The 139,303-nt window shown below is 49.6% G+C and overlaps 8 protein-coding genes and 2 long non-coding RNA genes across 24 annotated transcripts in view; 3 read left to right on the forward strand and 7 right to left on the reverse strand.

Moving 5' to 3' along the window:
• Positions 1-14,739: 14,739 nt before the first annotated feature.
• On the reverse strand, positions 14,740-23,416 carry LOC106863230 (sushi, nidogen and EGF-like domain-containing protein 1). Of its 2 annotated transcripts, XM_088158664.1 has the most exons (6): positions 23,286-23,416; positions 21,908-22,011; positions 21,407-21,537; positions 20,650-20,937; positions 20,360-20,497; positions 14,740-19,953 (listed from the first exon to the last, which is right to left on the reverse strand). In XM_088158664.1, exons 2-6 carry the CDS (start codon positions 21,999-22,001, stop codon positions 19,672-19,674), a joined length of 933 nt encoding a protein of 310 aa, XP_088014790.1. In that variant the 5' UTR covers positions 22,002-22,011; positions 23,286-23,416; the 3' UTR covers positions 14,740-19,671. The 2 variants fall into 2 exon arrangements, with proteins under 2 accessions (XP_088014790.1, XP_088014789.1); XM_088158663.1 differs by lacking the exon at positions 23,286-23,416 and having other exon boundaries at positions 21,908-23,120.
• On the reverse strand, positions 21,959-49,510 carry LOC106864691 (IgGFc-binding protein-like). 6 transcript variants are annotated; one of them, XR_015801064.1, is made up of 22 exons: positions 46,172-46,829; positions 44,182-44,226; positions 40,371-41,579; positions 39,950-40,284; positions 39,144-39,714; positions 38,188-38,792; positions 37,323-37,893; positions 36,106-36,686; positions 35,164-35,731; positions 34,758-34,951; positions 33,902-34,043; positions 33,116-33,447; positions 31,867-32,446; positions 30,727-31,325; positions 29,715-30,279; positions 28,643-29,235; positions 27,571-28,063; positions 26,923-27,122; positions 25,575-25,949; positions 24,798-25,079; positions 23,343-23,418; positions 21,959-22,011 (listed from the first exon to the last, which is right to left on the reverse strand). XR_015801064.1 is itself a non-coding variant. In XM_088158658.1 (22 exons), exons 3-22 carry the CDS (start codon positions 44,222-44,224, stop codon positions 23,416-23,418), a joined length of 8,841 nt encoding a protein of 2,946 aa, XP_088014784.1. In that variant the 5' UTR covers positions 44,225-44,226; positions 47,958-48,033; positions 49,367-49,510; the 3' UTR covers positions 23,274-23,415. The 6 variants fall into 6 exon arrangements, 4 of the variants coding, with proteins under 4 accessions (XP_088014784.1, XP_088014783.1, XP_088014785.1 ...); XM_088158658.1 differs by lacking the exons at positions 21,959-22,011; positions 46,172-46,829 and adding exons at positions 47,958-48,033; positions 49,367-49,510 and having other exon boundaries at positions 23,274-23,418; XM_088158657.1 differs by lacking the exon at positions 21,959-22,011 and having other exon boundaries at positions 23,274-23,418.
• Positions 46,943-48,836, forward strand: LOC148217470 (uncharacterized). 2 transcript variants are annotated; one of them, XM_088158661.1, is made up of 5 exons: positions 46,943-46,987; positions 47,098-47,243; positions 47,503-48,296; positions 48,597-48,663; positions 48,757-48,836. In XM_088158661.1, exons 1-5 carry the CDS (start codon positions 46,979-46,981, stop codon positions 48,824-48,826), a joined length of 1,086 nt encoding a protein of 361 aa, XP_088014787.1. In that variant the 5' UTR covers positions 46,943-46,978; the 3' UTR covers positions 48,827-48,836. The 2 variants fall into 2 exon arrangements, with proteins under 2 accessions (XP_088014787.1, XP_088014788.1); XM_088158662.1 differs by having other exon boundaries at positions 46,949-46,987; positions 47,098-47,141.
• On the forward strand, positions 49,333-51,836 carry LOC148217471 (uncharacterized). Its single transcript, XR_015801068.1, has 2 exons — positions 49,333-49,700; positions 51,153-51,836. It is a non-coding gene; the product is annotated as an uncharacterized LOC148217471 (long non-coding RNA).
• Positions 51,837-60,008: 8,172 nt separating this feature from the next.
• LOC106864455 (uncharacterized) lies at positions 60,009-64,989 on the reverse strand. The gene has a single exon (XM_014894083.2). The coding sequence runs from the start codon at positions 64,987-64,989 to the stop codon at positions 61,978-61,980; it is 3,012 nt and encodes a 1,003-aa protein (XP_014749569.2). The 3' UTR covers positions 60,009-61,977.
• Positions 64,990-70,874: 5,885 nt separating this feature from the next.
• On the reverse strand, positions 70,875-73,774 carry CENPA (centromere protein A). The gene is made up of 4 exons (XM_014894085.2): positions 73,550-73,774; positions 72,925-73,016; positions 71,653-71,730; positions 70,875-71,036 (listed from the first exon to the last, which is right to left on the reverse strand). Exons 1-4 carry the CDS (start codon positions 73,623-73,625, stop codon positions 70,902-70,904), a joined length of 381 nt encoding a protein of 126 aa, XP_014749571.1. The 5' UTR covers positions 73,626-73,774; the 3' UTR covers positions 70,875-70,901.
• A 2,732-nt stretch (positions 73,775-76,506) lies between these two features.
• Positions 76,507-81,276, reverse strand: LOC148217472 (uncharacterized). Its single transcript, XR_015801069.1, has 3 exons — positions 80,888-81,276; positions 78,032-79,435; positions 76,507-77,934 (listed from the first exon to the last, which is right to left on the reverse strand). It is a non-coding gene; the product is annotated as an uncharacterized LOC148217472 (long non-coding RNA).
• Positions 81,277-81,751: 475 nt separating this feature from the next.
• LOC148217473 (uncharacterized) lies at positions 81,752-83,639 on the reverse strand. The gene is made up of 5 exons (XM_088158666.1): positions 83,601-83,639; positions 83,447-83,490; positions 82,292-83,085; positions 81,925-81,991; positions 81,752-81,831 (listed from the first exon to the last, which is right to left on the reverse strand). Exons 1-5 carry the CDS (start codon positions 83,607-83,609, stop codon positions 81,762-81,764), a joined length of 984 nt encoding a protein of 327 aa, XP_088014792.1. The 5' UTR covers positions 83,610-83,639; the 3' UTR covers positions 81,752-81,761.
• A 120-nt stretch (positions 83,640-83,759) lies between these two features.
• Positions 83,760-107,316, forward strand: LOC106864662 (IgGFc-binding protein-like). The gene is given in 22 exon segments (XM_088158665.1): positions 83,760-84,416; positions 86,362-86,406; positions 89,009-90,217; positions 90,304-90,638; positions 90,874-91,444; positions 91,796-92,400; positions 92,695-93,265; positions 93,902-94,482; positions 94,857-95,424; positions 95,637-95,830; positions 96,545-96,686; positions 97,141-97,472; positions 98,149-98,515; positions 98,518-98,727; positions 99,269-99,867; positions 100,315-100,879; positions 101,359-101,951; positions 102,531-103,023; positions 103,472-103,671; positions 104,643-105,017; positions 105,513-105,794; positions 107,172-107,316. Coding segments are annotated over 22 exon segments (8,928 nt in total). The 5' UTR covers positions 83,760-84,328; the 3' UTR covers positions 107,175-107,316.
• A 24,785-nt stretch (positions 107,317-132,101) lies between these two features.
• Positions 132,102-139,303, reverse strand: part of LOC148217474 (uncharacterized) — a 13,833-nt gene continuing 6,631 nt past the window's right edge. For 3 of the 8 annotated variants that reach the window (XM_088158668.1, XM_088158670.1, XM_088158667.1), the window contains 6 exons: positions 139,268-139,303; positions 137,506-137,697; positions 136,431-136,595; positions 135,140-135,307; positions 134,065-134,229; positions 132,102-132,934 (listed from right to left, as the gene is read on the reverse strand). The exon at positions 139,268-139,303 is cut by the window's right edge and continues 33 nt beyond it. In XM_088158668.1, coding sequence (XP_088014794.1) covers positions 132,753-132,934; positions 134,065-134,229; positions 135,140-135,307; positions 136,431-136,595; positions 137,506-137,697; positions 139,268-139,303 — 908 coding nt within the window. In that variant the 3' untranslated portion in view covers positions 132,102-132,752. The remainder of the gene's footprint in view (positions 132,935-134,064; positions 134,230-135,139; positions 135,308-136,430; positions 136,596-137,505; positions 137,698-139,267) is intronic. The other 5 variants (XM_088158672.1, XM_088158671.1, XM_088158669.1 and 2 more) reach the window with 2 other exon arrangements.

Below are 139,303 nucleotides of genomic sequence, written 5' to 3' on the forward strand. Positions count from 1 at the left end.
CTCAATACAGGTGCTCTTTAGTCAAATCATCTATTAAATGGAACATTTCCATCCCCCCCATGTCTCTTTCCATGGTTTATAGGAATATTCAGTACATCAGTTCATCCCTACAATTTTACAAAAAGATTTTCAGCCATTTCAGCATCTTCTCGTTCTCCTTCCATCTTAAAAACTTAGTTCTTATGTCACTGACTTCAGAAATCTTCTTATTGCCTTTCATATTCAAAGGATTTGCAAATCCCCAACATGGGGGAGGGGGAAGCTCGGGTTGGTGTTACCTGCTCAGCTGCCGGAAAGACAAAGAGCCTCAGTTCCAGATTACCTTCCTCAAAATGTGTGTGCACGGAGCAAACTAACTTTCTCTAATTGGCTGTTGCAGGTGTGATAACCCCCACAGAGGAAATTCTCTTAGAGAAAATCTTTCTCTGAGTTTCTTCTTCCTAAGTCAACCTATCACAGGAGGTCCAGGAAAACGTCCAGGGCACATTGGGATGAGAACACAAGTGTTTCAAACACAGATGAGAGACAGCTCCCAAAAAGCCAAGGCCAGCCACACTTGCTAGTCATAGCAGCTTTGGTCTGGAAGCTATCCTTGAATGTAGGGAATTCTAGAGGTGGACTCCAAATTTGGGCAAGGGTGCCAGGATGTGAAAGGTGATTTTTTTTCCCATGAGAAAGGAAAGCACATGGTGCCAGTGTTTCAAAGGCAGATGAGAGGTGGCCCCTGGGTGGCCAAGGCCAAGATCTGTCTGTCCTGGCAGATTTCATCTAGGAACAATCTTTGCCTAGATGGAAATTTGGAGAAGGAATCCCAATTTTGACCATGGACACCTGGAGAACAAGGACAGTTCTTTCCCACAGGAAGGAAAGCCCAGAGCCCCAGTGCTTTAGGGGCTGATGAGCAGCACCCCTCAACATGCCAAGGTCATCCAGACATGCCTGGTGGCCCCTGGGAGGCCCAGCCAGCCAGACCTGTTCCATGTTGCCTTGGTTCCATGGGGCCTCACAGTGTCACAATGTTCTCCTTGATTCCAGAAGTCACCGTAATGTCACAATATTCTCCTTGTCACAATATTCTCCCTGCTTCTGTAGCGTCACAATGGCCCCTTGCTTCCCTAAGGTCCTGCAGAGTCACCACGGCCCCTGGGCTCCATGTGGCCCTGCTGCGTAACAAAGGCTCCTTGGTTCTCTGGGCCGCACAGCTTCATCACTGACCCTTGGTTCCACTGGGGTCCTGAGTCTCACAAAGGTGCCCCTGATTGCATGAGGCACCAGAGTGTCAAAATGGTCTCTTTGGTTCCATGAGGTTCCGCAGTGTCCCCATGGTCGCTGTCAGAGGCTGGATGACATCAATGTCCCCAGACCCGTCGGGATGCTCGGAATGCCCGAGTGGGGCCGGGGCTGGGACAGACCTTGGAATGAGGTGGGACAGAGCCCCGCCCCCAGCCATGGCCTGGCAGATCTGCCAATCACACAGCAGGGGTAGCGCCCACCCAGCTCTGATTGGCTGAGCCGTCAATCAATCCCACACAGCAGGGGCAGCGCCCACCCAGCTCTGATTGGCCGAGCTGTCAATCAATCCCACACAAAGGCAATGAAACACAGCAGTGAGTGGTAAGAAAGCAGATGTCCCTGAAACGAGGAGAGCTTACAAAAATCAGGCAAGACGTCAAGCCCTGGTCAGGATCCTGAAATCTCCTGGCTCTGTGTGTCACCTACACTGGAACCCTAGGAGTTGGTAGCTATATGCATATCTATCTGGAGATCTTCTGTCTTTCTGTCTCTTTTTTCTCTTTTAACCTTCTTACCCTCTTTAACTGGAATGTTTTTGGGTAATTTCACATTTTTATGGCTAAAGGTTTCCATGTTAAATGGGCTAAGTTAATGAAGTTCCTGCTATGTTAAGTGTTTCACCTTGAATTGGATGTTGTATTAAATAATTTGCCAAAGGAGCTCGGTTTTCTGTATTTTCCCAGTACAATTTTGTGTCATTTTGACCTCTTGAGAATATCTGGCTGGCGTTTCTACTCTGCACCAACTCGAGTAAAGGAACCTTTGCTCACACCCAACATTTCAGTGTTCTGGGGTGTTACAGGCGCGCACGCTCAGCACGGCCTCTTGTTTCCATCAGGCCCTGCTGTGTCACACTGTCCCTTGGTTCCATGAGCATCTGGAGTGTCACACAGCTTGATGACATTTGTCCTTGCTGCCTCTCCCATCCCAGTGCCCCAGGAACAGCCCCGAGCCACCTGTGAGGGACAGGCCCTGCTGGCCCAGGCCTGGGTTCAGGCCTTGGCCTTTCTGCTTCCTCCACCCAGCCCAGGCCTTGCTCAGCATTGCAGTTCCCTGCTCACAGCCTCGGACTCCTGCAATCCTGGCCTCAAGGATCTGCTCTCACCACTCCCTGGGGAGCCTTTGGCACTCCCTGCCCTCAGTGGGTCCACTGATGCTCCAAGGGACTTGGAGCCAGAGAGCACCCGCTCCAGACCCCCTTCCCTCTTTTCCGGTCTCCACCCCCCCCCCCCCCCCCAGCTCCACCCACCCCCCTTCGAGAGAACATTATCATTTCTAAGGTGTAGCCACAAATACTTAGCATAACAATGGGAGAAATTTCCACAGAAAGAAAAGGGAACAATTCAAACCCCAACAGTCTTGTATTCCAAAGTAGATTCTAGGGAGTGAGGAGACCAAGGCTTTGGATCAACAAAGTCCAGCCCCAAGTGTACTGGACTCAGGTCATGGGTGATCAAAGACCTAATATGATTTGTACTGTTAAAATGCCTAAAGCAAAGCCTTCACAGATAAAAGTCTGTGGGATGACTGAGACAGGGCAACATCATCATCATCTCTACCAACATATGGCCTTCATCATGTCCTACCACAGCAGTGGGATCTGCAGTTCCTGGCATCAGAGGGACCACACAGAGCTACTTGAGCAGCAATCTTTTGTTGATCAAAAATCCTGAAGGCAAAACTATAAGCTACAATTCAGCCATACATCACTGCTGCACCACTGAACCTGCAGAGGACGGATATTCTATCTGCATAGGGGGTATGAGTAGGGACGAATTTTTGTCGGGATTGTTTTGGGTTTAGGTCTTGAAAGAGCAGACCAGTTGTTAGTTGCTGTAAAGCTGTTTATTGTAAAGACATATCAGTCTCAAAAGGCAAAGAGTCCCAAGTGTTAAAGTCTGTGCTAAAAGCTTTCAGCATAGAGTCCCAAACAGAAGTAAAGTCCCAATTAGAAGTAGAAGCAGCTCTCCAGTGCAAGGCTGGAGAGGGCTGAAGCTGCATCTGCAGCTCCTATCTTCTTCTGGGTGATGATGATAGTGGTGAGGAGAGAGAAGAGAGAGAGAGTCTCTCCCCAGTGCACAGATTTTTATTTAAAAATTACCCAGTGAGGGAAAAACACGAATCTGAAGCATTTCTTCTAAACCTATTAAAATTCTAGTTTTATAATATGAAAGTTTACGTATAATTTATGCATATAGCCTAGCTGTTCCATCTGAAGAATGTAAGCCATATTCTTACTGTATTTTTATTATGTCTAAAACTATCTTTTTGAGGTCTGTCTACAGCTTGGTTTTGAGACATGTTTTTGTCTTAGGGTGACTGTATGATGCCTATATCCCCAAATTGTCTGTTCTGTTAATGTTGAATATTAAATTCTGCAACTTTAAGACTGATTCCAGAAGTGAAGGGAGGGGGGAAGAAGAAGTGCAGAGTTTGTTATCAGAGACTGCACTGGCTCCCCCGCATTCCTACACACAGACTGTGTTGTCTGCGGTGGACAGAGAGAGAGAGCTCGCCTTTGCTCTTGGTTAGTTTTCTGGCTAAGTCGTTACCGTATGGACTAGAAATCCTGAATATTGGAATATAAAGTGTATAAACCATAATAGCAGTAGTAATGCTAAGGCTTGGAGACTGCAGTTCCCAGAGTAGGCCCTGGGAAACTAACTTAGGAATGTGCTGTGCTGAGGAAACAATGTTCAAAAGATTTAGCAAAGCATGCAGAACTGTTAGTGATAAGGTTAGAGTATAATCATAAATAAAGTACTGGTGGTGGGTAGTGGCGTAAGAGGGAGATTAAGGGGGAGAACACTATAGTCCTAGGGTAAGCAACCATGAAGGATCTATGATGTAAAATGTTATCTACAAGGTGAATGTATCTATATTATTTAGAAGAATGTGTACTTCTGCACATAAACCATTTGTAAAAAAGGGTATAAAAACCCTCTAAAAAAGGGAACCAGTGGGATTCTGACTTTGGACGTGAGTCAGCAGGTCCCCGGGCCCTGAATAAAGCACCGCATAAACTGACACTCTGTTAGTTTGTGTTTTAATTTGGGGTATCGGGCAACAGTTTTCTGGTGACCGCGGCAGGACTCTGGAGGCAGCAGGGGCGGTTCGCGAGCTGATCTACTCCACGCCGGCACCAGGTGATTTCTGGGGAGACATCAACCCGTGCCCGACCCCGCGCCTGACGGACAACTGTGTGAGGTAAGCCCGAAAAGGTGCTTTATTCTTTGATTAAAAGACGTCTTAGAGGTTGTGGAAAGGGAAGCCTAGGCGCTGGTCGTCAGACGCAACAGTGATTGCGCAGATCCAGCACTTGCCACTCGCGGCGACGAGAAAGGCAAGAATTGTGGTAAAGGGTGTGTGAGTGTGGAAATAATAATAAAGTGTGTGAGTGTGAGTGTTATGATGCCTTTTAAAACCTTTAAAGCTCTGGCTAGTTCGGGGATGGAAATTCCGAATGATTCACCCTTGGGCTGTTTGTTGCAACACTGGAAGGTGGGGAAATTTGGTCAAGAACTGAGTAAAAAGAAATTGATTGATTTTTGTAATCATGTGTGGCCTCAATACGAACCTGAGTGTATGCAATGGCCCCAAAATGGTACTCTAAATCCTGATATTATAACTCCTCTTATGCACTTCTTACAAAATAATGAGAAATGGAAAAAAATTCCGTATCTTGATTTGTTTTATTATTTGAAAAATAAGCCAGAATGGCAGAAGGAGTGTGGCATTATGGTCTTAAAAACAGCAACAGATGGTTGTGCAGGCTGCAAAGGGTGGCAGAAAGGGAAGGAGTATTCTGTTAAGTTGTCAGACCCTGAGGAGGATGTTTCTCTGTTGGTAGCACCTAGTGCCCCTCCCCTGGAGGAGAGTGAATCGAGTGAGTCGGACGAAGAGGTGAATGGGGAAGAAAAGGGAGGGGATTTAGAGAAAGGAAAAGTCATTGATAAGCCGCGTACTCCTCTATGTGAAAGGACCCGTAGCGGGCAGGAGAAGAAAGGAAAAAGGGGTGCACAATTGATGGCTCCGTTGCGGGAAGCGGTCGGACCCCACGGGGAGCGAGTAATGGTGAAAGTTCCTTTTTCTCCTAATGACTTGTTAATTTGGAAGCAGTCTGCAGGGGCTTATCGGGAGGATCCTGAACGGGCAGCAAGGGTAGTGAAAATGGTGATTAAAACACAAAATCCAGACTGGAATGATTTACAGGTCTTACTGGATACAATAATGGACTCTACTGAGAAAGAGATGGTGTTTAAAGCCATGATGGAAAAGGCACGAGAAATGATTAGGTTGCAAATAGCGGACGGTACATTAAATGATTTGGTGCCGCGGGAGGATCCAGAGTGGAATGTTAATTCAACAGGGGGTTACCGTAGACTTAAGGCTTATCAAGAATTGTTGATAGAAGGAATACGGAGCGGGATACCTAAGACGTTAAACTGGTCCAAGTTGTATTCAGTAAAGCAGGAGAAAAATGAGTCCCCGTCAGCTTTCTTAGAAAGGCTTAAGGAAACTGCTCGAAAATATACCAGTTTAGAAATTGAAGGGGAATCAGGGAAATTGCAGTTAGTTTTAATTTTTATGGGACAATCCCAAGAGGATATTCGGAAAAAATTGCAGAAATTAGAAGGAGAAGATACACGAAATTTAGATAAACTTTTAGAAGTTGCATGGAAGGTATATAATAATAGGGAAAAAGAGACTGCTAAGAAACAACAAGCTAGTATGTTGGCAGTACTACAGCAGATAACGAGGAATGGTATGTGGGGAGGTGGTCGAGGGAGCGGACGGGGACGAGGAATGCTTAGGGGAGGAATTTCGATGGGTGGAAGGGGATTCCCAAACCAATTACAAATGGGACAAGGAAAAATGAGATTGGGATTGGATCAGTGTGCCTTGTGCAAGAACAGAGGACACTGGAAAAACGAATGTCCACTTAATCAAGGTATGGGATTCGGGCTGAATAGCGGGGAGGGGTTGATAAATAATTCAAGTGCAGTTCAGGGAGGGCCACAAGGTGTCGCCCAAGCCTTTATGATGGGAAGCTACCAGAATCAAAGCTGACTAGATCGGGATCTGAAGGTAGTTTTAGAAGTAGACGGGGAACCATTGGAATTTAGAGTAGATACGGGGGCTACGTATTCTGCAATTAACACCAAATTAGGACCTCTAAGTGATTCTACCATTCGGGTGGTAGGGGTTACAGGACAGGTTGAAGAAAAGGCATTTTTACGTCCGTTGGATATAAAGTTTGGGGGGAAAGAATTTGATCATCAATTTTTATACATGCCAAATAGCCCAGAATCATTAATGGGGAGGGATTTGTTATCAATGTTAGAGGCAAAAATAATTTTTGAAAAAGGAAGAGTAAAATTAGAAATTCCAGAAGATAATATAGCCAAATTATTTACGGTGAAAGAAGTAGAGGCAACAGAAATCCCCACAGAAATAGAACAGGCTGTGGTACCATGGGTATGGGAAACAGGGATCCCTGGAAAATCAAAAGCAGCACAACCGGTAGTTGTGGAATTGAAGGAAGGAGCACAACCCGTACGGATAAGGCAGTACCCTCTGAAACTAGAGGCTCGGAAAGGAGTAGCACCCTTAATAGATCAGTTTGTTAGTTTAGGGGTATTACAGAAATGTGAATCAGAATTTAATACCCCCATATTTCCGGTAAAGAAGTCCAATGGTAAGTACAGGTTAGTTCAAGATCTGAGGGCAATTAATAATATAACAAAGGATATTCATCCAGTAGTAGCAAATCCATATACATTGCTAACAGCTGTCTCGGAGATATTTAAATGGTTCACAGTAATTGACTTGAAAGATGCATTCTTCTGTATCCCTTTGGCATTTAAAAGTAGGAAAATTTTTGCTTTCGAATGGGAAAACCCTGCTACAGGACGAAAAAGACAGCTCACCTGGACACGTTTACCACAAGGATTCAAGAATTCTCCAACCATCTTTAGAAACCAACTATCCCGGGAACTGGAAGAATGGAGACTAACCCAGGTAAAGGAGTCACCTTTCTCATTTATTCTTCTACAGTACGTAGATGATATTTTTCTAGCCTCAACAGAAGAAGACATCTGTCGAAGACTCAGCATTGAACTCCTCAACATGCTCGGACAAGCTGGATACCGAGTGCCAAAAGAAAAGGCCCAGCTGGTAAGAACACAAGTCATTTATTTGGGATGCGAGATATCACAAGGAGTTCGGAAATTAGGGGTGAACCGGATCCAGGCAATATGTGCTATACCGACACCTCGAAATCCACAAGAGTTAAGGTCCTTTTTAGGAATGGCAGGGTGGTGTCGGTTGTGGATTCCAGAATTTGGACTAAAGGCAAAACCTCTATATGAGGCAGTCAAAAATCCTGAATGTAAATGGAATAAAATACAAGAAAAGGCATTTCAGAACTTGAAGCAAGCTCTGAAAGAGGCACCTGCATTAGGGTTGCCAGATCTCACAAAACCCTTTCAACTATATGTAAATGAGAGGCAAAGACTGGGGATTGGGGTGTTGACACAAAAATTGGGAACATGGAAGCGCCCGGTGGGGTACTTCTCAAAACAACTGGATCCAGTAAGCGCTGGATGGCCTGGCTGCCTTAGAGCTGTTGCTGCAACAGTGCTTCTGATACAAGAAGCTAGAAAACTGACTATGGGGCAGAAAATGGAAGTGTTTGTCCCACATATGGTAATAGCAGTTTTGGAACAAAAAGGGGGGCATTGGCTCTCCTCCAGCCATATGCTGCAATACCAGGCAATCCTTAGGAAACATGATGATGTTGAAATGAAGGTAACTAACCATCTCAATCCAGCCGAATTTCTTAGAGCCACCCAAGAAGAAGGCAACCTGGTACACGACTGTGTGGAGACCATCGAACAGGTATACGCTACCCGCAAGGATCTAAAGGATGAGCCCTTAGACGAACCTGAATGGGAGCTGTATACCGATGGATCTAGTTTCGTGGAGAATGGAACCAGGTACGCCGGGTATGCAGTGGTAACTCTAAGACAGGTTATAGAAGCCAGAGCCTTGGCTCCCGGAACATCAGCACAAAAAGCTGAAATCCAAGCCCTCATCCGAGCCTTGGAATTGAGTCAAGGGAAAAGAGTAAATATTTGGACTGATTCTAAATATGCATTTGGAGTAATACATGTACATGGGGCATTATGGAAGGAGAGAGGACTATTAAATTCACAGGGTTCGTCAATTAAACACTGAGAACAAATTGTGCAACTACTGGAAGCAGTACATAAGCCCCAGGCGGTGGCAGTAATGCATGTAAAAGGACACCAGCAGGGAGAAGAAAGAGCATTCCAGGGAAATCGTCTGGCTGACAGAGCAGCCAGACAGGCTGCTCACGAGGTATGGACCCAAATGGCGTTGCTACCAGCACGTACCAACCCTGCGGAAGCTTTCATGGATGAAGTACCAGTATATCTACCAGAAGACGAAAAATTAGCACGGCTAGTACAAGCTAAGAAGAATGCGGCCGGATGGTATGTAACTGCCGTAGGACAAGTGATATTGCCAACAAAAATAATGAAAATGATATTAGAAATTGAACATAACAAATACCATTGGGGAGCAGACGCTTTAGTGCAATTTCTAAAACAAGAAATAATCTCCAATCAGATGTTAACAATGGCCAAAAGGATCAATGCAATGTGTCCAGTTTGTATTAAGAACAACCCAGTGACACGTAGGCAAGTGCAAATGGGAAAATTGCAAATAGGCCCACAGCCAGGAGATTATTGGCAAATAGATTTTTCAGAATTACCAAAAGCACAGAGGTATAAGTATGTTTTAGTCTATGTATGTACCTTCTCAGGCTGGCCAGAGGCATTCCCATGTAAAACAAACCAAGCAAAAGAAGTGATTAAAACTTTACTTCGAGAGATCATCCCTAGGTTTGGAATCCCACTAGGGATGTCCTCAAATAGGGGACCTCATTTTGTAGCAAGAATAGTGCAAGAAGTGGCTAAGGTACTTGGGATAACATGGAATCTCCATACACCTTGGAGACCTCAGTCTAGTGGACAAGTAGAAAAGATGAATCAAACACTAAAAGGCCAGATTAAGAAAATCTGCCAAGAAGCAAAGATACAATGGCCTCAAGCATTACCTTTAGCTCTGTTAAGGGTCAGGATCAAACCTAGAGACAAAGTAGGAGTAAGTCCATATGAAATTTTATACGGCAAGCCCTATCATGCTGTAACTTACAAAGGGGACCCTAATGTGGTGGGAGATCAAGTACTGTTAAATTACATTTTGTCTCTTAATAAGACTCTTACAGCACTACGGGGGGCGTTGCAGTGGAATCGACCTTTGGAGAATCCCGTCCACGATATACAGCCTGGAGACCAAGTCTACATAAAAACTGGAATGTGGAACCACTAAAAGAAACATGGGATGGTCCCCGACAAGTGATTATGACTACATACACAGCCGTGAAGGTCCAAGGGATCGACAATTGGATACACTACACCCGAATCAAGAAAGTCCCGTCACGATGGGAAGTCCAACCTTTAACCGACACAAAACTGGTGTTCAGGGCAAGGCCTTGATTGCGATGTTAATGTTAAGCATTGCTCGTATCGGAGATGCCTTTGTTAAAGTTACTGTTCCTGAACCAACTGTGATTGTACCACAAGGGGCAAATGTAAATCTAACCTGTTTGTTTTCTAATGACCAGGGAGCTGGAGTCGATGAAGTAAATGCGAGATGGAAATTAATCACTACAAATAAGGTATTTTCAGAAGGGATTGTGACAATTTGGGATATGAAACAACAGAAAAGTAATACTACCCTAATAATCTCACAACTGCAAAAAGCTCAGGTTGGTCAATTTTCATGCATAGTATGGATCAAGGAAAGCTTCGATTCTGGGAACTTAGATGTAAAAATTTTGGCGGAAGGTTTTAAGACAGAAGGGCATCCTTATCCAATACAAGTAATACCCACAAGTATGAGAGTTGACATGTGGGATGGTCCTTCATTGAGAATCAATTGCACTCTCAAATTAGGGAATCTTTGCAAGATAAGAGAAACTAGAACGGTCCAACAAGCAAAAGAAATGGAAAATGTGCAACAGGAATTGGGGCAAGAGAATTTGGTAGTGGGATTAGTTAGGGATTTTGGGAAAATACAAAATGTAACAGCGATAACAGCGTGTTTGCCCTTGCCAAAGGCAGCAGGTGACCCTATACAGTGGGGAATCATCCCATTAGGAGAAATGCCCCCAAAAATAGCAAATGGAACGAGGAAATGCAACAAAGAGCTACGAAATTGCACTAGATTAGTAGAAGAGGTTCATACCTATCGAAGACAGTGGTCAACCCCAGGGCAAAGATTGGAATGTTTAAAATTACCAAATCCTGTATTCACTAAAATAGGTCGATACAAAAATGTTGGGTGGTGCACATTTGAAGTAAATCAGAAAAGGAGAAAACCTGTAGTAAATTATTATTATGAAATAGTGTGTCAAGAAAGAAAAGAAGAGTGGGAACAATGGAAAACAATTTGGGGTCCTAGCCTACTGGAACCCTATAGTTATATTGGATCAATACACTAGTGTATCGAATGGATTGGGTCAAGAAAACAGGAACACCCAGGGGTCCTCGGAGCTGAAACAGTGCACCAAGACAAACTAGCCCAAACATCAAGTTGGAATTGTAGTAAAGTCATAACCTGTGATACCCCAGAATCCCAAATTGGATTAGTACCCGTCCGGGTGTTGTTAAAATGGGGATGTGAATGTCAAAGATACAACCATACAATAACGGGAGAATTAAAAGGAGCTTGGAAAGATTGTCAATCAACCACAGTACGAAGCCCCGAAAATTCAGTCTGGGTAATGGGACATGGCCAATGGACTACACATTTACCGATAGGTGGTCCGATTACTCAAATAACGTTAGGGATACCGACCTTATGTCCATTTTTGGAAACAGTCCAGATTAACCAAGGAAGACCAAGAGAAAAGGACAAAAAGGGGATTAAGCCCTAAGACAGACGAGACAGTAAATCTGGAGAATGAATGGCACGAGCCAGGGGGAAGTGTAAAATTTGGTTGGATGCTTGAATCTTTATTTGCACCTGTATCTACATATAGGAACCGGGAAATGTTGTATAAATTGCTAGGGCAGACGGAAAGATTGGCGGCAGTGACAAAGAAGGGATTTAAAGATCTTAATCTACAATTACAAGCCACAACCAGGATGACAATCCAGAATAAAATGGCATTAGAACTGCTCTTATTAAAGGAACACGGAGTTTGTGGATATTTACAAGGAAGGGATGATCACTGTTGTGTACATATCCCAAATGTCACAAAGGAAGTAGAAAAGGATATAGGTCAATTGGAACAAATTGAATCAAAAATACATGGAGTACAAAAGGATGTGGAACATAATTGGGTTGGAGTTTTATTCAGTTCTTTGGGAATCCAGGTCTCTAGTTGGTTATCCTCAATTATTCAATATGGAATAATGATTGTAATAATCATTGTAGTAATCGTGATTATGTATAGATGTCTTTTAGGAATGATTGCTAAAGAAGGAACACACACACGGCAAATCATGAAGGCCCTGACTCGAAAAGAAGTGATTCAACCAACTTCCTGAAACAACCCTCCACCATCATATCTAGAAACTATCACTTATAAGAATTGAACATCCTTGCAGAAGACTCTGAAGAATGCTCAAAAGGGGGGAGTTGTTACCGTATGGACTAGAAATCCTGAATATTGGAATATAAAGTGTATAAACCATAATAGCAGTAGTAATGCTAAGGCTTGGAGACTGCAGTTCCCAGAGTAGGCCCTGGGAAACTAACTTAGGAATGTGCTGTGCTGAGGAAACAATGTTCAAAAGATTTAGCAAAGCATGCAGAACTGTTAGTGATAAGGTTAGAGTATAATCATAAATAAAGTACTGGTGGTGGGTAGTGGCGTAAGAGGGAGATTAAGGGGGAGAACACTATAGTCCTAGGGTAAGCAACCATGAAGGATCTATGATGTAAAATGTTATCTACAAGGTGAATGTATCTATATTATTTAGAAGAATGTGTACTTCTGCACATAAACCATTTGTAAAAAAGGGTATAAAAACCCTCTAAAAAAGGGAACCAGTGGGATTCTGACTTTGGACGTGAGTCCGCAGGTCCCCGGGCCCTGAATAAAGCACCGCATAAACTGACACTCTGTTAGTTTGTGTTTTAATTTGGGGTATCGGGCAACAAGCTCAGATACACTAATGTCTAGAGCTTGGGCTTTTTTAGGCTTTCACTACAGCTTGTTTTTGAGACTTGTTTTCTATACTAATGTCTAGAACTGTGATTTTGAGCTCTCACTGAAGCTTGTTTTTCACGCTAAATTCTAAGGCTTTACTTTTTAAGGCACTTAAAACATACTTAAAACTTATTTAAACTTACTTACTTACTTACTTAAAACTTAAGCTTACACCTCTCTTTCATGTATTACTGATTTAATATACTTTAATCCATCCAAAGGTTTTAATTCGATTCCTGCACTCCGATCTCTCTCTGAAGAATTCAGAGGCTTCTGTTTCACAAACTCCAACATATTTTTAACAGGGCCGACTGTATTAAAGGGCATAAAATATCCCACACTAGCGCTGAAGTGGCTCACTACTTAGCCTCTGTGGGTACCACAGTGGTCCCTTGAAAAAAGAGAAACTAGACGCCCTCAAAACCCTGGTACAGGAACACCTGGTTCAAGGACACATGCAGCCATTTATGAGCCCTTGGAACAACCTGGTACTTGTCATAAAAAAGAAATCTGATAAGTGGAGGTTACTCCATGACCTGAGAAAAATTAATTCCATAATGAAGAGCATGGGAGCTTTGCAACCTGGTATACCATCTCCTACAATGATATCTGCCTCATGAGACATTCTGATTGTGGACTTGAAAGATTGTTTTTTCACTATTCCTTTACACCCAGATGATACCTCAAATTTTAATTTTACAGTGCTTTCCATTAATAACACTGCCCCACTGGAAACATTATCAGTGATGTGTTCTTTCCCAAGGCGTGAAAATCAGTGTCTTGGTTTGAAAGACAGGTATTTGCTAAGGAAAGGCAAGAGCCCCTTTCCTGAGATGCAGAATGCAACTCCCTCCCTTTTAATTATTTTAGTTTCAAATCAGAGGCCTTCAGGCAGGAGATGTGGGGATAAGAATAACAGTTCTTTACTGATATCTAACAAGGCAGAAAGCAACAACAGCTATAAAAATTGACAACAGAACAGAACAGTCTAGCTCCGCTCCAGTCCCTTCTGGCCGCAGGCCGTCTCCCTGTGCTGTTACCGGTGCTGTGGGGGCAGGGCAGGTCCCGCGCAGTTGAAGAGGGCTGGGTGATGGCGGCGACCCAGGGGTGAGAGGGGATGGGGAAAGTGACTCCCCCCTCACGGTGTCGGTCGTGGTGCTCAGCAGAGTGTCCGGAGATAGTAGGGTGAGCTGGGAGAGCAGCAGAGTGATGTCCAACAGCAGGGAGCGTGGATCTCAGCGCTGGGGTGGCAGGGGAAATGCCAGATCCGAGCACGGGGCGTCCTCTCCCTCCACGAGCCAAACGAGAGAGAGTTTCAGCCTGCTCCCGACCCCCGTCCCACCTTTCCTTTTTCCGGTTCCCACCCACCTCCCTTCGAGAGAACATTACCTTAAGGTGTAGCCACTTAGCATAACAATGGGAGAAATTCCACAGAAAGAAAAGGGAAGCATTCAACCCCCAACAATCAGCCCCACAATTTGTCAGTGGTATGTTGCACAGGCACTTTCAGCTGTGAGAGAACGATTTCCAGGGGCATACTGTTACCATTATGTGGAGGATATTTTGATAGCAACCCAAACAAAAGAAGAACTCTCACAGATTCAGTCAAGCCTGTTGCAAGCATTGAAAATATTTGGGCTGCAGGTAGCATCAGAGAAGGTGCAGCAGCAAGCACCCGGAAATATTTGGGACTCAAAATAATGAATCACACTATACAGTCACAAACTATTCAATTTTCAACTAAGATTCAAACTCTTAATGAGAAACTTCTGGGTACTATCAACTAGGTCAGACTATATCTAGGATTAACCAACTTACAATTAACACCTTTATTTGACCTCCTAAAAGGTGATCCTGAGTTAACTTCTCACAGAAAATTAACCCCAGAGGCAAAAGCTGCTCTCTAAAGAGTAGAGCAAGTTATTAAGCTATCAAACAGACAAGTCCACCAGATATGCCCAGAGGTGTGTATCACTGTGTTCATTTTCATTGTTAATTTTCATCCTACTGGTATTATTGGACAGTGGAATATTCACTGGCCAGACCCTTTGCACATTCAAGAGCGGATGTTTTTACTTTATCAACCAAAAACGACAGTACCCACAGTGTTTGAGCTAATCACACAATTAATTATCAAATGTTGTCACAGGTGTTTACAATTGCTAGAATGTTAGAGAGCCTTCAAAAATCATTATTCCCATGACACAAGCACAGTTTGAATGGTGTTTTGCTAATTGCACAGCCTTGCAAAGTGACTTGAAAAATTTTTCTGGACAAATCGCTTATCATTTGCCAAGCCCTAGATTGCTGGAGTTAAGTTGTCTCGGTTCGAAAGACAGGTATTTGCTAAGGAAAGGCAAGAACCCCTTCCCTGAGATGGAGAGTGCAACCCCCTCCCAATTATTGTAGTTTGAAATCAGGGGCTTTCAGGAAGAAGATATGGGAGGTAGGAATAACAGTTCTTCACTAATATATCTAACAAGGCAAACAAAAGAAATATCAACAGCTTTAGAAACTGACAACAGAACAGAACAGTATAGCTGAGTTCCAGTCCCTTTTGGCCACAGGCTGTCTCCCTGCGCTCAGTTACTGGTGCTGGGGGCAGGGCAGGTCCCGCGCAGTTGAAGAGGGCTGGGTGATGGCAGTGGCCCAGGCGTGAGAGGGGATGGGAAAGTGACTCCCCCCTCACGGTGTCGGTCGTGGTGCTCGGCAGAGTGTCCGGAGATAGTAGGATGAAGTGGGAGAGCAGCAGAGCGATGTCCAATGGCAGGGAACATGGCTCTTGCTTTGGGATTGTGGGGAAAATGATAGATTGGAGCCCTGGCTGTCTTCCTCTGACTCCACGAGCGAGCGATAGCAAGAGCACCCCAGCCCCTCCTGTCCCACCTTTCCTTTTCTGGTGTTACCCCTGTCCGCAACCCCTGCAAGAGAAACTGTTACTACTAAGGTGTAACCACAAATACTTAGCATTAAAAAATAGGAAAATTTCCACAGAAAGAGAAGGAAACAATTCAACCCCCAACATCAGTGAAGAAACTGCACTATCACTGAAATGACTAAATAGCCTAAAAGGATGTTACAGTGTTTACTGATGGTTGTGGGAAAGCAGAAAACGCCATTATAACATGGAAAGAGGAAAGTGAATGGCAAATGTTAGAGGGATACAAGAGTGGATGATCTCAAATGGTAGAGCTATGGGCTGTAGCTACAGCTTTCCAACACTTTCCCCACACTCCTCTAAATGTGGTAACTGATTCTGCATATGTAGCTGACATCACACAGAGATTAGGGAGAGCACTATTAAAGGAAATTGATAATGCACAACTATTCAACTTACTAAAAACTCTATACCTTACTATCCAAACCAGAACTTACCCTTATTATATCTTATACATTGGGATCACACAGAGGGCAATGCCAGAGCAGATATGCTACCTGGTCCTGCTTGGACAGCACCAGAGCCAGATACACTAGCACAAGCGAAAGCATCACATGAATTTTTCCACCAAGGTGTTTGAGCCTTACAGTGGCAATTCCAGCTGTCAAACACAGAGGCTCGTAATATAGTTAACACCTGTGCTGACTGCCAAGGCCACAGTGTTACACTGCAGATGTGAGTCAACCCTCGTGGACTGCAAACTTTGCAAATCTGGCAAACTGATGTCACACATATCCCTGAATTTGGCTGTCAAGAATATACACATCTCAATTGATACATTTTCATCAGCAATATGGGCTACAGTACACACAGGGGAAAAAGGTTGGGATACCATCACATGTTGGCAATCAGCTTTTGCGGCTTTGGGCATCCCTCTCATCATCAAAACAGACAATGGCCTTGCATACATTTCACAGAAAACAAGGCATTTCCTACAGCTCTGGGGTGTATCACAGCAGCAGTAGGACAGGCTATCATGGAAAGGGCAAATGGTACTTTAAAAGGTACACTTAATAAACAAAAGGGAGGAATGTGTAGTGAATCCCCACAGAGCAAAATGGCTAAAGCTACATATATACTAAATCATTTAACAGTATTAGGAAAGTCCCAGAACCCAGTTATTTTAAATCACCTTCTATGATTACAATCATCCTGTGATGTTCAGCTGCTCAAGCCCAAAGTAATGGTGAGACATCTCCTCACCAAAGACCTCATGGGAAGGTCCTTGCTATCTTATTACCTGGGGAGGGAATATGCCTGTGTTTCCACAGACACTGGAACATGCTGGATACCTGCCAGATGTATCCAGTCTGCACTATGTCCTGCCTGGGACCACAAGCAGCATCCTCCTGATGATCCCTCAACAGACATGACAGAGTTGTGTACAGAGCAATGACCAAAAAAGTTTGTTCACCTACCTCATAGAATCCAGGACTTTTAAAATATCACTTTACTTTAAGATTTATTTGTTTACAATTTTTTTTCCTGTCTAAAAATTGTTTGTTCTCTTGTTTTTTTCTCACAGTTCTAAAGTTGAATGTTTCTATTTATAAAGTTATAATTTCAGTTTAAAAGGTTAAATACTTTCTTATTTATAGAGTTAAGTTGTAATTTATAACTTTAAGCAGTTAAATTGTGACATGCTAGCCCCAAGGTTAGTGTTTTCACCTGACAGCTCCTGAACATGAATGCTGCAGCTCCAGTGATACATGGAACACATTGCCAACTGGGGGAGCTAGATTTGTTAAATTATGTTGAAAGCATCATTCAAGTTAGACTCATGCTATCTGTGTCATCTTGCTTGCAAAGGGCCCTTGCAGGTAAAATGACAGAGAACAGGTTGCATATTTTTAATAAAAAAAAGAAGTGGGAAATTGTCACAGCACAAGCTGGCTTGTAGCTGGGCAATTAATTCAGTCATAGATAAGAAATCCAATCCAGTTAGCCTGGTTCAAGAAACAAGCCCCTAGGTGAACAATGATAGGATATATTCTAACCCAAACAGGGACTACACCCAATGACATTCCATCCTAAGCTGCAGACGCCTCAATGGTCAGAGAGCTGGGCAGTCCTAAGTCCTAACCAATCTACTGTCCTGAGCCAGGGGAGATTCTAACTTCTATATAAGAAAGGTCTGAATAATAAAACAAGCTTTTGTCATATGGATCTCTGAGAGTTCTGAGAGTTGTCTCTGTCTCTGACTCACGGCTCCATGTAACATGCTGACACTGCCAGTGCCCATATCTGGAAATTTCCCAGTGCCAGCACAGCCCAAGTCCAGCAATTTGCTGGTATAGAAAGCCAAAATCCAGCAATTTCCCATTGCTGGCTCAGGCACTTCCCAGATGTGGTGTTTGGAGGCACTGCCAGTGCCCAGAACCAGAAATTCCAGCAAGTCCATTCCAAGCCCCTTGCCCGAGGCTCCAGTCATTCCCCATTCAGGCACAACCTGCAGCTCCTACTGCAGCCCCCTCAAGGCGGACACTGGGGATTCCACCATTTGGCGTGGGTGCCTCTCACAGGGATGGAAAAGAGACTGATCCGTGTGTGTTCCTCTGCAGACATCTCAGTGAAGGTCACCCTAGCCACCTCCTGAGCCATAAGGCCACAGACAAGTTTCAGATGCAGAACTCTGTCCAGAGCTGCCAGGGAAGGGAGGAAGGGAGGGAGGGAAGCAAAAGTTAAGCAGGAAGGAAAACGATGGGATAAATCCAGTCCTGGAGACAGTGTCTGGGCTTGGTGTTGATACCATTTTACAGACAGATTGCTGTGACTGTCTCTGGACATTAATTCTCATGCTCAGTCCATTCTTTCAGATCTATCTTGAAGTGGGTTGGAGGCTTTGGGGGTCTTGAGTGGTTACTTGTCCCCCCTGCTAGATCAGTCTTTGGTTGACAGATCCTTTCCTGTGCTGATGCTGTCTTTTGTCTGTTGTGTCTCCAGGGACTGGAAAGAGGGTGTTTGTGGCAGAAAAGTGGTGCCCTACATGTGCATGGCCCCTTCCACAGTCACATCGTGTTCTTCACCAACAGTCCTTGGATGGCTCTTGGTGTTTGAGACATCTCCATCAGCCCCTTCTCTTCTGGGCTCCTCCCTACACCAACAATAAGTTGCTTTTAAGTGATCTTGGTGTCAGTTAATAAACAGATCTTTGAAAGTGAGCTAATTTAGAAAATAAACCCTGATCCCTTTGTCGTCACCAAAGATCTGTAAGAAAGGACAGTGTTGGTGTAAAGCAAAATAGGACTTAATATTGGCTCACTTTAGAAGTTCCTCTGCACCATCCCTGCACCCTGGAATGAAAAATATTTCTCACTAAAAATCCAGCACGACATTAGTATCTATGACATCCTGTCCCCAAAAGGATAACTACAAATATGAAAAATTATGTCACACCAATATTAAATAAAAACTTACAGCTATTTAATAAAAGCATCCCTAACATCTGACCCAAACAATAACCCCTAATGTAACTCTAACACACCCAAACTGTAAGTCCTAGCCCTGCTCCTAACGCTAACCACTAACCCCTAACTGTAACCTCTAACCCTAACTGTAAGCCAAACTCTGTCCTTTACTCTGCCCTTGGCTTCACTGTTGGGGCCCTCAGCTGGGCTGGTGGTGTCCAGGTGATGGTACCCAGGTGCTGTATGGCTAAAGTGTTGTATTGCAGCAGGTATTATCCAGGTGGATCCACACCTGTGTGGAACTCAGGTGTTGTCCAGGTGTGCCACCATTGTAGGAGTGTGTGAGCTGGGTGCTGTCCAGGTGTAGTGCATCTTACAACAGATATTATCCAGGTATATCTGTGTCACACCTATGCGTGACTCAGGTGTGTGTCACACTCACGTACAACCCAGATGTCACCCCTCACTGACAATATCCCTCCTCAATTGATTCTGTCACCTTCTTGGGAACAGGTGGGGATAGGTACACATTTCACACATGACAATACATGACCTGTGTTGCTGCCCACATGCATCTGTGTACACACACCTGACACAGGTGTTGCTCAGTGGGTGTTTATTGCTGTTTCCATCATAATGCAGCTTCTGTGGCTACATCCTTCTGTGGGGGTGGGTGAGGGCTGTTAGGCAATCCCCCTACCCCAAATGTCTCAGGTGTCACCTGCTCAGGACCTGCAGACATACACCTGGTCCTCTGTGGTCCTGGGGGGGTTGGGGGATACTGGGGGGGTCTTGTGGGATGCCAAGGGACTCCAGGGGTCCTCAGAGGTATTTGGCAGGGTGCCAGGGGTCTCGGGGGGTCCCTCAGTGGCCTCGAAGTGGTCAACACGGAAAGCCCAGCGCCCCGGGACCCCTATGTTGCTGCGGTGGCTGAGGCTCTGCACTGCGCGTGTGCGTGACCCTGGCACATTGTAGTAGTGGACATCATCCCCACTGTTGAAGCCAGCCTGCAGGGAGGAAGATGGGGGAATAGGGGGGGACACGAAGGGAGGGGAACAGGGGGACAGAAGGTGGGGGGTAAATTCTGCTCAAATTCCCATTGAATTTTACCCAAAGTGAGCTTAATTTCACCCCAAATCCACTTCATTCCACCTAAAACCCCCGATTTCAGACCAAATCTCCCTAATTTCACCACAAATCCCCTTAATTCTACCCCAAATTCCCTCAAATCCTATTTTAAATCCCCTAATTTCACCCCAAATCTCTTTAATTCCACCCAAATCCCCTTAATTCCACCTCAAAATGCTCTACCCCATTCAAGCCGAGAATCCCTCCTAGCCCAGTGTCTCCCATCCCTTGGACTGTCCTCATCAGCACATGCCCAGTGTCCCTTTTCCCTCTCTGTGTCTCCACCTGTGCAGGGATGCCCCCCAGGCCAGTGTGGGGATCTCCCTGGTTAGCAATGCCAGTCGTCCACTGCAAGTCCCCGTAGTTGAGCAGGACAAAGCAAGTAACACCGTCGGAGGCTAGCACAGCCTGGAAGGTGTTCACCTGCAGAGAGACATTGTCACCATGTCACTGTGACTGCCAGTTATGTCTCCATCCCTGTGTCCCCAAACCTTTGGTGCCACCATGCCCATTAGGGACATCATGGTTGAAGGTCAAGATATTTGAGCCCCCCCTCACCTTGTCCCATAGCCCACCTTGTCTGAGGCAGCCCCGAAATAGGCCACACGGTCCCAGGTGGCCACGAATGCCCAGGTAGGCTGTGGGGACGGGTCTCCAGGTGGCACAGCGGGTGCCAGGTCCTGGGCCAGGCGTGCCAGCAGTTGGGGGTCCCGGCTCTGGCGGTAGAAGACGTCCCCTCCCAGGCGGGTGTCCACATCAGCCCAGTACGGTGCCACAAAGGGGCGGTGGCCTGGCAGTGGGAAGGGCTGGGGAGTGAACTCCGGGACCATTGTCCCAAAGGACACCACACCGTTGTTGTTCACCTGCAGGCAAAGGTCACCAATGGGACACACCTGGGTGGCACCAACCACAGTGACCCTCCACGGTGGTCCCAGGTACAGTGTCTCCACTATATAGTGTCACCAACTATAGTGACCCCTGTCATTGTGGCCTCAACTGTGATGACCCCCAACCTCCAGTCAGTCACCACAGTCACCTCTAGTCAGTATGGGCCTGGGAGCCCTAGTGTCATCCCAGAATTTACCAGTATGGGCCTGGAACCCCAAAACCACCTGAGGGGCCCACAGGTGTCCCAAATGTCCTCAGGGACCTCCATGGATATCCCCAGGGGTCCCCACTCACCAATGTAGTCAAGGAGGAGGAGGAGGAGGAAGAGGTAACATCAACTCTGGTGGCTGCATCCAACTTGTCAACCTCCCCCTGATGTCACCCTCCACCTGTGTCACCCACCAAATGCCACCCCCTCCATGTCCCCCCGGTCACATGACCCACATAGAGCGAGCGGTGGGCATGCCCAAAGAAGGAGAAGTTTTCCTGCAGGAAGATCTCAGGGCTTGTCCCGTCGTCCTCGTGGTGGGTGGCCTCATCCCCCACCCCTGGTCCGAAGGGGTACAGGACCCCACCTGGGGACACACACTTGTCACACACCTGGGACACACACCCAGTGCCACACAGGACCACACCTGAGGGACACACCCAGTGGCACTTGGGACCTCCCAGTATGGAGTTGGGACCTTCCAGTATAGGCCTGAGACTTCCCATATGAGCCAGGGACCCCCAGCGTCACCCCAGAAACTCCCAGTGTGGTCATGGGGCCTGCTGGTAGGGGACTGGGATGTCCTAGTATGGAGCTGGAACCTCTCAGTAAGGGCCTGAGACCTCCTAGTGAGACTGGAAACTCCTGCTGTAGACCTAGGACCCCCAGTATTACCCCAGAACCTCCCAGTATGGACCTGGCACCTCCCCAGTATAAGCCTGGGACCCCAAACTCACCCAGGGGTCCCACAGGGGTCCCCGATGTCATCAGGGCTCCCCAGTCCTCTGCGTGGCTGAGGAGGAGGAGGATGAGGATGGGGGGGACCTTCATGTGTCCAGGCCTGCAGGAGTGTGATGGGATCCCCATCAACCATGTCCCCATGTCCCTTGTCACCTCTCCATCTTCCCCATGTCCCTAGGGTACCCATATCCCCCCATGCCACTCTATGTCTCCCCCATTGTCCCACATGTCCCCAAAATACCCCCCATGTCCCCTTGTCCTCCCATGTCCTTCATGCTCCCCTTCTATGTCCCCATGACCCCCATGTGCTCTCACTGGTCCCCCATATTCCCCTGTGTCCACCATGTCCCACATGTACCCCCACGTCCCTTATGTCCCCATGTCCCCCATGCCCACCAGTGTCCCCACTCACTGCACTCCCATGGTCCCAGTCTGTCCCAGTGCTGTGACTGGAGCCACTTTATCCTCAGGGAGGGGACAGGCTGGGGGGTGGGGGATGACATGGGACACTCCCAGGTGGCATCTCCCAGGGCCCCAGGCAGTTCCGTCTCTACTCAGATTGCAACTGGGGGGGACTGGAATGGACTGGGGGACTCTGGGAAGGCTGGAGAGGACATTAGGGGGGCACTCAGTGTGACTAGGATGCATTAGGAGGCACTGAGGGTTACTGGGACATACTGGAAGACACTGGGAATGTTGGAGGGGCACTGGGGACACTGGGAGGGACTGGCATGCATTGGGAGGCACTGGGGGACGCTGGAACATACTCGGTGACACTGCAAGGCTTAAACGGGCACTGGAGGGACACTGAGTGACAAGGGAATGCACTAGGAGGCACTAGGGGGACTGGGACAAACTGGGAGGGATTTGGGAACACCATGGGGAATAGTGGGGGAGGACTGGAATGCACTGGGACGGACTGGGGACAATGGGAGTATACTGGGGCCAGCTGAGAGAGGCTGGAAGAGACTGGAGGGGGGGGTAGGAGGGTGTTGTACTGGGAGAGACTGGGGATACCAGGGAGCACACTGGAGAGCCCTGGGGCATGTACTGGGAGGAACTGGGGATACCGGTGAGGGGTATCCTCCAGGTGTGCCATAGCACACACCTCCTCTGGTGGACTCGGATATCCGGGAACCCCCTCGCCTCCCCCTCCCCGGCACCAAACATCCGGGTGCCCCCCCGCCCTTCCCCCCGTGGGACTCAGGCGTCGGGAAATATTGACCGACGGGGGGGACACGGAACCGCCCGCGGCAGGACAGGGTGGGAACAGCCCTCCCCGCCCCCAACTGCCCCCAGCACATTCCCACTTCGTGTTTTCTCTGAATTCCCAGCATTTTATCCCCAGATCACCCGCAAACGGCGTTTTCTCACAGGCTTTATTTTGGGGGTGAAAGCACAGTTTCGGGGTTATAAAAAATCCGGGTTTACCGGATCTGAGGCTGTTTGAGGATGACGTCAGCGCTGAGGTGCGGCCACCCAGGTGAAATGTCAATTTTCCACATCACTGGGTGGGAAGAAAGGCAAAATCGAGGGGAATTCGTGGCAGTTCCCCCCAATTTAGGGTCTTTTCCCCTTTTCTGGACTTGTTAAGCCCATTCTTGAGCTCTTTTCCCTCTATTGCCCGATACCCCAAACCAAAACACAAACTAACAGAGTGTCAGTTTATGCGGTGCTCTATTCAGGGCCCGGGGACCTGCGGACTCACGTCCAAAGTCAGAATCCCACTGGTTCCCTTTTTTAGAGGGTTTTTATACCCTTTTTTACAAATGGTTTATGTGCAGAAGTACACATTCTTCTAAATAATATAGATACATTCACCTTGTAGATAACATTTTACATCATAGATCCTTCATGGTTGCTTACCCTAGGACTATAGTGTTCTCCCCCTTAATCTCCCTCTTACGCCACTACCCACCACCAGTACTTTATTTATGATTATACTCTAACCTTATCACTAACAGTTCTGCATGCTTTGCTAAATCTTTTGAACATTGTTTCCTCAGCACAGCACATTCCTAAGTTAGTTTCCCAGGGCCTACTCTGGGAACTGCAGTCTCCAAGCCTTAGCATTACTACTGCTATTATGGTTTATACACTTTATATTCCAATATTCAGGATTTCTAGTCCATACGGTAACACCTCTGTTGCTAGTCTCTTTCCCCACTCTGAGAGGCTCTTTTCCCCCTTCTTTATTCACTTTTCCTCTGTTTTGGGCTCTTTTCCCCCTTTTTCTTGTCCTTCTCTCCCACTGCCCTCCCCTCTTTGTGCGGGGGTTCCTTCCCGTTCCAGGTGTCTCTCTTTTTTGGCCTCTTTCCCCTATTTTTTGCACTCTTGCTCCCTCTTTAATATTCCTTTCCCCTATTTTTGGGTCATTCACCCATTTTTTGGTGTCTTTTCCCATCTCTTTGAGCTTTTATTCTCATTTGGGTTTTTTTTTTTCCACCTTTTCTTCCCCCTCTCTTCTCCTTTTATCATCTTTTTCCACTTGCTTAATTTCTTTTCCTCTTTCGGCTCCTTTCCTCATTTATAGGTCTCTTTTCCCGTCTTTTAGGGTTATTTTCCCCCCTCTGTGCTCTTGCTCCTTTTTTTGTCTGCTTTCCTGTATTTTGGGGTCCTTTCCCCAGTTTTCACTCTTTCCCCTCTTTTTGGTCTCCCTTCCCATCTTTTTGGGGCTCTTTTCCTTCTTCTAGGTAACTCTTTTCCCCCTTTTTGGTCTCTTTTCCATCTTCTGGAACTTCTTTCCCCTTTTGGGGGAATTATTTTTCCTCTTCCTTTGGTTATTTTTCTCCCCCTTTTTTTGGCACTGCTCCCCCTAAGTGCCACCCCAAAGACACCCAAATCCCTGCAACCCCCCTCCCCCAGGGTCCCCCTGGTGTCACCCACCTGGGTGAAGTCAGGCGCCCGCCAGGCCTTGGCCAGTGCCTGCACGTTGCTCATCACCATCCCGTCAGGCCCTCGCAGGTCGTTGCTGGTGGCACCGTCGTAGTCACCGCAGAGGCCACAGAGCGTCGCCCGCGCTTCCCTGGGCACCTCCACTGTCACCCCCGTAGCGCCCAGTTCCACCAGAAATCCTGGGATCCGGCTGATCCGGAGGGTCCTGTGCACCTCTGTGATGGTCAGCGGTCCTGGGAGCTCCACGGGCAGGGGAGTGGGGACCCCGTTGAGCTGGAGAACCGAATTAGGAGAAAAAAGGGGATTTGGAGCCACACAGGGGCGAAGGGTACTTAGAGGAATCTGGGTGGAAAAGAGGGAGTTTGTGGAAAAATAATAGGATGCGTCAAGGCATGGTGGGGGTAGGATAGGGACAACCCATGTAGGTGCTTCTCTGACATGAAACTTGGGGGGAAAAGAGCAGTTTTGGTCAAATTTATGGGGAACGTCAGTCTATGGATGTCTCTTAGTGACCATCACCCACACAGGTGCTTCACTGGTAGGAAACTGGGGAGGAAAAAAGAGCAATTTGGGGCAAAATTAAGGTAAGAACATCCTGTGGTGCTGATGGGATTGGACAACCCATGTGGACTCTAACCTGGTGAAATTAGGGAAAAAAATATTGATCTTTTTTTATTAAAATGAAGGTCAGGAAGATGTTTAAGGTGACAACACACAGTGGTGACAACGCTTTTGGGTGCCACCCAGTGGCACTGGGTGATAACTTACCCAGACCTTCCTGTCCCTCTGCACGGTGATGAAGCTGTGGGGGGTGAAGAGGTGAAGTGCCATCACTGCCGGCTGCTCCCCAGTGTCCCTGATGTCCCCCAGCAGCCGGAACCATGCGGGCTCCCGGGGATCACACACGCTGGCCACCACGTAAATGCCGGGGGCCAGGGCAGTCCCAGTAAGGCCGTCAAAGGTGATGAAGCGGGTGGCAGGGGACAGGGTGCAGCGCCCCGGGCGTGCGATGCAGGTGCGGGTGCCGTCACGGAGGCCACAGGTGTGGCCAAAGGGACAAGTGAAGGGGCGGCACTGGAGGCCCCCAGGTCCCCGGCAGGTGCAGGACTGCGAGCAGTCAGGCGTCAGCATGGTCTCAGCAATCTGTTTTCGTGGATAAAATGTGGAAAGTGGGGAAAAGTGGCCTAAAATGGCCCAAACAATGGGGATGATGATGCTGTGAGGTAGTGTGGGGGGGAAGGGGGCCCACGTCTCCCATATCTCCTATGTGTCTTCATACCCCCAATGGGTGCCCATGAGGACCACCAGCATGTCCCCAGTGTGTGCCCATGTCCCCATACAACCCCATGTCCCCCATGGGGGCACACTGGGGGGGACTGGGACCTGCTGGGGGAAACTGGGAACACTGGTGAAGACACAGGGAATGACTCTGGGACATGCTGAGAGACACTGGGAAGGACACTAATTTCCCCCACTAAGGGACTGGGATGCCTTGGGAGGCACCGTGGGGGGAACAAACTAGGAGGGACTGGGAACAGTGTGGGGGAGAGTGGGGGAGGACTTGCATACCCTGAGAGGGACTGTGCACAATACAGGGAATACCAGGAGAGACTGGAGGGGACTGGAGAGACGCTGAGTAAAGAGGGATCCACTGGGGGATGTGTTTGGGGGATGTGTTTGAGGGAAGTGGGACACACTGGGGAGAAATGGTGACATGAAGGATGCTGGGGCGTACTAGGAGGGACGGGGGACACTATGGGAGGCACATTGAAGGGGCCTGGGATCAACTGGGAGAGACTGGAAGGGATGGGGAGGAATCGTGTTGCACTTGGAGGGACTGAGGATACTGTGAGGCATAGCATACTGGACGGGACTGGGGCGACTGAGAACACCGGAAGGCACACTGGAAGCAACTGGGATGTACTGGGAAGGACTGGAGACACTGTGGGGCACTTAGGAAGCAACTAGAAAGGACCAGTGGAGAACTGGGGTGTACTGGGAGGGACTAGGAACACTGTGGGAGGCACACTGAAGGGACCCTGGATCAACATGGGGAGCCTGGAAGGAACTAGGGCTGCAACTGGGCTGTACTGAAAGGCTCTGGGGCCACACCCACCTGGAAGTAACGCCCCTGGTGGAGGCAGCCGCAGGTCCCCGGGAGGACGCAGCGGGCCCCATCGAACAGCAGCCCTTCGGCACACTGACACCCCTCAAAGCAGCGCTCGCTGCACGGGGGCGGGGCCGACACACCTGCACAGGTGTGCTCACAGGTGCGGGCACACAGCTGGTAGTGGCTCTTGGGGGGGCAGGTGAGAGCTGGGAGACGGAGGAAAGAAAGAGACGGGGTCAATGGGGCTACTGGGGGGTCATCTGGGGTCGATAGGTGTCTCCTGGAATCAATGCCATCCCGTCTTTGGGGTGGGTGGTCCCATGGGGTTCCCATTTGGGGACACCGGGGACGCCCCACCGGTTGCACAGGGTTCCATTAGGGGACACAGGCTTCAGATGGGGGCTTAGCAATGTGGACGTGTACCCCTTTCTCCATGCAGGAATGAGCCCCTGTTCCATTCTACTCCTCCCGATCTCCAAATTCCCACCCCCACCAAAATTGTCCACTCCCTGCAGAATTCCTGCCCCCACAAAAATCCTGACCCTCAGATTCCCATCCTCCCAAAACTTCACCATCCCAAATTCCCAACTCCAAATTTCCTGTCACCTCAGATTCCCGACTCCCCCAAAATTCCCAACCCCTCTATGTACTCACGGCAACCTGTGGTCTCCCGCCACTCCCGGAGCGTGCCTCCGGCTGCCTGGCACGCGGCTGCGTAGCCCTGAAAGCTGGGACAGGGGTCGCTCACGCCCCCGCACACCTGGCGCTCGCAGGTCACCAGGTAGGTGCGGGGCGGCAGTGCCCCGTGACACCCCGCAAAGGGTCCCTCAGGGTCCGCCAGCACCGCGCAGCGCCGCTCCTGGGCCGGGGAGCAGCTGGGGGCGGGCGCCACGTGGGTGCAGGCTAGGGGGGTGCTGCCCAGAGCCTCCCCGTCGGGGTGATCGTCGTTGGGGTCCCCATTGAAGTTGCCACAGAGGCCCCGGGGGCGGCGGGATGCGGGGGGCAGCGTCAGCACCACATACGCTTTGCCGTCGTAGAGGATTTTTGGGCCCCCCTGGACCTGGAGCAGCCGGTGGGACCCCACCTGCGCCACCCCCACCACGCTCCCACGCAGCCACAGCGGCAGCAAGTGGCGCTCGCCATCCACCTGGGAGCAGACAGGGGTGAGGATCCCAAAAGGGAACTCGGACCACCAAAGGTGGGCTTAACCCCCCCCAAAAGAGGGTTTGCATCCCCAAAAACTGGGTTTGCACCCCCAAAACCAGGATCTGGACTTCCTTCTGTGCACCTCAAACCAATGGTTTACAGCCCAAAACGGGACGGTTATTACACTCCAAAAAGAGGGTTTTCAACCCCAAAATCATGGTTTCTGCCCCAAATCTAGCATTAGCACGCTAGAAAGGGCCGGTTCACCCCAGAGTGCACATCAAAAGTGGGGTGTGTACCCCAAAAGCAGCTCTTGCACCCTTTCCCACTGCCATATCCCTCAAAACCCCTTTTTCACCCCCAAAACAGGGATTGTACCTGCCAAACCAGGCTTGCACCCCCAAAACGTGGCTTGCACTCGCAAAACAGGGTGTGCACCCCGAAGTCAGAGCTTTCCCCCTAAACCAGGCCTTTCCTCACTGCTGCACCTCCCATAACCCTATTTCCATCCCCTTTTTTGCCCCCCAAATATCTTTTTGCCCCCAAAACCACGGCTTACGCCCCTAAGCCCTCCACTCACCGTCACCTCCCACTGCTGTCCCCTGTCCATCACCACAGTCATCCCGTGCGCCATCACTGTCACCCGCTGCACCTCCGTGTCCTCCTGCTCCAAGGCCACTGTGATAGGCTCCAGCTCTTCTTCAGGCTCACCCCTCTCCAACTCCAGCAGCAGGAGGGTGCAGGACCCCCCAAAATTCCCCAGGTGCCCATCAAAGGTGCTGTAAGCCCCTGCCCCCAAAACCTGGCACTGGCTGCAGGTGCGGGTGTGGCACCCCAGCACCCCATCCTGCACTGTGCATTCCTCGTCACTAGAGCAGCCTGGAGTGGGGTGACACTCCAGCCTCCCATTTTCGGAGCAGACGCAGCGCTGAGTGCAGGGGGGCTCAGGGTAAAACTGTACCCCCCGGGGATAGTAGCGGCCCTCCAAAAGACAGCCACACTGGGGGAGGGGCACGCAGTGATCCCCACTCCGGAAAAATCCGGGATCGCAGAAACAACCTTCAGAGCATGTGGAGACATCAGAGCAGTCCTGAGGTCCAGCTTCGTCTTGGCAGGTGGGGGGGCAGGGGGGGCCGCAGAGCTCATAGTGCTGGTTTGGGGGGCACACGGGGCCTGTCAGGAAGGGAGAAGAGTTGGGAAAACCAAAACCCCCATGGACACAAAAAAACTCCCTGCAAACCCTCCAAACCCTCATGGACAACCCAAATTCCCATGGATGCCCCAGAACTCTCCATGCAGGCTCCAAATTCCCAAACCCTCCCTTGGGACATCCCAAAACTCCCTTGTTTGAACCCCAGAACCCCTCATCCAGGCCTCCCCTTGTGCAGACATCAAACACCCCACGGACACCCCAAAGCTACCTGTGTAGACTCCAAAATCCCCACTGACACTACATAGCTCCCCTTGGAGACCCAAAACCCCTGGGAACGCCTCTAACCTCCCACAGACAGCCCCAACCCCCTTCCCTTCCCCCGCCAGACACCGCAAACTCCTCCATGGACAGTCCAAAACTCCTTGCCTAACCCCTATGTCCGTCTCTGCCCTGCAAAACCCCCCGTACTCCCCCACGTTCCCCAAGGTTCCCTCCATACTGCAGAAGGCAGCCGTGCGCCACGGCCGCACAGCAGCGCCCTGGCTCTGGCATGCAGCAACGTAGGCGCCAATGGCCTGGCACACGGTGTCCTGGTGTCCCTCGTACAGACAGGCATCAAAGAGACAGTCATCCAGGTAAGGGGCGGGGTCGATGACAGCATGGCAGGCAGCAAAGGGCCCCCGTTTCTTCCCCAGCAGCCCACAGTGCTTGTCCCCACGGTAGGCACGTTTCTGGGCATCGCTGCACACCTGGCAGCCCTCATTGCACCCAGGTGAGCACCCAGGGACATCGCCGACCTTCCAGCTGTCCCCCAGATGGGTCTCGTTGTCAGCACGGTGGCCATCACGGGTGATAAAGTCGTCGTGGGGGTCGCCATTGGCGTTGCCGCAGAGGCCGCAGACAGCACTGGCGTAGGTGCTGGGGATGATGACACGGGCGTAGCTGTACCAGTCAAAGGTGACAGTGACACCTGCGTCAGTGGTGATGAAGCCGTGGACGCCACGGAGGGACACCTGGAGCTGGTGGTTGTGGGTGAAGGGAAGGTCCAACAGGACACCATTAACCTGGAAAGAGAGTCGTGGGTGTCATGAGGTCACACAATGAAGTTGAAACCTACCCAGGTGTCATAGAATGACCTGCAAGACCACCTAGACGCCATGTGATTACCTTGAAACCCATCTGAAGACCATACAATGACCTTGAAACCTAATCCAATGCCATGCAATTACCCTGAAACCCACCCAGATGCCATACAAGGGCTTTGTAGCCCACCCAGACGCCACCCCAATGACTTTGAGACCCATCTAAACACCATCGAAGGATCTTGAAACCTAACCAGATGCCTTGAAATGACTTAGAAACCCACCTAAACACCTTACAAGGACCTTGAAACTTCATCCAGGTGTCATGTGATGATCTTGAAGTGCACTTGAAGACCGTATCATGACCTTGAGCCCTCCCCAGATGCCATGCAATGACTGAACCACCCTCACGATCTCCTTCATCCCTACCTTGACCTTCTGGGGATGTTCCTGACTGAGGCTGAGCGTCATGTTGTACACCTCCATGGTGACCACCTTGGTGAAGGAGACCAGGCGGCTGCCGCGGTGATTGTTCTCCACAGTGACAGCAAAGGGGATGAGGGTGGGGTCAGTGGAGCAAAGCCCAGCCAAGAGGTAGACACAGGTACCCATGAAGTCGTAGCGGTGCCCATCAAAGGTGGTATAGTGGGGGTCACCAGTAGCCACGCAGATGGAGCGGCTGACGGCCACGCACTGCCGCACGCCCTTCACCACCGTGCACACCTCACCAGGCTTACACCTGGAGTCCTTGCACACCACCATTCCCAGCTCCGTGTCACACCTGCACCTGGACTGACAGGTGTCATCACCCCAAAACTCCTCGCCAGGGCGGTAGTAGCGGCCGTCACGGGTGCAGCCACAGTGAGACACTGGCACGCACTGTCCACCACTGAGCACGTGGCCAGCGTTACAGGCACAGGTCTCCACACAGGGCTGATCACAAGTGGCCGGATTGTCCCAGTTGGAGCAGGTGGCTGGACAGGCATTGCCACAGGGCTCATAGTGGCTGTTTTCAGGGCAAGGTAAGGCTGCAGGGGGAGGAAACTGGGGTGAGGGAGGGATTAAGGGAGTGGACAGCATTCAACAGAGTGGGTGGGAATTGGGAAAGTGTCTCAAACATGGGGAAGGGTCTGGAAAACAAGGTCTGGAAAACAAGGAGGAAAGTCTGGGAAATGTGGGGAGAGACGGGCACAAGTGCGATGAGGTCTGAGCCATGTGGCAAGGGTCTGGGCCATGTGGGATAGGGTCTAGAATACACAGGATGAGGTCTGGGACACAAGGATAAAGGATTCAAACATGTGGCAAGGATGGGGTCTGGGAGATATCTGTGACACAAAGATAAAGGTCTGGCTCATGTGGGAAAGATCTGGCTGGTGTGGGATGGATTCCTGGAAAGATGGGGTGGGTTCTGAGACACCAGAAGCATCTGGAGCATCAGGAGAAAGTTCTGGAGAACTTCCAAGGATCACCTGAGGGATTTGAGGGCTTCAACCCAGGATGGATCCCACTCCATGCCCCTTCTCCCCCACTCTGGCTCTTTCCCTTCCCAAAGAAAACCCCGGCCCTTACGGCATCCTGATGGCGTCCTCCAGTCATGGACCACGGCCCCATGCTTCTGACATGTCGCTGCATATGTCTCCAGCACCTGGCAGAGGATCGATCTCGCCCCATCGCTCAGGCAAAGGTCAGAAAGGCAGTTGCGATAGAAGTCGTGAGGCTTCACTATGTTGTGGCATGCTCTGAAGGGCCCCTGGAAGGATTTTTTGATAATCCCACAGTACTGGTTCCCGCCATAAAGCTCCTTCTTCTCCTCATCACATACTGGGCATGCTCCATCACAATAATCCCAACAAATTGGGTCGTCGACCTCAGAGTCAGCACTTTTCCAGCTTTTGGCCCAAGTGATGATGGCAGTGATGTTGTCACCAGCCTCAGGGATATCATCAAGGGGCTTGAGGTTGAAATTCCCGCAGAGGCCACGGACATGGCGGAAGTAGCTGCTGGGGAGGTCAATCAAGAGGTGCCAGTTCCAGTCGTAGGAGACTCGGAGACCAAAATCTGTCTCCAGAGCAACGCGGAGCCCACTGGGACGGACCCGCACCTTCCCGTCTGCCAGGAGCACTGGGAGCAGTGTCACCTCCCCGTTCACCTGCCAATGGCCCAACATTCCCAGTTATCTCAATGTTTCAGTCTCAATATGCACCAGTGTTTTATGTATCCTAATATTCTATTCCCCACATATCCCAATTCTTTATTCCCAGCCTAGTCCAACACTAAATCCCATCATATTCCTACATCCTACATACCCCAACATTTTATTCCTGCCATATTCTATTACTGACGTACGCCAACATTTTATTCCCACTATGACCCAGTATTTTATTCCCAAAGTATTCAAACACCCCACAGTATTTTATTCATGCTGCATCCCAACATTTCATTCCTGAAATATCCTAATATTTTATTCCCCAGACACACCAACATTTTATTCCTGGCATATCCTGTTTTATTGATGGAATATCCCAACATTTTATTCCCAACACACCCCAACATCTTATTCCAATCTTATCTCAACATTCTGTCCCTGACGTATCCAAATATTCTATTCCCCATATTTTGTTCCCACCATTTCTCAACTTTTTATTCCTGACATATCCCAACATTTTATTCCCAAAATATCCCAACATTTCAACAATCTGCCTCCCAGTATGATTGATTTATCCCAAAATAACATTGCCACTGGCTGGATGAAGAAGCACGTAGGGAAGAGCAAAATGTTGGGAAAAGGCCCAAGTTCTCACATTTCCACCCAACTCACCCGGACTCTTCCATCTTCATTCCGGCGGAAGGAGATGCGTTGTCCATAGACATCAACATTGACCAAGGAGACATAGGACACAGATTGGATCCCACCATGGATGTCGTTCTTGGCCTCAACCCTGAAGGGCACCAGCCCAGGGTCATTCCCATGGGATTCGGCCATGGTGTAGGTGCAGGTTCCTTGGAAGTCAAAGTCAAGGCCATCGAAGGTACGGAAGTGTGGGTCACCCCATGCCCAGCATGTGGCGATCAGGGCTGGGACGCAGCGGGATTGGGCACCGCGGGGCCGGCAGCGCTCCTTGGGGCGGCAGTGCAGGGACTTGCAGGGGTCTGCGAGGGGAGGGAGAGCAGGATGAGCTGTGCGCTAGTTGAAACAGGAGATAAACACTGGGGGAAGCCATGGGTTGGGGAAAAGGATGGGAAAAAAAGTGGAGGGAAGTCACGTGAGAGAGAAAACTATGAGATCACCATGGAATAGGAGAAATCGTGAAATGGAAAACCATGGGAAAGACCATGGGAAAAACAATGAGAAACACCATGGGAAAGCCCATGGAAGAAGCCATGGGATGGGAGAAACCATGGGAAAAATAATGGGATGGGGGAAAAAACATCCAAAAAACATTGGGAGAAACCATGGGAAGAATTGCCCAGTCCCTGACCCTTAGTGACAGGGACCGGATTCTGTTCCCTCCACCTCACCTTCCCTTTTTTCACCAATCAACCCCTCAATCATCCCCAGATCCACTTAGCATCTAAAACGTCCTTTTCCCTCATTTCTTCTCACTTTTATTGATGCATCCCAAGACCCCTTCCCGGATTTCACAGGATTCGTCCTCAGTGCAAGTGTGCTCATGGCAGGTAAGACCCTGGCCAGGGACACAGGTGCAACGGCGCTGGCAGTGATCCTGGAAAAGCAACTCATGGGGCTGCCGGGGGGGAGAAGGGAGAAAGGGAAAACCGTAAAAATTTGGGATAAAAAGAAAAAATGCAGAGAAAAGGATGTAAGTGCTGAAGAATAGGGAAAACAGTGAACACATTGCAAGGCAAAGGGATGTACATGCATATCTTCCCCACAAATAAGGAAAAAGGGGGAATGGAAGAAAAAAGACATAAATATATAACAATAGGGAGGAAATCCTGGGGAAAAGCATAAATATAGGAAAAAATGGGGGAAATGCAGAAAAAGAAATGCAAATGCATAACACAGGGAGAAATGCAGGCATGAAAAAAGATGTAACTGCCTAAAAATAGGAAAAAAGAAAAGAAATACAGGGAAATATGACATAAAAATGGGGGGATAGAAAAGGGGAAAATGCTGGGAAATCGAGACAGAAAAATAGGGGAAAATGCAAGAAATAAAGGTGCAAATGCATAAAAATAGGGAAAACGGGGGAAACTAATTTTTAAAATGTAAATACATTAAGCCAGGAAAAAAACCCACCATGAAAACAGAGGTAAATGCAGAAAAGTATCAGACAAAGGAAAACAAATGCAGGAAAAATATAGGTAAGGACATAAAAAAAAAAGAAAGAAGAAGGAAGAGAAGAAAAAAGGAAGCAAATGTATAAAAATAGGGAAGAAATGAAGGAAAAAAAGACGTAGATTTTCCTAAAACCAGGAAAAAAGGCCAGAAAAACTACCTTATAGTATTCGCCATCCCTAAAACATGTGCAGTACTCCTCAGGAACGCATTTGTGTCCGTCAAACACAGAGCCCTGGTGGCACTGGCAGCCCTCAGTGCATGTCTGGGGACAAGTGGTGGCATTTCCAGCACAGGTGTTGGCGCAGGTGTTGGCACAAAGGGAGTAGGTGCTGTTGGCCGGGCAGTTGAGGGCTGCCAATTTTCAAAGAATCATGGACTGAGTTGTATTGGAAGGGACCTTAAAGCTCATCCCATCACCATCATCCCAAGTCCTGCGTGTCTCCACTGTCACCCACACCCAAAGAGAGAACTTTCCCCATCTGTGCCCCCCCAAACTCCAGTATCACCGGGAGATCTTCCCAACCCCAAACGGGACATTTGCTCTTGTGCCCTCCCAAACTCACGGCAGAAGGATGGTGTCCTCCAAGCCCTCACGGTGACTCCAGCATCTTGGCAAGCAGTGACATAGCTCTGGATACTCTGGCACAGGACATGCATGTCCCCTCCCATCATACAGAGGTCATGGATGCAAGATTGGAAATACAGGATAGGGTTGATGATGCGATGGCAGGAGCCAAAGGGACCTTCGGGGGCCATGAGGAAGCCACAGTAGTTGGGTTTTTGGAGGACTGCCACTTTCTCCTCTGTGCAGGTGGGACACTCATCCTTGGGACAGGTGTCATTGCAAGGTGTAGCTGCTGTTTTCCATGCAGATCCAAAGGCTGTTGCATCTGGAGCCAGTTGGCCACTGGAGAGCTGGAAATCATCATTACGTTGGCCATTGTAGTTGCCACAGAGGCCACACAGGCGCCCCATGTAGGTCTGGGGGACCGTGACCATCACGTGCTGGACGAGGTCATAGTGGACAACAAGGCTGAAGTCAGTGCGGAGCAGGACACCTGTCCCATATGGGTAGACCTGGACCTGTCCCTCGCTCAGGATGGTGGGGAGGTGGTGGGAGATTGAATCCACCTGGGATAGAGAAGGAAGAGTCCTCCAGTGAGGAGGTGGGACCAGAATTTTGGGGTAAACAACTTCCAAATAATATTCTGACAGATTTGTGGATCCCACTTGGAAGGAAAAGTCTGGATGAGAATGGATTAGTCTTGGAGATGCTGTGAGGGCTCGCCTCATCAAGGAAACACAGTTTTGGGGTTGACTGAGGTAGAATGAAAAATTTAGGGAAAACACCTTCCAACCAAAGTTTTTATGCATTTACAGATCTTGGTTAGAAAGAAAACTTGGGAGGAGTATGGACTGGGCTTGGAGAGGGCTGGTCCCTTCCATCAAGGAAACCCAATTTGGGGGGGATTCCATGAGATCTGGAACATCAAGTGCCACCTTACCAAGACATCTGCCCCTTTTCCTTGTTTCAAGGTCAAGGTGACCCCATAGACTTCCACAGACAACGCTTGGATCCTGGAGACCTTTTCCTTCTGCCGTGCCTCCTTCTGGATTGTGACAATAAATGATGGCATGTTGCCACCTGTGCAGGTCTGAGTGAGGACATAGGAGCAAGTACCCGTCATGTTGAAGGCCATTCCATCAAAGGTGACATAGGTGCGGTCACCTGTGGCCACGCAGGTGCTGGACACCTCTGAGGGACACTGGAAGACACCATCGATGACTTTCCCAGGGCCACCATCAGGACAGGAAGTATTTTGGCACTCCACACTGCCACCAGAGAGGCACTGGCACATCTCCTGCTCTGTGGGGTAGAATGTCTCCCCCTCTTTGTAGTAGACTCCATGGTGACTGCAGCCACAGTGGGACACGGGGACACACTCATCGCTGCTGAGCACAAAGCCATCCTGACACGTGCAGCCCTCGCGGCATCGCCCTGGGCATGTGGCAGAGTCAGTGCCACAGGTGCGCTGGCAGGTGTGGGAGCAGAGCTCATAGGAGCTGTTGGAAGGACAGGGAATATCTGCCAGGAGACAATGGGATTAATGAGAAACCAGGGAATTCCAAGCCAAATCCTGGAAGTTTCCTGGAATTCAGGTGCAAACTTCACCAACTACAGAGGTTTTAGCCCAGTTTCATGCCAAACCCTCAATTTTCCTCCCTGTGGACATGATTAAGGGCATCATCAAATGATGATCCAATTACTTATGATTATCCATAAGTAATATTGCAGCCCGTTATAATAGGAATTCTTGCTGCTAAACCAGCCAATTTCCCACATTTCCATGGAGAAAAGGGTAACACTCCCTCAAAGAGTGGGATCACTCCACATTGAGTCCTCAACTGACCTCCAGGCTGGATCCCTTTAATCCAATTCCACTACTTTTGGTTTCATTTTTTGGATAATTTCATAAATTATCCATTTTGTAGCCAACACCAGGAAGTTGGAGATTTTGAGGGGGTAAATTATTCCAGATGAGACTACTTCTTCCTTAGGAAGGGTTTATTTTGGGTGGATTATGGGATCAAACCAAGACTTTGGGTGGAATTCCTACTGGATTCCCACCCACCTCTGGGTTGTTTATCCATGGATTTGGAGCAGACTTGAGGATCTTTTGGATAATGCTGAAAGAAAAACCCTCCCATTGTCCCAACTTACAGCAGAAATTATCTGTCCTCCACCTCCCGATGGACACACCAGCAGCCTGGCATGTGGTGGCATAGGAGGCAATAATTGGACACATCCCTTCTTCCTGATCAGGGAACAGGCAGGAGTCATGGATGCAGCTCTGGAAGTACTGGTGGGCATCAACATGACCATGACATGCTCTAAAGGGTCCATCCGCTTCCAAAATAATTTCACACCCCATCCCAGATACTTCCTGCTGCAGCCGGGAAGGTGCGACAGTGCTTGAACATTCCACTGCTGACCTCTCACCACATCCTGGGACATCCATGACTTTCCAGCTGCTCCCGAAGGCATCTGGGTCTGATGTCACATGATTGTTCCTCATCATCATGTCGTCGCTGGCAGCGCCATTGTAGTTCCCACAGAGCCCACACAGGGTGTTGGCAAAGCCACTGGGCACCATGGCGGTGACGCGGCTGTGCCAGTCGTAGGTGACAACAAGGCCAAAATTGGTTTCTACCACCGCATCCTGCCCATCACGATAGACAACAATCTTTCTTTCACTGTAGTGATATGGGAGATTGACCAACTGCTCATCAATCTGGGGAGAAAACCATAAAAAAATGATCAAATTTGCAAATTTTGGATTTAAGAAGATGAGAAGGTCCAAGTCTCAAGTGGAGGTTGATCAACTACTCATCGATCTGGGGAGAAAACCTTAAAAATTAATAAAATTTGGGCCTGATGGCAAATTCCAATTCTGCTTTCAACAGCTGGAACACCCAAATGACATTAATTTAATTACATTTCAATTTTAATCACTCATTAATGGGGTGAGGTTCGGTATGAGGTGGAGAATTTAGTGAAAAGATAAGGGATCCTTTCCTAAACTCACCATGATTTTTCCAGGGTGCTCCCTGCTGATGCTGATGGTTTTGTTGTAGACTCGGACTGTCACCACGGCAATGGACAACATGACCTTGTCACTCCAGTGGCCATTCTGCACCAACACCTGGAATCCCCCCAAATTTTGGGTGTCCTCACACAACCCAACCAACAGGTAGACACACGTCCCCTGGAAGATGAACCTCCTGCCATCAAAGGTCTGGTAGTGGGTGGCTCCAACAGCAGTGCAGACTCCAAAAGTTTTGGGATAACAATCTCGGATCCCCTCCTCCACCCGGCATTCCTTCTCAGTGCCACAATCAGAATCTCGGCACACTGCCTGCCTCTGCTCAGCATCACACACACAGCGTTGGGTGCAGGTGAGGTCGCCCCAAAATTCCTCGCCAAGGCCATGGAAGAGACCCCGAAAGACACAGCCACATTCAGAGGGGGGGATGCAGGTGTTGGCATCAAGGACAAGGCCCTCGTGACACACACAGGTGTCCACGCAGCTGGGGACAGCAGCACAACTGAATGATACAGCGGGGATGTTGCAGGTGGCAGGGCAGGCAAGGCCACAGTTGCTGTAGGTGCTGTTGGGCAGGCAGGTGAGAGCTGCAAAGGGAGGGAGACAGCAATCAGAGTGGAGTGGGACATGGTGGGACAGACTTCTTGGACTATCTACACAGATATCTTGGAGTCTCCACGGACTTCCTAGACCTTCTACCAGGACTTTCTGGAGTCTCTGGACTTCTAGACTTCCCGCTTACACTTTCTAGAGACTCCATGGACTTTGTGGACTTTCCATACGGACTTTCTAGAATCTCCCTGGCCTTCCACGGACTTCCTGCTTGGATCTGCTGCCATAACCTTTCCCAACCCCGTGATCCCATGGATCTTCAGTCCCACATTAATTAGACTCCACCTATCCCAAGGAGTATTTTCACCCAACCATCCTCTACTCACGACATCCCGCTGTTGTCCTCCAATCCGAAACATTGATCCCTTCCTCTTGGCAGTCATCAGCATAAATCTGGAGGGCTTGGCACAGCACGTCGTGACGCCCCTCATTGGCACACAGGTCGTAGATACAGTTCTTCACGTAGATACTGGGACTGATAGTGTCATGACACAATTGGAATGGCCCAGAATGTTGGGACAACTTCCCACACCAGGTCTCTGCCTTGTATGTCACCACCTGGTCCCATCTGCACCGCCCACAGTCACCGTCACAGGTGTCCTGGCAGTGGCCACTCTCACTGGTCACCTTCCAGCTCCGCCCCAGCTCCACAATATCCCACACCTGCTTTCCATCAGGAGAGAGAGCATCATCTTGGGGGTCCCCGTTGTTGTTCCCACACATTCCGCAGACTTTTCCAGAAAGGGCAGCTGGAAGTTTGATGACTACATGATCATTCCAGTTGTAGAGGACCTTCAGGTTGAAATTTGATTGGATCAACATGTATTTACCCTTCTGATGGATGTGAAGCTTCCCACGGGAGAGGGAGATGGGGAGGCGTGAGCGTTGGTTGTTCACCTGCAGGACAACGACAACCATCAAAACTCCCAAAACCCAACCAAACTGGACAATACATGGAGTTTAAGAAGACGTGAAGAACTTGAATTGTTTTTATGCAAGGGTTGCCTGCACACCAGCAAATCCCAGAATTATTTAGCAAAAGACCCTCAAGAAGATCATCGCTAAATACATCATTTTGGTGAAATTCCATAAAATTACTTAGAACTTGGAAATGACAATGGTTTTTGCTTACCCTCACCATCCCATTCTCAGATTGGACAGCAGTGACAGTGATGTTGCCAACATGGATGGTGATGGAGCTGATGGAGGAAACTTTGGAGTTCTCCTTTTTCTCCTTTTTGACCTCAACAGAAAAGGCAGGAAGAGTGGGATCGGGATTGCAGATGGTGGTCAAAGTGTAGGCACATGTTCCCATGAAATCAAAGCTTTTTCCATCAAAACTGCGGTAGTGCGGCCCACCAGTGAGCCAACAGGTGGAGAAAGTCTCCTGGATGCACTCTGGTTGTCCATCCACCATCTCACACCTCTCCTCGCATACCAAATCCTCACAGGAGAGCAGTGTGGGCGCTGAAAAAAAGGGGAAAACCCATGAATGGTCAACTGGACAACACCCGACCGTTGGAGTGACACAGCAATGGACTGACTGTACTCACTGGCAGCACAGAGCCCAGGGAAGCCATATCCAGTGTGACTCTGGAATCCAAACACCAGGAGCCCAATGGGCACTTGCGAGTTCTCAGTGCTCTGCATTGTTGCGCTCACGGTGATGCTGGCCCAGGAGAAATCTGTGCCAGGAATGGCCTGCCATGCCATGGTGTTGTCTGGCTGATGGTTGAGGGTGGTGGTGGCGGTGGCAGTGGTGGGTGCAATGAGGATCGCATGGTTATAGTGGCTGGGCACGGTGCTGAAGCGGAACGCAGTGCAGTGGGCGGTGACAGGTGGGACAACAAGGAGGAAGGGATCTTGCCAAGATGACCCGCTGAAGAAAAACACCACCTGCACTGCCACCACCGCACTGAGGTACAGGTGGGAGTTACGGTTCACCACAAACACCCGCACCTCCCCTGCCACCATGGCCACAGTGGCATTCCCGCTCCCAGTGTTGTAAGTGATGGTGTTGTCTTCATCCGTCACCACATACACGTAGTCATTGTCTGTCTGCAGCGGGTTGGGTGGCACCACGTAGCTTCTCCCCCATGCTGTCATTGGGAAGAGCTGCTCCACCACAAAGTCAAAGCGAGCAGACACCTTGACACAGGTGTGGCCACTGAGGACGGCCACAGGGGTGTCGGCCACCACAACTGTGCCCGTGAAGTCCTGGCTGCTCTGGAGCTGCAAGCTGTGGTAGGGCTGCAGGAACAGGCGGAGCACGGCGCCGGGGATGTAGGTAGCCCCAGCATAGTGGAAAGTGGCAGTGGTGGTGATGCTGATAGCAGTGGTGGTGGCACCGGTGGCCACCACAAACTCGGTCAGGCCATAGGTGTTGTTCCCAACAGGTGTCACCACGTAGTACCTGGTGCCCAGGCTCTCCATAGGCAGGAGAGCAGTGGCACCCACCGTGTAGCCCTTGGTGCTGACGGCCACCACGGAGATGTCTGTGCTGGCCTGAACCACCAAGGTTTTATGGGAAGTGCAGCTTCCAGTGAGTTCCAGGCTAGCGGGGAGGAGCAGGGGCATAGTGACGTCTGGCTTCAGGGTGACGTTCCAGGTGACAGAGCTGCTGTGGAGCGTCACCGACACCTGGGTGTCGGCAGGACCATAGGAGGTGAGCAGCAGCTGCAGGTACGCGCTGGGGGACTCGTCGTCGTTCTGTGGGAACACGGCCAGGAACTCCCGGCCCCGGTAGCTGGCACTGGAGAGCACTGGGAAAACGGGAGAAAAGGGGGGCCTTGGTTAATTTTCATATTAACCAAGGGGGTTATATAAAGGGGGCCTTTATCTTTTTATACCGATATTTTTACATCAATTTTATATGTGTTTATATATCAATTTTCCTATTTTACAGTAGGAATTGTACTGAAATTACATTAAAAATATGACTGCAGTATCCAATTTATAGAGTCTATTTTTATCTATAATCCTAATAGAAATTATATTTACAGTTTATTATGTTAATAAACAACATTCGAATAAAACTATAAATAATAATATATAAATAGTAAACTCTTATTTATATGTTCTAGTAACAAACTATTAAAATATAGAAATGTGTTAATAATATGAAATAATATTGTGTTATTACTATTCCGTAATACAGCATTATTACTAGATACTTATATTATTATTATATCTCGTGTTATAAATATAATAATAGTGTTATGTAATATACTTTAGTATAGTACTACTTATTAGCACACTGATAAAATATTAATAATATAGGACACATAAATCAGTAAAAATATGTCAATTGCTTTTTTAGCCTGTTATTGTGTTATATTAGTTATCCACTATATAACTTCGTTGCATAGTTTTCTGTTATTACTATACAGATCTAATCATTATAACACTGTAATACAGAATACTTGTATTTAAAAATGTAGTAGCGTATTTTATATCATTTTGTGCTTAATTTTAGTAGAAATATCAGCAAAGATTTATCCAAATCCATAAATATTAAAAATAATATAATAATAACTGTTGTGGTTATTGAGTTTATTTCAGTATTAATCATAGTAGAAAATAAATCTACACGCTATTTTTAGAATTATATAATTATTATTATTTTTATTATTATATAGACTATATACTATAATATATACAATATATATTATACATTTTTAATTATATACAACAGTAGATAATTTATATTTTTCTCCCTAAAATCATATAGATAATGATTTAAAATCATTTTCTTTTTTTGTTTTCATAGAAAAGGTTTGGGGAAAATAATTGTAAAAATCAAGCAAAAATAATCAATAAGGAGCAAAGTTGCAATGATAGAGAATATATTAGAGACCAGAATAGAATTATTATAGCATTATATTATACTATATTACAATATAATCTATCATTATATGTAGTTAATAGAACGATTCGAATATAATTGCATACAATTATAATACATTATAATACAATAACATCATGACATTCATATAATATAATGCAACTCTCTGTCATATTAAATTCTAAAATAATCTAGAATTATATATGATTAAATTTGGTCATTTTAGAGATTTATATAGATTCCATATATATATATATATTCTATCTTTTATAGCTACATCCCAATAACTAGATATAATTATATATAAAAGCAAAATATAGTTTGTTATATTAATAAATACACTCACATATTATATGAATATAAAATATATTACATGTCTTTATATGTTTATGTGTTTCACATCTTTTATAAATCTATATTATATATTTAATATGTAATCCTTTTAAATAATTTGTACTGAATTTTCACAGAAATTTTTACTAAATAATGCCAATCAAGAATAATGATAATAGCCACATAATTATAGAAGAATAGATCATGGATTTGTATTGTATTTTTTATATAATTACAGTAGAGATTATATTGTGAATAAAAATACGCGATTAAAGGTAGTTTTCTGAAATAATACATAAAAAGGGTTTTTTAAAAAATAGGGTAATTTTGAAGAAAAATCAACAGGGAAATGAGCAACTGGGACTTGAAAAATTAGAACAGAGTGAATGAGTTTTTTCCTTTATGTAATAATACCTAAAACCTAAAACAGACTTCAAGAGGGCTTTCTTTCCCTTAATGAATAAATTCTAAAAATAAAATTTAAAAAAAAAAGATAAATAAAAGGCTTTTTCTTTAAACCACTATCTTAAAAATTGGCTAATAAGAAGTTTTAATGAAAATTAGAAAGGAGACAGGGAAATTAGGAATAAAAGAGGTTTTTTTTCGCCATGAGAACCAACTGCTTTTATTTAAAAAGAGCAAATAAAAGGAATTCTTTCATTTAAAAAAACTTTTAAAATAGATCTTTTTTCCCTGGAAAAGAATACAATTCCAGCATAGAGCTCTTGAGGTTTTTTCCTGGGAAAAAAACCCACTAAAACTGATCATTAGATCATAATTTAGCTCAAAAAAAAAACCTCAAACCCCACAACCTAAAAGTAAACTGAAATAATCAGGACAAAGTACACTTTTTTTTTCACCCAGTATAAAGTGAGGCAAAAGGGGAATTTTCCGTTAAAACTAATGACGCGTTCTATGGTGTTAAAAAAATTCTAAAGGCTTTTGGATTTTAAACAACTATTTTTAAAGGTGTCTTTTGGTTACAAATAAGAAATCTGCAGCTGAGAGGATGCTGGAGAAAATACAAACTGAGAGAAGAGTGGAATTTTCAGACATAAAAAAGGCCAAAATTCAGGGATTCAGGATTTCATTTTCTGTGCTAAAAAGCCAGTACAAAATAAATACAAAATAAGTACAAAATCTAGGAAATTTGGGGATTTTGTGTGGAAAAAAGAGGTTTTGCTTACTGCAAAAAGGAAAGAGGAGCCACCAGATCCCGTCTTGTGCCATCCCTGTGAAAAACACCCAAAATCACTAAAAATTGTTATTTAATAGGAAAAAATCCATATGAGCCCTGAGGTGTCTCCAGAACCCTCAAATAACCCCCAAATTACACCAAAATGCCTTTTTTTCACCCCATGGAAACCTCTTGGGGCTTATTTTGACCCTCACTGCCCCCAAATACACCCCAAACATTCCAAACTCCAAGAATTTTGCCCAAAATTCCACACATTTGTAACAAAATAGTTTTTCTTCCCAAAATCCACCATTTTGGGTCAAAATAGTTTTTCCCCCAATCCCCCCTCCCTTGGGTCAAAATGGAATTAAACACCTGAGGCAACCATCCCTCCCCCCATCCTTCCCCCCCCCCCCCACCGTGAGGCCACATCTGTCTCCATCTCTATCAGATTCACTCCAAAACCAGATGAATTTTAACCAAAATCACCTAGATTCATGGCAAAATGGGGTTAAAATGCTGACACAGCTCTCCCACCAACTCTCCCCTTGATGCCACTGCCATACCCCATTTCCATCAAATCCACGCTAAAACTTTACGGAAAGGATGCATTTTTCCCCAAATCCCCCGAGTTTTGGTCAAAATGGGTATTTTTTTGCACAGCATCCCCCAAATATGGATCAAAATGGGGCTCAACAACCAGGAAAAAAAAAAAAATGAAATTTGGGGGAAAAGTGCACAAAAAGAGCAAACCCCTGAGATCTGAGGGCAAATGGGCAAAACTTGGGGAAAAAAAGTTTAAAACCCAACATTTTGGAAGAAAAAGGGTTAAAATTATGAAACTTAAAATTAGAGAAGGCAAAGGGTAAACAAGTCTGAAATTTGGGCAGAAAAAACCCTCAATTTCTGCCCATCATCAAACAATAAGGAAAAGCAGGAATAAACAAGGAACGAAGCCTCCCCACTCACCAGCCCCTCGGCTCTTGAATTCCCAAAACCCTGCAGACACGAAATGTTTGTCCCAAAATCACTCCTTTTATACCCAAATAATAATACCCAAACCACAGCCAAACCATGCAGATTTGGGCAGATTCAGCAGAATTTCAGGATGGGGGAAGGGGAGTGGCCGGGGGGGCATGACCTCCAGTTCCAGAGAATTTGAGAACTGGCAGCTGGATCCTGTCACGGATGGGACATGACAGGAGTGGAACCCACAGGAACATCCTGATAGATGTGACAGCCACAGGGATGTTGCGACAGGTGCGGGACTCACGGGGATGTCACAACATGTGTGGGACCCACAGCAATCATCCTAAATTCCATGAACCCCCAAAATCACTGACCCCGTGGTATCCACATGACCCCGGGGGGAGGACAGACCAAATCCAGATGGGTTTTATCCAAAATTAACGACCCGAGTCCCAGCGGGGAATTCCAGGGAATGGGAAATTCTGGGCCAAATGACTGAAAAAGCTGAAGAAAATCAGCTGGAGCCAGGAGAGACGACGGCAAACAGAGAATTAAAGGGCTTTTGCCTTAAAACGAAGACATAAAACTCGGGAATCCCTGAACCCCACAGAGATCCTCAAAACTGTCTAGAGACAAAGATCCCCAAACCCATCCAGGTATATCCAACGCCACATGGGGATCCCCGAAAACTACCGAAGGATCCCCTCGGCCCTCTGAACTCCACAAACCACAAGGTCCCTGCGGGGAGATGGGAGTCCCTGGGGGGAACTGGGGGTCCCTGGAAGGGTTTTGGGGTTCCTGGTAAATGGCACCGAGAAGAGAAATTTTCAGTTGCCCTGAAGGTGCTGGATGGACCTCAAAGACTAACTGGCAAAAAGAATGAAAGGGCGTACAGGTATGCACAGAGGATCACAAGCATAGCTGCAGACAGTGGAGAAATAGGTAATGAGGACTATTAGTGGGGGTTTTGTCAAATTATGGAACGAGAAGCAACAGTGCATGCCCAAGGAAAACGTTCAAGGAAAGGTCACCTGTAATATGGAAGCATTCAGTGAATGCAACCACCCGTTCGTGGTCCTTCCAGGACCATACCCTGTTGTGAAGTTTCACCACACACATCACATTATTGGGGAAATCCTTCAGTGCGTCCTGCACAGATAAAGAATGCCTGCTTTCTAACGCTTCAAATTGTGTTAGAAAGTTTATTTTCCAGCCAATTTTGGTATCATTCCCTTAGATGGGCTTACGGATCTACGGGGAGCTGAGAGAGTCCTGTCGGGGTCTGGGGGTCCCTGGGAGGGTTGGGAGTTTCTAGGGGAGATTTGGGGGGTCCATGGGGGACACTGGGGGTCTCTGTCAGCGGGATCCCAGCTCTCGGCCACTTTAACCATCTCAAGGACCTCCCAAACCACATGGGGACCTCCTCGACCCTCCTGGACCGCCAAACCCCCTCTAGGACGCCCACAACCACACCAACCTCCCTCCACCCCAAACCTTTCCCTGGGGATCCCAAACAACCTCTCTGGGACCCGCAAAACCACACCTCTGATCCCCAACTCCCTGGGCGTCTCTCGGCGCCCCCCGACACGCAAACCCCTCCAGGGACCCCCACATGAACGGCAGGGGCTCCCTCAGTGCCTCCAGAGCCCCCGAACCCTTCCGGGAATCCAACAGCCCTGCCAGGGACCCCACCCCTCCCCCGCCGCGCTGGGCGCCGCCGCTTCCCGCCTTGCCCCTTCCCAGCCTCCCATTGGCCGCAGCGCTCGCCCGTCCCCGCCCTTAACCAATCAGCGTCCAAGCTCGGAGCGCACGGGCGAAACCAAACGAGAGCGCGGGCGATGGAGCGGGTGAGGCCTGAGGGGTCCGGAGGGGACCGAGGGGGGGACTTGGGGAATCCCGGAGGGGAATTTGGGGGGTTCCGGGGGACTCCGCGTCACTCCTCGCATCCCCCCCGCAGAGGCTCAGCCTGGAGCAGCGAACGGAGCGTCTGGTGCGAAGGAGGTGGGAGAGCGGCCCGGCCTCAAGTTCCCCTCAGCATCTCGAAGTGCCGTCTGGAGATCCCAATCTGCTCCCCCGTTCCCTCAGTGTTGTCCCGGACTCCAGGTGTTCCCCAGACCCCTAAATGCCGCCCCACACCCCTAAGTGCCTCCCAATTCCCTCCCTTGCCCCGGTGTTCCCCAAGAGCACCTCGGGAACCCCCAGCTACCCCAGGTGATGCCCCGGACCCCTATTCTGCCCATAAGTGCGTCCCGCAGCCCCTCAGAATCCTCCCGGGAGCACCAGCCTCGCGGGGGGGCAGTGCAGGTTCAGCATTTCGGGGGTCCTCGCCCCCCCTCCCCGAAACCCTCTCTTCCCCCCCCAGCCAGGCCCTGCTCAGGCCCCATCGCCGCGGGCCAGAGAGTGCGAAGCCACTGCTTGGATGCGCCTCCTGCAGCTCCATCTTCCGTGACCCCCTCGTCCAATGGCGCTCGAGGCGGTGCCGAGGGGAGGAGCCAGCGCTGGACACGCCCCTGGTGGGCAGGACCCTGCTGGGCTCTCCTGCTCCCCAGGGTACCCTGCAGAGAGTGCCGTGGGGGAGGTCACATGATCCCCCCGGGGCCCTGCAGGGGGCAGCATTGTGGGAGTCACATGACCCCTCTGAGGCCCTATGGCCAATCAGGAAAGACTTCCGCAAGCACCAGGGGGCGTCTTCACCCCAGCCTGTCTCCCAGGAACCCTTGTGGCAGGAGCCATGTTGGAGGTCACATGACTCCCACAAGGCCCCCTGGCCAACGAGGGGCAGTTCACTGGATACCCTGCAGGGCGCAGGATACTCACAGTCACGTCACTCCCACGAGGCCCCGTGGCAAATCAGCAGCTGCTGCTGTGCATCTGCGCACCAAGGGATGCCATCCTGTGGGAAGCAAGAGTCCCATGAGCCTTTACGGCACGAGCCACTTTTGTGGCCACATCACTGCCTCGGGGCTCTGCAGCGTGCACCATATCGGAGGTCACGTGACTCCCAGGACGCCCTGCAGCCTGCAAAGGAGGCGCATCCTGAGCCCCTGTGCTGGGGAGCGCTGGACATGCAGTCACGTGACCCCTGCAAGGCGCCACAGCCAATGAGGAGCAGTGCTCTTGACGCCCTACAGGGGGCGCTGTTGCAGCAGCCACTGGGTGAGGCACCAGAGGAGCCCTTGTGGGTAATGGGGGTCACTTGAGGGTCATGGGGGTCACTGATGGGGCTGGAGGTGCCCTTGTGGGCCAGAGGGTTGCTGATGGGCCAGGGGAGTGCCCTTGTGGGACAGGAGTGGTCACTTATGGGTGGTGATGAGGGCCAGTTGTGGTCAGGAATCACTTGAGGGCCTGAGGGGGCACTTGTGGGTTGGGGAGGCACTTCTGGCTCAGGAAGTCTCTTGTGGGGCTGGGGGAACACTTGTGGGACTGCCACCCCCTGTGACATGCAGCCCTCCCCAGGCCCTCTGGGAGACCCCCTTCTCTGGATGCTGCGATGCCACCGCCAGGCCATAAGGGGACGCCTTCGGTAGGACACCCCCACCCTCAAATTTCAGGGTCCTGCCACTGCACGTCCCCCTGGTCCCCCTAATCCCCCCTTTCCTCTCCCTTCTCCCCACAGGGCCATCGAGACCCTCCTGGAATGCCCACGTGGGCAACCCCAACCCATGGTGGGGCAAATAAAGCAGTGACACCCCAAAATTGCACCAGGGAGGTGGGGAGACCCCCAAAATCCCCTCCCTTGCCTCCCCCTACTTTGGGATTGCCCCCAATCCCCTCTCCCTCCATATGTCCCCAACAGTAATTGGGGGGTTCTGGGGGCTCGAAAGAGGGTATTGCTGGGGTGCTGGGTGTCTCTAGGGGGTCCGTGACGGTCTGTGAGATGTTTGGAGGGGCTCTGAGGCTGCAGAAGAGTTCTGGTGGGTGGAAATCAAGAGTGGTTCGGGGGACCCTGGGTGTCTATAGGAGGTCCGGAATAATTCTGTGGGATTTGGGGGAGGCACTCTAGGGTGTTGGGGGAGGTCTGTGGAAGATGTTGGGGGTCCAGGAAGGGGGTTGTGGGGACTCTTGGGTTTTGGGGGGGGTCTTTAACGGTCCAGTGGTCTGTGGGACGTTTTGGGGCGCCCAGGACAGAGCTGGGGGGGTCTGTGGGGACTAGGAAGTCTGTAGGGGTGGGGGGGCTTGGGCATATCGGGGCGGGGAACCCCCAAACCCGTGGGACCGGGGCTCACCTGTCTTCTTCACCTTCACGGCCGGCGTGGAGCCATGGTGTTCTGGTGTCCCCCCGCCCCTGAGAGCGCAGCGGGGGGTCATGGGGGGACCTCAGAAACTCCTCCTGAGCCCCCAAAATTCCCTCGGATCCTCCCGCCTCCAACTGACCGCTGGTTCGCGCCAGTTTACTCACTTCCTGGACTACAACTCCCGAAATACCGTGGGGCCCCGTAGAACGCCTTTAGAGCCGGGACTGCGGTTACCATCATGCCCCGCGGCCGCCGAGCGCCCCGCCGGAGCCGGGGCTGTCGCCTCGGTACCGTCCCAGCTGCTCCCCAAGGGCTTCCCTGAACCGTAAGTGCCCCCCGGGTCCCCATAAGTACCCGCAGTTTCCCTCTCCTGACCCTCAGGTGTCCCTCAGGATCCCTAAGTCCGCCCGCCGCCGTTCCATACTTGTCCCCAAAAGCCCCCTATGTGTCCCCTCCGACCCCCCCATGCTCTCCAGCTGTCTCCCCGACCCCTCTTGCCCCTCCGGACCTTTTAGTAATCCCGCAAGCGCCCCCCAAGTGCCCCCCCAAGTGTCTTCTGGGAACTGGCGTGATGACGACGGTGTAGAGAAAGACCCTGACCCTATCGCAGTATCAGGAACAGTTCAGCCTTTAATTAAAATTTGAATCGAAACTGCGATTGCTGATGTGGGGGATAGATAAGCCTCCCCACCTCTTCGTGCCGCTCCCGTGGTCCCTCTTGGAGCCAGGGAAGCGGCAGGAAAAACATTCCTGCATGTTGCACACATCAAAAATTTCATGGGAATCGGGAACAGAGTCTGTGTAGTGAGCTTCCCTGACAGGTGGAGATCAGTTCCTGATGGGTGAAGAAGAGGTTGAGAGGACCTTGGGGACCTGGAGTATACACTCCTATAGCTCCCCCAAAAGCCCAGAGACCCCCACAGACTCCACACTAGATCCCAAATACCCTCAGAGTCCCCTCAAAACTCATAGCTCCATAGCACCTCCCGTGCCCCCATAAACCCCCTGTAAAACCTCAGGACCCTCCCAAACCTCCCTCTAAAACCTCCTGAGGCCCTCTAAAATAACCCATAGATCTGTCCAAATCCCCAGCACTCTCCCTGACCCCCCAAAAGGGGCTACCTCACGTGGCCACAGCTACTCATGGGCTGCCTGAGCCACCTTTTTGGGCTGAGATGTACATAGGTATAAATATAATAGAGATATAAAATATGCTATAGAAAGGGGCCTCCAGGAGAGCTGGGGAGGGTCTTTGTCAGGGGACAGGATGGACGGTGAGGATTTCCACCTGCCAGAGGGCAGGGTTAGATGGGATATTGGGAAGAAATTCCTCCCAATGAGGGTGGTGAGAGCCTGGCACAGGTTGTCCAGAGAAGCTGCAGCTGCTCCATCCCTGGAAGTGTCCACGTTTTCCAGGTTGGACAGGGCTTGGAGAAACCTGGGATAGTGGAAGGAGTCCCTGCCCATGGCAGGAGGTGGATCGAGATGACCTTTGAAGTCCCTTCCATCCCAAACCAGGCTGGGATCCTAAAAGCAGGGGGGGACTGGTTGTGGGTGACCTTGGCTGACCCCAGGTGCCCCCCCAGGCTGCTCCATCACTCAGGCTTCAGGAAGAGACAGGAGGAGAAAACCTGATGGAAAAGCTCCTGGGGGAGATGGGTTAGGGGGGTATGAATCTCTCAGGAACTGTTCCAGGTCCCTTTCTATGGGGTGAGTCCCTCAGGTGGAGGCTCTTGGGGCACAGAGGCAACACCTGCCTCACTCTCTTCTTCTCCAGAGCTTCAGCAAAATCTCTGCTCTGGCGCCTGCGGCATCTCCTCACCTGGGGAGCTGCTCACGGAGGAGGGACAACAGCAGTGAAAGGCACTTGGGACCAAAGGAGGCATCAGCAGAGCAAGAAATATTTCCCAAGCTCTAGCTGATGTCAGGTGAACTCAAATGGGAGATGAGGTGGGTTTGGTTTGAACCACAAAGGGAATTTAACAGTAAATCGTGGATTTACTCCTGTGTCAGTGAGTTCTTTGGAGCATGGATTTGCTGGTTTAGAATGTTATGCCATTGCTTCTCTCTGTATTCCCTGTCCTGCTCCCTGTGCCATCATTCCTCCCTGTAACTGGAAGAATTTTCTTTCCCCCAATTGTCTGCATTCCATCATCACTTGGGAGCTGCTCCTGCTTTCACAGAATCACAAAATCAGTTTGATTGGAAGGGACCAGTGGGTCATCTGGTTCAACCTCCTTGCTCAGGCAGGTTCAGCCCGAGGCACATGGCACAGGGTTGTGTCCAGACCTACAGTCCCTCGTAGAGCCAGATGAGGTTCAGTGTACACCAACCGTGTGGTGGAAGTTCCTACTGAGGCGCCATCACCACATACCATCTCATTGGCAGTGATGTCATGGAAAGAGTGGATAATTTGGTTACCAAACTCTGGCAATATGAATAAAGTCTCTTTTTCACCCTATGGGCCTGCATCTCTTCTGTGGAAAGGACCTTCTGCAATTTAAAGGAGACTACCAGCAATTTCAAGAAGTGTCCCATGCCCCACCAGTACACACCAGAGTCTATAGGGAGCAAGTGCCCCCTGCTCAAGAGAGAGGGGGCACACTGCAAGGTAACCTGTGGTTTTACCTGCCTGACCATGGTGAAGACATGAGGAAGTGGGATGGAAAACCCACCTCTGCCTTGGCAGCACAGGTTATGAGTTGAGAGGAAATATTAATCACCACAGAAAACTCTTCAAAGAAAAATGCCACTCAGGTTTCCACTGGGCAAGTCCTCAGGCAGAATTGAAGGGCTGATGTTACTTCTGACCTTCTGGAAGGGACCTCCAGGTCGTATTTACAAGAAGTGAGCAATGTGTAATGTGATCAGAGCCAGAGGGGCACTGGCTCCAGCCAGGTGTGGGAAAAGGACAGTGGGGTCTGTTGGACTGTGTGGATCCATGGCCTGGCACAGCAGAGCCACAGGAGCACATGGCTTTAGTTGACATGGGTGCACAATGTACCCTGTTGCCATCATGCAAGGGCAAGAATCAATCTCTGTTTCTGGGATGACAGGGCGATCCCAACAGGGACTATACTGAAAGCTGAAGTGCTCCTGACTGGGCATGAGTGGCAGAAAAACTCCATTGCCAGTGGCAAGGCCTTAAGTATTGATTTCTGATACACTGGGTATTCAGCTCTGAGAGAAACAGATTTTGAGTTTTAGTCCTTCCTACCTGTCTCGATTTTAAAGATAGGTATTTGCTAAGAAAAGGTAAGTGCCCTTTCTCTGAGATGGAGAGTGCAACTCCCTCCCCTCCAATTATTGTAATTTTGGAATCAGGTGCTTTCAGGCAAAAAGATATGGGGATAGGAATAACAGTTCTTTACTAATATATCTAACAAGGCAAACAAAAGAAACAACAGCTTTAGAAATTGACAACAAAACAGAACAGTATAGCTGAGTTCCAGTCCCTTTCTGGCCACAGGCTCCCTCTTCCTCTGCGCTCAGTTACCGGTGCTGGGGGCAGGGCAGGTCCCGCGCAGTTGAAGAGGGCTGGGTGATGGCGGCCGCGGCCCAGGGGTGAGAGGGGTGGAGGAGCGACTCCCCCTCACGGTGTCGGTCGTGGTGCTTGGCAGAGTGTCCGGAGGTAGTAGGATGAAGTGGGAAGGCAGCAGAGTCATGTCTGACAGCAGGGAACGTGGCTTCTGGCGTTAGGATTGCGGGGAGAGTGGTAGGTAGCAGCACCGGCCGCCTTCCTCTGACTCCCAAGAGCGAGCGAGAGAGCAGGCCCCGTCCCATCTTTCCTTTTCCAGTATTCCCCTTTTTTCCACACCCCCTTCACGAGAAACTGTTACTAGCTAGGGTGTAGCCAAAAATACTTAGCATAACAATGAGAAAAATTCCACAGAAAGAAATGGAAAAATTCAACCCCCAACACTCATAAACTGAGCTATGTTCTGTTGTCCACCAAGAAAAAGGAGACTTCATGATTGAAAGAACAGGACCTTTTCCTGAATCCCGGACTTGCTGTACTTCTTGGAGTGTTCTTTGGGATCTGCCATGGGTTGATCCTGGGGCTGGGAGCAGTCCTGACTCCTGCAGTACCCACTGGGCAACAGGAGGAGCCTTTCCTGCCCTACCAGGTGATTCTTCCACAAATCTTCCCCAGTACTGGGAGCAGCTCCCTGGGCCGGCTGAGAGCTGTCCCTGGCAGGCAGCAGAGTCCTGCCCCAGCACAGCGCCCTGGGCTGCAGGAACCTGCTCTGCACGACAGCCCTGGGCACCCCTGGCTGCAGCCCCCACCTGCACAGCTACGCTAAACTGCCCCCCAACAGTCCTCCCTCACAGATCCCATTACTGGGGCTGTGCCAGCTTTAAGAGATGACTCTAGGACCTGCCCCTGCATTGCCCTGCTCCCACAGATTCGCTGTGCCCAGCACTGCCAAGATTTCTCCTGCCGTGAGCTCTCTGTCATCCCCTCAATGCTGAGCACCTTTGAGCTCTGTGTGTCCCCGAGATGCTCTGGCAGTGCCTCATCCCTGCTGGGCTGTGCACAGGAGCTGCTCCTGGGCAGAGCTGTCTCTTTGCAATGCTGCCCTTGCCAGGAGCTGCCTCTGTGCCAGGAGCCCAGCCCAGCTCAGCAGCACAGACACAGCACAAGGACTTTAATGACCATCTTGGGGGTTTGGTGCTGAGTCCTTTGTCATGGATTTGACATTGGCTAAATACCAGTGCACTCATGAAAAATCATACACTCATTTTTCCTCTGCTATAGTTGAGCAGAGGAGGGGGAAAGAACAATTGAAAAAAGGGGGTTCATGAGTTGAGGTAAGGATTGTGAAGAAAACACTTTAAGGGCAAAACTGGCTCAAAACTTAAAAGGTATAAAGAAAAAGTTATAAACAAAATTTAAAGAGGATAATGAGAACTGGAACAAATTTTTAGCACACCTTTCACCCCCCCAGCCCTTCTTCCCCTCCCACCAACAGCGCAGGGACACAAAACATGGGGTTTTTAGTCAGTTTGTCACTTCAAAAAATCTTCTTCAGTTTGCTTAGGGAGAGGAGTCTTTTGCTATGCTGTGGGATCCTTCCCACAGGAGACAGTTCTCTGTGAACTTCTACAACATGGTTCTAATTTTCATGAGTAGCAATCCCACCCAAACCTGCCACAGTGTGAGTCCCCTCCCACAGGGAAAGCAGTTTTCCCACAACTCTTTTTTGTGGGCCATTTGGTTCATGCGGTGTAGTTTTTGTTCTAGTAAAAACACAAGGGTTTTCTTCCTCTATCTCTGTAAGCAAGGGTTCTTTCTCTCTGTTCAAGCCTCTCACTAGATCATAGCTTCTCAGCATGCACATGCTCCAGTGCGAGCCCCTTTTCTTTCACGACCTGTGGGTGAATTCTGCATGCCTCCACGCACTTCATGAATTATAGGGAAACAATTTGTTGTATTACAGTCCTCACCAGGGTTTGTAGAAAAATCTCAGCTCTGACAGCCTGAGCACCTCCTCCACTCCTTCCTTCCTCTGCACTAACCTTGCCACTCTCCTCACGTCTTCACCTTTTCCTTTTCTCTGACTCAGGAGAGAATTTGTGTTCATAAGTTTGTTTGTTCTCAAGTTCTATCACTTAAAAAGAAGCCTTACAGAATTCTGCAACACTGAAAAGTTGATTCCTTCCGGGGCCCACTTCGGGGAATTGCTCACCATGCCTTTCACTGCTGGTCATGTGGTCCCCACCGACATCACGCAAGCTGCACCAGCCACTGGCTCTACTCAGCGCCTCTCTTCATGCAGGGTGCCAGAAAGGGAAAAACTGCTGCCGCTGCTTCTGCCCTTCTGTCTGCAGCATGGCTGGCTAAGAGCAAGTAAAGTTCATTGTGAGCCATGCTGTGGCCATGCCACCTGGCTGCATGGGTGCTTCTGGCGCTGGCCCAGCTGGGCAGGGGCTGGTGGCCACAAGGTCTCAGCCATGTGGCTGCTAGTGTCTTCAGAATGGTCCCCCAGCACCATGGCCCCCGACAGCCATGCAGGGAAGGTGCCCAGTGGCCCCCTCACCTCCCCTTGGAGGCAAAGAAGAAAGAGAAATTGTGCGCTTTTTCCTTCTTAAATATGTCATCACAGAGGTGTTGCCTACTTCCCTAATAGGGTCAGCCAGATGTCAATTGTCAAAATCTTTTAAGGATTGGCTCTGCTGGACATAGTGGAAATTTCGAGGAGCTTCTCTCTCAGAAGCAGCCTCTATGGCTTCCTCTGCCCCCCCTAAAAGCCAAGTTGTGTTAACCTAACACATCTTTGAACCTTAGACCCTGAGGAAAGTTAAAGAATCCTCTTGAGAGGCCAAAGTTGGATTCAAACTGTGAAGTTTCTTGTAGTGTTCAAGGCTCCCACTGAGGGACACTACTGAGAAAACATGCCCAGAGCACAAAGCTGGAGGCAGTGGTGGCAGGTCACACAATCACGGAATCACTATCATTAAGGTTGAAAAAGACCTTCAAGATAATCTAGTCCAACAGTCAACCCAACACCACTATAATCACCCCTAAACCATATCCCCAAGTGAACATTCAGGCACCCCTTGAACTCCACCACCTCCTTGGGCAAATTTTACCAATGACTGAACGCTCTAAAATTGTTTTCTAATATCTGATCTGAACCCCCCCCGGCCCCAACTTAAAGCCATTTCCTCTCGTTCTGTCACTTAAGACAGGGCAGAAGAGACTGAAGACCACCTGACTAAAACTTCTTTTTGGGCATTTATAGAGAGCAGTGAGGCTCCCCTTGAGCCTTTTCTTCTCCAGATTAAAAAACCCTAGTTTCCTTAGCTGCTCCTGGCAAGAGGTGTTTCTGTGACCCTTCCCCAGCTCCACTGCCTTCTCTGGACTCACTCCAGCTCCTCAATGTCTCTCTTGCACAACTTCTTGCCAGAACTGGACACAGGACATGAGGTGGCACCTCAGTAGTGCCCAGTTCAGAGGAGCAATCACTGCCCTGGTCCTGCTGGCCATACTGTGGCTGATCCAGGCCAGGTGCCACTGTCCTTCTTGCCCACTTGGCAAAAAAAATCCAGCCGGCTCAAATCCAGATGGCTGCCAACCAGAACCTCTCTTGAATCTGAGAAATCTGGAGTTTTTGAGCTTTCTGTGCTTCCAGGAACAGACCACCTGGAAAACACTGCTCTGGACCTGAAACCTTGGAGAAGGCTTGGAAATATGAATAGTGAGTTAGAAATCACGAATGTGTAGTGGGTTAGATGAGTGTATTTTCACTGGGTGATGGGTTTTAAATTTGAGGTTTTTATAGTGCAGTGGTGGTTATGGGACAAGATGGAGAAATTTGGGTGGTGTCTTTTTCTTTATTCACCTTCTTCTTCCGTCTTCTTCACGGAACTTGGGTAGTAGCCTTTGGTTGGTCAGTCAAATATCACTCTAAGGGTTGTGGGAATCTCATATTGGGTCAAAAGAATAAATAATGTAGGTGTTAAACTTTTACTGGTTTGTTTAGCTTTAAAAGGCCTTGAAGCAAGCTCAACTGTAAGCCATTTTTCCTACTTCTAGCAAGGAGCCAGAGGTGCTGTCATACTTTCTGTAATTTTTGATAAGATATAATAAACATCCAAGCCCAAACACGAGAATTGCCTCAATTGTGTTTCTATTAATCCTGGCTCTGAGAGAAAACAGATGGGACTGATGACAAACCACTAATAAGTGGTGCAAAGCCCAGCATACACCCCCACAAACCCCCAAGTTCCTTTCTGCTGAGCAGCTCTCAAGCCACTCCTTCCCCAGCCTGGAGTGTTCCATGGGGTTGTTGTGACCCAAGGGCAGGACTGGGCACTTGGCCTTGTTGACCCTCACACCATTGTCCTCAGCCCATCGATTGAGCCCATCCTGATCCCTCTGCAGAACCTTTCTGCCCTCCAGCAGATCCACCCTCCCACACAAGTTGGTGTCATTTGTGAACTTAGTGTGATTTCCATTTGATCCCCTCATCCAGATCATCAATAAAGATGCTAAACAGGATTGGCCCCAACACTGACCCCTGGGGTCACTCACAAGTAATCAGCTGTTATGGCTAGAATGGGAGCTTCAGACAAGACCTGTCTTAGGCTAAGATTTTTGGATACAGCTTGAATTGTCAGCTAGAAGTCTCACTTCCATGGCACCTGAATAACCACGAGACAAGTGGTGCCTAGTGATTCATTTCACCAATTAGCAAGCTCTTGTGGTGGGGAATATGTCCTGCTACACCAGCCCCAACTGGATTTAGTTCCATTTCCCACCACTCTCTGGGCTTGGGCATCAGCCAGTTCTACATCCAGCAAACAGTTCCCCTGTCCAATCCATGAGCATCCTGCTTCTCCAGTGTCAAAGGCTTTACTGATGTGTAGAAACACACATCCACAGCCTTTCCCTCATCTACTGAATGGGTCATTCTGTCACAGAAGGACCTACCTTTCCCAAACATGCACTGTCTGGGCCTGATCCCCTGGTTGTCTTGCACATACTGTAGGATAGCACTCGGAATCTGCTCCATTGCCTTCCCCAGTACAGAGGTCAGGCTGACAGGCCTGGAGTTCCATTAATCCTCCTTCCAATCCTTATCATAGATGGGCATCACATTTGCTTTCCAGTCAACAGGAACTCCTTCAGTTTACCAGAACTACTGAGAATGAATGAAATAGACTTGGCCAGCTCTCTCCAGCTCCCTCAGGTGCATCTCATTCGTGCCCAGGGACTTGTGTGTGTATCTCATTGGCAGAGCAGGTCACTGACTGTTTCCTCCTGGATTTCAGGGGCTTCACTCAGCTCCCTGTCACCAACTTCCAGCCCTGGAAGCTGAGCATCCTCAGGACAACTGGGTTTGGTATTAAAGACTGAGTCTTTTCCCCCTCCCTGACACAGCACTGCCCTCTGCATCCAGCAAAGGATGGACACTTCCCTGAGCCCTCCTTTTGCTGCCAAGGGATTTATAGAAACTTTTCTTGTTAACTTTAATTGCACTAGCCAAATTAAGTCCCACTTTGGCTTTGGCCCTTCTAACTTTCTTGCATTATCACCTCACAACATCCTTGTAATCCCCGAGGTTTTCTGCCTCTCCTTCCAGAGGTAACACATGCTCTCTTTTGCCCTGAGTTCCTACCTAAGTTCTCCCTTCAACCAGGCCAGCTTGTTTTATGGCACATGGGCACATATGTGCCCACAGAGGAAAACTGTAATTTTGCGGTTGCTCTGCCCAAGACACTCCCAACTATCACATCACACACCACTCATAGAATCATAGAATCACAGAATGGTTTGGGTTGGAAGGGACCTTAAAGAGCCTCTACTTCCAACCCTCCTGCCAGGGACACATTCCACTAGATGAAGTTGCCACAAGCCCTGCCCAAACTGGCCTTGGACACTTCCAGCGTTTGGGCAGCCACACCTGTGCCAGGGCCTCACTACCCTTACAGGGAAGATTTTTTTCTAGATGCTGATCTAAAGCTGCTCTCTATCAGGGGGAAGTCATTCTCCCTCATCCTGTCACTCCAGGCCCATCACCAGGACCCATGGCTGACACCAGTCCTGGAGCAGCTCCATGGTGATCCATTGTTACAAGTTGCCATGGGCATGAGCTGAGGCCTGTAGCAGATCCTATGGCCACGGCAGCCATTTGAAGTTTCATTCTGAGGGCCAGTTACCACAGCATCATCAATGGACCCACTCCTAAATTTTTTGCCTTGGCAACCAAGTCTTGGCCCAGTTGTGATCCTGAATTGCTGTGTGTCGGAGAGTGAAATATTAAAGTTTATGATTTAAACATGTCCTTCATGAAGGACTTTTGCCTATTATAGTAAAACTGTATTACAAAAGCTGCAGAGAAGACCACAACACCCTGAATGGGGCCCTGACTGAGGCCCTACACTGCTCGCTGATGCAGATAAGATAAAGTAACAACTCAGGGCTAAGGATATTCACAGAGCACAAGCCTAATACCTTCTGAGTGGAGACCGCAGTCCCAGGGCTATCAGCTGTGGGAGTCCAACACACCCTCGAACCAAAGAAAGCAAACAGTAACAAAAACAATATTAATGACAGAAGGTATAAGACAAAGAATCTACATAGAAAGTCCGTGACAACACTGTTTCACCTGCCATGCTTTCTCCTCGCAGAAGGAGGGAGAGAGTCCTTTTCCCTTACCCCTGGCAAATAAGATGGTATTGAATAACCTCCTAGAAACGCCCACAACACCACCCCTCAGCTACTGGGAAAAAAATTAACTCTATTTTAGCGACTCTGTCCTGGCTGAAACTAGGATGGCCATGCTGGTGGGGAGGCTTCAAAGGGGTGTTGGAAGATAGATGCAAACAAGAGGAATCAGAAGGTCTGGAAGCAGAAACACCTCATGGGGAGAGACGTGGGAATGGGGCTGTCAGCTTGTTCAGGGGAAGGTTCAAGAGTGATCTCCACATCATAGCAGTGCTGATTTGGCAACTCCTTTTGCCTCTGCTGCATCGAAGAGGCTGAAATAGGGAAAAAAATTGCCCTAAAGGGGAGCAGGGAGGGTGATGAGCTTTGCCTCATCCCAGCCCAGCCTGGGAGTAAGCCAGGGGGGCTGCTGCAGGAAGCTCCCCTTCCCTCCCCTTCTCTCCCCCTCCACTCCTCTCTCTTCTGTCCTGGGGACACCGGGGATGTGAAGATCCCAGGGTGCCACCTGCACAGCTCCTCTGTGCTGGCAGCAGATGTGACCCCAAGTTGTCACAGGGCCTGCAGAGCTGCAGGATGCCTCAGCCCGAGTGTCTGGGCTGCTTGTGCTGGGATGTCTGGGTGCTGCATCTGGAGTGCTGATCTCTGTGCCCATTCTCTCTCAGCCCACATCACCAGAGCAGATCCTGAAGATGTTGGTGAAGGGCAATAAAAACCAGTGCAGCATCACACCAAGGCCAATGCCACCTCCTCCCACTCCCATGCCATCCTCCTGGTGAGTGCTGCTGGCTGTGGTATTGCTCCAATCAATGTTGGAAATAAAGCTAGGAAGCTGCTGAGATCAACATCCCAGGGCAGTCCCACTCAGCACTGAGCCAGGAATTACACATCACAGGACTGTCAAAGTGCTCCCCAGTTTCTTGGTGCAAACTTGCCAGCGGATTTCAATTCCAGCCATGTACTTCCCCGAATTTGCAGGGCTGTCACAGGTGCCTGGGCAGATGGAGGTTCTGGCTATCACTTCAGCCTAAACCTAGTGCCTCACCCCTTGCTACTTGCAGGGGAGTAATCCAAGTGTCTACATGCTTTTCCAGGCTTTTGGAAACCCGACCAACTGTATCATTCTCCACCACTAAACATGGGAGTTGCTGATTCTTTTCCATAACTCTGTCCCTTCTTGTCAGATCCTTTCCCTGGCTTTGCTCCTTGTGTCATCTCCAGGTGTTTGGTTCATCCTTACAGTGTGCCAGGTTCCTTTCCTACTCCTGCCTCACCAGGGTGATCCACTGACCCATTCCATGGGAAACACAGAGCCCTGGTCCCGCTGATGCTACTTGCTCCAGTCAGCCACCCCAGAGGCGTGTGGAACCATCTCTGTCCTCACAGATCCAGGTGAAGCAGCAGGACCGACCGTGCTGTTGGTTTTGCTGGGCATCTGCACGTGGCCAAGGTGAGCCTGACTGACCCGGTGGGCTTGGAGTGAGCCTGGGTCACCAAGGACTGGGGAGAGGAGCTGTGGGAGGGACCAGCATCAATTGCTCACTGCTGGCCCTCGACAGCATCATGCGCCCACTGGCCGGAGGGTAAGGAAGAGAAGGCTGTTACTGGCCTGGCACTGCCAGGCTCTGGCTGTCCAGGGATGAGCCCGGGAGGGATATCCCCGAGCACCCCAGGGCCAAGAGCTGAGCAGGCAGAGCCACATCCCAATCTGGGACAACAGCTGACGAGCTTGAAGAAGGACTTCCCTATGCGGCAGCTGCCACAGACCCGTGACTGCAGCCATGAGCCCAGACACCTGCAGCATGCCCTGGTTCAGCAGGGATCAGGCAGGAACGAGGCAGGGACATGCCCAGGGCTCGGGAGCTGCTGGGCAGGACGATGCATGGCGGGATGGATTGGTATGTGCCTCCCATATGCTGCCGGAATTTCCCAGCCCTGGGGCTGCTGCTATGGGCAGAAGCAGCTGACTGAGATGCTGCAGCGTGTACCCAGGGAGAGCCAGATGTGCAAGAGGTGCAGCTCCCACGTGCCAAGAAAAGGAACTGAGTGATGAAGCATTTGCTGCATCTGAACACTGAGGTTCATTTTTCCCCCGTCTTTTCCTCCTCCTCCTTCCCCTCTTCCTCATTACTGTTGTCCCGACTGCACATTTCTCAGAGGATAACCAGGGATTTTGGGACAAAACCACATTTTTTTGATTTGGAATGTCCCTGGGGATCCCCATTGACCCATCGACCAGGGTGAGGTCGTTCTAGAGCAGCTGTTCTCTATCCCTGCAGCCTTTCTCCCTCTCCCCTGCCTTCTCCTCCTCCTTCTCCTTCTGGTTACCTTCATCCCCACTGTGCAGAGCATATTCCCAAGAGAAAAGCCAATAATTTTGGAGTAGAAAATTGCTTTTCTGAGGGGAACCTCCACAGGGGTCCCAGTCCTGTCAGGGCAGCCTCCCTCCCTGCTCCCCTCCCTTCCTCTCTTCCTTCTTCTCTTCCTCATTGTTGCCATCATCCCCACTCCACAGGGCACCTTCCCCATATAATAAACTGTGATTTTGGGGCGGAAAGTTGCTTTCCTGAGGAAGAACTTCGCCGGGGATTTCAGATGTGCCAGGGCACCCCTTCTCCCTGCCTCCCCTCTCCCTGTCCTCCTCCTCCTCCTCCCCCCCACTCAAGGCACATCTGAGCTTTGCCCAGAAGAGGGGCTGTGCAGGGGGGTCAGGGGGCCAGCGCAGGTGTGTGCGCCGCAGCAGCACACGGCGCATGCGGTGGAAGGCTGAGAGCTCAGCCTCAGGAATATCCTCGAGGAAGATGAGGACAAGGACATCGCGCAGCTCGTCAAAGAGGCGATAGCTGGCCATCTGGATCTCCAGTGAGCACCACTCACTGCGCAGGTACCCGCGGCTCACCACACATACTGTGTGCCGGCTGTTGTACACAGCGTCCACGATGTTGTCCACTATGGCACGGCCAGGGCGAAAGTCACGGTGGTGCAGGCAGAGCCGCAAGGCTCCACGCTCCAGCTCAGGCACCAGCTCCTCTAGCACCCATCGCTCATCCCCGGAGTTGTAGGACACAAAGGTGTCATAGGTGTAGCGCCGCTGCTCCCGCCGCCAGCGCCCACGTGCCCACGCACGCAGCAGGAACAGCTGGTAGCGCAGCCGCCAGTACCCGCGGTGGTGCAGCAGCGGCAGCACCAGCAGCAGCAGCACAGCCGGTGCTGTCCCCGCAAACAGGTACCGCCCCATGTCCAGGTAGCACACATGCGTGTCGAAGCAGTGCAGGTATGTGGAGGCCCCACCCATCTCACCACAGGTGTAGTTATACAGGTAGACCACCTGCACGGGCCCACGCGCCAGCCAGCCAGGCAGCCAGGCATTGGCACAGCTGCAACTCAGCGGGCACTTGCGCAGATCCAGATAGTGCAGGGCGGGGAGGCACGTGGCCAGAGTCACATCCAGTGCACGCAGCTCGTTCTTGGCCAGGCGCAGCTCCTTCAGTCGTGTCAGGTTGCCAAAGACCTCAGGGCCAAGGCTGCGCAGTCCTGCACTCTCCAGGTTTAGGCTGCGCAGTCGGCTCAGGTTCTTGAAGATGCCGGCGGGCAGGTGGCCCATCCCACCGTTGCTGTCAGCTAGCGTCAGGTACTGCAGCTGTGCCAGGTCATCGAAGGCATCGGCAGGGATGGCCGAGAGCGAGTTCTGTGATAGGTAGAGTGAGCGCAAGGCACTGAGGCCCTGGAAAAAGTGATGTGGGACCACACGCATCCCATATGGCTGTTGGGCCTGCAGCTTCAGGTCATACAGGTTGTGCAGGTAGCGGAAAGGTGGCGGCTGCTGCAGGTGTCGGCTCAGGTAGCGCAGCGCATTGGCACGCAGGTCCAGCACTCCCAGTGTCATCTGCACCAGCTGGAATGCCTCTGCTCTCACCTCCAGCAGCCGGTTGCCATCCAGGTAGAGACGGCAAAGCTGCGGGAGACCCTGGAATGCCTTGGGTGCCAAATGCCGCAGGTTGTTCCCACCCAGGTCAAGGGTCTTCAGGTGGTCGAGCCCCTTGAAGGCGCCAGGGAAGAGCACGGCCACACGGTTGTTGCGCAGGTTGAGGTCTTCCAGCTGCTGCAGGTCGGCAAAGGAGCCGGGCAGGAGGTCGGTGAGCAGGTTGTTGTCGAGGCGCAGGTGCCGCAGGTCGTGGAGTCCACGCAGTGCTGCACGGTGCAGTCGTGCCAGCCCATTCACATCCAGCCGCAGCTGCCGCAGGGCTGGTGCATTGTCAAAGGCACCCGCACCAGCTACTAGGATGCGGTTGAAGCGTAGGGACACATTGTGCAGTTGGTGCAGAACCGGAGTCCCTTTGCACGATGGCAGCCGCTGCAGCAAGTTGTGCTCAGCCACCAGCTCACGCAGTGTTGCACGCTGTACCTGGTTCAGCAGCCGTCCTATGCAGCCCAAGTACCGCAGCTGGTTGCCAGACACGTCCAGGGCACCCAGCTCTGGACACTTGGCCAGAGCCCCGTTGGGCATTGCTTTGAGCTTCAAACGCTGCAGCTGCAGCCTCTCCAGTAGCGGCCCTGTCAGCTGCTGGCACAAGTATTCCAAGTCCCCTATGCCCATCCGTAGCCCTGACACATCCACATGGCGTGGGGGGACTCCAGCCATGTGCAGCAGCTGCACCATGTCCAGTGGGTTCCCAGCCAGGTGCAGGGATGTCAGGTTGTGCAGACACAGGCGAGCGAGCGGTGCAGGGTCCGAGATGTTGTTGTAGGACAGGTCGAGCACACGCAGCCCTGGGGGAATCACTCCAGGAGTGGCCCCTGAAAGAGATCCCAGTGAGTTATTGCAGAGGAGCAGGACCCTCAGTGTAGGCGGCAGCCCTGGGGCCAGTGTCGACACCATGTTGGCACACAGGTCAAGCAGGTCCAGGTGTGTCAGATTCCTCACAGCTGTGGCCACGGGCTCCAGCGCGCTGAGCTGACCACCCCGCAACCAAAGTGTGCTGAGTGCTTCCAGTGACTGGAAAGCCCCAGGGGCCACCTTCTGTAGCGGATTGTAGTCCAGCCGCAGTGTGCTCAGGTTCCCCAGCGGGGTGAATACACCTGTGGCCAGCACTGACAAGTTGTTGTGCGCGAGGTTTAAGTGGGCTAGTGATGACAGCCCACAGAAAGCCTCCGGGGCCAGCAGTTCCAGCTGGTTGTGGCTCAGATCAAGGGTGTAGAGACGTGGCAGGTGGGCAAAGGCACGGGGGGGCACCTGGCGCAAGGTGTTGACAGAGAGGTTGAGGGATGTGGCAGTGGACGGGAGGTCACCCACTGCAGCCCCCACGGTGCTCAGGAAGCGCTGGATGCAGCGGAACAGCCCAGGGTCCCATGGCGCCTGGATGCAGTTGTGGAAGCCATAGGGAGAGACCCCTGCAGGCACCAACACCAGTGTCAGCAGGGTCACCAGCAGTGGGGTGCACATCCTGACGCACCCTGGAGAGACCTTGGATGCAGTGGGGGAGAGAGAGTGAGATGAGGCGTGTCCTAAGTACTGCAGAGGCCCCCCTTGACACCCAGGGACCACACTTGGGGCTCAGGGATCCCCACCACCCTAGGGATCCCCCTCGCAACGCAGGGACCCCACCACCATCCCAAAGACCCCACTCAAGGCCCAAGGACCCCTCATCCAACACCAGAGACCACCAGAACCCCAGGGACCCCTCATCCATGCACCAGAAACTCCCGCCAGAATGCCAGGATCCCCAATCAGGGTCCAAGGACTCCTCATCCATACCCCAGGGACCCACACACATTCCAGTGATTCCCTTCAGGGCCCGGAGACCCTCCCCCAACCACAACCCAGGGAGACACACCCCAGGGACCCCCATTAGGGCCTAGGTACCTCCCTCAGGGCCACAGAACTTCCACACACCCCAAGGACCCCTAGTCCCCCAGTCCTCAGGTATTTTGGGGACCCCCCACTGCCCATCAAGTTCCCACCGTGCCACTACCTCCGCTTTGGGTGATTTTGGGGTTAGAAAAGGGAAGTTTCAGTTATCACTTTTTGCCACCACTACCCCACCCACCTCCCTGTGACATGGGCGGGGAAGGCCCCTGACTGAACAGATTTAGGGGTCCCTGGGGGGAGGTGACAGAGGTATGAGGCCACACAGCTGGGTCACTCCACCCCCCACCCACCCCCCCCCCCCCCCCCGGTGCGGATCCCTGGAGTCTGGGGGGTCCCCAGGACACCCAAGCCTCTTACCACCCCTTAGCCCCTCCTCCATCCCCCTGCTGCCATGTGCTGCTCTTTGTTCTTCTTCCCCTTCCTCAGGCTGAACCATCTGGTTTTGGTTCCTTTGGGGGAAATACTGGGCTCTACCAAGTTATACTCTCTCATACTGGGTTATACTTGACTATATTGGTCTATACTGGGCTCTGCTGAGTTGTACTGAATTATACTGGACTGTACTGGGTGCTAGTGGGCTGTACTGGGCTGCACTGGCCTGGACTGGGGCACTTTAAAGTCATGGGAGGTGATGGGGAGCTTGAGGGAGTACAGGAGTTATGAGGATGCCCAGACCCTCCTGTGGGGAGTGTGATGAAAGGGGGTGCCCAGGCCTCCCCTTGACCCCATGCCAGCCGACCCCCCCGTCAGCTTCCTCATTTTCCTCCTCATGCCCATCCTGCTGCACAAGTACTTTTCCATCATAGGTACCACGGAGGATATGGGGAGGTGGCTGGGGGGCACAGGGGAAGCTGTGGGGCAGTCAGGGGTCCTATAGAGTGACACAACGGCCAGAGCTGCACTCACTTTGCCACTACGGTCCTGTGCCCAGAGTGAGTTCCACCCCGGGAACAGGAGGCCTTAGATGTAGCTCCAGCTATGGCTCCATGCCCTTTTTGGCTGTCAGATTGCATTCGAAGGAGGCAAGGAGGAGGGGGAAGTCTTTTGCAAAGGATAAAAAGGATTTATTACTCGGGGGAATTCGGGGGGCAAAAGACAAAAATGGAACGGTAGAACAACTTAAATATGGGGGAGGTTCAAGGGGAAGGTACAAACTCTTAGGAAACGGGAGAAATTCTGAGGAAGGATAAAGGGTAGGGTTTACAAGGGCACTGTCCAATGAGGGAGGTAGGGGGAAAACTGAGTCACATGGACTAATGAGAGGTGGAGTTTTAGGGGATTTCCAAAGGGGATTTCCAAGCAGGGGGCTGGCACAAAGCAGGATTGACACCTAATTCAGGATAGATTGACAAGGTGGGTGGGAGGGTATAATTTTGGACTAAACTATTAACTTGGGCAATAACAGAACATACCATTAACAAAAAACACACTGCAACAATAGAGCCTTTGGGGAGGTCTGTGGGGTAGGTTTGGACATCTCTATGGGGCACTCACAGTGTTGGTGCTCTCAGGGGCCACATCAGACTGGGGAGCTCCATCCAGCTCTCTGTGTACCTGACCCTGTAGAGCATTGCCCCCATCACCCTGCTCACCTCCAAGGCCCGGGTGAGACCCCCATGCCCACCTGTATTTGTGCAGTTTGGGAAAGGTATGTGGGTATTTGGGGGATATTTTGGGATGCAGAGGCAGTTATTTGACCACAGGGACGTACTTTTTTGGGGAGGGATCAGTTCTTCGACCCCCATCAGGTGCTTTATAACTGTGAGGTCCACGTGAGACCCCTGTGCCCAGCTGAATTTGGGGAATATGGGGGCATTTGGAGGGATATGGGGTATTTGGATGGTGTTTGGCTTTGTGGGGTTTATCTTTGGGGAGAGAGGCAGTTTTTTGATCCCAGTCAGGTGGTGTACCCCTACAAGTCATCTGCTGGGCATGGGCTCATTGTGCTGCCGTTCAGGGCCTTCGGCTGTTTCTGCAGTGTCATTGCTGTCACTGTCACCTTTGTCCTTGAGTACCACTACTTCTACCTGCGTTTCCTGGGGGCTTATGCCCTCTGCTGAGTCCTGCGGGGTAGCTGGAGGGCACCTGAGGCTTCTCATACAAGGGTCTCTTGGGGGTTTCATGAGGGTCTCATAGGGGTCTCACAAGGGTGTCCCAGGGAGAAAACTCTTCAAAGAAAAATGCCACTCAAGTTTCCACTGGGCAAGTCCTCAGGCACATGGAGTCAGCACAGTCTCTGGACTCCTTTTAGGGATCGGACTAATGTTCAAACATTAACATTGACTCACTGCCAACAGGCAGACAACAGATTTGATCATTCAGAACGTCAAAACCCCAAATATTTTCATTGTGATCTTTGATTGCAAAGCAAGTAGCCAATATCTACTTCTAATCCAGGAGCCATAAATTAATCTTAGCAGCTTGGCAGATAACATTTGCTCCGTTTACTTCAGTGATTTTTAACTCTTGGTGTCTGGGTCATACACCCAGCTTCTAGGCATCCTGCTTCATTAGTACTGAGTGCTGTGCTCCTGTATCTATTAGAAATGTAATTAATTAATGACAAGAACCAACTGGAATCTGGATGTATGGGTCATTACTACGTATGTATTGATAGGGTTCCACTTGCTGGATTTCAGTCTCATTTGGCTTGTCCTTGGAATGCTTTTGCAAATCAGCCACCTGAACGAACTCTGTACAATACAGAGTGAATTGGTAGCTGGCTTCACCTTTGCCTTTTCCTTCAGTTTTCATATTTTATCCTTTTCTTCCTGGAACTCTTTCTGCAACTATTCAATTCTCAGTAACAGAGATAATTCAGCTGCTTTCTTCCTATTTTCGCTCTCAGATCTTGTTTCTCTCTTCTATAATTTTCCCTATTCAAATTCTCAAATAATAGTCTTTCCTTACACTCTGCTGAAGCAAGGAGGGTCCTAGGATGATCTTTCTCAGTCATAAGTTTATCAACTTGGATTCTCAGTTTTTCTCCTGTCTCCATCTCAGAAGCCAGTGGTGACTTTGATACCTCACTTTCTGTGTCAGTCTTATTTTTGGTGAGCCTCCTTAAATGTTTGCAGCTGTCAGCCCCCAGCTCAGTTACTAAGGATGTTGAAAGTTGTTTTTAAGAGTCCAATTAACAATATTAGCCTGTGGGGCCACAGTACTGATAGGTATCTCAGGAGTTCCAACTCCCACATCAACATCTTTATCCTGCCTGTGGCAAAGGAGTGCAACTTTCCTTTTCCTCAGGCACTCCATTCCAGGCACTACATTCTCCAGAACATCAGCGAATAATTTATCACTTACTGAGAAATTCTTGCTGCAAGCCTTTTGCTCACACTACATTCCATTGGGCACTGGGACCCTGCTGCTCTCTTTTGGGCAGTCCACTTCCTTGCTGCCATTTCAATCTCCTGATTGTTGTTCTGGTTACTAATCGTTCAGTGAAACCCATCCTTCTGCCATAGTTAATTACCCCCTAAGATCTCTCTCTCCACATTAAGAGTCTTTTCCCTTGTCTTCCTCTCTGTGGGGTTTAACACTTACCTCAACTGATCCTGTAATTCTGCTGCAGTGTTTCATCACGTCCAGCAAAACTCTAACCATGGCAGCCACATACTTGGATAACCAGTGATGTAGGTGAGGGCTGTCCTGGAACATCTGTCATTCATCAGTTGCAAACATGCTGCCTTCTGTACACTCTCTGTCCCATGATCTATGGCTGGGGTCTCAACCCTAAGCAAATCACTCCTCTCTAATTGATCCAATCTCCTGCCCAATAGGCAGCACTCTGAGTTAAAGACCAGAGTTTTCTCTGGTCATCCACCATTAAACGTACTTTTGGCCCCCAGAAGCCTTGGGCCTCTGCCTCAGACTAATGACTCAATCACCCCCTGCCAGAGGCACTCTCCAAACATATCCAATTTCTGATTCCCATATAAATCTGCTATACTTTTCCTGGAACTTTGTGTACTGCTGTGTACTGCACTGTTTTAATAAGAGTTTGCAGACCCTGATTACCATTAAAGATTTCATCTTTAATTAGGGGTTGTAATGTGATTTACCCATCATCAGATGTACTGCTGTTTATAGGGTCGTTAGAGAGTGGGCTTCACTCAAAGCAATTTTCTGTCCCGCCCACAATTCGAGTTAACTTTTTTGAAGGTTCAGTAGCAAAAATATTCCCCACCAAGCTCAGCACCAGCATGTCTGGGGAAAAAAGAGGGCTGAGGGGAGCCCAAAACTGGGGGTATCCCAAACCAGGTGGGCGGGGGCTGGGCCGGGATTTTAGGGGGAATATCTGGCGTCCCTGAGGTTTGGGGGGCTCAGACGGTACCCCAGGGATGGCAGGGATGGGCAGATTGGAGGGGATTGAGGATCCCAGGGCAGGGTTGGAGTTGGCCCGGGCCGTTCTGGGGTCCCTCATGCGCCCTCAGGCGCAGGCGCAGCACTGGCCGAGCTGCAGCGCCCCCTGCCGGTGCAGCGCCCCCGCGGGCCCCGCCGCTCACCGCTCAGCAGCGCCCAGAGTGGCTGCAGCAAGAATAGCAGCCTGGGGGCGCCCAGAACCCAGCCAACACTGCCAGCCCAAGTGTGGCCCCAAGCCCTGCCCCATAGAAGGGACCCTGTTGAAGGCCCAGCCCCAGAGCTGCGCCCATGGATGGGGGCGCCGCCCTCACGGGCTTCACCGCTATTAACCGGGGGCTTCTAGGCCCCGCCCCCCCAGGCAGCCCTACCCACGTTCAAACTACCTCTAAGCACTGCCCCTAAAGCCCTAAGCCCGCTCAGAAAGCGAACCCCCAAGGGCTGCCCCCTAGGCGAACCCCCCCCCCCCCCCACTATAATTGGAACCCCTTAGGCCTCAGGACCTTCCTGGCCCCCATCCCAAGTGCCCTCACTCAAAATAATCCCAGAGCCCCCCTTCCTGTGGGTTCTCCTCCCCTCCAGAGTTCCCCCCTCAACCCCAAATCCCCTCCATCCTCCCCAGCAACAGCACCTAGGGGTCACATTTATTAATTTATTGGGGTACAGCAGAACTGGGAGGGTTCCCAATAGGGTGGAGCTCCTGGGTAGATTCCCCTGGGACTGGCATTCTGGTGAGGGGATCCCAGGGGGATGGATCATGGATAGGAGTCCTCAATAATCTCAGGGGTGCTGGACTAAGGAAGGGGACCTCCACCCTGGGATGGGTCCCTGAATGGGTTGTTGGGAATCCTGAGGTGGGGATCCAATAGGGGGGAGTCTGTGGAGTGGGTCCACATGGGGGATCTTGGGGAGGTGGATCCCAAATCAGATTAGGCATGTCAGGAGAGGGCCTCAGCTTGAGGGACCCCATGGGGGGGGGGGGGGGTGTCTCAGCATGATCGTCCCATAAGGTCCCCACTAAGATTAAAGGTGTGAGATTGTCAGGGGAGAGCCCAGGGTGGGGGTCCTGGTACAGACCTGTAATCACAGACAATCTCTGTGCAGGGGCTCAGGGGGGTCCCCATTCAGATGCCCCCCCCCTCAAGTCCCCGCAAGCGCCGGGCCAGCTGCAGATCCTTGGGGAACAGGGTGACTCGGCGGGCGTGCAGCGAGCACAGGTATGCATCTTCCAGTAGCCGTACAATGAAGGCCTCTGCTGCCTGTGTCCCAAAAACTGAGGAGGGGTCCCCAAGGGCCCCAGCATGCCCCAACCCCCACAGTTCCCCCCGGGGGCAGTGACCCCCCCAGAACACAGTCCCAGGGACAGAGTCCCTCCAAACCCACCCACAGGAGACTGGGGGAATTGAAACACCCTGCCCCCATAAATGTGTGAGGGGGAACCAACATCCAGTGACCCATTCCCTGACAGAACCCGGGAAAAAGGGACCCACCCCAGCACCCAGAGGTGTCCCAGAGATCCTCTCAACATCCATGGAACCATATCCCAGAAGCCATAGACCCCCACCAGCCCATGGAGACCCTCCTAGACTACCTCTCAGCTCCCATCAGACACCCCCCAACAAACCTCTCAGCCCCATTCAAGCACCCAGAGACCTTCCTGGACCTCCCCAGCCCCCCAGAGACATCTCCAGCACCCACAGACCCCCGTGCAGCACCCACAGAACCCCCATGGAAACCTTCTCAGCACCCATGAGATCCCCCTCAGTTCCCTCCCCACCCCTCTAAGCCCTCTGGACACCCTCGCAGCACCCATAGGACCCCTCCAGCCCCCCTGTGACCCCCTCCATCACGCCCGGGCCCCCCGACCCTACCTACCTCCTGCAGTGCCAGCAGGGCCATGCGCTGCCAGCGGTAATCCACTCCCCGGGTGAAGAGTAGGCAGAGCTCTCGGACCTGCGGCAGGGACAGGGGCACACGAGGGCATCGGGGTCACAGGGAGTGGGGAGACATCAGGACAACATGGAGGGGATATGGGAGCATTTGGCCCCGGGCTGGGGCCACCACCCTGGCAACACCCTGGAGACATGGAGACACTGCCCTGGAGACATCCCAGAGACCTGGGGACACCCTTATTGTCACCCTGGACACTGTGGGGACACCCCAGGGACAGGAACACTGGCGACAGGATGGGGATATACTGGGGAGTGGGGAATGTGAGAACACCATGATAGGGACACACTGCAAAGACCCCAGGTGGGAGGCGGGGGAGAAGCACCACTCTGGGAACATCTTGGGAACACTCTTGGGCATAAGAACAGAGGGACACTCTCCTGGAGACACCCCAATGGGACAGGGGGGACAGTGCCAGCACGGGGGGAGTGGCACAGGGAACACCTGATCCATGCAGCCTCTGAAGGTGGCGGGACACAAGGATGTCTGGAAATATAGAAGAACATTGGGGGGATATGCAAGGATGCTGGGGGAGGACAGGTCCACCATGTCATGAGGATGGAGAGGACAAGGACATGGGAAGGGCTGGAACAGGGTTGAGGAGGGGGGGCCCTGAGGGAAGGGGGTGGTCCTGAGGAGTCCCCGGGGGTGATTTGGGATTCTGAGGGTAACTTGGTGAAGCTGGAGGGGGTTGGAGGGTCCCAATGGGTGTTTGGGATGGGGTCAAAGGGGAGGCTGGAGGGCTTCAGGTTGGATTTCAGGGGTCCCAGGGTGGATTTGGGGGTTGGATTTGAAGGGGTCCTAGGGATTGTTTGAAGGGCCCCAGTGGATATTTGGGGGAGTCCTGTGGGGAGCTGAAAGGTCCCAGGGTAGATATTAAGGCTCTGGGGGAGGCTGCAGGGTCGGAGAGAGTTGATCTGGGGTGTCCTGGGATGGATTTGGGGATCTCAGAAGAGGGGATACAGAATGGTTCAGGAGACCCAGAGAATGTTGGAGATCTTGGAGTGGATTTCGGGGGGTCTTGGAGGGATTTGGGGGTCCCAAAGTAGATTTTATGGGTATCTGAGATGATCTGTGTGGCCCCAGGGGAGTTTGGGAGCCCATGGGGAATGTTGGGGAGGTTCCATGGGGGAAATCGGGGTGTCTGGGGATTTTAGGGTGCAGGAGTATTCATTTTGGGATGTGAGGGGTTCTCACCAGCCGGGCGAAGGGGCCGGGGCGCAGCAGCAGGCGGGTGGTACTCTGGTACCTGCGGATCTCCTGCAATACCCGCTGACCCGGGCGGCGTCCTGGGGGGTGCATTGAATGGGGATCTGTGGGGACTTTAGAGGATCTGTTTGGCCTAAGGGACACAGATGGGGGCTCTGAGGGAACATGGAGATCTATAGGGCCTGAGGGGACACAGGCTATAGGGGAACTGTGGGGGGCTAGTGGGGCTGGGGGGACAGGGAGGAGCTGTGGAGGGTTATAAGACATCTATAAGGTCGGGGAGGGTCATTGCGGGTATGAGGGATCAATAGGGAGCTACAGTGATGGCCGATATAGGGGAGCTACAGGAGACAGGGACTATGGGGGGTTATAGGGAACAGGGTATAGGGACCTATAGGGGAGAGGGCGTATGGGGTGACTATAGATGATGGAAGCGTATAGGGGAATATAGGGCACAGGCTGGGGGCAGGGGACAACAATGGGGGAGAGGGTCCATAAGGGGAGCTCTATGGTGAGGTCCATAGGAGTGCTCTGGAGGGGGGCCTAAAAGGGGGCTCGATGTGGGAGGTCCATAGGGGGTGTCCACAAGGAGAGTCCCCCGCCTCTCACTCACTGCGTGCCCGCGGCCGGAACGATGGGGGGGTTGGGGGACGGCCGCGCCGTCGGGGAGTGGGCTTCGGGCGGGGCATGCTCCGGCCGAGTCCGCCGCGGGATAAGGGCGAGTCCAGGCGTGCGGAGAGGCTGGAGGGGACCCGGCGGCCGGAGAAGAATGGATCAGGGCGGACCCAGATGTCTGGGGCCCCCCAAGCCACTCCCGGGTCCCCCCAAGCCTCCCCCTCCCGCTCCCCGTCCGTGACGTCACGCCCATCACCCGCCGCCGCCGCGCTATTCAAACCTCGCGCCGCGCCGCACCGCCCGTGATGTCACTTCCTCCCGTGCGCCAATCGGGGCGCGCGACCGCTCGGCGCCGCCGGACTCCGCGACTCGATGGTGCCGGGGCGGCTGCGGGCTCATTAGCGTAAATCTGCATAGCCCCGCCCCCGGCACCCGGCGCCTCGGTGCTCCCCGGGTCATCTGCCTTACCGTCCTAATGTTATCGCAGTCACTCCCATTGTGGTTCCCATTGCTCCCGGTCATCCGCATGGTTCCAGTTACTTCCAGAATGATCCCAGTATTATTCCAGTTTCCTGCCATATGATTCTAGTGCTTTCTAGTCATTCCCAGTGTGAGTCCAGTATGATCACGACTTCCAGTATAATCCCTGTTACATCTCCAATGGTCCCAGTCAATTCCTGTCCCTTCTAGAATGATCCCACTATGATCCCAGTCACTCCCAGTATGATACCAGTTGCCCCCAGTGTGGTTTCAGACACTCCCAGTACGAACTCAGCATTGTTCCAGTTGTCCCCTATGTGATCCTAGTTGCCCCAGTTGTGGTCCCAGTACCCCCAACATGGTTCCAGCATCTTCCATTTGCTTCCAGTGTGTCTTCAGTTGGTCCCAACATGGTCCCAGTACCAGTCCCTGTGCCTCCCATACCCAGCAGGAGGGTCAAGGTTTACAACTGTCCATGAAATCCATTGGGAGAAGCAGATGGGGGCATTAGAGAACGCATGGTGACGCAGGTGGGCTCTGGATTCTCTTGAGGGCATTGCCTCACAGACCTCCCAGTTTACCCCCAGTTTTCCTGGTGGGCCACCACAGCCCTCATTTGACCCCATCAAGCCTCTCAGTTGCCCCTAGTTGTCCACCCAGGCAACCCAGTTGCCCCTCAGGTCTCCCAGTGGGCCATCATACCCCCCCATTTGACACCATCAAACTTCCCTGTTTCTAACACTAGACATCCCAGTTGTTCCCCTAGATCTTCCAGTTCCTGCCAGTCCTCCCAGTGGGCCACCACACACCTATTTCACAGAATCACTGTGGTTGAAAACTCCCTCCAAGATTGAGTCCAACCTCTGACCAACTTCCACCTTATGACTCGACCATCACACTAAGTGCTATATCTAGTTGTTCCTTGAACACCTCCAGGGATGGTGTTCCAGGAGGGACTCCAAACCTCCCTGGGCAGCCCCTTCCAATGCCTGACAACCTTTTTCTTGAAGAAATTCCTCCTGATGTCTAACCTGAACCTCTCGGGCACAACTTCAGGCCATTTCCTCTTGTCCTGTCCCTGTTCCCTGGAAGCAGAGCCTGACCTTTCTGGCTGGTCCCTCCTGCCAGGGAGTTGTGCAGAGCTAGAAGGGCCCCCTGAGCCTCCTTTTCTCCAGGCTGAGCCCTTGCAGCTCTCTCAGCCGCTCCTAGTGCTCCAGCCCCTTCCCCAGTTCTGTTCCCTTTCCTGGACGTGCTCTAGCCCCTCAGTGTCAATGTCTCTCTTGAAGTGAGGAGTCAGAACGGGGCACAGGACTCAAGGTGTGGCCTCCAATCACTGCCCTGGTCCTGCTGGCCACACTATGGCTGATCCCAGCCTTCTTGTCTGCCTGGGCACACACTGGCTCAAATCCAGCTGGCTGCCAACCAGCAGCCCCAAATTCCTCCCTGTGGAGCAGCTCTTAAGCCATTCCTTTCCCAGCCTGGAGTATTCCATGAGTTTGTTGTGACTCAGCACTTGGCTTTTTTGGCCCTCACACCATTGTCCTTGGCCCATTGATCCAGCCTGTCCTGATCCCTCTCCAGAGCTTCCTACCCTTCAGCAGATCCACATTTCCTCCGAAGCTGGTGTGATCTGTGAACCTCCTGAGGGTGCCCTCAATCCCCTTGTACAAGCCAGAGATGAAGATGTTAAACAGGACCGACGCCAACACTGAGCCCTGGGAAACCCCAGCAGGGCCCAGCCCCAGCTAGCTGTAGCCCCATTCCCACCCCTCCTTAGCCTGGTCACCAGCCAGGTCTCTCCCAGCAAGAGGCACCTCGGAAGCTGCAGGTGCTCCGGAGAGGCAGGGAGATGGAGGCAGTGTCAAAGGCTTTGCTGAGCTTCAGGCAGACACACCCACACATGTCCAATACCCACCGGGGCCACCTGGGCACAGCAGGAAATCAGGTGAGTCATGCAGGACCTACCTTTCCCAATGCCCTGGTTTTCCTGTCCATACCATGTGTTCCCCAATACCAATCTGTTCCAGGGCTGTCCCAGCACCAAGGCCTGAAGTTTGCTGGATCCTTCTGGCCCTGGTCTCAGTGGCTCCCAATCACTTCCAATAGGGTTCAAGTCATTCCCTGTATGATCCTAGTCATTCCCACTATGATACCAGTATGATCCTAGCATGGTCCCAGTTGCTCCCATTCAGCCCTAGTATGATTCCCCTTACTCCCTGTCACTCTCCAGCATGGTTCCAGTTGTTCCTTGTATAATCCTAGTTATCCCAGTTGTGATCCCAGTACCCCCACCATGGTTCCAGTTGCTCCCAGTAGCTCCCACTGCCTCCCTGTGGCCAGTGGGGGTCAGCTGAGGGTTGTAGCTGTCAATAAAATCCATCTGAGGGAAAAGGACACACAGGTGATGTGGGGGGAAATGGAGGGACATGGAGGCACTGTCCCGCTGTCACGTGGAAAAAAAATCCTCTCCAACAATTTTAGTGTTAGAGAATTGTTTTATTCTGGCCAGGATGTTGTTCTGGCCAGAATGTGCAGCATAAATAATTTCATCCACACATGGCTCTTTACTAGATTTTTCACATACTTACACAGTCAAAACCCAGAAAAATTCATTGGTTCAATGTTCATTGGCCACAAGTTACACAGTTCTTTGTATCTGGTTTCCTATTGGTTATTGATCTCTTTGCCTTCGATGTTATTAGGTCCTCATTCTTCGTTTTCTTATTGATCTTTTCTCAGACCAGGTGTCTGACACACCAGGAAAGATGTTTGGGCGTTGATGGTCAATTATTTCTTGTGCATCCTCTGGCAGCTCCCAGTCCATTGAGATGCCAAGCTCATCAGGCCTCGCCTGAAGTACTGAGTTTCTTGAAAAGAAACTTCCATTCCCTTCCCCGGGGCGAAGATGAACAAAACCCCTGACAATAGTTAAAAATGTTAAAGTTGCATCATTTCCAACACTGCCCCTCCCTATGGACACAGTACCCTCATTGCAACTCTGTGTCCCCATGTTCCCCAATCTCCCTCATGTACACACGTGTTCCAGAGTCCTTTAAGTGTCCCTCATGTCCCACCTGTCCCCCCACGTACCCCAAAATGTCCTCATGTCTCCCATGTGTCCCCAATGTCCCCTGTGTGTCCATGTTCCCACCCTATCCCCCATTCCCCTGTGTCTGTGCCGTGTGGCAGGAGGTGCCTGGACTCTTCCTGGGCAGCTGGGACATCCTTCTAGTGGCCCCGTGTTTCTTTGGGAGACAAAAAATAGATGGGGAGAAGACCCTGAATACAGGGTGGGAACCCCAAAAGCATGGCAAACAGGACAGGGCAAGAGCATCCTTCTTCCACTTCATTTTTGGGACCCTGCTGATGGGACAGGGGACATTATACCCCTTCATGGAATGAGTCCCCACCCAGGGATCTGGAGCTGAGGGTGGCACTAATGCAGGTGGCCACCAAGCCATCCTGTATGGGCGGGGGGCCACAGGGAGGCCAAGGCCCCACATGGGGCAGCCTCTGGGCTGGGGGCCCAAAGAGGGAAACCAGGACTGGGAATCTGCTGACAGAGTAATGGAGAAGAATGCATTGGCAATGTCTATGGTGGCAAAATTTTGCTGCCTTGGACTCCAGCTCACACTGAAGTTCCAACATGGCAGCACTTAGTGATGGTGTGATTTCATTTAGGTGTGACAGTCCAGTGTCAGTGTCCATTTTCACAGGATTCAGGTAGGGGCCATGTGAGGTTATTGAAGGGAGAGCACATCTTGCTGAGCACACCAGCTCTCCAGGTTCACACATCATCTCATGGATGGGGTCCTGAAGTCCCAGCAGGTGCCATGTTGCCAATGGGAGCCATCAGTACCTGCTGTTCTTCAACCCTGAGCAGCCTCACAGCAGAAGGATCCTCTGAAAGACCAAGCAAGGGATTCAGCTGTCTTAATTTCTTCAGTCTCCACAGCAGCTCCCATAAAGCCCAGTGATGACTTTTGGGTCCTTGAAATACCTCTCCAGAGGGGATGTATGCCAAGGATCCACGGAGCCTCCAGGCCACTGGCAATGGAGTTTTTCTGCCACTCATACCCAGTCAGGAGCACTTCAGCTTTCAGTATAGTCCCTGTTGGGATCGCCCTGTCATCCCAGAAACAGAGATTGATTCTTGCCCTTGCATGATGGCAACAGGGTACATTGTGCACCCATGTCAACTAAAGCCATGTGCTCCTGTGGCTCTGCTGTGCCAGGCCATGGATCCACACAGTCCAACAGACCCCACTGTCCTTTTCCCACACCTGGCTGGAGCCAGTGCCCCTCTGGCTCTGATCACATTACACATTGCTCACTTCTTGTAAATACGACCTGGAGGTCCCTTCCAGAAGGTCAGAAGTAACATCAGCCCTTCAATTCTGCCTGAGGACTTGCCCAGTGGAAACCTGAGTGGCATTTTTCTTTGAAGAGTTTTCTGTGGTGATTAATATTTCCTCTCAACTCATAACCTGTGCTGCCAAGGCAGAGGTGGGTTTTCCATCCCACTTCCTCATGTCTTCACCATGGTCAGGCAGGTAAAACCACAGGTTACCTTGCAGTGTGCCCCCTCTCTCTTGAGCAGGGGGCACTTGCTCCCTATAGACTCTGGTGTGTACTGGTGGGGCATGGGACACTTCTTGAAATTGCTGGTAGTCTCCTTTAAATTGCAGAAGGTCCTTTCCACAGAAGAGATGCAGGCCCATAGGGTGAAAAAGAGACTTTATTCATATTGCCAGAGTTTGGTAACCAAATTATCCACTCTTTCCATGACATCACTGCCAATGAGATGGTATGTGGTGATGGCGCCTCGGTAGGAACTTCCACCACACGGTTGGTGTACACTGAACCTCATCTGGCTCTACGAGGGACTGTAGGTCTGGACACAACCCTGTGCCATGTGCCTCGGGCTGAACCTGCCTGAGCAAGGAGGTTGAACCAGATGACCCACTGGTCCCTTCCAATCAAACTGATTTTGTGATTCTGTGAAAGCAGGAGCAGCTCCCAAGTGATGATGGAATGCAGACAATTGGGGGAAAGAAAATTCTTCCAGTTACAGGGAGGAATGATGGCACAGGGAGCAGGACAGGGAATACAGAGAGAAGCAATGGCATAACATTCTAAACCAGCAAATCCATGCTCCAAAGAACTCACTGACACAGGAGTAAATCCACGATTTACTGTTAAATTCCCTTTGTGGTTCAAACCAAACCCACCTCATCTCCCATTTGAGTTCACCTGACATCAGCTAGAGCTTGGGAAATATTTCTTGCTCTGCTGATGCCTCCTTTGGTCCCAAGTGCCTTTCACTGCTGTTGTCCCTCCTCCGTGAGCAGCTCCCCAGGTGAGGAGGTGCCGCAGGCGCCAGAGCAGAGATTTTGCTGAAGCTCTGGAGAAGAAGAGAGTGAGGCAGGTGTTGCCTCTGTGCCCCAAGAGCCTCCACCTGAGGGACTCACCCCATAGAAAGGGACCTGGAACAGTTCCTGAGAGATTCATACCCCCCTAACCCATCTCCCCCAGGAGCTTTTCCATCAGGTTTTCTCCTCCTGTCTCTTCCTGAAGCCTGAGTGATGGAGCAGCCTGGGGGGGCACCTGGGGTCAGCCAAGGTCACCCACAACCAGTCCCCCCCTGCTTTTAGGATCCCAGCCTGGTTTGGGATGGAAGGGACTTCAAAGGTCATCTCGATCCACCTCCTGCCATGGGCAGGGACTCCTTCCACTATCCCAGGTTTCTCCAAGCCCTGTCCAACCTGGAAAACGTGGACACTTCCAGGGATGGAGCAGCTGCAGCTTCTCTGGACAACCTGTGCCAGGCTCTCACCACCCTCATTGGGAGGAATTTCTTCCCAATATCCCATCTAACCCTGCCCTCTGGCAGGTGGAAATCCTCACCGTCCATCCTGTCCCCTGACAAAGACCCTCCCCAGCTCTCCTGGAGGCCCCTTTCTATAGCATATTTTATATCTCTATTATATTTATACCTATGTACATCTCAGCCCAAAAAGGTGGCTCAGGCAGCCCATGAGTAGCTGTGGCCACGTGAGGTAGCCCCTTTTGGGGGGTCAGGGAGAGTGCTGGGGATTTGGACAGATCTATGGGTTATTTTAGAGGGCCTCAGGAGGTTTTAGAGGGAGGTTTGGGAGGGTCCTGAGGTTTTACAGGGGGTTTATGGGGGCACGGGAGGTGCTATGGAGCTATGAGTTTTGAGGGGACTCTGAGGGTATTTGGGATCTAGTGTGGAGTCTGTGGGGGTCTCTGGGCTTTTGGGGGAGCTATAGGAGTGTATACTCCAGGTCCCCAAGGTCCTCTCAACCTCTTCTTCACCCATCAGGAACTGATCTCCACCTGTCAGGGAAGCTCACTACACAGACTCTGTTCCCGATTCCCATGAAATTTTTGATGTGTGCAACATGCAGGAATGTTTTTCCTGCCGCTTCCCTGGCTCCAAGAGGGACCACGGGAGCGGCACGAAGAGGTGGGGAGGCTTATCTATCCCCCACATCAGCAATCGCAGTTTCGATTCAAATTTTAATTAAAGGCTGAACTGTTCCTGATACTGCGATAGGGTCAGGGTCTTTCTCTACACCGTCGTCATCACGCCAGTTCCCAGAAGACACTTGGGGGGGCACTTGGGGGGCGCTTGCGGGATTACTAAAAGGTCCGGAGGGGCAAGAGGGGTCGGGGAGACAGCTGGAGAGCATGGGGGGGTCGGAGGGGACACATAGGGGGCTTTTGGGGACAAGTATGGAACGGCGGCGGGCGGACTTAGGGATCCTGAGGGACACCTGAGGGTCAGGAGAGGGAAACTGCGGGTACTTATGGGGACCCGGGGGGCACTTACGGTTCAGGGAAGCCCTTGGGGAGCAGCTGGGACGGTACCGAGGCGACAGCCCCGGCTCCGGCGGGGCGCTCGGCGGCCGCGGGGCATGATGGTAACCGCAGTCCCGGCTCTAAAGGCGTTCTACGGGGCCCCACGGTATTTCGGGAGTTGTAGTCCAGGAAGTGAGTAAACTGGCGCGAACCAGCGGTCAGTTGGAGGCGGGAGGATCCGAGGGAATTTTGGGGGCTCAGGAGGAGTTTCTGAGGTCCCCCCATGACCCCCCGCTGCGCTCTCAGGGGCGGGGGGACACCAGAACACCATGGCTCCACGCCGGCCGTGAAGGTGAAGAAGACAGGTGAGCCCCGGTCCCACGGGTTTGGGGGTTCCCCGCCCCGATATGCCCAAGCCCCCCCACCCCTACAGACTTCCTAGTCCCCACAGACCCCCCCAGCTCTGTCCTGGGCGCCCCAAAACGTCCCACAGACCACTGGACCGTTAAAGACCCCCCCCAAAACCCAAGAGTCCCCACAACCCCCTTCCTGGACCCCCAACATCTTCCACAGACCTCCCCCAACACCCTAGAGTGCCTCCCCCAAATCCCACAGAATTATTCCGGACCTCCTATAGACACCCAGGGTCCCCCGAACCACTCTTGATTTCCACCCACCAGAACTCTTCTGCAGCCTCAGAGCCCCTCCAAACATCTCACAGACCGTCACGGACCCCCTAGAGACACCCAGCACCCCAGCAATACCCTCTTTCGAGCCCCCAGAACCCCCCAATTACTGTTGGGGACATATGGAGGGAGAGGGGATTGGGGGCAATCCCAAAGTAGGGGGAGGCAAGGGAGGGGATTTTGGGGGTCTCCCCACCTCCCTGGTGCAATTTTGGGGTGTCACTGCTTTATTTGCCCCACCATGGGTTGGGGTTGCCCACGTGGGCATTCCAGGAGGGTCTCGATGGCCCTGTGGGGAGAAGGGAGAGGAAAGGGGGGATTAGGGGGACCAGGGGGACGTGCAGTGGCAGGACCCTGAAATTTGAGGGTGGGGGTGTCCTACCGAAGGCGTCCCCTTATGGCCTGGCGGTGGCATCGCAGCATCCAGAGAAGGGGGTCTCCCAGAGGGCCTGGGGAGGGCTGCATGTCACAGGGGGTGGCAGTCCCACAAGTGTTCCCCCAGCCCCACAAGAGACTTCCTGAGCCAGAAGTGCCTCCCCAACCCACAAGTGCCCCCTCAGGCCCTCAAGTGATTCCTGACCACAACTGGCCCTCATCACCACCCATAAGTGACCACTCCTGTCCCACAAGGGCACTCCCCTGGCCCATCAGCAACCCTCTGGCCCACAAGGGCACCTCCAGCCCCATCAGTGACCCCCATGACCCTCAAGTGACCCCCATTACCCACAAGGGCTCCTCTGGTGCCTCACCCAGTGGCTGCTGCAACAGCGCCCCCTGTAGGGCGTCAAGAGCACTGCTCCTCATTGGCTGTGGCGCCTTGCAGGGGTCACGTGACTGCATGTCCAGCGCTCCCCAGCACAGGGGCTCAGGATGCGCCTCCTTTGCAGGCTGCAGGGCGTCCTGGGAGTCACGTGACCTCCGATATGGTGCACGCTGCAGAGCCCCGAGGCAGTGATGTGGCCACAAAAGTGGCTCGTGCCGTAAAGGCTCATGGGACTCTTGCTTCCCACAGGATGGCATCCCTTGGTGCGCAGATGCACAGCAGCAGCTGCTGATTTGCCACGGGGCCTCGTGGGAGTGACGTGACTGTGAGTATCCTGCGCCCTGCAGGGTATCCAGTGAACTGCCCCTCGTTGGCCAGGGGGCCTTGTGGGAGTCATGTGACCTCCAACATGGCTCCTGCCACAAGGGTTCCTGGGAGACAGGCTGGGGTGAAGACGCCCCCTGGTGCTTGCGGAAGTCTTTCCTGATTGGCCATAGGGCCTCAGAGGGGTCATGTGACTCCCACAATGCTGCCCCCTGCAGGGCCCCGGGGGGATCATGTGACCTCCCCCACGGCACTCTCTGCAGGGTACCCTGGGGAGCAGGAGAGCCCAGCAGGGTCCTGCCCACCAGGGGCGTGTCCAGCGCTGGCTCCTCCCCTCGGCACCGCCTCGAGCGCCATTGGACGAGGGGGTCACGGAAGATGGAGCTGCAGGAGGCGCATCCAAGCAGTGGCTTCGCACTCTCTGGCCCGCGGCGATGGGGCCTGAGCAGGGCCTGGCTGGGGGGGGAAGAGAGGGTTTCGGGGAGGGGGGGCGAGGACCCCCGAAATGCTGAACCTGCACTGCCCCCCCGCGAGGCTGGTGCTCCCGGGAGGATTCTGAGGGGCTGCGGGACGCACTTATGGGCAGAATAGGGGTCCGGGGCATCACCTGGGGTAGCTGGGGGTTCCCGAGGTGCTCTTGGGGAACACCGGGGCAAGGGAGGGAATTGGGAGGCACTTAGGGGTGTGGGGCGGCATTTAGGGGTCTGGGGAACACCTGGAGTCCGGGACAACACTGAGGGAACGGGGGAGCAGATTGGGATCTCCAGACGGCACTTCGAGATGCTGAGGGGAACTTGAGGCCGGGCCGCTCTCCCACCTCCTTCGCACCAGACGCTCCGTTCGCTGCTCCAGGCTGAGCCTCTGCGGGGGGGATGCGAGGAGTGACGCGGAGTCCCCCGGAACCCCCCAAATTCCCCTCCGGGATTCCCCAAGTCCCCCCCTCGGTCCCCTCCGGACCCCTCAGGCCTCACCCGCTCCATCGCCCGCGCTCTCGTTTGGTTTCGCCCGTGCGCTCCGAGCTTGGACGCTGATTGGTTAAGGGCGGGGACGGGCGAGCGCTGCGGCCAATGGGAGGCTGGGAAGGGGCAAGGCGGGAAGCGGCGGCGCCCAGCGCGGCGGGGGAGGGGTGGGGTCCCTGGCAGGGCTGTTGGATTCCCGGAAGGGTTCGGGGGCTCTGGAGGCACTGAGGGAGCCCCTGCCGTTCATGTGGGGGTCCCTGGAGGGGTTTGCGTGTCGGGGGGCGCCGAGAGACGCCCAGGGAGTTGGGGATCAGAGGTGTGGTTTTGCGGGTCCCAGAGAGGTTGTTTGGGATCCCCAGGGAAAGGTTTGGGGTGGAGGGAGGTTGGTGTGGTTGTGGGCGTCCTAGAGGGGGTTTGGCGGTCCAGGAGGGTCGAGGAGGTCCCCATGTGGTTTGGGAGGTCCTTGAGATGGTTAAAGTGGCCGAGAGCTGGGATCCCGCTGACAGAGACCCCCAGTGTCCCCCATGGACCCCCCAAATCTCCCCTAGAAACTCCCAACCCTCCCAGGGACCCCCAGACCCCGACAGGACTCTCTCAGCTCCCCGTAGATCCGTAAGCCCATCTAAGGGAATGATACCAAAATTGGCTGGAAAATAAACTTTCTAACACAATTTGAAGCGTTAGAAAGCAGGCATTCTTTATCTGTGCAGGACGCACTGAAGGATTTCCCCAATAATGTGATGTGTGTGGTGAAACTTCACAACAGGGTATGGTCCTGGAAGGACCACGAACGGGTGGTTGCATTCACTGAATGCTTCCATATTACAGGTGACCTTTCCTTGAACGTTTTCCTTGGGCATGCACTGTTGCTTCTCGTTCCATAATTTGACAAAACCCCCACTAATAGTCCTCATTACCTATTTCTCCACTGTCTGCAGCTATGCTTGTGATCCTCTGTGCATACCTGTACGCCCTTTCATTCTTTTTGCCAGTTAGTCTTTGAGGTCCATCCAGCACCTTCAGGGCAACTGAAAATTTCTCTTCTCGGTGCCATTTACCAGGAACCCCAAAACCCTTCCAGGGACCCCCAGTTCCCCCCAGGGACTCCCATCTCCCCGCAGGGACCTTGTGGTTTGTGGAGTTCAGAGGGCCGAGGGGATCCTTCGGTAGTTTTCGGGGATCCCCATGTGGCGTTGGATATACCTGGATGGGTTTGGGGATCTTTGTCTCTAGACAGTTTTGAGGATCTCTGTGGGGTTCAGGGATTCCCGAGTTTTATGTCTTCGTTTTAAGGCAAAAGCCCTTTAATTCTCTGTTTGCCGTCGTCTCTCCTGGCTCCAGCTGATTTTCTTCAGCTTTTTCAGTCATTTGGCCCAGAATTTCCCATTCCCTGGAATTCCCCGCTGGGACTCGGGTCGTTAATTTTGGATAAAACCCATCTGGATTTGGTCTGTCCTCCCCCCGGGGTCATGTGGATACCACGGGGTCAGTGATTTTGGGGGTTCATGGAATTTAGGATGATTGCTGTGGGTCCCACACATGTTGTGACATCCCCGTGAGTCCCGCACCTGTCGCAACATCCCTGTGGCTGTCACATCTATCAGGATGTTCCTGTGGGTTCCACTCCTGTCATGTCCCATCCGTGACAGGATCCAGCTGCCAGTTCTCAAATTCTCTGGAACTGGAGGTCATGCCCCCCCGGCCACTCCCCTTCCCCCATCCTGAAATTCTGCTGAATCTGCCCAAATCTGCATGGTTTGGCTGTGGTTTGGGTATTATTATTTGGGTATAAAAGGAGTGATTTTGGGACAAACATTTCGTGTCTGCAGGGTTTTGGGAATTCAAGAGCCGAGGGGCTGGTGAGTGGGGAGGCTTCGTTCCTTGTTTATTCCTGCTTTTCCTTATTGTTTGATGATGGGCAGAAATTGAGGGTTTTTTCTGCCCAAATTTCAGACTTGTTTACCCTTTGCCTTCTCTAATTTTAAGTTTCATAATTTTAACCCTTTTTCTTCCAAAATGTTGGGTTTTAAACTTTTTTTCCCCAAGTTTTGCCCATTTGCCCTCAGATCTCAGGGGTTTGCTCTTTTTGTGCACTTTTCCCCCAAATTTCATTTTTTTTTTTTTCCTGGTTGTTGAGCCCCATTTTGATCCATATTTGGGGGATGCTGTGCAAAAAAATACCCATTTTGACCAAAACTCGGGGGATTTGGGGAAAAATGCATCCTTTCCATAAAGTTTTAGCGTGGATTTGATGGAAATGGGGTATGGCAGTGGCATCAAGGGGAGAGTTGGTGGGAGAGCTGTGTCAGCATTTTAACCCCATTTTGCCATGAATCTAGGTGATTTTGGTTAAAATTCATCTGGTTTTGGAGTGAATCTGATAGAGATGGAGACAGATGTGGCCTCACGGTGGGGGGGGGGGGGGAGGATGGGGGGAGGGATGGTTGCCTCAGGTGTTTAATTCCATTTTGACCCAAGGGAGGGGGGATTGGGGGAAAAACTATTTTGACCCAAAATGGTGGATTTTGGGAAGAAAAACTATTTTGTTACAAATGTGTGGAATTTTGGGCAAAATTCTTGGAGTTTGGAATGTTTGGGGTGTATTTGGGGGCAGTGAGGGTCAAAATAAGCCCCAAGAGGTTTCCATGGGGTGAAAAAAAGGCATTTTGGTGTAATTTGGGGGTTATTTGAGGGTTCTGGAGACACCTCAGGGCTCATATGGATTTTTTCCTATTAAATAACAATTTTTAGTGATTTTGGGTGTTTTTCACAGGGATGGCACAAGACGGGATCTGGTGGCTCCTCTTTCCTTTTTGCAGTAAGCAAAACCTCTTTTTTCCACACAAAATCCCCAAATTTCCTAGATTTTGTACTTATTTTGTATTTATTTTGTACTGGCTTTTTAGCACAGAAAATGAAATCCTGAATCCCTGAATTTTGGCCTTTTTTATGTCTGAAAATTCCACTCTTCTCTCAGTTTGTATTTTCTCCAGCATCCTCTCAGCTGCAGATTTCTTATTTGTAACCAAAAGACACCTTTAAAAATAGTTGTTTAAAATCCAAAAGCCTTTAGAATTTTTTTAACACCATAGAACGCGTCATTAGTTTTAACGGAAAATTCCCCTTTTGCCTCACTTTATACTGGGTGAAAAAAAAAGTGTACTTTGTCCTGATTATTTCAGTTTACTTTTAGGTTGTGGGGTTTGAGGTTTTTTTTTTGAGCTAAATTATGATCTAATGATCAGTTTTAGTGGGTTTTTTTCCCAGGAAAAAACCTCAAGAGCTCTATGCTGGAATTGTATTCTTTTCCAGGGAAAAAAGATCTATTTTAAAAGTTTTTTTTAATGAAAGAATTCCTTTTATTTGCTCTTTTTAAATAAAAGCAGTTGGTTCTCATGGCGAAAAAAAACCTCTTTTATTCCTAATTTCCCTGTCTCCTTTCTAATTTTCATTAAAACTTCTTATTAGCCAATTTTTAAGATAGTGGTTTAAAGAAAAAGCCTTTTATTTATCTTTTTTTTTTAAATTTTATTTTTAGAATTTATTCATTAAGGGAAAGAAAGCCCTCTTGAAGTCTGTTTTAGGTTTTAGGTATTATTACATAAAGGAAAAAACTCATTCACTCTGTTCTAATTTTTCAAGTCCCAGTTGCTCATTTCCCTGTTGATTTTTCTTCAAAATTACCCTATTTTTTAAAAAACCCTTTTTATGTATTATTTCAGAAAACTACCTTTAATCGCGTATTTTTATTCACAATATAATCTCTACTGTAATTATATAAAAAATACAATACAAATCCATGATCTATTCTTCTATAATTATGTGGCTATTATCATTATTCTTGATTGGCATTATTTAGTAAAAATTTCTGTGAAAATTCAGTACAAATTATTTAAAAGGATTACATATTAAATATATAATATAGATTTATAAAAGATGTGAAACACATAAACATATAAAGACATGTAATATATTTTATATTCATATAATATGTGAGTGTATTTATTAATATAACAAACTATATTTTGCTTTTATATATAATTATATCTAGTTATTGGGATGTAGCTATAAAAGATAGAATATATATATATATATGGAATCTATATAAATCTCTAAAATGACCAAATTTAATCATATATAATTCTAGATTATTTTAGAATTTAATATGACAGAGAGTTGCATTATATTATATGAATGTCATGATGTTATTGTATTATAATGTATTATAATTGTATGCAATTATATTCGAATCGTTCTATTAACTACATATAATGATAGATTATATTGTAATATAGTATAATATAATGCTATAATAATTCTATTCTGGTCTCTAATATATTCTCTATCATTGCAACTTTGCTCCTTATTGATTATTTTTGCTTGATTTTTACAATTATTTTCCCCAAACCTTTTCTATGAAAACAAAAAAAGAAAATGATTTTAAATCATTATCTATATGATTTTAGGGAGAAAAATATAAATTATCTACTGTTGTATATAATTAAAAATGTATAATATATATTGTATATATTATAGTATATAGTCTATATAATAATAAAAATAATAATAATTATATAATTCTAAAAATAGCGTGTAGATTTATTTTCTACTATGATTAATACTGAAATAAACTCAATAACCACAACAGTTATTATTATATTATTTTTAATATTTATGGATTTGGATAAATCTTTGCTGATATTTCTACTAAAATTAAGCACAAAATGATATAAAATACGCTACTACATTTTTAAATACAAGTATTCTGTATTACAGTGTTATAATGATTAGATCTGTATAGTAATAACAGAAAACTATGCAACGAAGTTATATAGTGGATAACTAATATAACACAATAACAGGCTAAAAAAGCAATTGACATATTTTTACTGATTTATGTGTCCTATATTATTAATATTTTATCAGTGTGCTAATAAGTAGTACTATACTAAAGTATATTACATAACACTATTATTATATTTATAACACGAGATATAATAATAATATAAGTATCTAGTAATAATGCTGTATTACGGAATAGTAATAACACAATATTATTTCATATTATTAACACATTTCTATATTTTAATAGTTTGTTACTAGAACATATAAATAAGAGTTTACTATTTATATATTATTATTTATAGTTTTATTCGAATGTTGTTTATTAACATAATAAACTGTAAATATAATTTCTATTAGGATTATAGATAAAAATAGACTCTATAAATTGGATACTGCAGTCATATTTTTAATGTAATTTCAGTACAATTCCTACTGTAAAATAGGAAAATTGATATATAAACACATATAAAATTGATGTAAAAATATCGGTATAAAAATATAAAGGCCCCCTTTATATAACCCCCTTGGTTAATATGAAAATTAACCAAGGCCCCCCTTTTCTCCCGTTTTCCCAGTGCTCTCCGGTGCCAGCTACCGGGGCCGGGAGTTCCTGGCCGTGTTCCCACAGAACGACGACGAGTCCCCCAGCGCGTACCTGCAGCTGCTGCTCACCTCCTATGGTCCTGCCGACACCCAGGTGTCGGTGACGCTCCACAGCAGCTCTGTCACCTGGAACGTCACCCTGAAGCCAGACGTCACTATGCCCCTGCTCCTCCCCGCTAGCCTGGAACTCACTGGAAGCTGCACTTCCCATAAAACCTTGGTGGTTCAGGCCAGCACAGACATCTCCGTGGTGGCCGTCAGCACCAAGGGCTACACGGTGGGTGCCACTGCTCTCCTGCCTATGGAGAGCCTGGGCACCAGGTACTACGTGGTGACACCTGTTGGGAACAACACCTATGGCCTGACCGAGTTTGTGGTGGCCACCGGTGCCACCACCACTGCTATCAGCATCACCACCACTGCCACTTTCCACTATGCTGGGGCTACCTACATCCCCGGCGCCGTGCTCCGCCTGTTCCTGCAGCCCTACCACAGCTTGCAGCTCCAGAGCAGCCAGGACTTCACGGGCACAGTTGTGGTGGCCGACACCCCTGTGGCCGTCCTCAGTGGCCACACCTGTGTCAAGGTGTCTGCTCGCTTTGACTTTGTGGTGGAGCAGCTCTTCCCAATGACAGCATGGGGGAGAAGCTACGTGGTGCCACCCAACCCGCTGCAGACAGACAATGACTACGTGTATGTGGTGACGGATGAAGACAACACCATCACCTACAACACTGGGAGCGGGAATGCCACTGTGGCCATGGTGGCAGGGGAGGTGCGGGTGTTTGTGGTGAACCGTAACTCCCACCTGTACCTCAGTGCGGTGGTGGCAGTGCAGGTGGTGTTTTTCTTCAGCGGGTCATCTTGGCAAGATCCCTTCCTCCTTGTTGTCCCACCTGTCACCGCCCACTGCACTGCGTTCCGCTTCAGCACCGTGCCCAGCCACTATAACCATGCGATCCTCATTGCACCCACCACTGCCACCGCCACCACCACCCTCAACCATCAGCCAGACAACACCATGGCATGGCAGGCCATTCCTGGCACAGATTTCTCCTGGGCCAGCATCACCGTGAGCGCAACAATGCAGAGCACTGAGAACTCGCAAGTGCCCATTGGGCTCCTGGTGTTTGGATTCCAGAGTCACACTGGATATGGCTTCCCTGGGCTCTGTGCTGCCAGTGAGTACAGTCAGTCCATTGCTGTGTCACTCCAACGGTCGGGTGTTGTCCAGTTGACCATTCATGGGTTTTCCCCTTTTTTTCAGCGCCCACACTGCTCTCCTGTGAGGATTTGGTATGCGAGGAGAGGTGTGAGATGGTGGATGGACAACCAGAGTGCATCCAGGAGACTTTCTCCACCTGTTGGCTCACTGGTGGGCCGCACTACCGCAGTTTTGATGGAAAAAGCTTTGATTTCATGGGAACATGTGCCTACACTTTGACCACCATCTGCAATCCCGATCCCACTCTTCCTGCCTTTTCTGTTGAGGTCAAAAAGGAGAAAAAGGAGAACTCCAAAGTTTCCTCCATCAGCTCCATCACCATCCATGTTGGCAACATCACTGTCACTGCTGTCCAATCTGAGAATGGGATGGTGAGGGTAAGCAAAAACCATTGTCATTTCCAAGTTCTAAGTAATTTTATGGAATTTCACCAAAATGATGTATTTAGCGATGATCTTCTTGAGGGTCTTTTGCTAAATAATTCTGGGATTTGCTGGTGTGCAGGCAACCCTTGCATAAAAACAATTCAAGTTCTTCACGTCTTCTTAAACTCCATGTATTGTCCAGTTTGGTTGGGTTTTGGGAGTTTTGATGGTTGTCGTTGTCCTGCAGGTGAACAACCAACGCTCACGCCTCCCCATCTCCCTCTCCCGTGGGAAGCTTCACATCCATCAGAAGGGTAAATACATGTTGATCCAATCAAATTTCAACCTGAAGGTCCTCTACAACTGGAATGATCATGTAGTCATCAAACTTCCAGCTGCCCTTTCTGGAAAAGTCTGCGGAATGTGTGGGAACAACAACGGGGACCCCCAAGATGATGCTCTCTCTCCTGATGGAAAGCAGGTGTGGGATATTGTGGAGCTGGGGCGGAGCTGGAAGGTGACCAGTGAGAGTGGCCACTGCCAGGACACCTGTGACGGTGACTGTGGGCGGTGCAGATGGGACCAGGTGGTGACATACAAGGCAGAGACCTGGTGTGGGAAGTTGTCCCAACATTCTGGGCCATTCCAATTGTGTCATGACACTATCAGTCCCAGTATCTACGTGAAGAACTGTATCTACGACCTGTGTGCCAATGAGGGGCGTCACGACGTGCTGTGCCAAGCCCTCCAGATTTATGCTGATGACTGCCAAGAGGAAGGGATCAATGTTTCGGATTGGAGGACAACAGCGGGATGTCGTGAGTAGAGGATGGTTGGGTGAAAATACTCCTTGGGATAGGTGGAGTCTAATTAATGTGGCACTGAAGATCCATGGGATCACGGGGTTGGGAAAGGTTATGGCAGCAGATCCAAGCAGGAAGTCCGTGGAAGGCCAGGGAGATTCTAGAAAGTCCGTATGGAAAGTCCACAAAGTCCATGGAGTCTCTAGAAAGTGTAAGTGGGAAGTCTAGAAGTCCAGAGACTCCAGAAAGTCCTGGTAGAAGGTCTAGGAAGTCCGTGGAGACTCCAAGATATCTGTGTAGATAGTCCAAGAAGTCTGTCCCACCATGTCCCACTCCACTCTGATTGCTGTCTCCCTCCCTTTGCAGCTCTCACCTGCCTGCCCAACAGCACCTACAGCAACTGTGGCCTTGCCTGCCCTGCCACCTGCAACATCCCCGCTGTATCATTCAGTTGTGCTGCTGTCCCCAGCTGCGTGGACACCTGTGTGTGTCACGAGGGCCTTGTCCTTGATGCCAACACCTGCATCCCCCCCTCTGAATGTGGCTGTGTCTTTCGGGGTCTCTTCCATGGCCTTGGCGAGGAATTTTGGGGCGACCTCACCTGCACCCAACGCTGTGTGTGTGATGCTGAGCAGAGGCAGGCAGTGTGCCGAGATTCTGATTGTGGCACTGAGAAGGAATGCCGGGTGGAGGAGGGGATCCGAGATTGTTATCCCAAAACTTTTGGAGTCTGCACTGCTGTTGGAGCCACCCACTACCAGACCTTTGATGGCAGGAGGTTCATCTTCCAGGGGACGTGTGTCTACCTGTTGGTTGGGTTGTGTGAGGACACCCAAAATTTGGGGGGATTCCAGGTGTTGGTGCAGAATGGCCACTGGAGTGACAAGGTCATGTTGTCCATTGCCGTGGTGACAGTCCAAGTCTACAACAAAACCATCAGCATCAGCAGGGAGCACCCTGGAAAAATCATGGTGAGTTTAGGAAAGGATCCCTTATCTTTTCACTAAATTCTCCACCTCATACCGAACCTCACCCCATTAATGAGTGATTAAAATTGAAATGTAATTAAATTAATGTCATTTGGGTGTTCCAGCTGTTGAAAGCAGAATTGGAATTTGCCATCAGGCCCAAATTTTATTAATTTTTAAGGTTTTCTCCCCAGATCGATGAGTAGTTGATCAACCTCCACTTGAGACTTGGACCTTCTCATCTTCTTAAATCCAAAATTTGCAAATTTGATCATTTTTTTATGGTTTTCTCCCCAGATTGATGAGCAGTTGGTCAATCTCCCATATCACTACAGTGAAAGAAAGATTGTTGTCTATCGTGATGGGCAGGATGCGGTGGTAGAAACCAATTTTGGCCTTGTTGTCACCTACGACTGGCACAGCCGCGTCACCGCCATGGTGCCCAGTGGCTTTGCCAACACCCTGTGTGGGCTCTGTGGGAACTACAATGGCGCTGCCAGCGACGACATGATGATGAGGAACAATCATGTGACATCAGACCCAGATGCCTTCGGGAGCAGCTGGAAAGTCATGGATGTCCCAGGATGTGGTGAGAGGTCAGCAGTGGAATGTTCAAGCACTGTCGCACCTTCCCGGCTGCAGCAGGAAGTATCTGGGATGGGGTGTGAAATTATTTTGGAAGCGGATGGACCCTTTAGAGCATGTCATGGTCATGTTGATGCCCACCAGTACTTCCAGAGCTGCATCCATGACTCCTGCCTGTTCCCTGATCAGGAAGAAGGGATGTGTCCAATTATTGCCTCCTATGCCACCACATGCCAGGCTGCTGGTGTGTCCATCGGGAGGTGGAGGACAGATAATTTCTGCTGTAAGTTGGGACAATGGGAGGGTTTTTCTTTCAGCATTATCCAAAAGATCCTCAAGTCTGCTCCAAATCCATGGATAAACAACCCAGAGGTGGGTGGGAATCCAGTAGGAATTCCACCCAAAGTCTTGGTTTGATCCCATAATCCACCCAAAATAAACCCTTCCTAAGGAAGAAGTAGTCTCATCTGGAATAATTTACCCCCTCAAAATCTCCAACTTCCTGGTGTTGGCTACAAAATGGATAATTTATGAAATTATCCAAAAAATGAAACCAAAAGTAGTGGAATTGGATTAAAGGGATCCAGCCTGGAGGTCAGTTGAGGACTCAATGTGGAGTGATCCCACTCTTTGAGGGAGTGTTACCCTTTTCTCCATGGAAATGTGGGAAATTGGCTGGTTTAGCAGCAAGAATTCCTATTATAACGGGCTGCAATATTACTTATGGATAATCATAAGTAATTGGATCATCATTTGATGATGCCCTTAATCATGTCCACAGGGAGGAAAATTGAGGGTTTGGCATGAAACTGGGCTAAAACCTCTGTAGTTGGTGAAGTTTGCACCTGAATTCCAGGAAACTTCCAGGATTTGGCTTGGAATTCCCTGGTTTCTCATTAATCCCATTGTCTCCTGGCAGATATTCCCTGTCCTTCCAACAGCTCCTATGAGCTCTGCTCCCACACCTGCCAGCGCACCTGTGGCACTGACTCTGCCACATGCCCAGGGCGATGCCGCGAGGGCTGCACGTGTCAGGATGGCTTTGTGCTCAGCAGCGATGAGTGTGTCCCCGTGTCCCACTGTGGCTGCAGTCACCATGGAGTCTACTACAAAGAGGGGGAGACATTCTACCCCACAGAGCAGGAGATGTGCCAGTGCCTCTCTGGTGGCAGTGTGGAGTGCCAAAATACTTCCTGTCCTGATGGTGGCCCTGGGAAAGTCATCGATGGTGTCTTCCAGTGTCCCTCAGAGGTGTCCAGCACCTGCGTGGCCACAGGTGACCGCACCTATGTCACCTTTGATGGAATGGCCTTCAACATGACGGGTACTTGCTCCTATGTCCTCACTCAGACCTGCACAGGTGGCAACATGCCATCATTTATTGTCACAATCCAGAAGGAGGCACGGCAGAAGGAAAAGGTCTCCAGGATCCAAGCGTTGTCTGTGGAAGTCTATGGGGTCACCTTGACCTTGAAACAAGGAAAAGGGGCAGATGTCTTGGTAAGGTGGCACTTGATGTTCCAGATCTCATGGAATCCCCCCCAAATTGGGTTTCCTTGATGGAAGGGACCAGCCCTCTCCAAGCCCAGTCCATACTCCTCCCAAGTTTTCTTTCTAACCAAGATCTGTAAATGCATAAAAACTTTGGTTGGAAGGTGTTTTCCCTAAATTTTTCATTCTACCTCAGTCAACCCCAAAACTGTGTTTCCTTGATGAGGCGAGCCCTCACAGCATCTCCAAGACTAATCCATTCTCATCCAGACTTTTCCTTCCAAGTGGGATCCACAAATCTGTCAGAATATTATTTGGAAGTTGTTTACCCCAAAATTCTGGTCCCACCTCCTCACTGGAGGACTCTTCCTTCTCTATCCCAGGTGGATTCAATCTCCCACCACCTCCCCACCATCCTGAGCGAGGGACAGGTCCAGGTCTACCCATATGGGACAGGTGTCCTGCTCCGCACTGACTTCAGCCTTGTTGTCCACTATGACCTCGTCCAGCACGTGATGGTCACGGTCCCCCAGACCTACATGGGGCGCCTGTGTGGCCTCTGTGGCAACTACAATGGCCAACGTAATGATGATTTCCAGCTCTCCAGTGGCCAACTGGCTCCAGATGCAACAGCCTTTGGATCTGCATGGAAAACAGCAGCTACACCTTGCAATGACACCTGTCCCAAGGATGAGTGTCCCACCTGCACAGAGGAGAAAGTGGCAGTCCTCCAAAAACCCAACTACTGTGGCTTCCTCATGGCCCCCGAAGGTCCCTTTGGCTCCTGCCATCGCATCATCAACCCTATCCTGTATTTCCAATCTTGCATCCATGACCTCTGTATGATGGGAGGGGACATGCATGTCCTGTGCCAGAGTATCCAGAGCTATGTCACTGCTTGCCAAGATGCTGGAGTCACCGTGAGGGCTTGGAGGACACCATCCTTCTGCCGTGAGTTTGGGAGGGCACAAGAGCAAATGTCCCGTTTGGGGTTGGGAAGATCTCCCGGTGATACTGGAGTTTGGGGGGGCACAGATGGGGAAAGTTCTCTCTTTGGGTGTGGGTGACAGTGGAGACACGCAGGACTTGGGATGATGGTGATGGGATGAGCTTTAAGGTCCCTTCCAATACAACTCAGTCCATGATTCTTTGAAAATTGGCAGCCCTCAACTGCCCGGCCAACAGCACCTACTCCCTTTGTGCCAACACCTGCGCCAACACCTGTGCTGGAAATGCCACCACTTGTCCCCAGACATGCACTGAGGGCTGCCAGTGCCACCAGGGCTCTGTGTTTGACGGACACAAATGCGTTCCTGAGGAGTACTGCACATGTTTTAGGGATGGCGAATACTATAAGGTAGTTTTTCTGGCCTTTTTTCCTGGTTTTAGGAAAATCTACGTCTTTTTTTCCTTCATTTCTTCCCTATTTTTATACATTTGCTTCCTTTTTTCTTCTCTTCCTTCTTCTTTCTTTTTTTTTTATGTCCTTACCTATATTTTTCCTGCATTTGTTTTCCTTTGTCTGATACTTTTCTGCATTTACCTCTGTTTTCATGGTGGGTTTTTTTCCTGGCTTAATGTATTTACATTTTAAAAATTAGTTTCCCCCGTTTTCCCTATTTTTATGCATTTGCACCTTTATTTCTTGCATTTTCCCCTATTTTTCTGTCTCGATTTCCCAGCATTTTCCCCTTTTCTATCCCCCCATTTTTATGTCATATTTCCCTGTATTTCTTTTCTTTTTTCCTATTTTTAGGCAGTTACATCTTTTTTCATGCCTGCATTTCTCCCTGTGTTATGCATTTGCATTTCTTTTTCTGCATTTCCCCCATTTTTTCCTATATTTATGCTTTTCCCCAGGATTTCCTCCCTATTGTTATATATTTATGTCTTTTTTCTTCCATTCCCCCTTTTTCCTTATTTGTGGGGAAGATATGCATGTACATCCCTTTGCCTTGCAATGTGTTCACTGTTTTCCCTATTCTTCAGCACTTACATCCTTTTCTCTGCATTTTTTCTTTTTATCCCAAATTTTTACGGTTTTCCCTTTCTCCCTTCTCCCCCCCGGCAGCCCCATGAGTTGCTTTTCCAGGATCACTGCCAGCGCCGTTGCACCTGTGTCCCTGGCCAGGGTCTTACCTGCCATGAGCACACTTGCACTGAGGACGAATCCTGTGAAATCCGGGAAGGGGTCTTGGGATGCATCAATAAAAGTGAGAAGAAATGAGGGAAAAGGACGTTTTAGATGCTAAGTGGATCTGGGGATGATTGAGGGGTTGATTGGTGAAAAAAGGGAAGGTGAGGTGGAGGGAACAGAATCCGGTCCCTGTCACTAAGGGTCAGGGACTGGGCAATTCTTCCCATGGTTTCTCCCAATGTTTTTTGGATGTTTTTTCCCCCATCCCATTATTTTTCCCATGGTTTCTCCCATCCCATGGCTTCTTCCATGGGCTTTCCCATGGTGTTTCTCATTGTTTTTCCCATGGTCTTTCCCATGGTTTTCCATTTCACGATTTCTCCTATTCCATGGTGATCTCATAGTTTTCTCTCTCACGTGACTTCCCTCCACTTTTTTTCCCATCCTTTTCCCCAACCCATGGCTTCCCCCAGTGTTTATCTCCTGTTTCAACTAGCGCACAGCTCATCCTGCTCTCCCTCCCCTCGCAGACCCCTGCAAGTCCCTGCACTGCCGCCCCAAGGAGCGCTGCCGGCCCCGCGGTGCCCAATCCCGCTGCGTCCCAGCCCTGATCGCCACATGCTGGGCATGGGGTGACCCACACTTCCGTACCTTCGATGGCCTTGACTTTGACTTCCAAGGAACCTGCACCTACACCATGGCCGAATCCCATGGGAATGACCCTGGGCTGGTGCCCTTCAGGGTTGAGGCCAAGAACGACATCCATGGTGGGATCCAATCTGTGTCCTATGTCTCCTTGGTCAATGTTGATGTCTATGGACAACGCATCTCCTTCCGCCGGAATGAAGATGGAAGAGTCCGGGTGAGTTGGGTGGAAATGTGAGAACTTGGGCCTTTTCCCAACATTTTGCTCTTCCCTACGTGCTTCTTCATCCAGCCAGTGGCAACGTTATTTTGGGATAAATCAATCATACTGGGAGGCAGATTGTTGAAATGTTGGGATATTTTGGGAATAAAATGTTGGGATATGTCAGGAATAAAAAGTTGAGAAATGGTGGGAACAAAATATGGGGAATAGAATATTTGGATACGTCAGGGACAGAATGTTGAGATAAGATTGGAATAAGATGTTGGGGTGTGTTGGGAATAAAATGTTGGGATATTCCATCAATAAAACAGGATATACCAGGAATAAAATGTTGGTGTGTCTGGGGAATAAAATATTAGGATATTTCAGGAATGAAATGTTGGGATGCAGCATGAATAAAATACTGTGGGGTGTTTGAATACTTTGGGAATAAAATACTGGGTCATAGTGGGAATAAAATGTTGGCGTACGTCAGTAATAGAATATGGCAGGAATAAAATGTTGGGGTGTGTAGGATGTAGGATGTTGGAATATGATGGGATTTAGTGTTGGACTAGGCTGGGAATAAAGAATTGGGATATGTGGGGAATAGAATATTAGGATACATAAAACACTGGTGCATATTGAGACTGAAACATTGAGATAACTGGGAATGTTGGGCCATTGGCAGGTGAACGGGGAGGTGACACTGCTCCCAGTGCTCCTGGCAGACGGGAAGGTGCGGGTCCGTCCCAGTGGGCTCCGCGTTGCTCTGGAGACAGATTTTGGTCTCCGAGTCTCCTACGACTGGAACTGGCACCTCTTGATTGACCTCCCCAGCAGCTACTTCCGCCATGTCCGTGGCCTCTGCGGGAATTTCAACCTCAAGCCCCTTGATGATATCCCTGAGGCTGGTGACAACATCACTGCCATCATCACTTGGGCCAAAAGCTGGAAAAGTGCTGACTCTGAGGTCGACGACCCAATTTGTTGGGATTATTGTGATGGAGCATGCCCAGTATGTGATGAGGAGAAGAAGGAGCTTTATGGCGGGAACCAGTATGTGGGATTATCAAAAAATCCTTCCAGGGGCCCTTCAGAGCATGCCACAACATAGTGAAGCCTCACGACTTCTATCGCAACTGCCTTTCTGACCTTTGCCTGAGCGATGGGGCGAGATCGATCCTCTGCCAGGTGCTGGAGACATATGCAGCGACATGTCAGAAGCATGGGGCCGTGGTCCATGACTGGAGGACGCCATCAGGATGCCGTAAGGGCCGGGGTTTTCTTTGGGAAGGGAAAGAGCCAGAGTGGGGGAGAAGGGGCATGGAGTGGGATCCATCCTGGGTTGAAGCCCTCAAATCCCTCAGGTGATCCTTGGAAGTTCTCCAGAACTTTCTCCTGATGCTCCAGATGCTTCTGGTGTCTCAGAACCCACCCCATCTTTCCAGGAATCCATCCCACACCAGCCAGATCTTTCCCACATGAGCCAGACCTTTATCTTTGTGTCACAGATATCTCCCAGACCCCATCCTTGCCACATGTTTGAATCCTTTATCCTTGTGTCCCAGACCTCATCCTGTGTATTCTAGACCCTATCCCACATGGCCCAGACCCTTGCCACATGGCTCAGACCTCATCGCACTTGTGCCCATCTCTCCCCACATTTCCCAGACTTTCCTCCTTGTTTTCCAGACCTTGTTTTCCAGACCCTTCCCCATGTTTGAGACACTTTCCCAATTCCCACCCACTCTGTTGAATGCTGTCCACTCCCTTAATCCCTCCCTCACCCCAGTTTCCTCCCCCTGCAGCCTTACCTTGCCCTGAAAACAGCCACTATGAGCCCTGTGGCAATGCCTGTCCAGCCACCTGCTCCAACTGGGACAATCCGGCCACTTGTGATCAGCCCTGTGTGGAGACCTGTGCCTGTAACGCTGGCCACGTGCTCAGTGGTGGACAGTGCGTGCCAGTGTCTCACTGTGGCTGCACCCGTGACGGCCGCTACTACCGCCCTGGCGAGGAGTTTTGGGGTGATGACACCTGTCAGTCCAGGTGCAGGTGTGACACGGAGCTGGGAATGGTGGTGTGCAAGGACTCCAGGTGTAAGCCTGGTGAGGTGTGCACGGTGGTGAAGGGCGTGCGGCAGTGCGTGGCCGTCAGCCGCTCCATCTGCGTGGCTACTGGTGACCCCCACTATACCACCTTTGATGGGCACCGCTACGACTTCATGGGTACCTGTGTCTACCTCTTGGCTGGGCTTTGCTCCACTGACCCCACCCTCATCCCCTTTGCTGTCACTGTGGAGAACAATCACCGCGGCAGCCGCCTGGTCTCCTTCACCAAGGTGGTCACCATGGAGGTGTACAACATGACGCTCAGCCTCAGTCAGGAACATCCCCAGAAGGTCAAGGTAGGGATGAAGGAGATCGTGAGGGTGGTTCAGTCATTGCATGGCATCTGGGGAGGGCTCAAGGTCATGATACGGTCTTCAAGTGCACTTCAAGATCATCACATGACACCTGGATGAAGTTTCAAGGTCCTTGTAAGGTGTTTAGGTGGGTTTCTAAGTCATTTCAAGGCATCTGGTTAGGTTTCAAGATCCTTCGATGGTGTTTAGATGGGTCTCAAAGTCATTGGGGTGGCGTCTGGGTGGGCTACAAAGCCCTTGTATGGCATCTGGGTGGGTTTCAGGGTAATTGCATGGCATTGGATTAGGTTTCAAGGTCATTGTATGGTCTTCAGATGGGTTTCAAGGTAATCACATGGCGTCTAGGTGGTCTTGCAGGTCATTCTATGACACCTGGGTAGGTTTCAACTTCATTGTGTGACCTCATGACACCCACGACTCTCTTTCCAGGTTAATGGTGTCCTGTTGGACCTTCCCTTCACCCACAACCACCAGCTCCAGGTGTCCCTCCGTGGCGTCCACGGCTTCATCACCACTGACGCAGGTGTCACTGTCACCTTTGACTGGTACAGCTACGCCCGTGTCATCATCCCCAGCACCTACGCCAGTGCTGTCTGCGGCCTCTGCGGCAACGCCAATGGCGACCCCCACGACGACTTTATCACCCGTGATGGCCACCGTGCTGACAACGAGACCCATCTGGGGGACAGCTGGAAGGTCGGCGATGTCCCTGGGTGCTCACCTGGGTGCAATGAGGGCTGCCAGGTGTGCAGCGATGCCCAGAAACGTGCCTACCGTGGGGACAAGCACTGTGGGCTGCTGGGGAAGAAACGGGGGCCCTTTGCTGCCTGCCATGCTGTCATCGACCCCGCCCCTTACCTGGATGACTGTCTCTTTGATGCCTGTCTGTACGAGGGACACCAGGACACCGTGTGCCAGGCCATTGGCGCCTACGTTGCTGCATGCCAGAGCCAGGGCGCTGCTGTGCGGCCGTGGCGCACGGCTGCCTTCTGCAGTATGGAGGGAACCTTGGGGAACGTGGGGGAGTACGGGGGGTTTTGCAGGGCAGAGACGGACATAGGGGTTAGGCAAGGAGTTTTGGACTGTCCATGGAGGAGTTTGAGGTGTCTGGCGGGGGAAGGGAAGGGGGTTGGGGCTGTCTGTGGGAGGTTAGAGGCGTTCCCAGGGGTTTTGGGTCTCCAAGGGGAGCTATGTAGTGTCAGTGGGGATTTTGGAGTCTACACAGGTAGCTTTGGGGTGTCCGTGGGGTGTTTGATGTCTGCACAAGGGGAGGCCTGGATGAGGGGTTCTGGGGTTCAAACAAGGGAGTTTTGGGATGTCCCAAGGGAGGGTTTGGGAATTTGGAGCCTGCATGGAGAGTTCTGGGGCATCCATGGGAATTTGGGTTGTCCATGAGGGTTTGGAGGGTTTGCAGGGAGTTTTTTTGTGTCCATGGGGGTTTTGGTTTTCCCAACTCTTCTCCCTTCCTGACAGGCCCCGTGTGCCCCCCAAACCAGCACTATGAGCTCTGCGGCCCCCCCTGCCCCCCCACCTGCCAAGACGAAGCTGGACCTCAGGACTGCTCTGATGTCTCCACATGCTCTGAAGGTTGTTTCTGCGATCCCGGATTTTTCCGGAGTGGGGATCACTGCGTGCCCCTCCCCCAGTGTGGCTGTCTTTTGGAGGGCCGCTACTATCCCCGGGGGGTACAGTTTTACCCTGAGCCCCCCTGCACTCAGCGCTGCGTCTGCTCCGAAAATGGGAGGCTGGAGTGTCACCCCACTCCAGGCTGCTCTAGTGACGAGGAATGCACAGTGCAGGATGGGGTGCTGGGGTGCCACACCCGCACCTGCAGCCAGTGCCAGGTTTTGGGGGCAGGGGCTTACAGCACCTTTGATGGGCACCTGGGGAATTTTGGGGGGTCCTGCACCCTCCTGCTGCTGGAGTTGGAGAGGGGTGAGCCTGAAGAAGAGCTGGAGCCTATCACAGTGGCCTTGGAGCAGGAGGACACGGAGGTGCAGCGGGTGACAGTGATGGCGCACGGGATGACTGTGGTGATGGACAGGGGACAGCAGTGGGAGGTGACGGTGAGTGGAGGGCTTAGGGGCGTAAGCCGTGGTTTTGGGGGCAAAAAGATATTTGGGGGGCAAAAAAGGGGATGGAAATAGGGTTATGGGAGGTGCAGCAGTGAGGAAAGGCCTGGTTTAGGGGGAAAGCTCTGACTTTGGGGTGCACACCCTGTTTTGCGAGTGCAAGCCACGTTTTGGGGGTGCAAGCCTGGTTTGGCAGGTACAATCCCTGTTTTGGGGGTGAAAAAGGGGTTTTGAGGGATATGGCAGTGGGAAAGGGTGCAAGAGCTGCTTTTGGGGTACACACCCCACTTTTGATGTGCACTCTGGGGTGAACCGGCCCTTTCTAGCATGCTAATGCTAGATTTGGGGCAGAAACCATGATTTTGGGGTTGAAAACCCTCTTTTTGGAGTGTAATAACCGTCCCGTTTTGGGCTGTAAACCATTGGTTTGAGGTGCACAGAAGGAAGTCCAGATCCTGGTTTTGGGGGTGCAAACCCAGTTTTTGGGGATGCAAACCCTCTTTTGGGGGGGGTTAAGCCCACCTTTGGTGGTCCGACTTCCCTTTTGGGATCCTCACCCCTGTCTGCCCCCAGGTGGATGGCGAGCGCCACTTGCTGCCGCTGTGGCTGCGTGGGAGCGTGGTGGGGGTGGCGCAGGTGGGGTCCCACCGGCTGCTCCAGGTCCAGGGGGGCCCAAAAATCCTCTACGACGGCAAAGCGTATGTGGTGCTGACGCTGCCCCCCGCATCCCGCCGCCCCCGGGGCCTCTGTGGCAACTTTAATGGGGACCCCAACGACGATCACCCCGACGGGGAGGCTCTGGGCAGCACCCCCCTAGCCTGCACCCACGTGGCGCCCGCCCCCAGCTGCTCCCCGGCCCAGGAGCGGCGCTGCGCGGTGCTGGCGGACCCTGAGGGACCCTTTGCGGGGTGTCACGGGGCACTGCCGCCCCGCACCTACCTGGTGACCTGCGAGCGCCAGGTGTGCGGGGGCGTGAGCGACCCCTGTCCCAGCTTTCAGGGCTACGCAGCCGCGTGCCAGGCAGCCGGAGGCACGCTCCGGGAGTGGCGGGAGGCCACAGGTTGCCGTGAGTACATAGAGGGGTTGGGAATTTTGGGGGAGTCGGGAATCTGAGGTGACAGGAAATTTGGAGTTGGGAATTTGGGATGGTGAAGTTTTGGGAGGATGGGAATCTGAGGGTCAGGATTTTTGTGGGGGCAGGAATTCTGCAGGGAGTGGACAATTTTGGTGGGGGTGGGAATTTGGAGATCGGGAGGAGTAGAATGGAACAGGGGCTCATTCCTGCATGGAGAAAGGGGTACACGTCCACATTGCTAAGCCCCCATCTGAAGCCTGTGTCCCCTAATGGAACCCTGTGCAACCGGTGGGGCGCCCCCGGTGTCCCCAAATGGGAACCCCATGGGACCACCCACCCCAAAGACGGGATGGCATTGATTCCAGGAGACACCTATCGACCCCAGATGACCCCCCAGTAGCCCCATTGACCCCGTCTCTTTCTTTCCTCCATCTCCCAGCTCTCACCTGCCCCCCCAAGAGCCACTACCAGCTGTGTGCCCGCACCTGTGAGCACACCTGTGCAGGTGTGTCGGCCCCGCCCCCGTGCAGCGAGCGCTGCTTTGAGGGGTGTCAGTGTGCCGAAGGGCTGCTGTTCGATGGGGCCCGCTGCGTCCTCCCGGGGACCTGCGGCTGCCTCCACCAGGGGCGTTACTTCCAGGTGGGTGTGGCCCCAGTGCCTTTCAGTACAGCCCAGTTGCAGCCCTAGTTCCTTCCAGGCTCCCCATGTTGATCCAGGGTCCCTTCAGTGTGCCTCCCACAGTGTTCCTAGTCCCTCCCAGTACACCCCAGTTCTCCACTGGTCCTTTCTAGTTGCTTCCTAAGTGCCCCACAGTGTCTCCAGTCCTTCCCAGTACATCCCAGTTGCTTCCAGTGTGCCTTCCGGTGTTCTCAGTCGCCCCAGTCCCGTCCAGTATGCTATGCCTCACAGTATCCTCAGTCCCTCCAAGTGCAACACGATTCCTCCCCATCCCTTCCAGTCTCTCCCAGTTGATCCCAGGCCCCTTCAATGTGCCTCCCATAGTGTCCCCCGTCCCTCCTAGTACGCCCCAGCATCCTTCAGTCACCATTTCTCCCCAGTGTGTCCCACTTCCCTCAAACACATCCCCCAAACACATCCCCCAGTGGATCCCTCTTTACTCAGCGTCTCTCCAGTCCCCTCCAGTCTCTCCTGGTATTCCCTGTATTGTGCACAGTCCCTCTCAGGGTATGCAAGTCCTCCCCCACTCTCCCCCACACTGTTCCCAGTCCCTCCTAGTTTGTTCCCCCCACGGTGCCTCCCAAGGCATCCCAGTCCCTTAGTGGGGGAAATTAGTGTCCTTCCCAGTGTCTCTCAGCATGTCCCAGAGTCATTCCCTGTGTCTTCACCAGTGTTCCCAGTTTCCCCCAGCAGGTCCCATCCCCCCCAGTGTGCCCCCATGGGGGACATGGGGTTGTATGGGGACATGGGCACACACTGGGGACATGCTGGTGGTCCTCATGGGCACCCATTGGGGGTATGAAGACACATAGGAGATATGGGAGACGTGGGCCCCCTTCCCCCCCACACTACCTCACAGCATCATCATCCCCATTGTTTGGGCCATTTTAGGCCACTTTTCCCCACTTTCCACATTTTATCCACGAAAACAGATTGCTGAGACCATGCTGACGCCTGACTGCTCGCAGTCCTGCACCTGCCGGGGACCTGGGGGCCTCCAGTGCCGCCCCTTCACTTGTCCCTTTGGCCACACCTGTGGCCTCCGTGACGGCACCCGCACCTGCATCGCACGCCCGGGGCGCTGCACCCTGTCCCCTGCCACCCGCTTCATCACCTTTGACGGCCTTACTGGGACTGCCCTGGCCCCCGGCATTTACGTGGTGGCCAGCGTGTGTGATCCCCGGGAGCCCGCATGGTTCCGGCTGCTGGGGGACATCAGGGACACTGGGGAGCAGCCGGCAGTGATGGCACTTCACCTCTTCACCCCCCACAGCTTCATCACCGTGCAGAGGGACAGGAAGGTCTGGGTAAGTTATCACCCAGTGCCACTGGGTGGCACCCAAAAGCGTTGTCACCACTGTGTGTTGTCACCTTAAACATCTTCCTGACCTTCATTTTAATAAAAAAAGATCAATATTTTTTTCCCTAATTTCACCAGGTTAGAGTCCACATGGGTTGTCCAATCCCATCAGCACCACAGGATGTTCTTACCTTAATTTTGCCCCAAATTGCTCTTTTTTCCTCCCCAGTTTCCTACCAGTGAAGCACCTGTGTGGGTGATGGTCACTAAGAGACATCCATAGACTGACGTTCCCCATAAATTTGACCAAAACTGCTCTTTTCCCCCCAAGTTTCATGTCAGAGAAGCACCTACATGGGTTGTCCCTATCCTACCCCCACCATGCCTTGACGCATCCTATTATTTTTCCACAAACTCCCTCTTTTCCACCCAGATTCCTCTAAGTACCCTTCGCCCCTGTGTGGCTCCAAATCCCCTTTTTTCTCCTAATTCGGTTCTCCAGCTCAACGGGGTCCCCACTCCCCTGCCCGTGGAGCTCCCAGGACCGCTGACCATCACAGAGGTGCACAGGACCCTCCGGATCAGCCGGATCCCAGGATTTCTGGTGGAACTGGGCGCTACGGGGGTGACAGTGGAGGTGCCCAGGGAAGCGCGGGCGACGCTCTGTGGCCTCTGCGGCGACTACGACGGTGCCACCAGCAACGACCTGCGAGGGCCTGACGGGATGGTGATGAGCAACGTGCAGGCACTGGCCAAGGCCTGGCGGGCGCCTGACTTCACCCAGGTGGGTGACACCAGGGGGACCCTGGGGGAGGGGGGTTGCAGGGATTTGGGTGTCTTTGGGGTGGCACTTAGGGGGAGCAGTGCCAAAAAAAGGGGGAGAAAAATAACCAAAGGAAGAGGAAAAATAATTCCCCCAAAAGGGGAAAGAAATTCCAGAAGATGGAAAAGAGACCAAAAAGGGGGAAAAGAGTTACCTAGAAGAAGGAAAAGAGCCCCAAAAAGATGGGAAGGGAGACCAAAAAGAGGGGAAAGAGTGAAAACTGGGGAAAGGACCCCAAAATACAGGAAAGCAGACAAAAAAAGGAGCAAGAGCACAGAGGGGGGAAAATAACCCTAAAAGACGGGAAAAGAGACCTATAAATGAGGAAAGGAGCCGAAAGAGGAAAAGAAATTAAGCAAGTGGAAAAAGATGATAAAAGGAGAAGAGAGGGGGAAGAAAAGGTGGAAAAAAAAACCCAAATGAGAATAAAAGCTCAAAGAGATGGGAAAAGACACCAAAAAATGGGTGAATGACCCAAAAATAGGGGAAAGGAATATTAAAGAGGGAGCAAGAGTGCAAAAAATAGGGGAAAGAGGCCAAAAAAGAGAGACACCTGAAACGGGAAGGAACCCCCGCACAAAGAGGGGAGGGCAGTGGGAGAGAAGGACAAGAAAAAGGGGGAAAAGAGCCCAAAACAGAGGAAAAGTGAATAAAGAAGGGGGAAAAGAGCCTCTCAGAGTGGGGAAAGAAACTAGCAACAGAGGTGTTACCGTATGGACTAGAAATCCTGAATATTGGAATATAAAGTGTATAAACCATAATAGCAGTAGTAATGCTAAGGCTTGGAGACTGCAGTTCCCAGAGTAGGCCCTGGGAAACTAACTTAGGAATGTGCTGTGCTGAGGAAACAATGTTCAAAAGATTTAGCAAAGCATGCAGAACTGTTAGTGATAAGGTTAGAGTATAATCATAAATAAAGTACTGGTGGTGGGTAGTGGCGTAAGAGGGAGATTAAGGGGGAGAACACTATAGTCCTAGGGTAAGCAACCATGAAGGATCTATGATGTAAAATGTTATCTACAAGGTGAATGTATCTATATTATTTAGAAGAATGTGTACTTCTGCACATAAACCATTTGTAAAAAAGGGTATAAAAACCCTCTAAAAAAGGGAACCAGTGGGATTCTGACTTTGGACGTGAGTCCGCAGGTCCCCGGGCCCTGAATAGAGCACCGCATAAACTGACACTCTGTTAGTTTGTGTTTTAATTTGGGGTATCGGGCAATAGAGGGAAAAGAGCTCAAGAATGGGCTTAACAAGTCCAGAAAAGGGGAAAAGACCCTAAATTGGGGGGAACTGCCACGAATTCCCCTCGATTTTGCCTTTCTTCCCACCCAGTGATGTGGAAAATTGACATTTCACCTGGGTGGCCGCACCTCAGCGCTGACGTCATCCTCAAACAGCCTCAGATCCGGTAAACCCGGATTTTTTATAACCCCGAAACTGTGCTTTCACCCCCAAAATAAAGCCTGTGAGAAAACGCCGTTTGCGGGTGATCTGGGGATAAAATGCTGGGAATTCAGAGAAAACACGAAGTGGGAATGTGCTGGGGGCAGTTGGGGGCGGGGAGGGCTGTTCCCACCCTGTCCTGCCGCGGGCGGTTCCGTGTCCCCCCCGTCGGTCAATATTTCCCGACGCCTGAGTCCCACGGGGGGAAGGGCGGGGGGGCACCCGGATGTTTGGTGCCGGGGAGGGGGAGGCGAGGGGGTTCCCGGATATCCGAGTCCACCAGAGGAGGTGTGTGCTATGGCACACCTGGAGGATACCCCTCACCGGTATCCCCAGTTCCTCCCAGTACATGCCCCAGGGCTCTCCAGTGTGCTCCCTGGTATCCCCAGTCTCTCCCAGTACAACACCCTCCTACTCCCCCCTCCAGTCTCTTCCAGCCTCTCTCAGCTGGCCCCAGTATACTCCCATTGTCCCCAGTCCGTCCCAGTGCATTCCAGTCCTCCCCCACTATTCCCCATGGTGTTCCCAAATCCCTCCCAGTTTGTCCCAGTCCCCCTAGTGCCTCCTAGTGCATTCCCTTGTCACTCAGTGTCCCTCCAGTGCCCGTTTAAGCCTTGCAGTGTCACCGAGTATGTTCCAGCGTCCCCCAGTGCCTCCCAATGCATGCCAGTCCCTCCCAGTGTCCCCAGTGCCCCTCCAACATTCCCAGTGTCTTCCAGTATGTCCCAGTAACCCTCAGTGCCTCCTAATGCATCCTAGTCACACTGAGTGCCCCCCTAATGTCCCCTCCAGCCTTCCCAGTGTCTCCCAGTACATCCCAGCCCCTCCCAGTGCCCCCACCCCCCAATCCATCCTAGTCCATTTCAGTCCCCCCCAGTTGCAATCTGAGCAGATATGGAACTGCCTGGGGCCCTGGGAGATGCCACCTGGGAGTGTCCCATGTCATCCCCCACCCCCCAGCCTGTCCCCTCCCTGAGGATAAAGTGGCTCCAGTCACAGCACTGGGACAGACTGGGACCATGGGAGTGCAGTGAGTGGGGACACTGGTGGGCACAGGGGAATATGGGGGACTAGTGAGGGCGTGTGGGGCATGGGGCACTGTGGTTACTGGGCTGAAAAGAGAAAGAAAGGACAGCAACACACACGGGCTTTTTTTGGGAAAAAAGGCCAACTTTATTGTATGGACAGTCTGTATTTAAAGTGTGTTATGTGCAGCTAGGACAGGACAGTAGTTCATTGGACAATTGGGAAAAACATCCCTGGGACAGTACCTCAGAATGTATCCTATAGGAAAGACACCAGGTGTTATTCTTTATTATGAATTCCACTCTGTTTTTCACCATGTTATCACCCTCGTAGACTTCCTCTTGAACTGAAGCTGTAGTCAGCTTGTCAGCCTGGGAATGGACCTGAGAGTCAGGAGAAATCCAGGCCTGAAAAGAATTTTCAAGCTGTAATTCCCTAGCTCTCTAAATGTGTGTGTCCACAGGGCACTTAGGTGGACATGGGGACATAGAGGGGGAACATGAGGGACATGGGAGTGACATAGGGAGGACAAGGGGACATGGGGGAGACATAAGGAGGACAAGGGGACATGGGGGGGGTCACTGAGAACATGTGGGATATTGGTGATGGAGGGGCAGGGACCATTCTGAGTTGTGATCAGAAGCCAATTTTATTGAGGATACAAAGGATTTATATAGGGTATAGTTGTAGGATTCTTCATGTTGGTAACAGTTTTCCATTGGTTATGTGTTCTTCATGACATCAGTTACTTGGTAATCATTACAGAGTTTCACAACATTGTTTCTTGGTCACTTCTACCCTAGGGAGTGCTTCTCTTGGGTCTGTCTCTCCCACAGTTTTTTCTCAATAAGGCCTAAGATACCAGGTCCCTTTATCAGTTCCATTGTGTGCTCTGTTTTTATTTCCCATATGGGACATTGGGGGAGACATGGAGGGGCATGGAGGGACATGGAGACACTAGGGACATGCGGAAGATGGAGAGGTCACAAGGGACATGGGGACATGGTTGATGGGGATCCCCTCACACTCCTGCAGGCCTGGACACATGAAGGTCTACCCTATTCTCCACTTCCTTGTCCTCAGCCACACAGAGGAGTGGGAATCCCTGAGGACATTGGGGATTCCTGTGGGACCCCTGTGTGAGTTTGGGATCCCAGCCCCATACTGGGAGGTTCTGGAGTGATACTGGGCATCCTAGGCCCACAGTGAGAGGTCCCAGTCCTACACCAGGAGATCTCAGGCCCAACTCATGCCCTTTAAGTCTTGTGTTTCTACAACAGACTCAAAGCCATGTGGAGACTGAGGCTTTGGATTGACAGGACAACCTCAGGTGTACTGGACTCAGGTAATTTCCGATTGGAGACCAGTTATGGTTTGTACACTCACAATGCCTCGGGCAAATCCATCCACATAAAGATTAGTGGGATGATAGATACTGGAGCAGATGTCACCATCATATCTGCTAACATAAGACCTCAGTCGTGGCCTACCACAGCTGTAGGATCTGTTGTTGCCAGACTTGGAGGTACCACACAAAGTTACTTAAACAGCAAACCTGTGCTACTTAAGAATCCAGAAGGTCAGACAGCCATGATATGTCCCTATGTTACTGCTGCCCCACTCAGCCTATGGGGAAAGGACATCTTGTGAGCATGGGGGATTCAGGTAGGAATGGATTTTTAACAGGGGCCACTGTACTAAAGGGTGTAAAACAGCCTACATTAGCCTTGAAATGGCTTACTGAACAGCTTGTTCAATAATGGCCCCTTGAAAAGGAAAAATTAAATGCCCTTAAATCCCTGGTTCAAGAATAATTAGCTCAAGGACACATTGAACCATTGACAAGTCCATGGAACACGCCTGTGTTTGTAATTAAACAGAAAATGGGAGGTTACTCCATAAATGGAGGTTACTCCATTATTTAAGAGAGATTAATGCTATTATGGAGAGTATAGGTGCTTTACAGTCTGGAATGCTATCCCCAGTTATGAGACCTGCTACCTGGAACATTCTGATTGTTAATTTGAAAGTAAGCTTTTTCCCTATTCCCTTACATTCTGATGATACCCCAAAGTATGCATTCACAGTGCCCTCCATCAATCATGCAGCACCACTCAAACACTATCAATGGAAAGTGCTGCCACAGGGTATGAAAAATAGCACTACAATTTGCCAGTGGCATGTTGCACAGGCACTCTCAGTAGTGAGAGAACAATTCCCGGGGGCATATTGTTATCATTGTATGGATGACATCTTGATAGCAATCCCAAGCAAAGAAGGCCTTTTACAAATTAGGCTGAAATTTATGCAAGCAAGAGTTTGGGCTGCAAATTGCACAAGAAATGGAAATACCTGGGAGTCAAAATACTAGATCAAACCACAACAAACACAGACACAAACAATTCAATTTTCAACCAAAATCAAAACTTTAACTGATGTGCAAAAACTTTTGGGTATCATTAACTGGGTAAGGCTTTACTTAGTGTTAACCACCTGACAATTAGCACCCTTGTTTAACATCCTCAAAGGTGACCCTGAATTAACCTCTCCAAGGAAATAAACTCCAGAGGTGCAAACTGTACTTGAAGCAGTAGAGCAGGCTTTAACAAACAGACAGGTCTACTGGATATGTCTTAAAGTTTGTATTACAATGTCTGTTGTTATTGTTGATTTATACCCTATAAGTATTGGTCAATGGGACACTCAGTGATCCGACCCACTACACATTTTAGAATGGGTCTTTTTGCCCCATCAGCCTAAAACGACAGCACCTACTATTTTTTAATTGATTGCACCATTAATTATCAAATGCTGTCAAAGGCGTTTGCAGCTGAATGCTAAAGATCCCTCAAAAATTATTTTACCTGTACAACAAGAATGTTTTGAATGGTGCTTTGCAAATAGCACAGTGCTACAAATTGCCTTACAAAACTTTACGGAGTGAATTACCTATCACCTACCCAGTCACAAACTGCTGCAACTAAGTGGGACCACTGTGTTGTCTCTGAAACCACTGAACCATTGTTTACCCCTGAAAGGTCTCACAGTTTTTCCTGATTGATCTGGGAAAATAGGGAAAGCCGTCATGAAAGCCTGGAAAGATGACAATGGATGGCAAACACTAGAAGGTCACGATAGTGAATCTCCTCAGTTAGTGGAGTTATGTGCTATAGCCATGGCTTTCCAACATTTTCCTCATATTCCCTTAAATATTGTGACCAATTCTGCGTTATGTTGCAGACATTACACAAAGATTGGGCCAAGCATTGCTAAAAGAAATTGATAATGCCACGCTATTTGAATTGTTAAAAACTTTGTGGCATACAATCCAAACCAGAACTTGTCCCTATTATATATTGCATATTCAGAGTCATACAAATTTGCCGGGCTTTATAGGGGAAGGTAATGCTCGAGCTGACTGGCTAGCTAGCCCTGCCTGGACAGTGCCACAGTCAGATAGGCACAAGAGAGAGTATCACATGCCTTTTTCCACAAAGGTGTTCAGGCCTTACAATTCCTGCTAACAAATACAGAGGCATGCAATATTGTTAACGCTTCTGCTGAGTGTCAAGGCCACTCTGCACCACTGCAGATGGGGGTTAACCCCTGTGGTTTGTGAGCCTTACAAGTTTGGCAGTCAGGTGTCGCATATATTTTGGAGGTGCGTGTTTCAATAGACACCTTTTCATGGCATATGGGCCTCAGCTCACACTAGAGAAAGAAGCTGTGATGCTATCGCACATTGGCAATTGGCCTTTTCTGTCCTAGGCATTCCTCATACTATAAAAACTGATAATGGCCTGGCATATGTCTCACAGAACATTAGACAGTTTATGCAGCTCTGGGGTGTGTTGCACCTCACTGATATTCCTCATTCCCTAACAGGACATGCCATTGTTGAGCATGCTCATGGCACTTTAAAGTGTATCTTTGAAAAACAAAAAGGGCGAATGTGTGGTGAAACCCCAAAGATTAGGGTGGCCAAAGCTATGTACACCTTAAATCATCTAAATACTGACAAATTTCCAAAATCTTGTAATTTAAAATAATTTTCGGTAACACTGGTGTCCCCTGTTTACAGTGTCCCTCCATCCCAATGTCCCTCATTCCCTATGTCCCTCATTCCTGATGTCCCTCATTTCCAGTGTCCTGCATTACTCTCGTTACCCCATTCCCAGTGCCCCCATTCTTGCTGTCCCATTCCCACTGTCCCACTTTGGGGGAGCGCCGCTGCTCCGCTCTCCCTCTCCGCCGCCTCGTCCCGCCCGCCCGGCCCGTGCCCTCCTCCGTGCCCTCCTCCGCGCCCATGGCCGAGGGACAGCGGCAGCCCCCGATCGCAGCGGGTCGGTCGCGCCCAGCCCCCGCCGCTCCGCCTCACTCCCAGCGGCTCCATCGCCCCCCGCGCCGCTCCCCCTGCGGCATCCATGCACGAATCCAGTGCTGCAGAGAGAAGGGGGAGAGAGGGGATGGGGGGACGGCAAGACCTGCTTCCAACCACATTGCTGGGGACATGAGCTTGACATCAGATTCAGCTCCATTCTCACAGTTTTTGTATGTTAAGTTAAAGGTGTTTGTCTTTTGCATTGTTGTGAAAAAGATGCATTTTATGTTTTCCTTTGTTTTCATTTTTATTAATTCTCTCTCTTGTTTCAACAGGTCTCCTATGACCTGACCCTGTGTTATCTCATAGTTTTAAGTTTTTTTCAGAGTTCCAAGAAAATTATCTGAGCCTCATTGAAAGTCTCTTCTGAATTGCAAGTCTTATGGTTTTCTCCAGGTGTTATTAGAGAAGTATTCGAGCAGCCTGTCCTGTTCGAAGCATCTCTATCCTGAGGGAAAACTTTGGAAAGAACAAGCTGAGCTGCTGAAGAGATTTGGTTTCTCTCTCATCCTGAAATGTTTCATTGTAACCTTTGTTTTTAAGAGCCTTGCTTTAAAAAAAAAAAGTTAGGGAGTTCTCTTCCAATTAGAATTTCGGCAGTGGCCAGGCCTTAATTCTACCTGGAAAAGAAACTGCAAACCCAGGTGTTTTCTGCATCAAAATAATACTCCAGTCGTTTTGACTTGGCAATTTGTCCCTGTCAATACGACAGCTGAAGCTGATTTTGGGGTGAATTCGGTGTTCATTATCCAGAGATGATCATCTAATTCCTCATTGAATCAAGGCTTGTCAGCTATTTGCAGACTCTGGGATGATGACATAGTGTTTTAAGGATTTATGATTATCTAATTTTATAAATTAATGTCTATAATTTAAAATATTGTTGATAGTTGTATCTAAATTATCCCTGATTATAAGTTTCTAGTTTTACTCCATATATTGTTAAAGGTCCATTTCCTGTAATAATTTGGAGCGAAGAGTTTGCTTGTACTCATACAGGACCCAAGTGGATTCCAGCAAAGAATGTGAAACCTTATCGAGTGCAAGAAAGTGCTGACCACGCCACAGTGAATAAGTAGGCACACAGATGTGAACTGTCAAAGATTTCTACTTGCACCTGTAGAAGATTGTGAACTTTGGGTTGTTTTTTTTTTTTTAAAGAGGGGGAATCAATAGTATTGTAGAATTTTGTTTTGTAATAGTTTAAGGGAAATATGGGTTTTTGATCTTATGCTATGCTTTTGCTGCTTTGCTTTGTTCACTATTAGTAGTGCAGATTTGACAATTAGCCAACTTAAAAATGCTTACATAACTTTAATTAGTGTATCAAGTTTAAATGTCATATGTCTCTCCAACACAACCCCAGAAAAACTGTTTTTCACTTGTTTAGCTATCCCTGTAGTTATATTGTTAGTGTTATTTGTGATTTATATTGTTATTTGTATTGTTTGTATTTGTATTGCTAGTTATATTGCTAATGCAAATTTGTGTGTGCTTTGCCATGATAGCCACTTGCTATTGAATAAGTGAAGTTTTGCTTTGAAAACCAGGTGAAAGAAGCAGGGCTGGCCAAGACACTCCTGAAATCACCAAGGGCAAGACTGGGTTGGCCTCTGTGTTTGCCACCAAGAAGATTTTTAGCTCGGCTGCTGGATGCAACCCAGTAGGCATTGAGCGGTGGGGACACATGCCATGCCAGACCTTGATGAGAAAGATGGCCTTCTCTGCTACCAGAGGGCCATCCAAAAGGAGAAAATAGGCCAAGTAGACCACAGATGATGAGTCACAGAATGATTGAGGTTGGATGGTTTGTTTGATAGATTGGATTGACTGAATATTAAGGAATCTTTGTGGTTCAAAGAGGAGGGGGAGATGTTGAAGTCAGTAAGTCAGGAGTCTCTGATTTCTTCAGAGAGAAATCAGAGTGCAGGGATTGAATTGAAATCTTTAGATGGATTAAAGTATATTAGGCCTTTCACTTATAAGGCAGAGGTGAAGACTTAGGTTGTAACATAAGAGAGAGAAAATAAGTAAGTAAATAGAATAAGTTTTAAGTGCTTTTAGTGAGTAAAAGGTCTTAGATGCTTGAGAAGTAGTACATGTTCTAGTGAAGGTTGAAAAACATGCTAGTGTTTTTTCCACTTCTCTCTGAGGAAATTTCTTTCCCGAACCAGTTGCAGGGCACGGGGGGGCCCTTTGGAAGTTATCTCCCAAATTTGCCCTAAACCAGGACAGTTTTGTTGATGGAAGTGTGGTTGCTTTTTCTTTGGCTGTTAAGTTAAAGCAACAGAGTCCTTCAAAGTCTTCACACCCATGGCCATGTGCAAGAATTAAAAAGTCGATGGCAGCACGATTTTGTAAGGTTGCTTTCCTGGTTATTTCCTCATCATCTAGTAGGCTACTGAGAGCAGCTGATGTTAAATTTGCTTGTTTCGCAACCCAACACTCTAAGTGGCCCAATTCACTTAGAACTTTTGCTGAAGCTACCCAAGGTAAAAAGGGGGAGACAGCAGATCTTTTTGAAGTGTGACCAATGAAAATTTTTGGAATTGCAATCTTCATCCAAATCCTTAATACTTCACTTTTGGATGACCAAAACAAACATTCTTTTTGTTTTGCCAATTGATAATTTGGGTTTTGTTGGGAGAAAACAGCGACAGCCACCCCAAAGTATGTGGGTGTCCAAGAAGGCGAGAGGGGATTCTTGCCCATTCCTGAGAACCACAAATTTAGAAGATGCCTTTGTCTAACTTTACTGGATGGTAATTTTCAGTGTAAGCCATTTTTTATATGGCTGATTGCTTGGCACCAATTGGAAGCAATGTCTTCTCTTTTATACTGAATAACTGAAATGAATTGTGCCCTATTATATTGTGGCGGATACACAAACTGAATGCAATAAGGGGAAAAAGAGGATCCCAAAATTTCAAACTCTTGGGGTTCTTCCTTAGCTACAGATAATTTCTTGATCCAATTTCTCCATAAAAAAGAGAGTTTGTTATGGGCATTTTTATGGAGTAAATGTTACTATCAGAATGAGAAAGTTCAGCAGGAGTTTGGTGGGGGTTTCAATTGATCTCTGTGCATAGGGTTTTTTAACTTTCTGGGTATTCGTTAGGTTTAAATGGAATCCCCACCAGGCAGGTTGACAATGGGTCATCAGCGGCTACCATCAGTACACAACAGGTACACAATTTTAAGTGAGAATTATGTGTAAGGTTTCATTCTGTATTATATATATATCTGTAAGAGGGTATTGGTTTAGGTGTCATGTAGAAGGTAATAGAATAAGGGGTGGATTATGTCCTGGGTTGCAATGTAAAGATGTGTATTCTATCACCATCTGTTGAAACAAGGTGGGGTGGTGGTCCTTATCTCTGTGGGAGATTTCCTCTGCTGATGTGCCATCTGATAAAATCAGGGGGACAGTCATCTTTATCTTTTCCACAACCCATCCTTCCTCCAGAAGACATCTTCTGTTGTTTGCCATTAAGTCCCACTGTATGACTGATAAAATTACATCATCCCATTGGGAGATGCTCCAGCCAGGGTGAGGAGCCAAGCCTTTCCTACCTAGATAAAAACTGAGATTTGGAACACCAAGGCAGCCTCCTTCCACTGTATCCCAGAGGAAAGTTGGACCTTTTCCACATCATCGCTGGACTTTCGGAGGAAAACTGCACCTTCTACAGGAGCACTGCTTCAACTGAACCACATCTGTCATCCAGGAGGACTGCAGCCACCATTTATACGGACTGCTACCAACACCCTGACTGACAGGGTGTCAGGTTGTATTCTGACTCTGTCAGTGGTTGTCTTTTGTATTATTGCATGTATTTTATTTTTTCTCTTTTTTTCCTATGAAATTGTACTGCTGACTTGTAGTCTCTCACTGGCTTTGCTTCCAAACCAGTACACCCACATTGTCACAAATGACCCATGATTCCATGATGTTCCACAGTGTCCCCATGGTCGCTGTCAGAGGCTGGATGAGATCAATGTCCCCAAACACCTCAGGATGCTCAGAATGCCCGAGTGGGGCCAGGGCTGGGTCAGGCCTAGGATTGTGGTGGGACAGAGCCCTGCCCCCAGCCATGGCCTGGCAGATCTGCCAATCACACAGCAGGGCCAGAGCAAACCCAGCTGTGACTGGCTGAGCTGTCAATAATCAAACAACAGGTGGTGCTAACTCTGACTGTGATTGGCCAAGACAACAGAAGTCACACCTAAGGGGTGGGGCCACAACAGCCAAGGGGTTTAAAACATAGAGCACAGACTCAGCCCCTATTTGGGACTCTGCCTTGTCCTGGGGTTTGTGTCTCACCCACACTGGATCCCTAGCAGTTGGTAGCCATATGTGTGTCATTCTATATTTCTTCTGTCTTTTGGTCTCTCTTTCTTTCTTCGCTTTAAATTCTGTTTACCTGGAGCAGTTTTGGGTAACTTAACAACTTAAGTGTTTAAAGGTTTCTAGGTTAAATGGGCTAAGTTAATGAAGTTACTGGTATGAAAAGTATTTTAGGTTGAATTGGATGTTGTATTAAGAGCTTTGCAATGTCCCTTGATTTCTATATTTTGCCAGTAAAATTTTGTGTCATTTTGATCTCTTAGCTCAGTTGGTTACAGCACTGTGCTGGTATCACCGAGGATGTGGGCTTAATCCCTGTGTGGGCCATTCATTTAACAGTTGGAATTGATGATCCTTGTAGGTCCCTTCCAGCTAAGAATATTCTTTGCCTATGTGCATAATGCGAAAATCTGGCTGGGGATTCTCTTGTGCACCATATTCAAGTAAAGGAGCCTCTGGTCACCCCCAGCATTTTAGTGTTCTGGGGTGTTACAGCCCCACAGGCTCACCATGGCCTCTTGTTTCCATCAGGCCCTGCTGTGTCACACTGGCCCTTGGTTCCATGAGCATCTGCAGTGTCACACAGCCCGATGACATTTGTCCTTGCTGCCTCTCCCATGCCAGTGCCCCAGGAACAGCCCCGAGCCACCTGTGAGGGACAGGCCCTGCTGGCCCAGGCCTGGGCTCAGGCCTTGGCCTTTCTGCTTCCTCCACCCAGCCCAGGCCTTGCTCAGCATTGCAGTTCCCTGCTCACAGCCTCGGGCTCCTGCAATCCTGGCCTCAAGGATCTGCTCTCACCACCCCCTGGGGAGCCTTTGGCACTCCCTGCCCTCAGTGGGGCCACTGATGCTCCAAGGGACTTGGAGTTTTGCTTCTGACTCCTTGAGCAGCTTCTTCAACCTTCTCTCAGTGCCTGGGGCTCCTGGACTCAGCCCCAAATCTACCGTGAGGATCATTAAAATACAGAAAGCTCTTAGGAACTCTTTGTCTTCCTTCAATTGTCTTCAAGTCTCCAGGGCTTGTGCAACTGCTTGGAGTCAGTTTGAAGTTCTGTTTAGGAGGAAAATTTCAAAGTGCACCTTATGACTTTTTTTCTTCAATCAAGTGAGTTTTTTTAAATTTTTCAGTTCAGAGAAGAGTTGATAGAAGCATTCCCCAAGTGATCATGATGCTGAATGTCTCCTTAGGAGGTTTGGGCACAGAGAAAAATGAGTCCCTTGCAGGCTGACCCTGTTTGGACAAGCTGCTCCCCAAGCCCAGCCTCACCGTGTCTGACATGGCCCAGCTGGGACTGACATCCCTGGTCCTGCACCGGAAGCCCTTCCCCCTGAACTCTGCAGCTGGCTGTCCCTGCCCACTGCACCATGTCCCACCTGCTCTCCTCAGGGCTCTGCCTGCATCCAGGCCCAGGAGAAGTTTTCATGTTTGTGAGGAAAGAAGGGAAAAGCCTGAGCAGGTTTCCTAAACGACAAACCCCCACTGTAGAAGCACATGCTGAGTACAGGCTGCCTGGAATGATGACACCTTTCTACTAGGGACAGTGTGAGCAGAAATGATCTCTGGAAGCAGAATTCTCGGAGTCTTCCAGCTGAATTCCCTGTCCTTGTCATTTCCCTGCATCTCTGTTGCAGATGGAAGCTGCTGGTGCCATTCTCACTTTTAACCCCTCTTTTGAATGCAGACAGATGTTCCCAGGTGTGTTAAGCAGGTGCTGCTCAATGTTTATGCAAAGCTTTGGTGTGCTCATGGAACCAAGGGGACCCTTGTGACACAGCGGGGGCTGATGGAACCAAGGAGACAATTGTGACAGTTGAGAGCCTCACAGAAACAAGGCTCCATTGTGACGCTGAAGGCAATTACGGAATCCACATCACTGTGACACAGCCGGGCCACGTGGAACCAATGGTCCCTGATGACAATGCAGATCCAAGGAGACCATGGTGACACTATGGGACCGCATGGATCCAAGGGGCCACTGTGACACTGAAGAACTTCATGGAAGCCAGGGTGCAGTGTGACACAGCGGTGCCTGATTGGAACAAAGGAACCACTGCTGACAGCCCAGAAACTCCTGGAACCAAGGGGCTGTGGTGACACAGCAGGGCCACATGGAACCAAGGAGACCTGTGACATTTAGGAACCTAATGGAACCAAGGGTCCATTATGGCACTGCAGAAACGAGACTATTGTTGACACTATGGAAGCTCATGGAACCAAGTGGCCATTGTGACACTCCAAGGCATCCTTGAACCAGGAAGACCATTGTGACGCTTTGGAACGTCATGGCACCCACTAAGGGTGACACAGCAGAGTCCCATGAATCTAATTGTCCATTGTGATAATACAGATCCAGGGAGACCATGGTGATACCACAGAACCTCATGGAACCAAGGGTCCAGTGTAACCCATCAGAACCTCTTGGAATCAAGGCACCCATGTTACACTATGGAACCTCATGGAACCAAGGGTCCAGTGTGCCATTGCGGGGCCTCACTGGAACAAAGGACTTGGTTGATGGGACAGAAGCTCATGGAAATGATGGGACATTGTGACACTGCAGAACCAAGGAGACCAGTGTGACACTGAGGAACCTTATGGAAGCAAGCAGCCACTGTAGAAGCAAGGAGAGCACTGTTGACAGTACAAAACCTCCTGGAGCTGAGAGGCCATTGTTCTACAGTGAGGCCTCGTGGAACCAAGGGGCCATGGTGACACTGTGCAAGGGGCATAACGGAGTCGAGGACATCACTGATACTGAAATCCACTGGATAGAAACTTCTGAACACAGTTTTGAGTATTTTGAAGTAGATATTCTTTATTACAGTATGGTGGTCACTCTGGTAATCCTTCCTCCATTTGTATACCCTGACCATCAGGTGAACAGAGTTTTTATCATGCACACTGATTATGTATTCATGAGCTATTCCCACTTCCATTTAATTTATTTGATGCAGTTGCACCCCTTATCACAAGTCTTTATATGGTTCTTTGGGGTCTGTCTTCAACATCCAGTGTCCTTTTTAGGTGGCTGTTCCTCAACCCCCACTTTTGATTATGGGCAATATTATTGTTTTGCATAATTACTGCTTTGTCAGCCTTGCAGAGCTAAGCTGACATCCTGCTTGCATTTTGTGAGACTTCTGTTTGCCTCAGCTACATCCTTTCTCCCTTTCTCCAAGGTTGTGCTATTCTGTTCTCTGCCCTTGGTAAGTGTAAATGTTGTTCTGTTCTCCTGTCCTTGTCACAGTGCTCGCCCCACGAGGCGTGTCTGCAAGCCCCTCCAACCCATGGGCTTGGGGTGGGCAAGTGTTCCTGAGGGAACAGGGATGGGACAGCTGGGCTGGACTGACCCAAGGGATGTTCCATTCCATGTCACACCATGATCAGCAATAAACTGAGAGAAGTGGGGAGTAGGAGTGGATAGGAGATTAATTTCTTTTTAAAGGTATTTTCCTTTCAGAACAGCACCTATGATGCTTTAAGTTTTATCTTTCATATTTTTTAGATTCTGTACAGCCATAGTGTATGATTCTGAACTTCATGTAAACTCTTAGTAAGGTCTCTTCAGTTAGACAAAACAATCTTTTCCAGCCTGAGAACCAAGGACAGCCATTGAAGCCTCAGGCCCAAAAAGTATAAATAACGGTGAATTAAAGCAAACTGAGAGGATAGGACTTTGTAACCTGAAGACGTCATTGGAAAATTAACCAATATATGTAAAAAGACCAACATTTATAAAAGTGTGATGACTCCTGACCGGTCATCCATCTTGCATCCATCTTGGGTGGAACCACAGCTGGGCTCTAGTACTGCGCAAGGTGTATCCTTTAAAGGTCTTCCAATAAATACCTACTTCATTCCTTTAAATCTGTGAAGCCTCTGTTCCAGATCAGCCCCTCTAGGCATCACTCCATCTCCTGTAACTCTTCTACCATACTTTGAATTTGAGTAAAAAGCTGCTGGACTACCGTTTCCATGCTGCATTTCAGGACCCATGCACTTTATTCCTCCTTCATTCCTGTGAAGAAAGAAGGATGTCCCTGGCCACTGTTGTTTCTTAATTGAGCAGGAGAACAGCAATCTGACACAAGCATGCCCAAAGGCTCTGATTTAAACTCCCTGACACAGGGTGTCTTTCCAGGGCTCTCCTGTGGATGAATTTTTCCGTCCTCCTTCCCCCTTAGGAATCTGCAACTCAAAGGAATTCCGTTTGGCCATGAAGGCGTAATCTGGAAATGGTTTTCCTTTACCCTCAGACTCGTACCAGGGAGGGAAGAAGAAACACAGAGCAAATTTTCATCTCTTTTCAACCTTTCATTTGTGCTTCTCGAAGCCCCATAAAAAGAGCACCACCATTGAAAAGTGGGCCAGAGGCTGAATTCTCAACCCACAATGGCTGGAGCCAGCATGAATTCCAGGGCTTTCCCTGGCCTGCTCTGGGCTGCTCCTTGCCATGGCTTTGCTGGCTGCAGCTGCAGCAAGAACAGGCCCCAGGGCAGGGAAGGCCGATCCTTCCTCAGCTTTCCCTGCCCTGGGGCCAAGAGGCTGTTCCCAACACACTTTGTGTCCAGGCTGAGCCAGGCCCAGGGCCACAGGCTGGGGCCAGCCAGGCCACATTGGAGTCTGTGCCCAGCTGAGTCCTTGCCCTGCCCAGCACCAGCTCCTGCAGGCAGAGCTGCTCTCCGCAGGCCCTGCGCTCACAGACACGGCCAGGCTCTGCTCAGGGAAGCTCCTCTCCCTGCTGAGCAGCAATGGGGAAACAAGGCTGAGCTCACACGTGCCCCTGCATGGGACCAGCAGTGGGGGAGCACGAGAAGGGCAGTGGGGAAAGAGAGAGACACGGGAACAGGACTTCAAGGGGGAACCCTTAGGAAGTGTCAGGCAATGAGAGAACTCCCAGCACACACCCACAGCCAAGATGAGTGATACAAGAGGGACTTTGTGCACCTGCACCTGCAGAGAACACTTCAGCATGGAGGAGTTTCAGTGCCATGGATCACTGAAGCTGTTCCCCATGCAAGGACTGTCCCTCCCCATGTTATAAATTCACTCACCACAATCAAGTAGATCAATCAATAAGGCAATTTATTAATTCGTTGATAAGGAATAGGCAAGCAGCACTGGGGACGTGGGGAGTCCATGCTCCACCAACACACCTGTCCTACCCCTGGTCACTGCCCCTTTTACAGGCAGTGTCTGGTGGAGTCATGTCGTGCTTACTGTGCTGGGGTACAAGCCCAAGCAAGCTGAAACACGTTGGCTACCATTCAGGTAACAGTAGCTACAAGCCCCCACCAGGTCTGGACAAGGCTGGAACATATTGCCAGGTTACACTCCTAGCAAGCAGGTAACAGCAGCGACAAGTCTGTTCATATCCACACAAGCCCGCGTTTTCCTTGTGCATAAAAAGTGGATACAATTCATAATTATAGTGTCAAAATAAAAAATACATAAACACAAAAAGCAAACAATTTACAGCAAAGTGATTTAAACAAAGACAATGAAATCATTAGATTTTCCTGTGTCTTCTTTCCATGCTTTACTTTGGATTCAGTGTTCTTGAATGTTGCATTTTCATAATGACACAAATCACTATGTAACATCTCACAATCCCCCGTCTTCTTTTTTACCTCATTGATTCATGTTTGTTCTTCAAATCGAGATAGTGTTTTTTGTGCGGTGGTCTGTTTCTTTTCATTTTTAGTTAATATCATTAGTTTGTGTGTTTTCTCTCAGTCAACAAGTTCAGGATCAATGGGGATAGTTGAAATTTGCACGGCTTGGATTATTGAGTGTATGAATCGAGTAAAACATGGAATTAGACATGGAATTAGACATTGCAAAAACAGTAACCCTAGTACTGAACACAGTATCATGAGTCCTTTCTTCCACCAGACTCCATCAAACAATTGGTTCCACCAAGTTCCTTGAAGGATGGAGTTCCATTTCTGAACTGGGATATGCACTAGTCGTTTGATGTCTTCTGCTAGCTGAGTAATAACTTTGTTGAGTTCGAGTGGCGTGGGATCCGAGACAGAAAACCCCACACTCTGTGATCTATGTGACAAAAGCCTTTATTCAGTTCTGACCTCGGTTTTTATACCCCTTTCAAAGTTCCCGAGCAAGCGTCTGTGACTGGCTCCCAGGTCAGGCTGCCCAGCCCTCTGACCAATAGCTCTCTGCAGCCAGGGCTGGAACTCATTGGATTAAATCCTTGTCTGTCTCTAATCCTGTCCTCTCTCTGTTCTTTGAGGGCTAGCCTTTTCAGCCAGGCTAATTATCCAATCAGTAGTCAGATTAACTGCCCAGTACAGGCCAGCCTATACTGTGACACAACTTCTCCATTATCATCAGTTTGTAAACAACATTCAGACATGTTAAACTTCCCACAAACTCCACCTTCTTCAGCTAACAAATAATCCAATGCTACACGGTTTTGGTACACTGCTGCTCAGGTTTGAGACATTTGTTTAGCTATTAGCTCTAAACCTTGGGCTGTTTTATTGGTTATTATTTCTATCACTGCTTGAAGTCTAATAATTCTGTTAAGCATATAAATGGGAGTTCCATATCCCCAACTGCCATCTTGTGCCCAAGTAGCAGGTCCATAAGTTTCTATTACCTGCTCAGGAGACCACTCATCATCCCCCCAATTTTGGGTTCCCCCAATGAGATCCCTCTTTGAACGTACTTCTAGCTGTTCATACAAAGGCCTTCCAAGGGTGTTTCCTTTTGTTCACAGTAAGAGAAAGAATCCAGGTTGAATAATTCCTATGGTACAGCTGCCTTTCCAATTTGAGGGTAACTGACTAGATGCTCTTTCCCCACAAATCCAAAACATTCCGTCTGGAGCTCTCCGATCTCCTACAGTGTCTTGGGGGTTTCCCAGAATCTTTTTAAAGTGTCTATTCCTTCAAAAGGGTTGGCATTATTCTTACTACACCAAAACAATTTTTCTATTTCTTTATAGGTATAGTTAGCATTGTTTTGCATACTCCAATACCCATTTGGGCTTTTTGGCCACCACCAGGTAGTGCTTGAATTTGTGGTGTATATACCCTTTTACATGGGGTTTTGCCTACCCTTTTAAAAATTCTTGATTTCCCTTCTCTGGTAATACATTCTTGACCCACAGCTGTGTTAATCAAAACCCACCCTTCTGGCCTATGTCCTTGTTCAGCAATTTCTGTTCAATTCCATTTAAGTATTTGAATGATAGCCAATCCTTCACCTTTCTACGGCCGTTGTTCGGCCATTAATGCTCCTCCATAAACCCAGCAATTGGACATGTTTAGTTCTTCTGCAATCTTTTCTGCTAAGTCTATGAATAAATTATTTCCTAGAGTGGGCAATTCTATTTCTGAAATATGTTCCCATATATTGGAATATAGGTCGTGTATTTTCTGGCGTTTATTATCATCTTTTTTTGCTATTTCTTTTAATCGTTTTGGAACATTCTTTACTAATTATGCCTGAAATTCGTCCTGCACCCCCTCCTGTTGTCTGTAAGGCCCCACATGTCTTCTTTAGTAAAGCAAATATACTCTTGTCCCTTGGGACAAGGCGAACTCATCCGCGTTCCTCCTGGTGCAAGATTTTGGGTTACCCAGAAGGCTCATCTGGCTATGGCATAAGATGCTAATTGATGCCAGTCATAACATAGAGAGTTCATGTGAGTGTTGGCTGCAAATCTATGTTCGGTGTGCCAGCCAATACGTACAAGTTGGTAGCATTTGGAGCAGTCTCCATTCGCTTGTAGGGGTTTTAAGCACATTAGTATCCACCATTTAAAAGGTCCAGTATCATTTATTCCTCTACCTCCTCAACCTACTGGGTTGCCACCAGAAGTTGAGTAATGCATCTTCTCGGTAGCAAGAATAGAAATCAATCCGGTCTTGTCCTCCTGAAATTTATAATGTGCTTTTACCGCCCCCCCCTTTTTGTTTTTTTTTTTGTGGTTTACACCTTGTCTCAATTTTAGCTTAAATATATATATAAATATCTAGGTACTCAATGCCCATCTGAATCACAATCCTAAGTGCTTTCTTAGTCTGCTTTCTCTTTTTGTTCAGTTTTTCCGATGTACTATATCTATGCCACAAATTCTCACACTTAAGACAGCGAGAACATACTCAAAGTTTACAATTACAGTTAAGAGTTTGACAAGTTATTTCCTTGGAATACCTTAAAAGATATTTAACTGGTTGTCACCAACCAGTTGGTGAGCCAATTTTATCAAGGTTGTTTCTTGAATTTTACTTGCAGGTCCCCTGGAATGGAAGCAACTTTCCATTTAGGCTCAGGCAGAGGTTGTATTGGTCCTTCAACTCGAGAGGCATGTGTCCATCCCTTTTCAGCAGTCTGCACAGATGTTTCTGTAGTTAAGAGTTAAATACGGCCCTTCCCATTTAGGGGTTAATCTTTCTTCTTTCCACCCTTTTATCAGTACCCAATCTCCTGGTTTGATATTGTAAATATTAAAACTAAAGGGTACTGATTGAGTTAATATCCCTTGCTTTCTTAAATAGTTTACATTCTGTCCAATAGTTTGTATATATTTTTGAATGGTGTAATCTTTGATTACTATAGTGTCATGTGGTATTTCTTGGGAATATGGCATTCCATGTAGCATTTCATAGGCTGACAGTCCTGTGCTAGCATTTGGAAGAGTCCTTATATTTAATAATGCTAGTGGTAGGCATTTTACCCATGATGTTTTAGTTTCAATCATTAACTTAGTCAATTGTTGCTTTAGGGTTTGGTTCATTCTTTCTACCCTGCCTGAACTCTGAGGATGCCACAAAGTGTGATATTCTGAGGTAATGTTTAATGCTTGTGCTAAGTTTTTAATAATTTTTGAGGTGAAATGCGTCCCTTGGTCTGAAGCAATAGCTGTAGTCATTCCAAATTGTGGTATTATTTGTTCTAATAATATTTTTGCTACAAATCTTGCTGTGGCCCTTGTAGCTGGATATGCTTCTACAAATGAGTAAGCTGATCTACCAATACTAATAAATATTTCCAACGATTAGCTTTTGGAAGCTCAGTATAATCTATTTGTATTCTTTCAAAAGGACGGAATGCTGCTTTTCTTCCCCCAAAGGGGTTTGTCTCGTTGCTTTTTTATTCACCTTTTGGCATGTTAAACACCCTTTGGTTATTTGTTTAGCTATTCCAAATACTCCTATACACCCGCAGAATTTCAAAAATTGGTCACACAAAGCCCTTGTTCCCCAATGGGTTCGTTGGTGTAATTGTGTAGGGACACATATTGAGAAAGTAAGAAAATTACAGCCTGAAAAATATTCCAGGCTGGAGATTTTCAGCTCTGTTCCCAGCTGATAAGCTGGTCCAGCTGTAGGCTAGGGAGAATTTCTCTCCAAGTGATAATTTGGTCAAAATAAAAAGGAATTAATAACAAGATAGAACACCTGTTATGGTACGTAACCAGGCCCTGGAAATAGGGTGTCTTCTCTCTGAAGCAATCACCTTTTCTCTACTCTTGGAATTGCGAGTCATGGTATAAAACCAAGTGTGTTTCTGAATAAACTTGTCTCTTTCTTTCTATCATGAAAGACGACCATGTAGCTGTGCATCTTATTTCTGCTGCACTTAAAGGGTTAAAACCCCTTTCCACGGCTACATAATTGTTTTAAAATCCCTCTGGTCTGGGATTTCGGAAGTATTTCCCTTCCATCCATTAAAATCCATTTTCCTTCCTTCTGTTCAGCCCCTAATTTTTGAATTATATTCAGTTCTTGAGAACTATAAATTAAATGTGTTTCTTTGTCTGGCTTTTCACTCAATACTTGTAATTTAGATATCTCACCAGGTTCCAGGGCTGCTTCCTTTGCTGCCTGATCTGCTAAGTTGTTTCCTCCGAACAGAAAACTCATTCCCTTCTGGTGGCCTTTAACATGCACTACTGTGATTTCTTCTGGCTCTTGCAAAGCCTCTAAAATCTTTTGGATTAGATCGTTGTGAACTAGTCCCTTCCCCTGAGTATTTATTAGTCCTCTTTCTTTATAAATTTTCCCAAAAGTGTGTACTATTCCAAAAGCATATTTTGAATCTGCATAAATCATCCCCTTTTTTCCCTTTAATAATACTAAGGCCTTGTACAAGGCATACAACTCGCATGCCTGAGCTGACCAGCTAGGGCTTAACTTCCCGCTTTCACACACTGACACACTCTGCCCATTAACTATTGCATATCCTGATTTTCATTTCCCTTCAACAACTCGGGATGATCCATCTACAAAATATTGACCCCCTTCCTCAAGTTCTAGCTCACTCAAATCTGGTCTAACCTTTGTCTGTAGTTCTATCAAATCAGCACAACTGTGAGCCAAACCCCCATCTTCTGTGGGCATCCCATAAATAAACTGAGCTGGATTTTGTGAGGTAGTTACTTTTAACTCCAGCTCGGGAGAATGTATAAGAATAGCTTCATATTTTAGTATTCGACTATCCATGAGCCATTTTTCAGCTTTTTGATGTAATATGCTCCTAACATGGGGAATATACACAGTCATAGGAGCCCCAAAGGTGACTTTTCTTGCTTCTTCTACAAAAGTGCTGTGGCTACTAAGGCCTGTAGACAAATGGGCCAGCCGCGACAAACTGGATTTAATAACTTCGAATAAAATCCTACCGGTTTCTTATCTCCTCCCCAGTCTTGAGTAAGCACCCCATATGCTACCTGATCTGCTGAGCTTACAAACAATTGAAAATTTTTATTTAAATCCGACAGAGTCAATACTGGGGCCTGTATTAATGATGCCTTAACTTGTTCCAACTTATAATCATCCTCATTGTTCCATTTAATAACATGCTGAGTAAGTTTTTTATACAAAAATTTTACTTTCTGATTGAATCCCTCTATCCATTTCCTACAATATCCTAAAAGTCCTAATAATTGTCTATCTTCCCATTTTGTCTTAGGAGGTGATAAGGCTAAAATTCCAGAAACTCATTCAGGGTGTAGTTTCTTTGTTCCCCTACTCAGCCAATGCCCTAAATATTTCACTTCAGGTTCTGTAAACTGTAATTTGGATTTTGATACCTTTAATCCCTTGTTCCCTAAAAAGTTTAACAACTTTATTGTTTTCTCACATACTTCTTCTTGAGTTTTTCCTGCCACCAAAAGATCATCTACATATTGAACCAATTGACTTCCTTTGGGTTGTTCAAATTCCTGTAACAATTTTTTCCAAAGCTTGCCCAAATAAGTTAGGGGATTCTGTAAACCCCTGTGGCAATACAGCCCATCTTAACTGTTGTTTCCTTCCACTGTCAGGGTCTTCCCATTCAAATGCAAAAATATATTGGCTTTCCTCTGCCAGTGGGCAGGCCCAGAAAGCATCCATTAGGTCTACTACACTGTACCAAACAAAGTCAGGGGGTATTTGGTGAAGCAAGGTATATGGATTTGCTACCACAGGAAATCGAGTTAAAGTTCTCTGGTTCACAGCTCTTAAATCTTGGATCAGACAGTAACTGCCATCTCCCTTTATAACTGAGAGTATTGGGGTGTTTTGGGGACACATGCATGGTTCTAACGTACCTTGCTTAATCAATTCATCAATTACAGGTTTTAGTCCTTTTCTTCCTTCCATGGAAATGGGATGCTGTCTTACCCTTATTAGGAATTCAGGGTTAATAATATTAACAATAATAGGTTCTATGTTCAATTTTCCGATTTCCCCTAAAGTAGACCACACTTTAGCATGTATTTCTTCCTCATCTTGCACAGTTAATTTATACACTTGTACTTTTAGCCTGAGGCCAGCAGGGGACAAGTGAGCCTTGCTGTGCTGGGGCCTCATTGCCTCCTTGTCCCTGCTCAGCAGCCTGGCAGGGGCCGCCCCATGGTGCTGCCCTTGGCATTGCACATCCTGTAAGGGTCGGTCCGAAGTTCCCCTCGATTTTGCCTCCCGACCATCACAAGGAGACCTCGAGGACCCCCACCCAGGCTGACTCCGAACAATGGTTTCCTGGCCTGGCCAGGTAGATGCTTGTGACTGTGTGCTGGTGTATTGTGTTCACTGGACTGTGCTGTTATGGCACCAACCAGAGGTTGTGTTGTACCAACTGCGGACTGCTTGTCCGTACCTGTCTCCTGCAGCACCACACAATGGTCCATAAATCTTCCCACCTTTTGGCCAGAGGCCACTCGCTTTGGAGAAGGACTATAAAAGAGCGGCCCTCTGGAAAAGACCTTTTGAGATCTCTCCACTGATGAAGACCCCCTGGAGAAGACCCCTGAGATCTCCCCACGGACGAAGACTCGTCTATCGGATGACCCGCGAGGACGCCCGTCTCGTCTGTTGGTAGCTATTTCCCCATCCCTTCCTTTCCTTCCCCTTTCCTTATCCTGTACCTCTCCCCTTTACCGTAACTGAATTGTTGGCATTTGATGAAATGCATTGCTGTTGTTGACTAAACTGATTTGCTGTTGTTGAATAAACTGATTTTGTCCCCTGCATTTTGCCTGTTTGCACCTTTGAGATCAAAAGAACCATCACGACCCCCGCTCTGCATTAATAGCGGATCGTGACGGGGTATTACCCCTAATCCCAATGCCAGCATTAGATCTCTCCCTAGCAAATTAAAATCTTCTTCTGGAACTAATAGTAGATTATTTAGAACTATTTTATTTGCTGACTCTATTGTCACATCTTTTATTACTGGGACTTTAAAAGCCTCTCCTTTTGCTCCAATTACATCAACCTTTTCCTTGCTTGGTCTGCATCCATTTGGTAAGATTTGAACTGTAGATTTTTCCACCCCAGTATCTACTAAAAATTCATATTCTCCCCCTTGGAGACCTAATTTTAACTTTATCAAGGGCTCCTTCAATGTTCTAGTCCCCAAGAGATAGAGCCCCTAACCACCCCTATTGTTGTTCCTCAAACATTGTTTCATCTGTTTCCTGTTTTTTGCAGTCCTTCTTTAAATGTCCTTTTTTTTACAATAGAAACAAGTAGGAGGAGGGTTACTACTCCTCTTAATTGTCCCATCTCTTGGGGAACTTTTTCTCAAGTTATTTTGCTTTGGGGTTCCCTTTTGAGTTTCTCTCACTGCTGTAACAAATACTGTTGCTTTGGCTTGCCCTTTTTCCTCATCCCTTCTCACATATACTTTCTGTGCCTCTCGCAAAAGTTCTTGCAATCCTCTATCTTGCCAATCATCTATTTTTTCTAATTTCTTCCTTATATCACCCCACAATTTTTACAAAGAATTGAGTCTTTAATAATGCTTCCCCTATCACTGTACCTAGTCCACCCCTGAAAACATTTGTAAATTTTTTCTGAGTCTTTCCAACCAATCTGTGGGAGACTCATCCTTCCCCTGATATTCACTGAAGGCTTTATTAATATTTTGATTTTTAGGAACTGCCTCCTTGATTCCCTGAATTATTATATTTCTAAGATCTATCATATTTTGCCGATCGGGGGCTGCATTATGATTCCAACTGAGGTCTACGTTTGGCCATTTTTGATCATCTGGTGGTCCCTGCTGGTGTGTCCTTTCCCATACCCTCATTCCAGCTTGCCTAATTATTTGCCTTTCCTCTATGGTGAATAAAATCCCTAATATAGATTGGATCTCCCCCCAGGTATAGGATTTTGGTCCTAAAAACTGGTCTAACCAGTCTGATACTCCTAAAGGATCTTCCAGCAAGTTTCCCATTTCTTTCTTAAATGCTCTCACATCTCCGGTAATTAGGGGTACACTTACGTATCCTAACCCTCCCAAATTTCCTCCTAGAGGGATTTCTCATAGTGGGTATAAGTGACCTCTGCTTTCTTCATCACTCGTTTCTTCTTTTAATACCGTAATTCTGGCTTTACCTTTCCGGCGAGTTCTTACTACAGAAGGTGTGGTTTCCATTGGGGGAGGGGAGGGGAGCTTGGAAGGTCCGCGGCCGGCGCGGTGTTCAGAGGGGGAGCGGGGCTTGGAAAAGCCGCGGACAGCGTGCCGCTCGGGGGAAGGGGAAGAGCTGGGCTTGGAAAAGCTGCAGCTGCGTTTTGGCTGTATGCTCTCTGGTTTCTAGTCTCTTTTTGCGTGGGTGGTGGTGCTTGTGGAGGGTAAGGAGGGGGAAGATCATCTAAAGAGTCCCAGGGCTTTATGTCCTTTTCTGCCTCCCTTTTAGTTTTTAAGGGATATAATAGCGAAGGCTCGTTCCCCGCCAACACATAGCATACTGACTTTCTTCTCGATTAAAAGTTTTTTTCTGATTTACATATTTGTTCAGTACCTGACATATCCAACCCTCAAAAGACCCATACATGGGCTAAAATAAATTGTCAGGTCTTATCATTTACCTAGTCCATGCAATCATACAGTACTGAATCATTCTTTCCTTTTTTCTCTTCTCTCTTCCCAATAGTCCCAATGTTTTAACATAATCCCCAGGGGACTGTCCTGAGGAATATCCTGTAATGTGCTCCATTTATCCTTTGTATCCCGGTTCTTACCTGAACTCCTGGTACCTGGGTTTTGAGCTTTCTTGCAAACCTGACCCATTCCTGACTGGTCCCACGGTGCCTCCAGCTTCCGACCTTTTCAATAAAATCCCTTCAACAAACACCTCCAGCCCCTGACTTTATTATAAGTCCTTTCAACAAGCACTCCCAGCCCCCGATTTTATTTAAAAGTCCCTTCTTCACTCGCTTCGTTCCTTCATCTACAACTTCTCTTTCAAGAAGTCGAAACCAAGGCTAGAAGAACTCCACACTCACTTCGTAACCATGTTAGTCTCAAACATACACCAGTCATACACCAACCAACACGTGGTACTTACAGTCTGATGTTCTCACCTGGATCTTTGTGCACAAGAAATTACGGGTAATTTACTGCAGTTTTCCTCTGGGAGCTTGAATTCCTTGCCTGTGCCCTATCTTTTTATGAATTTCCTATCCCAGCAGAGGCTGGTAGTCACCCGAGGCCACCAAAGGTGGGGCACATCCCCGGGATCAGTTGTTCTCCCCCTGAGAAGTGGAAATTCATCGCGTCAGGGTCACCAAATTTGTGATAAAATTCACTCACCACAATCAAGTAGATCAATCAATAAGGCAATTTATTAATTCGTTGATAAGGAATAGGCAAGCAGCACTGGGGACGTGGGGAGTCCATGCTCCACCAACACACCTGTCCTACCCCTGGTCACTGCCCCTTTTACAGGCAGTGTCTGGTGGAGTCATGTCGTGCTTACTGTGCTGGGGTACAAGCCCAAGCAAGCTGAAACACGTTGGCTACCATTCAGGTAACAGTAGCTACAAGCCCCCACCAGGTCTGGACAAGGCTGGAACATGTTGCCAGGTTACACTCCTAGCAAGCAGGTAACAGCAGCGACAAGTCTGTTCATATCCACACAAGCTCGCGTTTTCCTTGTGCATAAAAAGTGGATACAATTCATAATTATAGTGACAAAATAAAAAATACATAAACACAAAAGGCAAACAATTTACAGCAAAGTGATTTAAACAAAGACAATGAAATCATTAGATTTTCCTGTGTCTCATTTCCATGCTTTACTTTGAATTCAGTATTCTTGTTTATATAGATCCCATGGCGCATTTTCATAATGACAAGAATCACTATATAGCATCTCACAACCATGCCCTCCTGAGGAGCTGATCAGGATGAGCTCACAGGGTGGCTGGCCTGTAGAGCAGCCTCTGGCTTTAGAGAGATAAAAGTCTGCTTGTCAATGGCCCTGGCCACCTTGGTTCTTCTCTAGATCTGCTCTGAGGAGCTCAAACTCATACTCTATGATGTCTGGCCATTCCTGTACCACTTGTTCCAGATTTTGAATTCTTTGGGAAAGCTGCTGGACGTCCTCCTTCAACGTAGATTCCACAGTCGATGCAATATCCCCCTCCTTCTTTCCTGAGAAGAAAGAAAAATGTCACTGGGCCACTGTTGTTTCCTCCTTGAGTAGGAGACCAGCTATCTGAAACAAGCATGCCCAAAGGCTCTGATTTAAACTCCCTGACACAGGGGCTCTCTTCAGGGCTCTCCTGTGGGTGTTTTTTTTTTGTCCTCCTTGCTCCTTCCACCTTAGAAATCCTCAACTCACAGGAATTCAATTTGGACATGAAGGCACAATCTGGAAATGGTTTTCCTTTACCCTCAGACTCGTACCAGGGAGGGAAGAAGAAACACAGAGCAAATTTTCATCTCTTTTCAACCTTTCATTTGTGCTTCTCGAAGCCCCATAAAAAGAGCACCACCATTGAAAAGTGGGCCAGAGGCTGAATTCTCAACCCACAATGGCTTGAGCCAGCATGAATTCCAGGGCTTTCCCTGGCCTGCTCTGGGCTGCTCCTTGCCATGGCTTTGCTGGCTGCAGCTGCAGCAAGAACAGGCCCCAGGGCAGGGAAGGCCGATCCTTCCTCAGCTTTCCCTGCCCTGGGGCCAAGAGGCTGTTCCCAACACACTTTGTGTCCAGGCTGAGCCAGGCCCAGGGCCACAGGCTGGGGCCAGCCAGGCCACATTGGAGTCTGTGCCCAGCTGAGTCCTTGCCCTGCCCAGCACCAGCTCCTGCAGGCAGAGCTGCTCTCCGCAGGCCCTGCGCTCACAGACACGGCCAGGCTCTGCTCAGGGAAGCTCCTCTCCCTGCTGAGCAGCAATGGGGAAACAAGGCTGAGCTCACACGTGCCCCTGCATGGGACCAGCAGTGGGGGAGCACGAGAAGGGCAGTGGGGAGAGGGAGAGAGATGGGAAATGGACTTCAAGGGGGAACCCTTAGCAAGCATCAGGCAATGAGAGAACTCCCAGCACACACCCACAGCCAAGATGAGGGACACAAGAAGGATTTTGTGCACCTGCACCTGCAGAGAACACTTCAGCATGGAGGAGTTTCAGTGCCATGGATCACAGAAGCTGTTCCCCATGCAAGGACTGTCCCTCCCCATGCCCTCTGAGGAGCTGAGCAGGCTGAGCTCACAGGGTGCTTGGCCTGTAGAGCAGCCTCCGGCTTTAGAGATAAAAGTTTGCTTGGCAATGGCCCTGCTCACCTTGGACTTTCTCCAGCTCTGCTCTGCGAAGCTGAAGCTCATACTTCATGGTGTTAGGCCAATCCTCTACATCTTCTTCCAGAGTTTGAATTCTTCGAGAAAGCTGCCGGACATTCTGTCTCAGCGTTGATTCCAGGGCTCGTGCTCTTTCCTTCTCCTTCTTTCCTGTGAAGAAAGAAAAACGTCACTGGGCCACTGATGTTTTCTCCTTGAGCAGGAGACCAGCGACCTGACACGAGCATGTCCAAAGGCTCTGATTTAACCTCCCTGACACAGGGTTTCTCCTCAGGGCTCTCCTGTGGGTGATTTTTTCCTTCCTCCTTCCTCCTTAGAAATCCTCAACTCAAAGGAATTCTGTTTGGCCATGAAGGCACAATCTGGAAATGGTTTTCCCTTTACCCTCAGACTTTTAGTAGGAAGGGGCAACAAACACAGAGCAAATTTTCATCTCTTTCGAAGCTTTCATGTGTGCTTTCTCCAGCCCTTGAAATAGACCTCCAGCTTTGATAAGTGGGCCACAGGCTTAATTCTCAGCCCACAATGGCTTGAGCCAGCAGGGTATACCTGCTGAGTCCTTGCCCTGCCCAGCACCAGCTCCTGCAGGCAGAGCTGCTCTCCGCAGGCCCTGCGCTCACAGACACAGCCAGGCTCTGCTCAGGGAAGCTCCTCTCCCTGCTGAGCAGCAATGGGGAAACAAGGCTGAGCTCACACGTGCCCCTGCATGGGACCAGCAGTGGGGGAGCACGAGAAGAGCAGTGGGGAGAGGGAGAGAGATGGGAAATGGACTTCAAGGGGGAACCCTTAGGAAGTGTCAGGCAATGAGACAAGTCCCAGCACATGCCCTGCGCAACAATCAGTGACACAAGAGGGACTTTGTGCACCTGCACCTGCAGAGAACACTTCAGCATGGAGGAGTTTCAGTGCCATGGATCACAGAAGATGTTCCCCATGCAAGGACTGTCCCTCCCCATGCCCTCTGAGGAGCTGAGCATGATGAGCTCACAGGGTGCTTGCCCTGTAGAGCAGCTTCTCCCTTCAGATGGATGAAACTCTGCTGGGTAGTGGCCCTGCTCACCTTGTATCTTCTCCTCCAGCTCTTCTCTGAGAACCTGAAGCTCATGCGTTATGGTGTCCAGACATTCCTCTACATCATCTTCCAGAGTTTGAATTTTTTGGGAAAGCTGCCGCACGTTCTTCTTCAACACTGTATCCAAGGCCAAGGTAATATCCTCCTCCTTCATTGCTATGAAGAAAGAACAATGTCACTGGGCCACTGTTGTTTCCTCCTTGAGTAGGAGACCAGCGATCTGACACAAGCATGTCCAAAGGCTCTGATTTAACCTCCCTGACACAGGGGCTCTCTTCAGGGCTCTCCTGTGGGTGTTTTTTTTTTGTCCTCCTTCCCCCTTACAAATCCCCAACTCAAAAGAATTCCGTTTGACCATGAAGGCACAATCTGGAAATGGTTTTCCTTTACCCTCAGACTCGTACCAGGGAGGGAAGAAGAAACACAGAGCAAATTTTCATCTCTTTTCAACCTTTCATTTGTGCTTCTCGAAGCCCCATAAAAAGAGCACCACCATTGAAAAGTGGGCCAGAGGCTGAATTCTCAACCCACAATGGCTTGAGCCAGCATGAATTCCAGGGCTTTCCCTGGCCTGCTCTGGGCTGCTCCTTGCCATGGCTTTGCTGGCTGCAGCTGCAGCAAGAACAGGCCCCAGGGCAGGGAAGGCCGATCCTTCCTCAGCTTTCCCTGCCCTGGGGCCAAGAGGCTGTTCCCAACACACTTTGTGTCCAGGCTGAGCCAGGCCCAGGGCCACAGGCTGGGGCCAGCCAGGCCACATTGGAGTCTGTGCCCAGCTGAGTCCTTGCCCTGCCCAGCACCAGCTCCTGCAGGCAGAGCTGCTCTCCGCAGGCCCTGCGCTCACAGACACGGCCAGGCTCTGCTCAGGGAAGCTCCTCTCCCTGCTGAGCAGCAATGGGGAAACAAGGCTGAGCTCACACGTGCCCCTGCATGGGACCAGCAGTGGGGGAACACGAGAAGGGCAGTGGGGAGAGGGAGAGAGATGGGAAATGGACTTCAAGGGGGAACCCTTAGCAAGCATCAGGCAATGAGAGAACTCCCAGCACACACCCACAGCCAAGATGAGGGACACAAGAAGGATTTTGTGCACCTGCACCTGCAGAGAACACTTCAGCATGGAGGAGTTTCAGTGCCATGGATCACAGAAGCTGTTCCCCATGCAAGGACTGTCCCTCCCCATGCCCTCTGAGGAGCTGAGCAGGCTGAGCTCACAGGGTGCTTGGCCTGTAGAGCAGCCTCCGGCTTTAGAGATAAAAGTTTGCTTGGCAATGGCCCTGCTCACCTTGGACTTTCTCCAGCTCTGCTCTGCGAAGCTGAAGCTCATACTTCATGGTGTTAGGCCAATCCTCTACATCTTCTTCCAGAGTTTGAATTCTTCGAGAAAGCTGCCGGACATTCTGTCTCAGCGTTGATTCCAGGGCTCGTGCTCTTTCCTTCTCCTTCTTTCCTGTGAAGAAAGAAAAACGTCACTGGGCCACTGATGTTTTCTCCTTGAGCAGGAGACCAGCGACCTGACACGAGCATGTCCAAAGGCTCTGATTTAACCTCCCTGACACAGGGTTTCTCCTCAGGGCTCTCCTGTGGGTGATTTTTTCCTTCCTCCTTCCTCCTTAGAAATCCTCAACTCAAAGGAATTCTGTTTGGCCATGAAGGCACAATCTGGAAATGGTTTTCCCTTTACCCTCAGACTTTTAGTAGGAAGGGGCAACAAACACAGAGCAAATTTTCATCTCTTTCGAAGCTTTCATGTGTGCTTTCTCCAGCCCTTGAAATAGACCTCCAGCTTTGATAAGTGGGCCACAGGCTTAATTCTCAGCCCACAATGGCTTGAGCCAGCAGGGTATACCTGCTGAGTCCTTGCCCTGCCCAGCACCAGCTCCTGCAGGCAGAGCTGCTCTCCGCAGGCCCTGCGCTCACAGACACGGCCAGGCTCTGCTCAGGGAAGCTCCTCTCCCTGCTGAGCAGCAATGGGGAAACAAGGCTGAGCTCACACGTGCCCCTGCATGGGACCAGCAGTGGGGGAGCACGAGAAGGGCAGTGGGGAGAGGGAGAGAGATGGGAAATGGACTTCAAGGGGGAACCCTTAGCAAGCATCAGGCAATGAGAGAACTCCCAGCACACACCCTCTGCAACGATGAGTGATACAAGAGGGACTTTGAGCACCTGCACCTGCAGAGAACACTTCAGCATGGAGGAGTTTCAGTGCCATGGATCACAGAAGCTGTTCCCCATGCAAGGACTGTCCCTCTCCATGCCATCTGAGGAGCTGAGCACGATGAGCTCACAGGGTGTGTGCCCTGTAGATCACCTTCTGCCTTGAGATGGATGAAAGTCTGCTTGGCAATGGCCCTACTCACCTTGGTTCTTCTCCAGCTGTGCTGTGAGGAGCTGAAACTCATGCTGTGTGGAACCCTCCAATTTTTTGAAATATGCAAGCAGATCCTCAATTTTATTCTTCAGGTCCTGAAAAGCCTTGCCAGTCTTTGATTCCAGGTCCTTTGTGATCTTGGATTCTTGGTGCTTTTTGGTCTTCTCCCTCTCTCTGTTTTCTGTAGAAAAAGATTAGCGCCACTGGGGAACTGACATTTCTCCCTTGACTGAGAGACCACCTATCCTCTCTGAGGATGCTCATATCCTCTTTTAAAAAGTCTCTACTTAAGGGTCTCTTGGATCTTGCTGTTCTTTTCTTCCTCTCTCTGGAGAAGTAATCACTTCAGAGGAATTAAACATTGAGCTTAAGGTGCAATCCAGAAATGGATTCTTTTTTTGCTTTATTTCTTTGTTCATAGGGAAAACAAAAAGCTCAGACTTAGTTCCCTCATGTCCTGCCTGTTTACCAATTTGTTTGCTTCAGACCTCTTTTTCTTTAGATCATCCTTTCTAATTCAGGTGCCTAGGAAAAGAATTCACTCATCCCGGAAAAGCAGAGATGTGGAACTCACAGGCTGATGCACCTTTGGGTACCAGTTACCAGTACCCTGCCTTTCAAATCCTATTCCAACAGGAGTTTGCTCTGGGAAGGAACCTTGGCCTCGCTCCTGTAGCCCCAGTTTTCTTCCTGACACTGAGACTTTTTCTCTAACAGATTTTGCCTGTTGTAAGGAGTTTTTTGGCACTACTGAGCACCCTTCTTAACATGGGCTTTGAGCTTCTGTGCTGCTGGTGAGGAACACTGGGAGGAACTCCATTGGCTCCTCACGGCCCAAAGGCCTGGACATGGTGGAGAGCCCAGGTCACACTAAATTCCAAGTGTTCCTTGAGGGAATGACATTCCCCTGCCAGCATCCCAGCTGGAAAGAGCAGGGGCAGTTGAACAGCTGGCCTTAGAATCCAGGGGGTGGGATCCAGCAGAGGCCAGGCTGTCCTGGTCTGTGCTGGGAAAATCCCACTGCTGGAATATCTCTGCACCCTGGGATCCTGGGGTCCTGCATGTGGACTGGATGAGGAAGAGCATGGGGAAGGGCACTATAACAAAGGACTGGCTGGAGGCCTTTGGAAATGGGAATTTATGGACAGTGGGATTGTTTGATCTGACTGCACCAGGCCATCATGCACAACAGACCTCTGAATCTCCTTCTTGCTTTGCAGGGTTTAGTTTCCAGGTAGTTTGGGCAAGGACTGGCACTGACATGCACAGAAAGGCTTCTGCCTTTTGTCCCTGCAGCTAAGCCCAGGATGTGATTCCTCCTTTAATGCTCAAAGAAAGGAAAAGAAATCCCAGAACGGATGTGCTATGCCTTTGAAATTGTTACCAATTACAAGGAACATCCTCTGCTAGGGCAGGACCTGACTCTGGTCAAAGAAAGTCAGCCCTCTGACCAAACTGATCCCACCCCAAAGCCAGGCCTTCCACTGTGCTCTTGGGGGAGAGACTTCCACTGGCCTTTCTTCTCTCAGGGATAACACATCCCATCCCATCCCATCCCATCCCATCCCATCCCATCCCATCCCATCCCATCCCATCCCATCCCATCCCATCCCATCCCATTCCATCCCATCCCATCCCATCCCATCCCATCCCATCCCATCCCATCCCATCCCATCCCATCCCATCCCATCCCATAGGTTCCCAAGGATGGCCAGAGACAAGAGCAATGGCATACATGAGTCCACACTTACTTAATTCATCAAATACCTTGTCGATTAATGTTACTA

Source organism: Sturnus vulgaris, unplaced genomic scaffold (assembly GCF_052056855.1).
Source record: "Sturnus vulgaris isolate bStuVul1 unplaced genomic scaffold, bStuVul1.hap1 Scaffold_84, whole genome shotgun sequence".
Taxonomy (NCBI): Eukaryota; Metazoa; Chordata; class Aves; order Passeriformes; family Sturnidae; genus Sturnus; species Sturnus vulgaris.

Excerpts from the sequence above, each read along its gene's own strand:
- CENPA (XM_014894085.2), bottom strand. The coding sequence starts at position 73,625 with ATGCCCCGCCCGAAGCCCACTCCCCGACGGCGCGGCCGTCCCCCAACC. Across the intron at positions 71,731-72,924 it reads CCGGCCCCTTCGCCCGGCTG|GTCCGAGAGCTCTGCCTACT; the intron begins GTGAGAACCCCT and ends TCCCTGCCGCAG. Across the intron at positions 71,037-71,652 it reads CCCTGCTGGCACTGCAGGAG|GCAGCAGAGGCCTTCATTGT; the intron begins GTAGGTAGGGTC and ends TTTGGGACACAG.
- LOC106863230 (XM_088158663.1), bottom strand. The coding sequence starts at position 22,052 with ATGGGGACATGGTTGATGGGGATCCCATCACACTCCTGCAGGCCTGGA. Across the intron at positions 21,538-21,907 it reads GACCCCTGTGGGACCCCTGG|GTGGGGTCCTGTACCCCTTC; the intron begins GTGAGTTTGGGG and ends GTGTGTCCCCAG. Across the intron at positions 20,938-21,406 it reads ATGCCCACCGCTCGCTCTAT|GTGAACAACAACGGTGTGGT; the intron begins GTGGGTCATGTG and ends CTTTGCCTGCAG.
- LOC148217470 (XM_088158661.1), top strand. Across the intron at positions 47,244-47,502 it reads AGTGTTGTCCCGGACTCCAG|CCAGGCCCTGCTCAGGCCCC; the intron begins GTGTTCCCCAGA and ends TTCCCCCCCCAG. Across the intron at positions 48,297-48,596 it reads GCTGTTGCAGCAGCCACTGG|GCCCTCTGGGAGACCCCCTT; the intron begins GTGAGGCACCAG and ends AGCCCTCCCCAG.
- LOC106864455 (XM_014894083.2), bottom strand. The coding sequence starts at position 64,989 with ATGTGCACCCCACTGCTGGTGACCCTGCTGACACTGGTGTTGGTGCCT.
- LOC148217473 (XM_088158666.1), bottom strand. Across the intron at positions 83,086-83,446 it reads GAGCGTCTGGTGCGAAGGAG|CCAGGCCCTGCTCAGGCCCC; the intron begins GTGGGAGAGCGG and ends TTCCCCCCCCAG. Across the intron at positions 81,832-81,924 it reads GCCATAAGGGGACGCCTTCG|GGCCATCGAGACCCTCCTGG; the intron begins GTAGGACACCCC and ends TTCTCCCCACAG.
- LOC106864691 (XM_088158657.1), bottom strand. The coding sequence starts at position 46,259 with ATGTGTGTGGTGAAACTTCACAACAGGGTATGGTCCTGGAAGGACCAC. Across the intron at positions 36,687-37,322 it reads GAGGACAGATAATTTCTGCT|ATATTCCCTGTCCTTCCAAC; the intron begins GTAAGTTGGGAC and ends GTCTCCTGGCAG. Across the intron at positions 28,064-28,642 it reads GACAGCAGTGGGAGGTGACG|GTGGATGGCGAGCGCCACTT; the intron begins GTGAGTGGAGGG and ends GTCTGCTCCCAG.